This window comes from Phyllostomus discolor, chromosome 8 (genome assembly GCF_004126475.2).
Source record: "Phyllostomus discolor isolate MPI-MPIP mPhyDis1 chromosome 8, mPhyDis1.pri.v3, whole genome shotgun sequence".
Classification (NCBI taxonomy): domain Eukaryota; kingdom Metazoa; phylum Chordata; class Mammalia; order Chiroptera; family Phyllostomidae; genus Phyllostomus; species Phyllostomus discolor.
This window is the reverse complement of record NC_040910.2, coordinates 77,806,784-77,936,557: the sequence shown is the minus strand read 5'-3', so window position 1 is coordinate 77,936,557 and position 129,774 is coordinate 77,806,784. Positions and strand designations below refer to the sequence as shown.

General features: G+C 39.9%; 2 protein-coding genes, 1 long non-coding RNA gene and 1 pseudogene across 3 annotated transcripts; 3 read left to right on the top strand and 1 right to left on the bottom strand.

The window, feature by feature from the left end:
• Positions 1-19,105: 19,105 nt before the first annotated feature.
• Positions 19,106-33,164, bottom strand: TMIGD1 (transmembrane and immunoglobulin domain containing 1). Its single transcript, XM_028521546.2, has 7 exons — positions 32,228-33,164; positions 30,620-30,802; positions 28,764-29,042; positions 24,778-25,056; positions 20,769-20,872; positions 19,703-19,743; positions 19,106-19,219 (listed from the first exon to the last, which is right to left on the bottom strand). Exons 2-7 carry the CDS (start codon positions 30,699-30,701, stop codon positions 19,216-19,218), a joined length of 789 nt encoding a protein of 262 aa, XP_028377347.1. The 5' UTR covers positions 30,702-30,802; positions 32,228-33,164; the 3' UTR covers positions 19,106-19,215.
• A 29,084-nt stretch (positions 33,165-62,248) lies between these two features.
• CPD (carboxypeptidase D) lies at positions 62,249-129,320 on the top strand. The gene is made up of 21 exons (XM_028521545.2): positions 62,249-63,061; positions 69,228-69,475; positions 90,979-91,121; positions 94,261-94,430; positions 95,466-95,815; positions 96,236-96,427; positions 97,075-97,242; positions 101,975-102,084; positions 104,953-105,055; positions 105,542-105,684; positions 107,012-107,181; positions 108,594-108,917; positions 111,550-111,745; positions 113,987-114,122; positions 115,020-115,151; positions 116,152-116,247; positions 116,350-116,414; positions 120,147-120,278; positions 120,813-120,998; positions 121,298-121,397; positions 125,211-129,320. Exons 1-21 carry the CDS (start codon positions 62,328-62,330, stop codon positions 125,435-125,437), a joined length of 4,125 nt encoding a protein of 1,374 aa, XP_028377346.1. The 5' UTR covers positions 62,249-62,327; the 3' UTR covers positions 125,438-129,320.
• On the top strand, positions 77,002-84,584 carry LOC118502125. Its single transcript, XR_004904804.1, has 2 exons — positions 77,002-83,249; positions 83,454-84,584. It is a non-coding gene; the product is annotated as an uncharacterized LOC118502125 (long non-coding RNA).
• LOC118502269 lies at positions 87,464-89,266 on the top strand (annotated as a pseudogene).
• Positions 129,321-129,774: the final 454 nt, after the last annotated feature.

The following is a 129,774-nucleotide window of genomic DNA, read 5'->3' as shown; positions in this document are numbered from 1 at the left end:
TTCCAGTATGAGGTCCACAACAACAGAGAAGAAAATCTTTGTAAGTCCTGTGAAGCATCATCACCTGCCATTGCAGATATACTGCTGCTCCCATGGGCGCCCTCAGTTACAGGAAGCAGGGCTGGTCCCAACACAGAGGCTTCCTCCTGAGATGCCCTCCTTTGCTGTCCACAGTCTCTGACTAGTGTTGGCCAACTGCTTCTACTTTGATGGAAAAGACCAGATTTTTATGTTGGGTGGAAATCCAGACTGGACTCTAACACAAAAATTCTGCAATTCTATGAAACTTATTTGTGTTTAAGTTGTGCCCCAATTAACTCCAAAATTTGCTTTGGTCAAAAAGCATCCTGATATTTCACCAGACCTGATAGGAAATGTCAGGCCATGCATTGGCATCCTGCTGGGCCAAATTCACCTAGCTGTACTGTTTGGCCTGTGAGGTGTTTTAAAAATTTTCAGCCAATATTTAGTACTGGGAAGTTCTGTATACGAATCTGGATTGCTGGCTTCTCTTGAAAACACTGTTTCTGCCCTGGTCAAGTAGCCACTTGGTTAGAGTGTCAACCCGAAATTCCAGGGTTGCAGGTTCAATCTCTGGTCAGGGCACATACAAGAATCAATGAATGAATGCATAAATAAGTAGAACAACAAATCTGTCTCTTTCTCTCTTTCTCCTTTCTTCTCCCTCTAAAATTAACCAACATTAAATTAAAAGAAAACATTGTTGTTTCTTCATGATAGTCCTTTTTCCATCAAAGTGAAAAAAAAACCCACAACAAAACAGGTTAAGACTGCCTGAGGATATCAGTTTGTCCTCACAGTGGCCACTCCTGGCTGGAGGGATGCAAGGGGCCCTGGGCGGGGGAACAGGTCATTGGGGCGCTTGTCCTGTTCTTTATGTCTAGCTTGTTGAACACATTTTTTTTGTCTGTGGATACTTGAGTTTCTCAACCCCTGATGTAGGGTAACTTAGGTGGGGTTTGGGAGGACTACCTCTCTTTCTCCACCCTTACCCCACCCTTACCCCTGTCATTCCTGTCTCCCTGGGATGAACAAAGCCAGCAGGAGCTGACTCTGTAAAGCTTTCAGATACTGAATCCTGGGATTTGCTGGGCCCAAAGAAGCTTCCATCCCTTCACCATAATTTTCTTCCAGAATGTGGCATACATCCATCTGAGTGTTGGTCACTGGCAGCTTCAGGACTTCTCGCACCTTCCCTGACATTCCTATACTCCATGTGGGCTTAACCTATCCCGTGTCTCCCTTTGCTCAGAGAACTGCAAATTCAGATTTTAAGAGTTTCAGCATATTCGACATTCATTGTAAATTATGACTGGGCTTTTTTAAAAAGCATTTCCCAGGACTTCTGGCCAAGATGGAGTGTAGGTAGACACACTGTGCCTCCTCACACAACCAAAAGAAGGACAACAATTTAAAAACAAAAAAAAATAACCAGAACTGACAGAAAATCAAACTGTATGGAAATCCAACAACAAAGGAGTTAAAGAAGACACATCCATCCAGACTGATAGGAGTGGAGACAGGCAGCTGGGCAGAGAGGGCTCGCATCAAAATAGCAGTGGAGCACCGGGGTGGGCAGGGTGGTGGCTGGAGGAATAGGCAGTCCCACATTCATGTGCGGATAAACAGGGAGGAGCACCTGGGGAGGGAGACCGACCTCACAACCCAGGGTCCCAGCTCGGAGAAATAAAGCCTCAAACCACTGATTGAAAACACCTGTGGGTGTTGACGTGGCAGTGGGAGAAACTCCCTGCCTCACAGGAGAGTCTGTTGGAGAGACCGACAGGGTCCTAGAACATACACAAGCCCACCCACCCAGGAATCAGCACCAGAAGGGCCCAATTTGCTTGTAGGTAGTTGGGGAAGTGACTGAAATCTGGCAGAGAGTGAAGCAAGTGACATTGTTTCCTCTCAGACCCCACCCACCCATACAGCACCACAACACAGAGAACTGGGTTGCCCCACCCTGGTGAATACCTAAGGTTCCGCCCCTTATACATAGCAGGTGCTCTGATACAAAAAAAAAAAAAAAAAAAAATGACCCAAAGAAAGAACATATCAAAGCTCCAGAAAAAATACAACTAAGTGACGAAGAGATAGCCAACCTATCAGATGCACAGTTAAAAACACTGGTAATCAGGATGCTCTCAGGGTTGGTTGAGTTTGGTTGTAAATTAGATGAAAAAAATGAAGGCACTGCTAAGTGAAATAAAGGAAAATGTACAGGGAACCAACAGTGAAGTGAGAGAAACTGGGTCTCAAATCAATGGTGTGGACCAGAAGGAAGAAAGAAACATTCAGCCACAACAGAATGAAGAAACAAGAATTAAAAAATAAAAAAAAAAAGGAGAGGCTTAGGAACCTCCGGGACAACTTTAAAAATTCCAACATCAGAATCATAGGGGTGCCAGAAGGAGAAGAGGAAGAGCAAGAAAGTGAAAACTTATTTGAACAAATAATGAAGGAGAACTTCCCCATTCTGTCAAAGGAAATAGACTTCCAGAAAGTCTAGGAAACTCAGAGAGTCTCAAAGAAGTTGGACCCAAGGAGGAACACACCAAGGCATGTCATAATTACATTACCCAAGATTAAAAATGAGAGACTCTTAGAAGCAACAAGAGAGAAGAAGACAGTGACCTGCAAAGGTGTTCCCGTCAGACTGTCAGCTGATTTCTCAAAAAAGACCTTACAGGCAAGAAGGGGCTGGAAAGAAGTATTCCAAATCATGAAAGGCAAGAACCTACATCCAAGATGACTCGATCCAGCAAAGCTTTCATTTAAAATGGAAGGGCAGATAAAGTGCTTCTCAGATAAGGTCAAGTTAAAGGGGTTCATCTTCACCAAGCCCTTATTATATAAAATGTTACAAGGATTTATCTAAGAAAAAGAAGATAAAACATATGAATAGTAAAATGACAGCAAACTCACAATCATAACAACCACACCTAAAACAAAAACAAAAGCAAACTGAGCAAACAACTAGAACAGGAACAGAACCACAGAAATGGAGATCACATGGATGGTTATCAACAGGGCAGTGGGAGGCAGAGAGAGAGGGAAAAGGTACAGAGAATAAGTAGCATAAATGATAGGTAGAAAATAGACAGGGGGACAGTTTAAGAATAGTATGGGAAATGTAGAAGCCAAAGAACTTATATGTATGACCCATGGACATGACCTAAAGTGGGGGAATCTGAGTGGGAGGGGGTATGCAGGGTAGAGGGGAGTGAAGGGGGGGAAATGGGATAACTATAATAGCATAATCAACAAAATATATTAAAAATGAACTTACAAAAAAAGAGCATTTCCCAATGTTCTAGAATGACATTGTTATACCAGCAATTATCATTTCTATCTTTAGATAGGACTTTTTTCCATTCACTATTCTAGGTGCTAGTAACTCACAGAGCATGCCAGGCAGAGGAAACAGCACATGTATAGTCAAAGAGGCATGAATGGCCTTGAGTATGACTCAGAAACAATGAGAAAGTCTGGTCAAGTTTTATGAGTATTTCAATTATGCAAATTTGAAACCGTTCATGACCAACTATTAATAATACCTTACAATATGCATGAAATTCAAAGCATGTGAATTGAAGCCTTCAGCATGCTTAACACTTGTCAGGAATTGCATACTTTCAAAGCTGCTGTTAGCTCGGTGAATTAGAAACTGTTTATGCTGTTGCTACCTGGCAGAGCCATTTTAGCTGGTAAAATTCTATCTTTTCTTTTTTTTTAAGATTTTATTTATTTATTTTTAGAGAGGGAAGGGAGGGAGAAAGAGAGAGAGAAACATCAATGTGCAGTTGCTGGGGACCGTGGCCTGCAACCCAGGCATGTGCCCTGACTGGGAATTGAACCTGCGATACTTTGGTTCACAGCCCACGCTCAACCCACTGAGCTACGCCAGCCAGGGCCTATCTTTTCTTCAATAAACTTATGTTTATCACTAAATAATATTGCTAAATACTATTGCTAGATAGTGTTGACTTATGGATGTTTTTAATTTTGTATGAAGTTTTCATGAATGTATCCTTTGCATAAAATTCCACTGCACTAGAACTTGGTGTGACAAGAGTATAGAGTAAATGGTAGGGGGAAGACGACATATAGGAAATGAGAAATAAGGTTGAAAAGATGGTCTATAGTCTGATTATTGAGCTCTTTGAACAATATGCACTTTTTAACTTAAATTATACTTTATCATTTATGCTATTACAGTTGTCCCAATTTTTCTCTTTTGTCCCCCTCTACCCAGATGCCCCCTACTCCCTCCGATAATCCCCACACCATTTTCCAAGTCTATGGGTCATGCATATATATTCTTTGGCTACTATATTCCCTATGCTGTACTTTATATCTCCATGACTATTTATAACAACCAACTTGTACTTAATCCCTTCACCTTTTCCACCCATCTCCCTGACCATCAAAACATTCCCCCATATGGCAACCATCAAAACATTCTCTGTATCTATGATTCTGTTTCTGTTCTGCATGTTTATTTTGTTTTTTTTAATTCAATTATTTATAGATATGTATTTATTGCCATTTTATTGTTCATAGTTTTGATCTTCTTCTTCTCCCTCTTCCTCCTCTCCCTCCTCTTCCTACTTCCCTTTCTCCTTTTCTTCTTCTTCTTCTTCTTCTTCTTCCTCTTCCTCTTCCTCCTCCTCCTACTACTCTTCTTCTCCTTATTCAAGAAAATCCTTTAAGCCATGGCTGGTGTAGCTTAGTGGATTGAGCTCGGGCTGCAAACCAAAGTATCACAGGTTCGATTCCCACCCAGGGCACATGCCTGGGTTGCAGGCCATGGCCCCCAGCAACCGCACATTGATGTTTCTCTCTCTCTCTTTCTCCCTCCCTCCCCTTTCTAAAAATAAATAAATAAATCTTTAAAAAAAGAATATCCTTTAACCTTTCATATAATACTGGTTTGGTAATGATGTACTCATTTTAGCTTTTTCTTATATGGGAAGCTCTACCTGTCCTTCAGTTCTAAAGGATAGCTTTGCTGGGTAGGGTCATCTTGGTTGTAGGTCCTTTCTTTTCATCACTTTGAATATTTCTTGTCAGTCACTTCTAGCCTGCAAAGTTTCTTAGGAGAAATCAGCTGACAGTCTTATGGGGGCTCCCTGTAGGTAATTGACTGCTTTTCTCTTGCTGCTTTTAAGATTCTCTCTTTGTCTTTAACCTTTGGCATTTTAATTACGATGTGTCTTGGTGTGGTCCTCTTTGGGTCCATCTTGTTTGGGACTCTCTGTGCTTCCTGGAGTTGTATGTCTATTTCCTTCACCAAGTTAGGGAAGTTTTCAGTCATTATTTTTTCATATAGGTTTTCAATTTCTTGCTCTTTCTCTTCTCCTTCCAGCACTCCTATGATGCAAATGTTGAGATGCTTGAAAATTTCGCAGTGGCTTCTTATAGTATTCTCATGTTTTTGGATTTTTTTTCGTGTTGTTCTGATTGGTTGTTTTTTTTCCCTTCCTTATGTTCCAAATCACTGATTTGTTTTTCACCTTCATCCATCCTACTGTTGATTCTCTGTAAATTGTTCTTTATTTCAATTAGTGTATCCTTCGTTTCTGACTGAGTCTTTTTTATGCTGTTGAGGTCCTCACTAATTTCCTATTTGAGCATTCTTAGAACCAGTGTTTTGAACTTTTCATCTGTTAGATTGCTTGTCTCCATTTTGTTTAGTTCTTTTTCTGACGTTTTGTTCTGTTATTTCATTTGGGCCATGTTTCTTTGTTTCCTCATTTTGGCAGCCTCTCTGTGTCTGTTTCTATGTATAAGGTAGAGCTGCTATGACTACCTAGCTTAATAGAGTGGTATAATGTACTAGGTGTCCAGTAGGGTCCAATGGCACAGCTTCCCCTATCACCCAAGCTGGATACTTGAGGTGCGCCCACCATGTGGGCTGAGTACACCCTACTCTAGTAGCTGACCATTGATTGCTGTTGGCAGGTCAATGGGAAGGATTTACTCAGGCCAGTGAATTGCAATGACTGGCTGTGACCACTGACAACTTACCTCTGACCACCATGGAGGATCAGCTGTGGAGGGGCCCACTCCACAAACAGGACTTACTTCAGAAATGCTCTGATGCCCACTGAGTCCATTTCTTGAGTGTGTAGCTCGTGGATGTGTTGGGTGGTGGTGCTCCAACATGACCTGTAGCTGTCCCCTGGGTGGGCAGGCTCTGGGGCCTCCCAGAAGGTACATTCCAAGGTCAGCCACAATTTGTGTTCTGTCCAGCACCACCTAGCATAAGTTACAAAGTGATCTACAAATGGACTTGGAGGTGCCCAAGAAAGGCCAAGCTGTGAACCAAGGCCAGGTGCTGCCAGTCCCGGGCCTGGGACTGTTTAGCAAGAGGTATGGGGCTCAAGGCCAGATGTTGCTTGTTTGAGAGAATTTAGGAAAATTTGAAGCATAGGCCAAGACAAGCCATTCATATAGAAAAGCCAGTGGAAACAGCTCGGGTGGGCCTGAAAATTGGGTGAGACAGAGCCCCAGAGAATCATTAGGGTAGGGTGAACAGTGTGAGCCAGGCTGATGGAGGCTCAGATGCGGCCCCTACCTGCTGGCCTTGTGGTTCTGAGCAGAGAGGGCTCAGAAAAAAACAATGGCCTCTGTCAGCACCTCTTTCTGGGAGAAACCTGCCACCCCCAGCCCTCATTCTGATGTCAGATACTTCAGTTCCTCCCCATATGACTCTGGTACCTTACAAGCTGCTACCCCAGCGACAGAACTCAGAGGGAGTGAGTCTGAGTAAGTTCATGTGTATGCCCTTCAAGGGGAACTTCCTGGGACTCCAGAAGTTTCTGTCTTCCACTGCCTTGATCTCCACTGGTTTTTACAGTTATGGAGTCTTATCTTTCTGGTGCTGGAACCCTGAGCTGGGGATCCTAGTATGGGACTAGGACCCCTCGCTCCTGAGATAGCCCTCCGGATTTTTATCTGACACACGCAGGTGTAGGACCAGCCTGTTCTGCAGATCTGCCCTTCCTACCAGTTTCAATGTGATTTCTTCTTTAATTCTGTAGTTGTAGGACTTCCATTCAGTTCAATTTCTGGTGGTTCTGAATAATGGTTGTTCTGTAGTTTAGTTGTAATTTTGATGTGGTTGTGTGAGGAGCTGAGCCCTGTTTACCTACACCACCGTCTTGCCAGAAGTCCAAGGGTATGCATTCTTTATTCATGGAAATATTACTATATCCACAAAATCCTACCATAGGTAGTGAGAAGAAGGGGAGAGAATCTTCCTCAAGTGATATTGCTCATAAAAGGCTCTAGATTGGCACCATGTTTTTCCCCAATACTTTCTCTCTCTCATTTATTTATTCAACTGCTTGTGGAACACCTACTGTTTAGCAGAAACTGTACTACAGTTGAAATACAAAAATGAATAAGACTTTAGTCCCTTACCTCAAGGAGCTTCAATCCAGTGGAAAATAAAAAAGAAAATTAATCACTACTTTTCGACTAGTGCAAAAAATATTCAGTGAGCACTCACTACGTGTCACGTACCATATTAGGTATAGAAATACAGAGGAAAGCCAAACAGACGAGGCTCCTCCCCTCCTGGCGCATAAATTCCAGTCTGGGGGACATATCACAAATGAATGTATGCAGATAATTTCAATCGTGGTATAAAGAAACTAAAATGGTGTAATATGTCACTGATTGGCCAGGGAGAGCGGTGGTATAAAAAGCTCCTCTGAGGAAGTGACCTTTGGGGCTGAGACTGAAAGCCAATAAAGATCTGGCCAAATGAGGATCAGTGGGATGAAAGTGCAAGAAGCAGGGAAAGCAAGTGCCAGGGCCTCAGGATAGGAACAAACAGGGCCCAACAAGATCAGAAAGAACCCAACTCCTTTATGGCACTGGGATCTGCCACCCACAGCATTAGCGCCCTCCTTGGACTCCTCCTCCTCATGTTTCCTCCTTCAATCCCAGTGGGAAAAAGTCTGGCTTTTTCTCACCCCTCCTAAGAGTGAAGACTATTTTGCTGAAATGCTATCAGTAAATTTCTCCATGAATTTTATTGTCCAAAATGAAGTCACATGCCTTTTCCTAAACCAATCATTGGCTAGGGGAATAGGATTACCCAATATCGGTCAGTCTTATTCCCACTGCAGTAATCAGTTCCCCAAACCGCATTGCATCTCCTGAGCGCAAGTAGAAGGGTTTGCGGAGGGGGAGTGGACTGGATGTTGAGAGTCAACCATAATGTTCGCTGCACCATGGTAAGGAGTTCAGATGTTATTCCAGGTGCAACGGGAAGGAGTGAAGGGGCATGACCTGGTTTATGTTTTTAAGCATAGAGTGCAGATATTTGCAACACATTTAATTAGAAAAAATAACATTAAAAATATAAAGAACTCCTAAATATAAGTAGGAAAAAGACAACCTGATAGAGAAATGGGGGGAAAACACCTACATAGGCATTTCACAAAATGAAAGTATGACTGGCAAACAAACAATAATGATGAAAATGCAAAATAAAGTTGTGATAAGATGCCACTTTATATCTAGAGGGGCAAACATTTTAAAGGCAGGCAGTAAAAAGTACTATTGAGAATTTTTATATACTGCTTGTGGGAGTGTAAATTAAAATTAGTACTTTGGAAAATGTCAATATTTTGTAAAGTTGAAGATTTACATACTCTACAAGGTAGCAACTTTATTCCCGGGTATATATTCTAAAGCTGCTCTGTCCAACTCGGTAGTCACTAGCCACTGTGGCAATTTACATCCAAAATAAGTAAAATTAAATGCAATTAAAATTTTACTTCCTCAATTGTAGTAGTCACATTTCAAGTGCTCAGTAATTACATGTGGCCACTGTACTGAACATTTTCATAATCACAGTAAGTTCCATTAGCTCTGCCCTAGAGGAATTTTGTGTATTGCACTAGGAGTCAGAGTCAAGACTGATTATTTTAGCATCGTTGATGACTGCATGCAGCCTGGAAAATATCCACTAGTTTATCGACAGGAATTTGCATGAATTATGACATATTCATATAATGGAATAGTGCACTGCAGTGGAAATCAACATGGGTGAATTTCAGAAATAAAAGGTTGAGAGCAAAAAGAAAATTACATAGCAAAAGGCATGCAGCCATTTTTTTCAGTTCAAACGCAAGGGAAATGAAACAATGTGTTGTTTAGAGATGTATACGTATGTGGAAAATTAAATTTTAAAAAAGCAAGAGCATATTAAACGTTAAATTCAAGATATTATTTATCTTTGGGAAAGAGACACAGCTTCAAAGTATTGGCAGTATTTTATATCTTAAACAGTAAGGGGCACATAGGTGTTTATTTTATTTGTTATACCTAATTTATACATTATCTATATTATTGTATAATTGAAATATTTTTTCTTAAGAAGATCACTCTGGGGGAGTGTAAATGGTGGACTGGAGAGAGACAGGAATGTAAGCAAAAGGCTTGTTAGGAGACTGTAGTTATCCAGGCAAAAGGTGAGTGGGGACCTGGATCAAGAAGGCAGCAGTGGAGTTGAAAAGAAGCAGATGAAGATGGCATATATTTTGGAAGTGAATGACACTAACCATTATGTTCTGGTAGAGGTTTGCACAGTGTGATGTGGAGCATAGAAGAGGAATATCTAAGTCAGACTGGGAGCTTTAGGGAAAGCTTCTTGGAGCAGATGGCAGATCTTCTGAGTTTGGGACAATTAGGACTTTGTTAAGTGATGATGACTGAGGAAAGGCATTCTAGTGATGGCTTATGCAAAGATCTTAAAGCAGCACATCTCTGGGAACTAAAGAGTAAAAGGGCAGGGCCCAAACATGGAAAGCCCGCTATGCCCACTGAGGGGTCGAGATCTTATTCTGAAACAGGTGGGGAAACTGCCTCCATTTTTCTTTCCCAGGGAGAAAGGAAGATCCCTGAGAACAGCACAGTGAGGCGCTGGGAGAGTGTTGTGAGAAGCTAGCCACAGGAGGCCCTGGGTGGGCTCCTCTGAAGACACTTCTCTCTGAGCCTATGCCCACCAAAACCTAAATGTTGTGGAATTAGAGAAGGATCAAAAAGAAGATAAAAGGAAAAGAAGGGCAAACGGAAGAGAAAATGATAGAGACGCTTAAGGAGAAACTGGACTTTGGAGGAAAGAATAATGAGATACCATCGGAGACCACACCCCCGCGTCTCCTTTCAGGAATGCTTTAGACCGGCTTTCCTTACAGCTGCAATGAACAAACCCACGTTTTCTAAAATTCTTTTTTTGTTTATGAACTATGATTTTTAATATTTGAAGCAAATATTTAAATATAATAATTATGGCATTCTTGTTCTCTTTTCTGGAGCTTTTCTTGAGACAAAGCATAAGAGTCTCAGAATAAAGTTAACATGCAGGAGCTGGTGACTCAAATCCACCTTTTCTGATGTACACCCACCCTTTGTAATGTTTTCTTACCAAATTTCCAGTTTTCCTCTTTAAATTATGTTTTTAACTTATTTTTTAATTGAATTTTCTGTCTCCCTTGTTCCAAAAAGAATGATTCATCAGATAGAAATAAAACTGAACACACTTACAGGGCACATGGAAGACTAAAAAAAGATAACATGCACTCATCCTGAAAATAGATGAAAACAGTGGTGTTTCGCTATTTAGGACTGAATGGGGAGGAAGGGGGAATATTGTTCCTTGAAAGCCCTCAAACCTGATTTCTTATATTAAATAAGAAAGGCTGCATGTACTTAAGAAAAGAAGCCAAGGTTTGAAGGCCATTAGACCTTATTTTAAGTCCTAACTACTATTTAAAGGCATAAAGTCATTTAATCTAAGTCTTAGTTTCCTCTTCTAAAAAGTGGGAATCTAGTTACAATAGTTAAAATGTACTGAGTGCTTACAATGCTGCAGGTCTTACAATATACAATTTTTAGCTCATTTATTCTTTACAATAACTGTAAATCAGGAGGCAGATTGTATTACTATCCCTGTTTTACAGATGAGGAAATTCAGGAACAGAGAGGTTAAGAAACTCGCACATCATCACACAGCTAGTAAAGTGGTAGAATTAAGATATATACTCAGGTACCTGATTCCAAAGACTAAAAATTTAAGCTCTCCAAGTCTAAGGATCAGGATCAAAAGATATAATGTAAGCGAAAGCATTTTTAAACTTAAGTACTTTAGACATGCCCGTCTAAACAGTAAACCTGAGGATTTATAAATTGGTAAGTGTTGTTGCAGGTTATTTTTCAACTTGTGATGAAGCAACCATTTGTAGATATGCCACTGGTGGATGGTTTAGGTTTATGGGTGCTTTGACTCTAGGCTTTGATAAATGGAACGTAATCAGGAAGTTTTTCTTAGGCACAAACACATGCAGCTGTTTTCAATTGTCCCATTTTTTAATAATTTATTTTCATTGTATTTTTCCATTACCATTTATCCCCCTTAAGCCTTCTTCCACCTCTACCTGTCCCCCTCCCCCTGTAATCACCACACTATTGTCTATGACTGTGAGTCCTTTTTCTTTCTTTTTTTTTACTCAATCCCTCCAACCCCCAAGACACTGTCTCATTTAGTTGACATAGGTAGAAAGCCATGACGACCACTCAATGTGACAAACAAGGATCAATGACGGAACCCTTAATTAGATGACTAACAGCATTTTGGAATCATAGAATGCATTATGCCTACATTTAGAGTGATCAAAAGAGATCATATAGAAATCTTCAGCAGAATTATGAACTTGTTAATAAATCATTAAATATTTTCTTAAAAATAAATGTAATCCACATCTCAAATTGGAGCAAAGTCCTTTTGACTGGTCATTCCTAAGTGAGCCAAGTTTGTTATTACACACTTTTATGAGTACTATAACTATAAAATTCAGGAATTCAAGGCTATGATTCTTTAGTGATAACAAAGTTTATATCCTTTTTGGTGGAATGTTTTCAGTGATGTCCTTGAGCTGTCTATAAAACCTACAAATGACAGAGAGAGTGAAACAACCTGTTTGAGGCTGAGAATCTGTTACAGAAGGAACATAGTTTGCAAAACAACACATCAGGAGGCAGTAAGGCCTCCTAAGAGTCGTTTCATTATCGTTAAATTTATTCTAACATCAATCACATAATATGAGGGCTCACAGGATCTTAGAGGTTATCTTTTGGCCTGGTACTTCCGTCTGGAGTCTCTGAAAGATTGTGTGAGATCCTTGTGTTGAGAAACTCACCAGGCGCCAAGCCAGAATGAGAGGCCCGTTTTTCAAAGCAACTGTTGGTACATCTGGTAGCTTTATGTACACCTGGGAGCTCTGGGAGCTAGAGCTTTTTCACGGGCAGAGTTGGCTGCACACAGTAGAGCTGTATTACAAACTATGACTCCAACTACTTCCTTCACCATCAATCATGCTAAATAACACAGTCAGGTGGTGGCTTACTCAAGGAAGTTCCAAAGTCAGGCAAAAATTAATTGTAGTCAAAATCACCCTTGGAAATTCCTTGGGAAAGTACCCCTTCAAAGACCCAAACTCCTCCTCTTAACAAGCACAGCAGAGCAGGTTTTCATTCCACTTGAAAACCAAATGCAGTAGTTGGCTTGTGTTTAGGGGTCATATTGTACGAAATATGCAAACCCTTGAACACTAGACTCATTCTTAGCACATGAATGGCTCATACTTTAAGAGCCACAAGGGAACTAGGACTGGTCAGGGGAGCTGATTCTCCTCCTCATCGCATAGTCACTTAAGAGCACATGTTCTTTGAGTCAAGTGACAAGCCTGATGGCAGGCAAGTTTTTCAATCACAGCCTACATTCAACACTATTCTATATCAGCTTCGGACATACAGCACAGTGGCTGCAAAACCATGCACTCTGCAGGGTGGTCTCCCTGATGCCCCAAACACCCACCCACCCTGCTCCACACACAGCAACCATGACATCATTGACCATATCCCCATGCTGCAGTCCACATCTCTGGGACTATTCTGTAACTGCCAATGTGTGCTTCCTAATTCCTTAACCTTTTTCACCCAGCCCACCAACCTCCTTCCCTCTGACAGCTGTCAGTCTGTTCTCTGTCTTTATGAGTCTGTTTCTATTTTGTTTTGTTGTTGTTGTTGTTGTTGTTGTTGTTTAAATTCCACATATAAGAGAAACCATATGTAAACAAAATAAAATGAGGTCACCTTATTACACCATGTAGAAGAATCAACTCAAAATGGATTAAAGATTTAAACGCAAGATTCAAACACACAAAAGTCCTAGAAGAAAACATAGGCAGTAAAACCTCTAACATTTCTTTTAGAAGTATTTTTCTAATATATCTTCCCAGGCAAGGGAAACAAATGAAAAATAAACAAATGGGTCTACATGAAACTAAAGTGATTTTGTACAAAAAGGAAACCATCAACAAAACGAAAAGACAACCAACTAAATGGGAGAAGATATCTGCCAGTGCTATCTCTGATAAGGGGCCATATCCAAAATTTACAAAGAACTGAGACAACTTACTGCCAGAAAAACAAACAACCTGATTGAAACGTGAGCAGCAGACCTGAACGGACACTTGCCAAGTAAGAGGCACAGATGGACAGTAGATATGGAAAGTTGCTCAGCATCATTAATCAGCAGGCATTTTTAAGTTGTTCTCCTCCTCTCTCTCCCCCCCTCCCCCATCCTGCCTTTTTAAATCTAGCCTCCCCTTTCTCCCTGTCTCTTTTTATCTACTTCTTATTTGAATTCAAATGTTAAATGTAGCTAATATGGATTAAGTGAGCCTATATATGTTTGTTCCTGCCATATAAGATGTATTATATAAGTTAGTTATTAATGTAAGGAGCAATTTGCCTAGAGGTTAAAGACCCAGGAGCCATACTGCTTTGGTCTGAATTCTAGTTCAGCCCCTAACAAGCTGTGTGACTCAGAACACATGACAGAGTACCTGTGCTTCAGCTTTCCTCCCCTGGAAAATGGGTACAATATAATAGAGCCCTTGTTGTATCATTGTTACAAGGATTGAGTCACAATACAGTTCAAGTGCTTAGGACAGTACAATGTAAGTGCTTATAGGAGCAGAACTATTGTTACGTGATGTCACCATACTTCAGGTAACTCAGAACTACATTTTGACAATTCCCCAAAATTGTGTACGCTCAGTTTGATTTCTCTCCTCTGGTCTACACTCTTCCTGGCATATAGCAATCACCTGAAAGGCAAAAGTGCTGAACGATCATCCTGTGCAAAACTGAAAGCAGTTGTAGTGCTTACCTAGAGCCAGGAGTCGGGTGATGAGAGGAGTGACCCTTCACCCAGTGTGGTCTTAGCTGTGTGATCTTGGACTTTGGTATCTCCAGTTGCAAATCCTAAATAATGACAGTGCTGCCTATCTCACAGAGCACCTGTGAGGACCCAACAAGATATGTGTGAAAATGTTCTATAGACTATCAGGTAACATGAAAATGTAAGAGATTGCCGTTCATAGCTATAATTCAAACAGACGCTGACACTGTTGTTGCTATCTAGAGCATTCGAAGATACAAAGACAAATAATTCATGAGTTTCCACAGCAACGCTGTTCTGTAGGAATCCACTGACAGGAACACCAGGTCTACAGTTATTTCCTTCATATACACAGTTCTCCGAGAACTTGGGTTTTTCAGAATTCTCAGTGGGATCCTCAGGTTTTCCATTACCACGTAAGTGAAAGCTACCCACGATGTAAGTTGTTTGCTACATAACAACTTGGACATTGCAGAGACAGGCTCTTGAGAAAAGATAACCTGAATGTTAAGGAATTTGCGATTAATGTATAGATTTTGTTTTCTGTAGTCACTGGCATGACGTTAAGTATGATTTTTTAATAAAATGAGACAAATTAACTTTTTCTGGCTTGCACTACTGTGGCCCTACAAGTCGTATGTTGTCAATAGATACATCTATTTGAAGGGAAAAACATAATTTTATTGCAGGGTATTCAGCATTTTATAGAACTCCAGGTTCCTGATGGGAGGGATGGGGATTATTACGAACTTGCCCCTGAAATTGAGCATTCTTTCATCAAACTAGATACAGTTTTCTCCTGAATTCTTATTATAATGAAAATACATACATTAGTCAGGATCAGCTGTTATGCTGCAGTAATAGATTAATCCTAAAATCTAGTGGCTTCACACAGGGGTGTGTTTCTCCCTTCCATGTGAGCAGGTAGCTCCGTTTCACTCCAGTGTCTCTCTGTAGTTGCCGTGCCGGGCGAGGAGAGCACCTGAAGAACATGCACCCATTTGGCTTCGCTTTGCCCAGAAGTGACACCATTATCTCTGTCCATGGGCCCTTGACCAGAACTAGTCACGTAGACTTTTGGAGCCAGAGAAATGTGAAAAGAACAAGGATATCCAGTGAGTGATAAATACCTCTGCCACAACCCCCAGACCTCTAAAGCAGTAAAGTGCCTTCGATCACATTCCAGTAGTTTTATCCCCACCCCCTCGCCCCAGGACAGTGCAGAGCAGCGGAAGGAGCACAGACTAGGGGGTAAGAGTGCCCTGGGTTTGAATCCCAATTGTACCTCACGCTAACTGTGAGTTGGAGCAAGATATTTTGTTTCTCTAATCCTCAATTTCGTCATCTATGAAATGAGGATTCCAACACCTACCTTTTAGGGCTGTTGCAACAGTAAGAAATTGTCTACACAAACCCTTCTTTGTTGTCGTCAGAAGGGCAAGAAAATATTTAGGGCAGCAATTCTCAGCTCTGATCCTGCAACACTTCGGATTACCTCAAATTATCTCTAAGAGTGTCGTAACATTTTCAAAATACTTCAACTAAGATTATTTTAAATTCCCTTTACTGTTAATAAAATAAATTTTCTGCAGGTCACTAGAAGTGGGATTGATAATGACATCCTTCTTTGCAAATTGCAAGAGTTGAAGTTTGTCTTTACTATTTGGCCTTCGCCCTTTCTGTGACATCGCTGCCTTTACCCCAGTCCCCAGGCGGTGGATGAGCCCGGGATGTCACCCGCTGTGAGTCACTTCAGTGTTCTGAGCCTGGGTGTTCTCGTGGGCAGAGTTGGGGCAATCATGACTATTTCACAGGGTTGTTGACAGGATCAGATCACAGATAAAGTCCTCAGCACAAGATAATTGACTGTCTTCGGACTGTCTTCTAACTGACTGTCCCTGTGATCATGCCTGAGCTTGGGTGGGGAGGAGGCTAGAGGCAAAAACTGCTAGAGCTGTGTCACAAAAGCTCCACAAGACAATGAAAGCCCAAGTCAGCACTGGGTTGTAACTTACCGAACAGAGAGCAGCATGTATTGGGGTGAGAGGATTCATCTACTCCTAGATATATAGGACTTAAAACTTTTTTAATTAGAAGAATTACACATACAAATCCAGAATTTGGACTTCTTTAAAGAATAGATCTGTTAGCATAGATGTTCTCTCTATTTGCTCGAGTTCCCTATTGTTTTATGTCTAGCCTGGCCCACTCATCTGCCCAACCCCTGTGAGGGTTTGACCCCTAGCCAATCAGTTCAGGACAGTAATCATGATGATGGTGATGACAAGGGTAAAAACTGGGGAGGAAGGGAGATTGTAAACTGTTTGCAATGAGTCAAAAAGCCTAACGTTATGATTCTACCCTTAACCTCCAAAAGCTTGCACAGGTTAACTAAAGTACCAGATCTCTTTGCTTTTAGGTGGATTTACACAAGCAAGGTAATTGTGTTGTCATGAAAGAAGTTCAGATTGGCAAGTAAATATCATTGCTAAATATTAAAAAAAAAATTGGGGAAATAGATCACTATTATTTATTAAATAAAGTTTGCTTGATAGACCTGTTCTTTCAAAAAATGAAGCCCCAAAGGAAGAAAATAGTATGAATTATGTTTTTTATTGGTAGAAAATTTGGGAAGGGAGCAAATGGCTTCATCTGTCTTTTGTCCACTGATATTTGTCATCCTAAGGGTCAAACCAGGAGAATGCGTGGTCGGTGTTTCAGATATCACATAGTAGTTAGAAAAGGCATTTGGGAAAAGGTTACAGCAGCTTCATTTGAATTTCATGTCCTTGTAAGTCAGGCTTTAGCCTAACTTCTAAATTTAAATAATAGATATAGTTTTTCATACAGGCTCAGTTTTTTCAAAACTGTAAGGCACAATGAAATGCCAGGACCATTTATGGTGTTGCTGCACTCTGTCCAAACTAGTTACTATTCCTTGTCTGTGCTGGTGTTCAAGGTCACTGTGTTTCAAAAGCATGAAGGAACTTTTTACCGATGACCTGTCATTCCCCAGAACTATTACGTGTTCTAGAGCAAAGTTGATTCATTATTCTATTAGGTAGGGCAAAGGTATTATGCATGTCCTCAATCTTTCTTGCCAACTGCTCCCAGCATTTAACTCAATTATGTGAGAATCTTTTGAGAATTTTCAGACTAACATGAAAATTAATCCTAATCCTATCTACTCATTTTCCAAAGGCCCAGGAGAAGGATGAGGATTTGCTCAAAGTGACACAGCTGAGACTGGAACTCGGCTCTGATCCCGCGCCCAGTTAGATACAGAGGTTTTCTGTTTCCTCTTCCACTTTCAACTCTCCCAAGCCACCATCATCTGAGATCCGGGTTTTGTTTTTTTTTCAAAGATTTATTTATTTATTTTTAGAGAGGGAAGGGAAGGAGAGAGAGAGAGAAACATCAATGTGCGGTTGCTGGGGGCTGTGGCCTGCTTGTGCCCTGGCTGGGAATTGAACCTGCAATGCTTTGGTTCACAGCCCACGCTCAGTCCACTGAGCTATGCCAGCCAGGGCGAGATCTGGGGTTTTTTTTTTCTTTATAGTCTCTAATTGTCTAAACATTCAGGTTTTCACAATCCTCCCACCTTATCCTTAGAGCATTGTAACAGGGCTTCCGAATTCCACTTTGAGAAATTCTGAATGAGAGGCAAGATCTGAAGGCTTCCCTATGAAAACCTGTCAGGGCCTCCAAGAAGACAGAAATCTGTAAACCACAGATTTCTCTCTCTCCACGCCCCATCCCCCCACTCCCCCACGCCCATTCCACGCTGAAGTTTCAAAGAGAAGCTTAACAGGAGGATATGTCTGTTCCTCTTAGAAACAGGTCTGTTGAGATTCTATATATTCTGCTCATTTTTTCTTTTTGCTTCTATGTCAATAAGGGGCTTTTAACACCTGGCAGGCAGCAGATTCTTCGTCCCTCTTCTCTCTCTTGGACACATTTAGCTACTGTAATATCAGACAAAATAATTTTTTTCTAAGATGTGAAGTGGGAGGAGGGAAGCAGAGCAGAGACATGAAAGGTGGTTCTGGCCAGGGCTGCTTCTCCCCCCAGCCCACCCCGGTTGTGTGGGAAAGCAAAGCAGAGACTCTTAGTGGGAGAAAACTAAGAATGGAAGCAGAGGAAGAGCTGCACTTTAACACTGAGGTATATGAGAAGAGCACAGCCTGACTCATAACTGATACACAGTAGCTAGATCTACGCAGAGGACTGGGCAAGAATAAGCAAAGGGTGCTTATAAACAAACACGCCAGCTAGCCCGTGCCCCTGTGGGTCTCATCCTCCTCACTATAAAAAGTTCCCAAGTTTGTGACTGCGTCAGTCATGCAGAGAGAGAAAAATAAGGACATACGCTGAGTTTTTTACAATACAAAATTTCTTCCATTTAAAGGAGTATTTCATAATCTGAGATGACATCCTTCTTTTTTTAGCTCTAAAACATTCTTTTTCTAAAATGACAGTAGATGACAACTGATGTTTTGTATGGGCTTCCTGGGCAACTTAAAAAACTGATCACTCTATGTTGCCCCCCATTTTTTGTGTGCGGTGTTGCACTGATTTGTGAAACCCAAGTATCTGCTCACCTCCTACCTAGAGGAATATATTCTAAGTGGTAAATAGTTATCTACCTTTTCGGAACAAATTTCAATTAACATACCCTTCAAGGAGAAGACTTAACAAAAATCTTACTTTTCATACTTAACAGCTTTATCTACAAAAAATGTTACACAAGCATATCAAATTAGTCATAACAACGACTGTTAAGTGCTTAATGAACCACTTCTTCATAACCTCTGGCAATTTGACAGAAGCGAATTTAATAGTAGAAATAAATACAGAGGGGACTACATGAATCAGGGAGGTTCTGATGTGCAATTCTTGCTGTATTAGATGACACCTCAGCTTTCTCACCTGAAATGAAGCAAGAAATTAATTGTAATGATGATCATAATAGTAAGAAAAATTTAAACTCATACCCTTGGAAAGAATGCCTTTAGATTTTTTTTCCCACTGCCCACTTTGCGTATGCTGGAGCCAACAGACCCAGGGTGAGGAGTGTGGCCTCTGACTTTGTTGTGACAGGGCAGGTGGCTTCCCCTCAGGGTAGAGCCTCTCAGTCATTTACACTGTGGGGCAATAAAATGCAGGGGCAATAACAAACATTAGCCAAAAACTGTTTGAAAACGGAGAAGGCTTTAGACCAAAGATATTCTCAGTTCTAGGCATCCTTCCAACCTGCCTTCCTGCAAGTAGAGACAGATCCTCCTCCACCCTCCCTTCTCCTCTGAACCCCTTCACCTCCCAGCACCTCCCATTTCCTGTGGAGTTTGCCCAGGATGGACAGTGCTACCTGGCTGCTCATGGAAGATCATCTGCCCAGTCCAGGGTGCTTACAGAGCTGTGTCTCTTTGAGGACCTTCACCCTTTATGCAGAGCTAAAGGCAAATGAAACAAGGGCAATGAGTTTTCTGGCTTTTTGAAGGACAAATGGATCACATTTGAATGCATCAAAGTGGCTCAAGGAACAGGAAATGCAGAAGTCTGATAATCTCCTACCTGGAAAAATACACACCAGCACAGAGGTGGCTAGAATATACAGCCACCTCTGCATCAGTCCAGGTCTTAGCCCTTTGGCCACATTAATTATTTTTATTAAATCTAGAGAAGATATATTAATAATTCTTAATTAAAAATGCTTCTAGGATTCTTAAATAGCTGTGTATTTCTTTCCTTTCTTTCTCTCCCTCTTTTTTTTTTTCCATAGGAAAAAATTTGCTTTGGATTGGAACAGAGGGTGGGTAACTTTCTTCTTGAGAGACATTGTTGCCCTGAATAATACCCAGTTGCCATATGTTTCAAGGAGAATGGCCTTTGGTGCATAATGAACTCCGCCTAGGGCGTGCTCATCTTTTGTTAGAGGCTTCTGCCATATTGGCCTCCCTTTGGCACTGGATTAACTGGTGGAGTCAGATGCCTGGCATTAACCTATGCACGTACGTACTCTACATCATGCTAACCAGCAAGGTTAACTGTTGCAACCATTCAAACTCCAGCCCACCACAGCCAGGGCAGCTGTAAAGGTGAGCAGCAAGTGCCATCCTTTTCACGCAGATCCCTAAGTCTAGAGCAGATGCTCCTCCCCATCTTTATCTATTGTACCAAAGCTGCCATAGCAACAATGAAGGGAAATTTAAAAGGAAGACAAATCAGGCCCAAATCCCCTACCCCGATCACCATAGCACATTTCATTCCAGTCTTGTCCACATGCACGTCTATTCTTTGTAAATCTTTACTTATAACACAAACAAGTTTTATTCCCTTAAGCCACTTCCATTTTAGATCATGTGGCAGAGAGACCAGGTTGTCCAGGTTTGGCTCCTAACTCTAGTCACTTCTGCAGCTAGTTCTTGGCTTTTATTTAGATGACTTTTTACCTAAATAGCTTAGAATACTTAGATACCTTCATTATTCTTTCTCTTCTAGCAATCAGTCCAAAGCACAAGGTTAGAAAGACCACCACACTTGCAGCAATAATGGGTTCTATTGGTACAGTCGTAGCTCTGTCTGTTGGAAATGTAAACACAGAATGAGAACTTACATTTATATGCTTCTAATTTATGCACTTCTCATATGTCCCAGCCATGGTGCCTTGTGCTTGATGTTTATCATCCTCTTGATTAAATCCCCCCAACAATCCCAAAAGGCAGGTATTTTTATCCCCATTTTACAGGCAAGGAGCCAGGGGCTTTGAGAGATTAGTTCATGTGTCCAAAGTTACAGAACTAGTCGCTGGCAGAGACAGGTTATGAATCTGTTTCTCTGTGGAAGGGTAAATTGTGGTAGTATGAATGAATAACTGCCCCAAAGCAGGTAGTCGGACCAACTGGTGCTTTCTTCATCCATGTTTTCTTTGCCATGCAGAAAGCAGAAGTAGGCTGAAGTCAGTGGTTCTCCTGCCTTTTGAAAAGTCCAAAAGATTTTAGAGGGTGCCCCAGTGAGGAAGAGGGAGGAAAACTTTAAGAGCAAGAAGAGAAAAGGTGAAGAGCCTGCTGGACGGAGGGGAGAGAGGTCTGTGGGCCTCAGGAACAGCGGGGACCCTTGTACAGTGAGGGCACCCCAAGCAGGTGACAAGACACTGTACAAGGCGGCTGCACAGTGCCTCTGAGGAAGTAGGACTCTAAGCACCCGCCTTCCCAAGCTGGGCGGAGATTTCCATATGTCCTTGAGTGACGTGGAAGAACAGAGAGGCCACTTCTAACTTGGACCAGGAAGAGGTCGACAGCAGCCAGGACAGCCTGGCAGGGACAGCTCAGGCCCTGGTGCTCTGAGCACCACCAGGCAGGCTCAGAGCCATTTTGTTCGCCAGGCACCATGGGCACAGGTCCTCTGCCTGTGAGCTTCCCAAGGGGCCTATGAGAACATTTGAAAACTAAAAATGAAAAAGATGTATTGGCTCCAAAATATTGAAAAATGGCAAAATTATTCAAAATTAATAAATGTTTAAACATCTATAAAATGTTACTTTGTGTCCACTATAACCCAACTCTTAAATAATGGTAATATTTAAAACTTAAGAACCACATGAATAATTTATTTATGATAAAATTAAAAACATATGCAAGTTATAAAAATCCTTTCAAAATTTGTGTAGCAGAAAAGTACATGTAACGCTGTATACTTTATTTTACTGTGTTTGATATGATCTGGGATGGAACTTTCAAAAGCAAGAGTGATTAAGGTCAACAAAGTTATTTTATTTTATTTTAAAGATTTTATTTATCTTTAGAGAAGGGAAAGGAGGTAAAAAGAGAGGGAGAAAAACATCAATGTGTGGTTGTTTCTCACATGTCCCCCACCGGGGACCCAGCCCACAACCCAGGTATGTGCCCTGACTGGGAATCCAACCAGCAACCCTTTGGTTCACAGGCCAGTGCTCAATCCAGTGAACTATACCAGCCAGGGCAACAAAGTTATTTTAAATGACCCTGCCTACGTGTCTAGAATCTGATGCCAGCCTAGGAGGGGAAAGAGCTCCAATCACAGTTAAGATACAATTTTAGGAATTTACAGTGTACTATATATTGCGCAATTGAATTGGTGGAGAGATGTGGTCAATAAATATTTACTGAATGAGTACTGTGTGGTAGGTGCTGGCCTCAGCCTTGCAAAAATAGGGCAGACATGGAAGGCTTCTGCCTTTTGGGAGCTCATATTCTTGTTGGGAAGACAGAGAGTAAACAAAGAAAAGCTACAAACTGAGATGAGTATTATACAGAACACAGGGTCATGAGACAGTATAGGAGGGGTAAAAGGTGGAGTGGAAGGGAAGGGAGAGTCTTTAAATAAATCTAACTTTAAAGCCCAAGCCCCAAGTGCCTCAAGATTATGAAATAGATTTTATCCCCCCATAGTTGTATGGCACACTAACCAATTACCTTTTAACTGTTTTCTTCCCCATTGTTGTCTAGTTCCTGCTCAGGATAATTTTGGGAAGTAAATGGATTAAGCATCCTTTACTCTTACTCTTTAGTTGTTGTTAAAAATTGTTCTCACAAGGGTGTGGGGTGCATCAACCCTCTGGGGGAGCCACTAAATGGGCCTTCTTAGAAGCTCTGGCTTTGTAATTGCCAGCCCTGGGGCACACCCAAGGGCCTGTACCTTACTGGGGTCCCCCTATACTTGCAGCGCCAAGCAGAGATGTCAAAATGAAGAGGAAGCAACAGTGGGACAATTAGGAAAAGGAATCAGAATTCAGTCACGAGTTGGAATATTTTTTACCACGCTGAATAAAATGAAGCCACGTGTGACAGTGTTCACTCTACAAACAAGCCGAAATAAGCTGTCTGACCCATTGGCTTACTCCAAATTTCTGTGAAAAGTGACTTTGGCAAGTGTAACTGCATCTCTCCCCTTGTTCTGTTTTACTCTCTTATTTGTAACCAGACCTGGTATTTCCTCCCAAATTAACATGGTAAGATGATCCCAACACATGGGCTAAAATCTTGTGCTTAAGAAAAAAGATCTGTGATGTCATTTCCAGCTTGCACGGCCTCATTTAGAAACTACCCCACTGAGCTGTGCAACTGAGAGAGGCTCCTGGCAAACTTGGCATTCAGGCTGATCACCAACAGTGGAGTGCTTATGCTGCAGAGGCAGCCAACAACCAGGGAGGTAATAAAGCAGGAAGAAATAAGAAAAAACAGGTTGGTTTGGAAGAGCTCCACCCCAAACAGGATTCTGCCCACCTGAAAGCCAATTTGTTAAGCTGGCATCCTGCTTATCATACAAGCTGTGTATTTTTTATGTGATATGGAGCAATTTTGATTCCTTCTTAACCAAGAGGGATGATAACAATCTCCCAGTCTCTGCCAGGTGGACTTTACAGCCAGTTGCAAGGGCATGGCCTGAGGCCCCACTAGCCATGCTTTTGTGGCTCTGGGGGAAGCAAATAGCCACAGGCCTCAGAATGGTACCCTTTCCACTGACTCTATCCCACTTAGCTTATTTGTGGGTTTGGTTTTTAAAGCAAGTAGGCCCTGGGCATACTGATACCGTTCTGCAGGGCCAATTACTGAACATGCCAGTAATCACAGCGTTGGGCAACAGCAGCTCTTCCTCTCCACCAGCCACTCTGTTGGTGTCCCAGACCTCCCCCGAGTGGGAGGAATAAGAAGCCCTGTGGTCACACCAGCCCAACACTTCTAGCTGGGGTTCAGTTGGCTTCTTGGGAACTGGCAAGGAAGGCAATAAGTGGGCAAATGACAAAGTGAATAATGTTCTAACAAGATATGGGAGCCTCAGCTTATTTTCTTGCTCCTAGCATCCTGGCCCCAGACCAGGAAATGTGTGTGTGAGCATTTTCTGCATCTGCTACAACAGGTATCTCACCTTCCTCTCTCTGCATGAACAAGAACTATGAGGAAGGAAAATCACTCTAATATTGCAGAGGTGATAAACCTGGGTGGATGAAACACGAAGCCAAGAAAGAACTCTGCTCCCTTCCCCCGCCATTTGCCCCCACTCCCTCTTCTGATTAGCTTATATGTTACAATTTCAGAGTTAGGAGTGATTTTAGAGATCCATTTTCTTATCTATTCTCTATGTGTTTCTGACTTCTCTTCTGTTTGTTATTAGGCTATGAACTCCAAAGTCCAGTTCTTACCAACCTTGTTGCCCAGGAGAATTCATGGAAATATTCATCCCTAAAAGCCTACCAGCATCATCTTCTCCTGTGTAGTTCCAGAAAAGGACCTTGGCTCAAAAAGCAGTGTCCTGTATGGAATGGGCATGTGCCCTAAAAGGAACGACTAGAATCCTTAGTGGCAAACAACTTGAGTGGGATGATTCTCCATAGAAAATCCTACCTACTAATCATAATTATCATCATCATTTTTTGTCATGAAAAATATTTACTGAGCATCTATTCTGAGTTTCGCTCTGTGCCAGATATTATTTTAGAAGAGAGTTACCTTTGACAAGGAGGTGAAAGTCTCTGGTATTTCTTTGCAGAGATGAATGCGCAACACAGCTGTAAGTTCCATTGTCAGACTTCTGGACTTTAGAGATTGACAGTTGAAAGGACTCACTCGTCTGTTGGACTTGGTGATGGTTATTCTCTAAGTTCAGGATGCTACCATTTTTGTACCACATCATTTGAGCCTGGGGGTTGGATTTCACATTGCAAACCAAGTTCACACTACTGCCTTCCTCAACTGTTTGGACGTTTTTTCCACTTAGGAGAGGAGGAACTGCAAGATTCAAGCATTTAGATTCAATCAGCGGATAAGCAATAGTTTGCTGTCTGAGTTCAAGATCTGCCTTCAGTCTATCTCATGTAGTCATTCATTCATTTGACAAAAATTTATTGAGTGCCTTACTGTATGCCAACCACTGGGCCAGGAACCAGGGCTGCCATCGTAAATAACACACATCCACTTCCAAACCTAGTAGCACTTTTAATGTGGCAGAGAAGACAAACCATGAAACAAATATACATAATAATGAATCTGTCTATATGTATAATACTACTCAAGAGTATAAGCCTCGAGTCTTTCCTTGATGAGAATTAATATAATAAACCAACCTGCTAGTGTTGGATACAACAGTATAATATTAAGAAAACAGGCCTTGAAGTTAGCCCTTATGCCATCTACATCACTTACCATGACCTTGAGAAGTCACTTAGCTGCTAAGTAACTGCTCAGTGTCCTTGTCTAAAAAGATGGGAGAACAGCTGCCTCATGGATTGCTGTGCCGATTAGATGAGAGAATGCCTGTAGAGAACTCCCCACAGTGCTGGGTAGCACGATTATTGTGCTGGTGGTGGCAGTTTTATGTGCTCTTCACACCCTCTATTTTCACATTTTGTTTAACTGCATTTGCCCCAGCCACGTATTTACCAACGCATATTTGCATTTCCTCAGTAATCCTCTAGCAATAATGTCCTCCTCTAGACGGTGTTCTAGTCATGGCAACTCTGGCATCTGTGGAAGGTGAGTGTGGCTCTCTGAGTCCCTGTCATCCCCTTGTGTGAGCGACTCCTTACTTCCTCCGTGATAAGAAAGGTTGTAGCCCCCTAGGTAAGCAGGACACATTCATCTTCACCCCATTATTCCAACCCTCATTCCCGCCAGGCCTTTCCCACATCTAGAGGAGAAACGGCTGAGCTGACTCTTCCCTCTTCTGCATGCCCTTTGCATTTTTCTGGCCAAGGTGCAAAACAGTAATAAGATGCTTGAAAAGTGGGCTGTAGGGAAGAGGCAAAGGTGGAGAAGGAGGGGGAAAGGAGCTTGTATAATCTGCACACTGAATAATTAGACCCTGAGAAGGCTCTGCTATTAATAACACTCAGGAGACTGACATTTTGTTGTTCTTTGGAACGAGCTTGAATTCCATATCTATATCCAACAAGAATGTTATATGGTATTCGGATATGCAGGAAGCTGCTAGAATATAGAACATAATTGCCAAAGATACAAATCCCAGCAATTCTACCGGCCCTATTAGTTGTTTCTTTTAATTTAACCATTTAAAATTAATGTTAAGCTTATCAGCTATATGCGAGCATTCCCTCTTAAAAAAATTATACATTTCAGATAAAGTTCAAATCTTCCTTGACATTATCTTCATCATTTCCTGACTCTTAGAGATAGTCACCATTATCTGTTTGATGTAAATCCTTGCATCTTTTTAAAAAAAGATTTACTTATTTATTTTTAGAGAGAGGTAAAGGGAGGAGAAAGAGGGAGAGAAACATCAATGTGTGTGGTTGCCTCTTGTGCTCCCCCTACAGGGGACCTGGCCCACAACCCCAGCATGTGCCCTGACTGGGAATCAAACTGGCAACTCTTTGGTTCAAAAGCTGGTACTCAATCCACTGAGCCACACCAGCCAGGGCTCCTTGCATCTCTTTTCAAAATATAGTTTTTATACATAAAATATGTCCATAGGAAATGTATTGTTTTAGGAGGGTAAGAAGAGTTTACATAAAAGATTTCATTCTCTCAATGACTTGAATGTTTTTGAGATATATCCACATTGAATCACGGTTCTAGCTCATTGCTTTTAGAGTGCTATAGTACAATAGATGACTCTTTAATCATTTTATGTTGATGGAAATTAGATTGTTTTCATTTTTTAGATGTTAAACAATGCTTCAGTAAATATGCTAACAGATGCCTCTATGCACATACACACATGTTTCTCCACCACAAGTAGAAATGCTGGGTCTCATAGGGCAGGCACATTTTAAATTTTGACAGATATTGCCAAAGAGGTGGTCTTAGTGTGTACTTTCAGCAACAACGTATGAAAGAATCTGCCTCTGCACACACTCCCCAAAATAGCGTGTTAGCATGTACTATTATTACTTATAATAATAACACTTGCTCAGGACTGTGCATGCTATTCTTGCCCCTTTTTAGTACCTCATTTTGATTTGTTGATTGACGAGTTTCTATCGGTTTGTCACTATGAATCACTGACCAGTTGTTTTTTCCACATGTGCTTAGCAACAATATTTACAAGGTGGTTATAAAGATGATTTTGAATGTGGATTCAGGCTGGAAACTGAAAATCATTTTTAAAGCCATCAGACCACATTGGCATTTCTGCCACGTCCCCCCTCAGAAGATACAATGGGCAGGGCACGAGATGAGGAGCCGGGGTGCCTGTGTCCTGTCCCCAGGCCGGCCGTGATAGTTCGGGCCCTCAGTCCGAGCCCGTTTCCATGTCTGTCACGTTGTAGGGATTACAAGACCTCCAAGGGCACCTAATAGTTTTAGATTCTATCCAAGTACACAAGAGGAAGCTTGCTTTTAAAAAAATCACGTTTTGATAATTCATAGAAAATAAAAAACGAAACTCCTATTCCCAGCAACGAGCAAATGATTCACTCTGGAAACTCAAGCTGCAGGCTGCTGGCACTTCCCAGAGCTGATTCCTTGGCATTTTCTCCTCCCTTTTATCTCAGGAGCAATGGCAGCAACTTTTCACAGAGAAGCCTGCTGAACCCGAGTCCAGAGTCCTTTCTACCAAATCATACCACATCACCCTAACCCACATCACCCCTCATCCCACCTTCCACACCACCCTCACGTAGAACCAGCTTTCCATCCAAGCCAACTGTGATCACCGACATAGAATCACTTGTGGGATTCCTGACGCCAGGGAGTTCCACCAGTGGGTTATCAGTTCCTGCCACCCAGCCATCAAAGAGCTTCATGTTTTGAGGTTTTAAATATGAACAGCCAATACATTTATGAAAAGGTGAGCAGCCTCATTTTTAATTTAGGAAATTAAAATAAAATATTGTATCAGACTGGCAAATTTCAAACTCAGTGCTTGTGATGGTGTGGGGAAATAGGCACTCTGATACTTTGTTGTGGGAGCATAAATATCACAATTTTCCCTGGCTGGTATGGCTCAGTGGATTGAGCACCAGCCTGCAAACTAAAGGATCGCAGGTTCAATTCCAAGTCAGGGCACATGCCTGGGTGCAGCCCATGTCCCCAGTAGGGGGCACATGAGAGGCAACCACACATAGATGTTTCTCTCCCTCTCTTTCTCCCACCCTTCCCCTCTGTCTAAAAATAAATAATTTAAAAAATCTCTGAAATCTGAAATAAACTTCTTTTAGAAAAGAAATACATAAATAGCAAAATTTGGCAATATAAAGCAAATGTTAAAATGCACATACTCTTTAATTTTTTATCTTCATCCAAGGACATTTTTTCATTGCTGAGACTGAGAGAGTGGGAGGGGTAAACATCAATTGGTTGCCTCCCATGCACACCCCCAGGGATCCAACCTGCAACCTTTTTAGTGCAGGAACCAACACTCCAACCAACTGAGCCACACCCGCCAGGGCTGCACATACTCTTTAGACTGAGATTCAACTACCATTTAATGTAGTGCAGATAACAGAGTGACCAGCAATTTCCTTTCCCTTACTCACAAGTGACATTCAGCACCACTGAGACAGACACAGACTCATCCCTCTGCAGTTTGCAGGTAAAGGTGACTCCATTGTCATTTTCACTGATGGAAGACACACAGACAGAGCTGGAATTGATTTTGTTTTCGTCCTTCAGATCCACTGACCCCTGTTCTCGGTACCAGAGAAGCCCTTCGTCTCCAGTGCGGTTTTGAACATCACATTTCAGAGACTCTTCGGCGCCCAACTTAGTGTCCAGAACAAAGTTCTCAGTTCTACCGTTCACAGTTACAAAGGAACCTGGGAGTGCAGAAAGAAACCATTTAAGATAGAATGAACATCTAAATGCCTATAAGTATTACATCAGTACAATGAAATACTTCTCAATACATTGAAATAGTCATACCAGTCTATATGATTTTACAAGGAAAAAGATCCATAATGTGTTATTGACAAAAAAAAAAGAAAGTTTAAAATGATGGTTACCACACTCACTTTGCTGCACATTGGAATCCCCTGGAGATCTTTAAAAAATGACTGAGGCCTTGCCGCCACCCCCAGACATTGTAGCGACTGATAGGAGTGCCATCTGGGCACCGGGTTTTTTAAAAGCCCCAGACGGTTCTCACGTGCAGTGAAGTTTGAGAACCACTGGGTTAGAAAATAGTATGTTCAGACTTACTCCATTTACACTCACACACACACTTATGTGGAAAAGGGAAAAATTCTATCTATATGTATGAAATAGGATTGATAAAAATAGAGAAAAAAATGGAGAGATACTTACCAGACTTAATTCATTTACTTCAAGGGGTTGGATATAGCAAAGTAAGGGGATGGGAGTGGGGAAATACAAAGGAAAAAGGATTATAGTAAAATGGAAAAATATTTAAGATATAACATCAGATGAATAGGCAGAATGTAAATTACATCTCTAATAACTATGCTAAATGTATAAAAATTGCATACGGGCAAAAGCTGATTTGAAAATATTTCTGATTAGATGGTAGAACTTGGTCTTCCATTTCTGATGTTTTAGTATTGTTTTGGCAATGTAGTGAAGTAAAAAGATACTTAAACAGCTGTGGTTTGTGGGATAGAAAAGTTGTGGCAGGAATGATCACGATATATAGCACTTTATTTTCATCTCTCATTTTAAAAAATTCATTTATTGTATAGCAACAAATCCAAATTGCAATTTTAACTTTCCTGGTTCAGAAGCAAGTAACAAAAAGTAAAAAATGACTGGCAAAACCAGAAACTTGCCCCTTCCATAATATTTGTTAATATATTTTGTAAACACATTAACTTTTCCTTTAAAAGCTCAAATTACTGAAAAAAAAAACAATGAGATTGTTGCCTGGTGTTTTTTTTTTTAATCTGGGAGAATATACACCTAACATTGAATCACTGTGTTTGGATGATGGGATTTGGAGGAATTTTCACTTTTCTTTATTCATTTATATATTTCCTAACTTATTTTACAATGACTATGTATTGTTTTTAAAATGAAGGGGAAAACTACTTCCAGACTGGGGTGGGGAGCAGACGCAGGAAAGATTTTCCTGTAAGTGGTATGTTCAAGTAAACAGCAGAAGGTTATTTTGAATATTATTAGTAATAAAATCCATTAAAATGTAGGAAAATTCTGGCTGTGGCTCTGGAGAGGACAGAATACTTCGCCCTGCTTATAATATCAGAACCATCCAAATATTTTCCATTTAATTTTTTATGGTGTTATCTGACTCCTGTACTCTGAACCACACCAACCATGTAGTCGTTCCAACTTGGATTTTGCATTTTTCCAACACCCACAGATGACTTTTAATCTGAAATTTTTCTTTACTTAAAGAGGCAAAAAAAGAATATGAACTTACTTGTCACTTCACGTGGCAGAAACACAAGCACTAAGAGGAGAAATCTGCACACTCCCTTCTGGCCACTGCTCTGCCGTGCCATCCTGACGGAACTTAAGTCGGCTCTGCTGGGGGGTGAGAGTGCTGTTGCTCCTGTCCTTTGGCTGTACTGAGTTTATGAGCCTTCGTCTTGTCTATTAAGCACTTAAAATGAAGTCCCAGGTGAGTCATCCCAGTTACAATAGTACTATTTCTAGTTTTTAAACAGTCTTGTTCGGACTACTGAGTCCAAAGTACTTGCAGTATTAAACCATTTTTGAGACAACAGCAACAACATCACAAAGAAATAGGCCGTAAGTTACCGGGCAGCTAGAGGGCAGCCCTGGGGAAGGTAAAACCAGCTTTCCCCAGGGAAGCTGAGAACGTCATCTTCACAGAGGACACTCATTTCATCCTCAGACGGTCCCCACTGAACAACGTAAAGCTTGTTTTGAAAGCCTCTCTTTGGTCATTTTTGTAAAGTTGTTCTCTGCTAATAGAGAGTTTTTGAGACGATTCCAAATGGTTTGTACCTTAAAAAAGATTCAATTGCAAAATGACCTCTTGTCTTAAACTATGTTAATTTCTGCTTCCCCCCATCCCTCCGCTGCTCCCCCCCCCAATAATACTCCTGCCCCTTCACCTAGGGCAGACTAAAAATAAAAAATAATAAAGGCCTCTTTTTCTTCTGTGCTTTGCTGTTGCCATCCCTCTCCCTAAGATGTTCTCCACTTCCACCTAGGAAAAACAGGTATTTATTACTTCCTTTGAAGAGAAGCACTATGAATATAGTAGAAACACACATAGAATGCTTTCTGTGCAACAGACACCATGCCAAACACTCTATGTACGTTACTTAAATCTCAATTAAGCCCCTACCAACCCTCATGAGGTCATTTCTAAAGGTTTGGAGAGATTATATAATTTGCCCAAGATCCCAAAGACAGTCAATGTCAGGGCCAGGATTGGGAACCAGGTCTCCAAGGCCATGCTCTTACCCACCCTACTGCCTAGGTCAATAATACTCTCTTCCTTTAACAAGCTGCTGTTACTCCCTTCCAGTCTCTGACCACCCCACAGACCTTAGCAACTTGGAGTTTTGTCCCCTTAACACGAATATTAGCCTTCAGGAGCTGGAACATGCCCATGACCTTGCTGGGCAGCACTACTTCTCCCCATCCCAGGCCTGTCCCGGCAGGAACAAGCTTTGTTCCCTCCAGGCTCATTCTTTCTTGTTGACGAGCCTGCATCAATCTTTCAATAAGAAGCAATTAGTGCTAATACTGATTCTTTCATAATTTCCCAATTTGGTAAAAAATATTTCTATGACAGCATTGTAACAGCAATGATTTCAGACCCTGGTCACCAGTAGAGCTTTCTCAGACACTGCCCACTGCAGGTGTGCAACAGAAACTGAGAGCATAAGCTTCTTGGCAGACCGCACGCTACTTTCTTAAGAAGGAAGACTGATTTCCCCACTTCCCTTCCCCCTGCTGGGACAGCAGCTTTTCAAAATGAGTTTCCCTCACTTGGCATATTTATAGTTTCCCTGACTCTCTACTTTCTGTACAAAACAGTCTTACCACTTACCTGCTGAGCTTTGAAAAGCTGACTTCCTTGGCCAATTGTTCCGTTGTCTGAGAACCATGCATCCCTTCCCTGTTACCATCTTTATAATACTTGAATTTGAACACTTTATGACAGTAGGGTCAAGTAAATAATTAAATTGGGTTCAAAGTCTGCTTCTCTTTATGGGTTCTTAGGGAAGACAGTAATTAGGAAAGACATCTTCTTACGATCTAAGTGCCTGTGTACACCTAAATTACTGGGTGGGGACAGATACTATTAACAAGGATGTAAGTGCTCCAAAAAAACCCTGACGTTGTACAAGAATGTATCGCTCACCTCACTGAACATTGTCCTGCTTAAGTTAGATGGCTGAGCTCCAACCATCTGGCAGCCTGAGGACTGTGATGGGGCAAATCTGAGGAGAGGTTGGATTTTCACAGAGGCCAAAACACTGGAAGACTTCACACAACCTAAACAATGCTGCACAACTGTCACTTCCCACTGGCAACCCCGGGCCCAGTGCGTAAGCTGTGCCAAGCCAGCTGGGGCAGGGGAAAGTTCTAGCCCTCTGGGAGTCTCACCTAATGGGGCAATCTTTGCATTACACTTGCAAGAATCAGTAACAGAGGATAACTATATTTTATTGGTTAAACAAATATGCACTCATGGTATTTTTACAATGTGAAGTTTCTCTGGCAAGTACTATTGTTCCAATTATATGACAACAGGATAAAAGACTATTATGCTTATTTGCACATTTTAACACATTGGCTAAGTACATCAGAGATCTACTTCTTCCTAGCTCTGCGACTCCAAAAGTTATTCAACCTCCATGAGTCTCGAGTTCTTCATCACTACAATGGGATAAGAATAATGCCCTCCCTACAAAGTCCCTGTGAGGATTAAATTGAGTAAAGCATGTGAAGGAACACTCCGTAAGCCCTTAATAAGCAGCTACTGTTGTTATTATTAAGATAGACTGGGCAGGGCACCATAAACCAACACAGACTCCCCATGGCATTGTTCCCATAAGAATCATAACTAAGAACAATTCCAGTTGGCTGGGCTGCCAGCACCACCTAATCAGGCTTTAGTTTGCTTTTTGGTGGTCCTAAGAGTTGGCTATTCAATGTTATCATTTTGAAGGATTGATATCTTGGTTCTGGATCCCTCCAAAGGAGACCTTACGACAAAGCTTTGGCTGCATATAGTTTACTTAGAGCCGATCTCAGGAAGCACAGTAAGGAAGTGAGATAAGGAAGGGAAGAAAACCAATAAAGGGTGTGTTAATAAATAGGTCTGTGCTGTGGGCAAATGTCGCTGAGGACCCTCGGATGAGCTTTGTGAAACACACCTCAGGATCAGCTCATGAGGGTGAAGGAAATGTGGGCATTTGTCCACCAACTTCTCTACATCACTGGTGGAGGGACGCGCTTGGAGCATTGGCTCCGCAGAACCCCCAGCCTGCCCTTGGAAGGCAGAGGGCACCTCTGCATCCATCAGCAAATGCTGAGGCAAGGACACTCAGGAAATCGCCTGCTGTATGGAAATTGCTTACAGGTGCCCTCTAGGATGGTCAAGGGGTAGGGCACCGACATCAGTTTCTACAACTGGATAGTAAATGACATTACAATATAATGGTTAATTATTCTTATGGGTGATAAAAGTATTGCAGTTATTACAGGAGAACGTCCTTATTCTTCGGAGACACCTGCTGAAATATTTATGGGTTAAATGTCTTGATAATTGAAAGCAACTTTCAAATGATTCAGCAGAAACAAATAAAAACACTCACAAAGCAACCACAGCAAAGTATTAACACACTGAATCTAGAATCTAGATAAGGTCACATAGATATTCATTACTTTATTCTTTCAACTGCTGGGGGAAAGTATTTGGTGATATTTAGGGGTTGCTAGCACATCCGGGCCATGAATTAATAGAAGACTTGGGTCCTCAAGTCATGCTACTGTCACCTGTGCAAAACTGCTTTCATACCTATCCAAATCTGTTATGTTTAAAAGGTGAGCGGTGCTCCCTGAATCCCACACCATTAAGTGGGCATCCCGAGAGATCCGAAGACGAGCAAGACCTGCTAGCCTTCAAGGGTCTTCTGTTTCACGGAGGCAAGTTGCTGGTCAGGAGCCAGGTAGAGTGCACTGTGCTAAGGAGGGAATTTCGGATTTTAAAAATGGTACCATGGCGCCCCTTCTGGAGATTCAAAGAAGTGACAAGATGTGTCCAAGGTTACTTATCCTCCCTACAGCACCCCTGGAACTGATAGAAACCATTCAACCATTAGTAGTTAAGCCTAGTAGTTAACCATTAAGCCTAAGTTGGTTGGCTGGTTGGAGCATTAACAGATCCCCATTCCTCACATCTCCCGCAAGTAGCTCAGGCCCAGAGAGAACAGAGGCAGTCTCAAATCTGGAAAGTCCTGGGAGTAGAAACCGATCTGCCCCACCCCGGGCTCATGCACACCTGGACAGAGGAGGGGGTCCAAGAACTGGCAGCCATGGCGTTCTGACTGAAGTGAGTATGAGAAGCTCTGGGGAGTTTTCAGGCACCTTTCCTACATCAGGTCTGATGAGTCTCGGCAATCTCATCTTTAACAACCTGCCAGGTGTAAAGGACACAGTGGTCCAGGAATTTCATTTTAAGAACAACATGCTATGGGACTGAGCATTGATGAGGGTCATGAAGGTAGAAGCCCCTCGGCTAAGGGGACGTGCCTAGCACCATGCCTTGGGCGTGGTTAGTACTGAAGAAACATTAGTGAAATGAAGGAAAAAGGAAGGGGTCACAGCCTCCCCATCTGCTGTCACAAGCTTGATGTGACAGAGGCAGCAGCTCAGCAAATGGCTGGATGGTCGCAGGCTGGCAAGGTCATCTGGCCAGGTCACTGGAAATGCAATTAAGGGTTTTAAAGTGACAGAAGAGCTAGAAATCTGGCAGTCACAACCTAGCAATGATAAATGCATCTTTGAGCAATGCAGGGACACAGTGTGGTGACTTTTCCATCTAGAATCCAACGCGGTGTCACTAAACTGCTTCAGATTGGTCACGGAACTTCAGAATTTCCAGCTTAAACAGTGATTAATGATTCTCTAACTTCCCATCCTCCATTAGGATTCTATCCTTCATCACCAAAAATCTCACACCTTAAATCAATACCTGGAAGGCTCCAGTCTAGGGTTGCTAAAGTTAGCAAATAAAAATACAGGACATCCTGTTAAATTTGATTTTCATGTAACCAATGAATACTTTTTTACTATAAGTATGTCCTGTGCAACAACTACCCATTAATTCACAACAAAGCCAATATTTGGGGTATATTTATATTTAAAAAATCATTTTTGAAAGTGTAAGTTAAATCATTCGGATTTAACTAAGTGTCCTGACTTTCATCTGGTACTTCTATATCTAATCCTCCCTCTTTATAGTAGGTGAGGAAATCAAGTTCAGAGAGGTACAGGGACTTGTCCAAAGTGATTCAGTGTTAGAATTCATTCAAGATTCCTGGCTGCCACACCACATCCTTTTCCAAATTTCCTACTTTAGTTTCTTAACTTGGTTTCTTGAACCACTGTGGATGGCAAACGTGGGGGTGTGGGAGGTGTCTATGCACATGTGCACATGGGTATTTTTCTAGGGAGATGGTCTCTCATTTTTTAATTAGCTTCTCAAGAGTCATAATTTTAAAAAAAGATTAAAATGCTCTCTTTCACAGTACTGTGCTCTGCTTTCAAAATGCAGAACATTTATTACTTTGGGCTGAGATCACTTTTCTGCCTCCCCCACATCCCTCCATTCCCTGGGCCCAGTCAGGCTAGGAAATGGCTAGATTTTGCCTGCAAGTATACAGAAAAATGTCCACTACATCCTCTATGTGCCATGCAGCAGAAGCCATCCTACCTTCCGCAACCTCCCTATATCCAAACCAGGAATCACCCTGATCTATGCTGTATTTTCCTTCCTCTACCTCTTAGAATCGACAACCTGGAGTCGACGGGCCAGAACACATTGAAGAGTGTGGGTAGCTCATAGTGGTGATAGGACCTTTGAGGTTGACCACCAGAGGTACCTTCTCATCCATCTGCAGTGATTCTGAAGTTAGACATTAAAGGGGTTAAAAGAGATACTTCCTTGGACCGATGAGACCGCAGGTGTTAAAGGTATACTCTGTGCCCAGCAGTGTGAGTTACCATGTGATACACAGCAGGAGTGATGCAGGGTGAAAAGGTTTCCTCAAAAGAACCTGGGTAATGTCTTCCAGTATCTGTGTCAAAGGCAGAATAGTTAAGGAGGAACAGGGTACTGGAGCTTCCTTCTCATCCAAAAAGGAAAACTTGACTTTCCACCACTCACCACCACCAGGCAAATATCCAATTTTCTTTTGAGTATAATCTGGTTCCAGGGGTGTATTTACTAGAAGCTAATGAAGCTTCCACTGGAAACCCTCATTTGCACAGGCCCCTTTTAAAGGCCCTGACCCTAGTCACCTTATATTTGTAATTTTGTAATCTTTTCCTTAATGAAGACCCCCCCCCAAATTATATAAACATGAGGCCCTATAGGGCCTGGATCTAGCACTGTCTGGCTCAGGATATGGGATTTCAGAGAAGGAAGATGTGAGTGGAGTTTCAAAGGGAAGCCCTCCCATTGCCACTGGAGACTAGTGAGAGAGGATTTCCTGTAGGAGGAGGAGAGACTCCCAGATGCGCCGAAGAGCAAGGCAGCCACTTCATTTCCAAAGAGCGTAACTGTGGGGGCACCAGAAGTGAGAGAACCCGCTCTTGCCTGCTCAGAGCTTTCCCTGGTCAGCAGGATTTTGCCAAATCTTCAGGGGCAGGGCAGTTCACTGAAAGGTCTGTAGCATCCTGTTGGCTGCTTTCTGAATAAACAATTGGTCTTGCCAACCATTGTGTAGATTTTGAGGAAAAAAAACACTCCAGTTCCAGAATTTCTGTGGGCTGTGATGAGCAATGAACTTCACAAAGGAGTAAATAATCAGGGTCAAGTGAGCAGTTCTGTTTGGTAGGTATGGATAGATTTTGGAATAAAAGCTAAAGCAATATCCACAGCTCTAGGAGCTGGGAGTTATTTTCTGTCTTTAGAAGAGAATGGTGCTGGAAACCTGCAAGCCAGCGATGAGCTGGGAGTGGCTTGTACTGCCTGGTGGGAGCCGACTCTGTGCATTTCTTCTCAGCCCTGCATTCAGTGACTTTGACTTGGCAGCTTGAAATCAGCCACAGTGGGAGTCTTGACACCATCGAAATTGGCACTCATTACAAATCAGAGTTCTCTTCCCCAGGACTAATTGCTAGACCTTCACAAGCACATCACTGCCTATATTTCACCCCTAACATCCTGCCCATCCCTCTCAGACATGCTCAATGCCACAGAGCCTGGCAGCTCATCCCGGTGTATTTACGTGTGTACAAGCACATGGAGAATCACATGTATGCACTTTCCCCTGGATTGCCAGCTTGGAAGTCAGCAATTCTCCTTGCTCTGCCATGCTGATATCTTTAGTGTTTTTCTAATTACATCCTGATCCCAGGCGGTGATCTCCACCCCCACTCTCCCATTCACAATTGTTCTTTCCTTCACATCATGGGGCCCTCAGTGTCTCAGGGATTAAGTACCGGTTGTGAAAGCTTCCCAGGCAATACCATAGTCAGGACAGCAGATCACCGTAGCCGTCTGTAAGTGAGCAGTAAAGATTATGTCAACAACTGCACGATATTGTCCAAGTAGAACCCATTGGTATTTATTTGGTCAGTGTTCTTTCAAGATGCTCAGTTCTCACCAACGTACATCTGTTCCTCTAGCACTCCGGGAAATTTGAGATGAGCATCTTTGTGTCAGATGGACAGAAGCAGACAAAGGAAAATCAAGGCACTTGCATAGGCAAGACCCAAGAACAGGTGTCACTTCTCAGCCTGAAAACCTTGAGCTGCAAAATATTTCCTGGGAGACATAAGGGAGGGGACCAACATTTTTGTGTCTACTTTATACCAGGTACTCCTGCAACAAAGTCTTGAGGGTGGCAAGGATATTCCCAATTTCCAGACAGAAAAATTGAGGCCCAGAGGACTGAAGTAATTTATTTCAGGACATATAGTAAGTAGATAGTAAGATGTTTTGTTAATAATTTTAAAATATGCCCTGGCTGGCATAGCTCAGTGGATTGAGCACGGGCTGCGAACCAAAGTGTCACAGGTTCGACTCCCAGTCAGGGTACATGTCTGGGTTGTAGGCCATGACCCCAGCAACCGCACATTGATGTTTCTCTCTCTCTCTCTCTCCCCTCCCTCCCTTCCCTCTTTAAAAATAAATGAATAAAATCTTTAAAAAATAATAATGTAAAAATATTTGTATCTAAGTATTCAGCAGGGTTTGTAGGGAGAAACAATTCCTTGGCCTATTTCTCTCCACCCCTCCACTCTCCTAAGTCTGCTCCACAGGCAACTCTTCTTAGACTTTCACTGTTTCTTCTGAACTTGATCTTTAACCAATGGGCATTGGTAGAATAATGGGTACAGTGACTTCTTTTCATTTATTATGTCTGTGCCTTCAATGCCCAGAACAATGCTGGCTGAAAAAAATGCCATCATTTCTTGATTTATCAATCAACCTGCTATGAGAGATAAGGATATAATATACCAAGAATATTTCCTTTTCACCCCCACCCTAACTGCCTCCCATTAAGGTTTTATCAATATTTCAGTTTCCTCAGCTGGTCACCTTTGTAACTCTGAGAAATGCACGTACTCCTTTATTTCTTGTTACACAACTACAGATACTATCTTTGGACTCCAGCATGAGAGTCTTGGTTTCAGTGTGGGGCTGACTGACTTGAGGACCCACGCCCCGCCCATTCCACACCGAGCCTCCCACACTCACCAGTTCTGGAGCAGTGACTGTTCCTCTGCCTAAGTTTGGGAAATATATTTTAAAACAATAGGCACTGGGAATTGGACTTTGAACTAGAAGCATTTGATGGCCAGCATATATCAAGAGAGCACAGTGTGAAGATAATGGACAGAGTTTATCAAACTAAAGTTAAGTTTAGTTCAGAAGCATTAAAAAAATATGCAGTCCAGAATTTTGACAACAGGTTATAAATTACTGAGAATTTCCTGTTCTCTAAGGTGAATACGTACCCTTCCACAAGGCAGGGCTTGTATTTCATCATAGGACTACTTTGGGCCTAAGAGATTGGTGGCTACTTCAGGTTCTCCACTGCTGTCATCACCAGCAAATGCCCAGAAGTACTCCCATGTGTGCCCTGGGACAAGTCAGCTCCTTGGCATGCCGTAAACAAGGAAGTGGGAGCTCGCATAGCGCTGGCAGAAGGCTGAGTGTGCATTTCACTGGAGAAAGTCATTGATCCACAGAGCGGAGGCCGTGAAAGGAAAACAGACATGGCCTTTGTTTCCTAGGGGCCTCTGGCTAGCATGGCACCACACAATGCAAACACTGTCCACATTGGTGCTTGATACAGATATTTTTGTTTGTGTCTACTCCCTACCTACCTCCAGAAGGCAGCTTCACTTGTCTTTTATCTGTACTTCCTCATCCTTGGTGACTTTCACTCCTTGTTCTTAAAGTTACCGACTGGCTATGCAAATTTGAGTGGGACAAGGTCTTGACCTACAGATCTTGAACTTGTCAGGCCTTTGGACTTAGGCAACAGCCAGGGCAGATGGCAGGAGAGCTCCATTCAGGGCCCCACAGACTCCTGCTGGTCCTGCTGCCTGAAGAGAACTTCAAGGACTAACCCCTGCCCTGATCTACCCCCCATCCCTGCAATGCAGTCCCCAGCTCTCAGCAGATCGTCCCACACTCTGAACATAGCCCATCGTCAGCACATATTAGGTCCTCAACCATTATTGATGGGAACCCGGCAATGTTTGCTACAACTTTTTGCCCTATTTAGAGAAAATAGCTGCCCACTGGAAGAACACTGCAGGAGGTAATGGGGCAGCTCTGGTCATGGCCAGACCGGATTTGAATTGCATACATTTAGAATCTGGACTTGAAGAAAGCCATATCATTAGTCAGAATTAGATTCAGTTAGGAGTAACTGAAAAATCTAGAAATGACTTTAAAAACTGCAATTTATTCCTTTATTTATTTAAGAAGTCTAGAGATAGTCCTGGCTACTACTGTGGCTCAATGGATTGTGCACCAGCCTGCAAACCAAAGGGTCACCAGTTTGATTTCCAATGTAGGGCACATGCCTGGGTTGGGGGTCAAGTCCCCAGCAGGCGGCGCACAAGATGCAACCACACATTGATATTTCTCCCCTCTCTTTCTCCCCCTTCCCTCTCTATAAATAAATAAATAAATAAATAGGAGTCCAGAGATGACCATCCAGAATTAGTATGGCATGCTGTAGTATTCTTCTTTCATGTTGCTATTCTTCACGAGTTCCAGCTGTACCATCCATGTTCTAGCCAACAGAAAGGAAGGAAGTCACTGACTTCCTGTTCATACCAACTATTGTTTATATCTCATTGGCCAGAACATAGTCACATGACCACATCTAGCTGCAAGAAAACCGATCACTGTTTTCTTTACTCCAGGTAGCCATATGTCCAGCTAGTAACTGGAGATTTAGCTAATAAAAACAAGAAGAAAATGGAAATTTGGAGAACAATCAGCAGTCTATAGACCCTGCTGGTGCAGATCAATAAGAGCCTCAATGCCCCAATTCAGGCCACTCTGATTTGCGTTAATGGCCTAAACAAACAATGTGTGCAGTTTGAGAGCCAACTCCCAAGCCATATTGAAGAAGCATCCTTCAGGTCAAATCCTCTCCTTTGACCTCTCAGACCAGGTCAAACCAACTCCACGTATCTCAGTTACCATGGCTAAAAGAGCACGCTGATCGAAGACAACCTTTGTCCCTGTCACGGAAAAGAACAATAGGCTTAGACCTGTCCCACTAAGCAGCCATTCCACCTTAAGGGGGTAGTTGGGAAACCCATCCGCTCTATAATAGCTACATACCCAAGAGCACTCGACTTCTAAATTAGGATTTGATCTAGACATGCAACCATCTTCAACACCTAACGTGGCTGGTCAAGTCCTGCCTCCTGGATCACAGAACATGGAAAATTCAGGCCATGCCACATGGAGGAGTAGAGAGCTTTGCTGACCAAGATCTGATGAGTCATGTGGCACCCGGGTCCAGGCAAAGCCACACCCATGGAAGTGCATGGATACTGTGGTGGGTGGCCTCTGAGAGGGTCCCAGTGATCCCTGCTTCCAGGTATCCATCCATATCTGAGTGTAATCTCCTCTGCTTGTGTGTAGACTGGACCTACTGACTCATTTCTAACAGAATAGGGCAGAAGTGATGGGATGTCACCTCTAGATCAGGTTACAAAAAGACTGTGGCTTCTGTCTTGCTTGACCTTTCTCACTTTCTCACTCACTAGCTCTGGGGGAAGCCAGCTACCATGCTGTGAGATGCACTAGGGGGGGCCCACGTGGCAAGGACCAGCCCTCTTCAGCCAACAGCCCTGTGAGTGAGCTTGGAAACAGGTGCTTCTCCAGTCAAGCCCTAAGATGACTGCATCCCCAGCCAATAGCTTGACCACAACCTCATGAGGGATCCTGAGTCAGAGTCACCTAGCTAACCTATACCCAGAATCCTGCCCCACAGAAACTGTGAGATTATAATTGTTGTTTCAGGCTGCTAAATTTGGGGGCAATTTATTATGCAGCAATAAATAACTAATATATGTTGTTTATATTTTTAAAAATTCAAAACAAAAGAATTCTACTAATTTATTCTTAATTTTTAAAACTTATTACTATATCAGTCTTGAAGTGAACACAGAGCTGAGATAATCCCCTTAAAAATAGAGAGATATCTCCATAGGCATTATGAGTGTCATGAAGAAACACCACAAATCACTTCCTTTATTAAAAAAAAAATGTGGGCACGCCTTTCCCTCTTGGGCATCATGCCTCTGCATAGAAAAACAGTCTTGCTTCCTCTCACAGCAGGCAGAAAAGACATTCACTCAGTGGTCATCGCCTGATTATATGTGCAATCTTCACTCTTTCCTTCATTCCTGATTCAAGGGAGGGGAACATGTTGTCTGCTGATTATTCTCTGTGAGTGAAGCAGTGTGTGGATTGACATTTAGATGCAACCTTTTATTCCCATAGTCAACACCCTTCTTTGCTAAACACACGGCTAGGTTTCCAACAGTACCTACTGCAACATAAATTTTCTCACAACATAATTGTTGTAGATGATAAGTCTTCTTTCCCATAGCATGAGTCTGCAGTGATAAATAGAATAAAATATCATGGAGCGTTTTCCTCTAGTGTACGTGGCCTACCTCTGCCAAGGACTGACTTGTACATAGCACATCAGCCGTTTCCTTCTCGTGTGAAAGGAGACATCTTCCAGGATGTACACACAATAGCAACTGCTCTTTCACACTGTACGCTGTTGAATTTTTGCAGCACCCTAAAATGTCACTAGACAAAGGACTCTTGTTTGCTTTCTCTCCAAGCATTAAAATGTCATTTGCTTATTAATTGATATATTCCTTTTTGGCAATACAGTGATTTATAGCCTTGTTTCGCTGAATAAATGTAGATTTCAATGATGATGCTGTAGTTTTGATATTTTCTGTGTCTGCCTTCAGAAACCAGATTTATCAATGTGTAAAGTATTGTTTTAGTCTTATTCTAGAAAAAAATATCACTTACCTAATAGAGATATGATTCACATACAATTCACCCTTTTAAAGTGTGCGATGCAGTGGTTTCCAGAATATTCGTAGAATCGTGCCACCATCACTACTATCCAATTTAGGATATTTTTATCACCCTGAAAAGTGCCCCTGTGCCCGTCAGCAGTCATTTTCTATCTCCCCCACCCCTCCACCCCCTGGAGATCGCTAATTTACTTTCTGTCTCTATGGGTTTGCTTATTTTGGACATTTTGTCTAAACAGAATCACACAGTAGGTGGTCTTTTACACCTGATGTTTTTCACTTAGCATGATGTTTTTAAGATTCAGCTGTGTTGTAGTATGTATCAGTACTTCATTCCTTTTTGTGGTTAAATATTATTCCATGGTGTGGATATACCACCTTTTGCTTATATATCAGTTCCTGGACATTTAGATTATTTCTATTTTCTTAACTATTATGAATAATGCTACTATGAACAAGTTTTTCATGCACAAGTTTTTGTGTAAACATAAATTTTCATTTTCTTGGGTGGAATGGTCTTATGCTAACTCTATGTTTAACATTTTGAGGAATTACCAAACTATTTTTCAAAGTAGGTACACCATTTTACAATCCTACTAGTAATGAATGATGGTTGCAATTTTCCTGTATTTGCAACAACACTTGTTATTGTCTGTCTTTTCTATTTCAGCTGTCCTGGTAGGTATAAAGTGGAATCTTATTATGGGTTTTTGGTAACAGTTTTCTTGAAAATATAATTTGCCTATGTAAAAGTCACCTATTTTAAGTACAATGCAGTGGTTATGAGTACATGCACAGTTGTGCAACCATCAACACAGCTTTAGAACATTTTCATCAACCCCAGAAGAAATTCTGTACTCTTTAGCAATCTCATTGTGGTTTTCATTTGCATTTCCTGAATGTGTAGTAACATTAAACAACTTTTCATGAGTTTATCGGCTGTTTCTACACCTTCTTTGGAAAATGTCTATCAGTTCTGGCCAAGATGGAGGCGTAGGTAGAAACCCTTCACTTCCTCGCACAAGCAGAAGGAGGATAACGACCAATCTAAAATCAATAAACAACCAAAAGCACTAGAAAATCAAACTGCATGAAACTCTGACAACCAAGGAATTAAAGAAAAAATCAACCAGAACAACCAGATCGGTAAGGCAGCTGCTGAATGGGCCAACTCAGAGAAACCTGAGGCAGCTGAGGGGCAGGGCTGGTTGCCGCACTCAGTAGGCTGTGTGGGAGGGGCAGACTTAGGGGGAAAACTGAGACTCAGAGCTGACTGTGGGCTAAGGCTGGGGTTGCCCCTGTGGGAGAAACTCCCAGTCTGACACTAGAGTTCATTGAAAAGTATGCTAGAGAAGAGCAGGCCAGCAGAACAGTTCCCTCTCTGGCCCTTCCCACACTGGCTGCATAGCAAGGAGTGTTGCCCTGCCCAGGTTAATACCTAAGGCTCCGCCCCCTTACAACTTATCAGCTGCACCAAGACAAAGAAATATGGCCCAAATGAAAGAACAGAGCAAAACCTCAGAACTAAGTGATGAGGAGATTGCCAGCCTATCTGATGGAGAATTTAAAGTCCTAGTAGCCAAAATTCTCACAGAATTGATTGAGCTTGGTCGAAAAATGAAAGAACAAATGAAAGATACCCAGAATGAAATAAAGCAAAATATTCAGGGAACCAGCAGTGATAGGAAGGAAACCGGGACTCAAAACAACAGTTTGGAACAAAAGGAAGAAATAAGCATTTAATTGGATCAGAATGAAGATACAAGAATCCAAAAAATTGAAGAGAGGCTGAAGATTCTCTGGGACAACCTGAAATATTCCAATATCCGAATTATAGGGGTGCCAGAAGGAGAAGGAGAAGAACAAAAAAAATGGAAAACTTATTTGAAAACATAATGAAGGAGAAGTTCCCCAATCTGGCAAAAGAAATAGACTTCCAGAAAGTCCAAGAAGCTCAAAGGGTCACAAAGAAGTTGGACCCAAAGAGGAACACATCAAGGCACATCATCATTAAGTTACCCAAGATTAAAGACAAAGAGAAAATCCTAAAAGCAGCAAGAGAAAAGGAGAGAGTTACCTACAAAGGAGTTCACATAAGACTATCAGCTGATTTCCCAAAAGAAACCTTGCAGGCAAGAAGGGGCTGGAAAGAAGTATTCAAAATCATGAAAGGCAAGGACCTGCATCCAAGATTGCTCTATCCAGCAAAGCTTTCACTTAGAATGGAAGGGCAGATAAAGTGCCTCTCAGATAAGGTCAAGTTAAAGGAGTTTATGATCACCCAGCCCTTATTATATGAAATGTTAAAGGGACTTATCTAAGAAAAAGAAAAAGATCAAAACTATGAACAGTAAAATGACAACAAACTCACAACTATCAACAACTGAACCTAAAAACAAAAACAAAAACAAACTAAGCAAATAACTAGAACAGGAACAGAATCACAGAAATGAATATCAAAGGGAGGGTTATCAGCAGGGAGGAAGAGGGGAGAATGGGGGAAAAGGTACAGGGAATAAGAAGCAAGAAGGCCAGAACCCCCAGCAACCGCACATTGATGTTTCTCTCTCCCTCTCTCTATCTCCCTCCCTTCCCTCTCTAAAAATAAATAAATAAAATCTTAAAAAAAAAAGAAGCATAAATGGCAGGTACAACATAGATGGTGGGGGGGAGATTAAGAATAGTATAGGAAATGGAGAAGCCACTTACATGTACAACCCTTGGACATGAACTAAAGGAGAGAATGCTGGTGGGAGAGGGGATGAAGGGTGGATGGGAATAAAGGAGAGAAAAAAATAGAACAACTGTAATAGCATAATCAATAAAATATACTTTAAAAAATAAAAAATAATAAAAAAATAAATCCTCCTTGGAAAAGCTACCTGATGATGAAACCCTGACAATTAAGGCATTTCAGAGTAAAATCTGGGGAATGGGGAATATGTGCTATAACAGGATTAGTCATGGAGTCAAATCTATGCACATTTAGACATAAAACAAAACAATCACAGATATTACACAATAGCACCTACATGTTTTAACAAAGAAGATGAGCTGGCAGGCAAAATGAGGAAGACATCCACACAGTGGTTGGCCCAGCAGGGCGCCTGTTTTGGAGGGCTGACTGAGCGTAAGGAGGCGGAGCCCAGGTAGGGTGAAGAAGGGTGTACACCCAGGGTGGTGGTGGCTCCGAGCAGGGTGTTAGAGTCTGAGCCAGATGAGAAAGGTGTCTGCACGTGGGGTAACCGGACCGGGGTGTCAGACCCAAGCTGAGTGAGGAAGGCCTCCCCGTGGGAGCACGGACTGGCATGAAGTATGAGAGCTTAACCAGGGTAAAAAGGAATTCCTTTCGGAGGGACCTAAAAAATGTCCTTATTCGCAACTTTTCTGAAAGCATGTGGGGTTTTTTTTAAATGTCCTTTAATATGTTGGATTTTTTCCCCTGATGTTGTAGCTACTTACCTGGAGGAGACAGCATAGAAAACATATTTAAAGTTTCATTTCTTGTACATGTATACAATTGCTGGGATTATCATAGTAATCACATGACTGACTCCTTTCCACTGTATCTTGCTTTTCTAAAACATAAGTAATTCTGGATGTATCATTAAGGAATTTTGTTATGCTAATAAAATATTCTTTTTATATATATATATTATTTCTTTATTTTTAGAGAGAGGGGAAGGGAAGGAGAAAGAGAGGGAGAGAAACATCAATGTGTGGTTGCCTCTCACATGGCCCCCACTGGGGACCTGGCCCACAACCCAGGCATGTGCCCTGACTGGGAATCGAACCAGCGACCCTTTGGTTCACAGCCCGTGCACAATCCACTGAGCTACACCAACCAGGGCACTAATAAAATATTCTAATACTACTTAAAGAATATGAAATGGCTAGACTACCTGTAGACCCTGGGAATTCCTGGACCACCTGACCTTGCAAGCCCCATTCACCTTTTACCTAAGCAGGCACTTGAAGCTTGTTCGCAGCATTTGAGCACCCAAGATTTCCAGGACTCAGCTCACTGCAAAGGTTGAACTGTGGGACCAACTGTGAATTTATTTGTGGTTTCACACTTGTTTTATTTCCTTTCCACTTTGCCACTACACACGCAAACTCAGCCCTAGCCCGTCTGGCTGTATCAGTTTTGGGTTACAACACTTCCTGTCTGCTGGGAAGCGGCCGCCCGCAAGATCTTAGGCTGGCTGAGCACACAAATTAGAACGTAGGTGCAGGAGAGACACAAGTGCACTATCTGATGGTGTCAGGGTGAGATCATTGTTTTCCCGACCCTCACTGTCACCCCCCGGGGAAGAAGTCTGTCTTTAGTCTTTCAGTAGCTGTCTTCTAGGACATTTTTTGCATGATATTCTTTTACATGTGAATGAGAGCACGCTTTCAGGACATGGGAAATGTCATGTTGGGTCAGAATAAGGTTTGGTGGACTCAGGGTTTTTATTTCTGGTGGTCCCATTAGAACCCACTTTGTAGTACCTACTGGTAGCAGTTCCAAACTCTGGTCTTCCAACTAGCAAAAATATGTGAAGAATTTTTCATTTTTTTTGAAGACTTTATTTATTTATTTTCAAAGAGGGAAGGGAGGGAGAAAGAGAGAAACATCAATGTGTGGTTGCTGAGGGCCATGGCCTGCAACCCAGGCATGTGCCCTGACTGGGAATCAAACCTGCGATGCTTTGGTTCGCAGCCCGAGCTCAATCCACTGAGCTATGCCAGCCAGGGAATTTTTCATTATTAATCAGCAGTGAAATAAAAAGAAAGGATAATGTGAGAGATCATGCCCAAATGTCACATTTTGGAAAAGAACTGTTCTTTACCTTGAGGCTCTCTTTCTTACATTTTTAAATTCCAGAAATAGCTCTTCTTTTATGAAATGCAGGTGATAGTAGATGGTGGGTTCTTGGTTGTATTTCAGTGTTTTTACTTGGCAATGTAAAAAGTGGACAACCACAGGTCAGTGGTTGAAGATAGAGAATTGTCTTCAATTCTCTCTTCTTTAATGTCCTCAGTTACGTGGTAAGATACACATAACTTAAAGCTGAACGCTTTGAACTATTTTGGGGTATACAATTTGCTGGTATGAAGTACACTCACATTGTGTAACCACACCACCATCCATCTCCAGAACTCTCTTCATTTTGCAAAAACAGAAACTTTTTACTCCTCAAACAATAGCTCCCCACTGCCTTCTCCCCACAGCCTCTGGCCACCACCATTCTTCTGTCTTGTGAATGTGACTCTTCTAGGTATGTCATTTGAGGGGAATCATACAGGATTTGTCTTTTTGTGACTGAATTCTTTCATTTAGGGTAATGTCCACTAGTTTCATCCATGTTGTAACGTGTGCCAGAATTTCCTTCCTTCGTAGCGCTAATATTCTATTGGATGTACATAGCATATTTTGTTTTTCCACTTTTCTGTCAATGGGCTCTTTCATTGATTCCACTGTTCGGCTATTGCGAATAATGCTGCTATGTATGTGGGTGGGCAAGTACCATTTAAAAAAACTGAGGTATAATTTATATATAATACAAAGCACAGATTTTAAGTGAACTGTTTGATGAGTATTTTTAATTTACTGATTTTAGAGAAAGGGAGAGGAGGGAAGAGAGTGGGGAGAAAGAGAGAGAGAAATATGAATTTGTTGTCCCACTGATCTACGCTTTCATTGGTTGCTTCTCCTGTGTGCCCTGTCCAGGGATGAAACCCACAACCTTGGCACATTGGGATGACACTCTAACCGACTGAGCTACCCAGCCAGGGCTGTTTGATGAGTTTTGACAAATACATTGATCAATGGAACTGCCACACAATCAAAATACAGAACACTTCTATTACCTTAGAAAGTTCCCTGTGCCTCTTTTCAGTCAACCTCTCCTTTCTGACTCTTATCGCCATGGATTAGTTTTGCCTGTTCTAGAACTTGATAGAAATGGGATAATATACTGTATCCTCATTTGTATCTGACATTTTTCACTGGATAAATTGTTTTTGAGATTCAGCCTCGTTGTTGTAATTCATTCCTCTTTATTTTTGATGTTGTGCCATTGTATGACCCTGAATCAGTCACCATGTTCATGTTGGAGACCAGCCAGGGTTGTGTGCCTTCCCTGTAGCTGAAGGATGGAGAAAACTGATCAGGCCACCCCACCACAGCTACGCTTGGAATGGGAGTGGACAGCTTTTAAAGAAATTCAGTAGTCTTTCAGGCAGGTAAAACAATAAGTATCTATATACTCACCCTGAGTTCTAAGAAAAGTTTATATTTTCCATGACATCCAATAGCCTTAGAACCCTCGTTCTTCAATTCACTGACAAGTACAAGTCAGGGATATAGGCCAGACACGTGTAATTGCACTTGACTCATCGTACATCTTGCAGGTGTGAGCTTATTCACCCATCCATGAACGGACCCTTTAGGTTTGGGCCTGGATGGTCTCTCAGACTAACTTAAGAACTGGGGGAGGGTGCCAACATTCTGTTGGCATAGTAGTCAGAATTTCATCTAGGCCTCCTAGCAAGGCTACCCAGCTCACTCACATGTTAACATTCTCTTTCCTCATATTCTCCTTTGACTATTTAATCTTGCCTTTAGAACCCAACTAAACTGTTCTCAATCATTGGCTTTTAACTCTTCTTTGTTCAGTTGTTACCTAACTCCAGAAACTTTCTTTTTCTGCAATTCCCATGTTCCAAGCCTAAGTATTTTGGCTATTGAAAGCCATCTTGGAACTCCCTTTTCCTCCCTGGCCTTGACCCATTCCAACGTTGCTTTTCTCTGGACTTGCCATTCCCCAAGTCCTGCCTGGTTTGACATTACCCCAGACATCAGTTACTGGCCCCCACTGGTCCCAGAGTTCAGTTATAAGCAGTGACATCTAATTCTATTGTTCACACACATAATGGACATGGCTGTGTCCTTTGCTGAAGTCCTATCTTCATGACTTGGGTCATATAACCTCCCGGTTTCTATATTTTCAGATAGTGTTAAAAGTATGAAATGGTTTATCAATAAGAGGAAAGCCATCCCATCCCTCTGATATCTTGATGTTCTCAAAACCTTCTCCACATCCTGAAGCACAACTTCCAAATTTCGTTCAGCACCCTGATATGAGAGCCCACTGATTGTCTGGGGTTTTGTCAGCAAGCAGGCTGGCTCCCTTTCCAGAATACCAACCAATTCCTCTCCCCGGTGCCATTCTGCCCCTTCCACTCATGAACAACCGGGGCGGCAACCAGAAATTGTGAGAGGGAGGAGCAGTCGTGGGAGCCGGGAAAGCAGAGTCATCTTCCCAGGCGCTTTGTGAAGGACAGGGAAAGGGTCCACGGCTGGGCCATCCTCGCGGGTGCCAGCAAAGCTGGAACAACCAAAATTAGAACAAGAGAAACACTCATCTTTAGCTAATATAATCTAAATTTTGTGATCCATACATCAAGAAAGAAGCTATTTTAATTTTAGCATATATATAGTGTTTGTGTCATTTTGGAAAATAAAATTGTATTTTGAATTTTCTTTTGGGAAGGGGTCACCATAATCTCTTTAGTACTGAAGGTCTTTGAGGCCCAAATTTTTGGGGAGGGAATGGAGGGAGAAAGAGAAGGAGAGAAAGATCAATTGAGAGAGAAACATCAACTGGTTGCTTCTCATACAGATGCTGAGCAGGACCAAACCCACGACCCAGGCATGTGCCCTAACAGGGAATCGAACTGGCAACCTTTTGCTTTGCGGGATGACACCCAACCAACTGACCTACACCAGCCAGGGCTATTTCTGGTTTTAATTAGGTTTTGCTCACTTCTGTATGTCTAGAGTCTCTTACCAGGTCTGGCATAGAGACTATGCTTATTCAAGTTCTGTTGGATGATTTAACAACTGGTTGGAAGACCTGCAGAGCAGGATGAAGTGCTGGGAAGAGGGTAAAGATGGGAGTGGGGGGTGGAGTGGTGTTGGGAAGCAGCATTAGAGAACCTGACGGGAACATCTGCTCTGGTGCCCCTAGAGACTTGCTGTTCATTTGCACCCATTTTTTGTCTGGTCTTTGGTTGCATCAGTTCCCTCTGCTTTCTCTGGCTTCACTCTCTGTTCTTTTCTCTCTCTGAGTACTGAAAAAGTGTTTCCCTTCTCCACTGAGCATATGAGCTAGTAATTGCTTCTTGCAAGGCTCATTTTACAAACCCCACTACCTTACTCTGTGTCCCAGGCACACAAGGCTTCTAAGGGAGCTTTGGGTTTGGGGTGGGCTTGCAGCATTTCAGTAACTGCTTTCTCTTTATAACTGCTGTAATTCCTGTGCACCACTCTCACGCAGACCTATAACAGAGAGAAGACTGCAGCTTGTTCCCATAAATAGCATCAGTCTCTCCACCTTCTGGAGCTTCATCTTGCACTCTTGAGATGGAGTCCAGCTGGCTGGGTGTGAATGTGCTTTGTTTGTGCCAAGTCTGTCTCAGCAAGTATTTTCATCAAAATGAGATGCTGAAATTGCTGGCTGCCAGAGCATCCCTGGTAACTGAATATTTTTCTGGTTAGGAGGTATGAGTTGTGCTCTGGGCCTTTATGCAAGAATGCAGAGTTCTAGTCTCTTGCCGTTTTTGTTGGAGAATGTCTCTGGATCGAGTTGTACCCTACTGCTATGTCTGGACAAGAGAGCACTTGGTCCAATTTGAATTTGTTGCTAGAATCTAGGGCTAGCCTTGGGCAAACCTATAGAATAGATAGAAGTTATAACACAAGTAAAACTAAGCTATACTTAGCCTTCCCTCAGCAGTCACACCCAATAAAAATCCAAATCCAACTCCCATAAAAGCTTTGAGACATAAATTATGGTAAGTCTTCACCGAAGCCAACCTACAGGAAGCCGTGGAGTCCTTTGTGGAGTATGCCCTCTCTCTTCTCACGCCTCGCTCGAGAGCTTCCTCCACCCTCCCCTTTCTCTCTAAAACTCCTCTACCCTCACATAGGCATTATATTCCCCTCTCCCCTCTCAGTGAAGGCAGGGTGCTGGTATGTTTTAAATTTTCATTTGAGATCAAATTCATACAACATAAAATTAACCATTTTAAATTGTACAGTTCAATGACATTTAGTGCACTCACAGCGTTGTACAACCATCGGCCTTATCTAGTTCCACACTCTTTTCACCTCCCCCCAAAAAAGCCCTGTGCCCATCAAGCAGGCCTTCCCCCCAAAATACAAGGCCTGCACTTGTATTTTTTAAAGAGCTCCCTAGGTGATTCTAAAGGGTGACAAGAGGTGAGAGCCTTCAGTAGCAAGTAATCTAATCTTCCCTGGGGCTTCCCCTACTGACATCTCCACTCTTTGCCCCAGTGGGCTAAGCAGCCAAGCTGAAGATCCTCCTTAGAAGTGCGGGGGCGACTTCTGTTTTCACCCCAGTCACATGGAAACCCTGTTCCTCCCCTTTGAGTATTTCTCTCCCTCTCCTGTCCCACCCACCTGTACCTCACGAGATCTCAGGGGCCCTTACTCTCTAGCAGCTGTTAGTCCTCTCTAAGGTAAGAAGCCCCCCACCCCACCCCTCCACACCATCCCTGGTGTCAGCTGACAGGATCTCAAGATCCCTGGACTGTGTGCCTTTTAATTGAATTAAAAGCCTTTCAAACTCAGAGGAACTCCTCTCTAATGGTACTTTTTAGACAGTAGACAAATGGAGAGAAGGGACTGTCTTGGGAATGAAGGAGGCTTCCTCAGTTTCTCCTCTACCTTTGAATGGGGCATATACTGAGAAAAGCATGAGGTTTGAAATTAGAAGATAGTGTGGGTCCTAGGCATCTGTCACTTAGTCTCTCAGAGTCTGTCTTCTCACCTGGAAAACAAAGATGACAATGTTGACCTGAGGGCTGTATTATTTCTAAGTTGCGGTTCAATAAGTTGCAGCCTTATACACTGATTTTGATTGAAAATGAATTTATTGAAAGGATATAGGTTGGCTCACAGAATTGCTAGGGGGACTGGAAAATCAGAGGCTGTGCACAGACAGGGACAGTGCTCCAAAGCAAGGGGCAGAACTCGGGAAGCGGCTGCCACTGTCACCAAGTACCACATGCCGCAGCTTGTCCTGCCGCCACCACAGCTGCTGGGAGCTGGGTGTCCTGTTTGTTCTGTGGCCCCAGAAACTATGTGTTGCTACCACCCTCACTCCCAACAGCCAGAAAGAATTACCCAGTCTCTGTGTCTTTCTGTCACTAGCTCCCGATTCAAAGTCTGTTACGGGTTCATCTGCTTGACCAAATGTACGCTATAAGCCATGTCCTGGGAGAGCAAGCACCTGGCATTTTTCAGTCTGTATAGCAGGAGGAGGTACTGCCTTTCACCAAAACCCCTGAAGCAGAGGGTTCCCCAAATGAGGGATGAGGGGTTCAGATACTGGACAGCCAAAAACAAGGACAAAAATTAGTGCCTTGTTAAAATGAGAGGATTAGTGAGACAAGCTGTGTATTGTAAACTCTGAAGCCCCATGCAGGTATTAGTTATCAGCACTTTGTACCTACTGTTGTTTCACTGAGTGGCAGCACTTCCTCTTCATGCTCCCTCTCTTCTTCTTTCACATACCCCCTGCCCTCAGGGCAGGGCACACAGCTCACCTCATAAATGAGTGAACAAAACGTACTGGTGCTTTCACCTGCCTGGGGAAGCAGGTGGGTATTGATTGGTTGTCTTCCAGCTTCCATTCCCTATTTCCCCTTTGCATAGGCCCTGATGTCCATTTGGGAATGCATGTAATTCTTGGGAATCAAACTCCACCCCCCCCCCCCCCCCAGCCCCAGTAATGAAGTTCGTGTCCTAAGCTAAGCCAACCAGCATACACTGTCTCCCTGGCCATAGTGTTTGGTTCGGGGATACACACGTGATCTAAGTTGATCCTATCTGAGTGAAACTGAGCAAAATTGACAAGACAAAAGCATCTTCTGTTTCTTGCTCAGTATGAATGAGAAAGTATGTGGCTTTGGGAGCTTCTGGCAGCCCTCTTGGGACCACAAGGGGAGTCAGACTTAGAATAAATTCAACATTGTACAAAGCAGGGCCAAGGGACAAAAAGAAACCAGGTGCTTGGTGACCATTCAGCCACAGTATAAAGCTATGCCTGAATCCAGACTTCTCCTATGAGCCAATAAACTCCATTTATTATTCAAACTAGAATGAGTCAGGTTTTTTGATATGTACAACAGAAAGTATTTGATACCTGCTTTCCTCCCTCCCTGACTCATGGGAACAGAACTGCTGTCCATTTGGTGCTGGCTAATAGAGTCTTCGGGAATACAGATCAAAATCACCATCATGGCCTCATGATGTGGCTGCAGCATATCTCTGCCCTAAAAACAGGTCTAACTAAAATTGAAAATTGAAAAAGACCTACCTAACCAAGAGCAAATTTTGAAAGAGATTTTGATAAACAACTTTAATTTCTTTTTGGTCTGGAAAGATAAAGACCCCAAGGAAAAAAGAGCAAACTCTGTAAAAACAATTAAAAAGTCAAATAAGCAACAACAAAAACATAAAGCAAGATGTATTCCACCTAACTCACAGAAGGAAGTACTGTGGAGTTACATCCTACCTGGCTGTCTTAAGGCAGGTTGTCTACAATCACACAGTCTGAGACAGGGATTCTGGATGAAAGATTTATTGAGGGAGTACCCTTAGGAGAAACCTAGAAGGGATGAAGAGAAGCAAGACAGGGGAAGAAGCTAGGCAAGGATGAAAGAACTCTTACCTCAGCCTGATTCCACAGCAAGCTCTGAAGCATAAATTGCTCCAAAGTTTGTCCCATCCAGAAGCAAGGGACCCTGCATCTGTGAGGAAGTGGGAGGAACCTGGTGATTTCAGGGGGTGAGGGTGGGGGGAGCAGGGTGCTGGCGGTGTGTTTAACTTGGCAGGGATTTCTGGCAAAGCAGCTCCTGTTCGCTAGTGGAAATCTTCTGAGGACCAGTGTGGATGTAAGCAGCAGCTGGTGGAAGGGCGGGCTGGCCTGGTGAAGAGGATCTGGGGCAGGGAACCAATAGCACCCGCAGGAGCTCATGTGGTCAAAGTTTCTCTTGAAAGTTGCCTCAATGTGTTCATTTTGAGACTTCATTCCACTGAAAAAATTCTCTTCAGAAATGAAATCATTGTTTTTCTCTTGTTTTGCTGTTTCAGACACATCAGCAAATTTTCGAAAATTCTAATTAAATGCTGTTTTATGTTTTCACTGTTCATGTCTTCTAGAGACAACTTTTCGTCAGTCCCTGTAATTCTTCTTAAAGTTCATGTGTCTCTTGGCCCTTAGTTAATTCTTCAGTTTCTTCCCCCACAGGCATTAGCCAGGTGTCTGGTGACCTGAATAATGCATTTCATTTCTTTGCTGGTGATTAATAAACCCTTAAAATTAGTCCCACATTCTTTCTACAGTTTTCACTAACATACACTTCTGTTTTAGGTTTGGTTGCTTATTTCTTTTTCTCACTTGTTGTCATTGCACGTTAGATGTGCATACAATACACATAAAGCTCAGACTGAGTTAAGCGCAATGACCTCGGCATGTGATGGCAGGAACCCTGGACGGATTTTGCACATAGGGCTGGAGTCCCCAGCTCTGCTGTGTGACTTGCTAGAACTGGTGAATGGCAGCTTAAAATTAGAAACTTTCTAGGCTGCTGCGCTAGTCCTCAGAGTTGTTGTGAGCACTGGATAAAATAACAACACAGGAAAGCACGCACAAACCTGTGGCAGCATTATTACACACAGACTGCAATTGATGACACACTTACCTTTCAAATCCCAAATTTGATTTCAAATAGTTGCTTTTGGGTTCTGAGGTGACTTTCATTCTCACTAGTGTTTCTTAGGGCTGCAAATTGCTGGGATTTGACTTTCTCATGCAGAGGTAATCTAGAGCATTTCTCTGGGTGAGTTAACAGCAGGGGCCGGGGCGGTGGTGGGGGCGGCCCGGGCATGGAGCAAAATTGAAAGGGAGGGTTTAGCAGCGATGCAGTCTTTCCTCTCCCTTGTCTGTGTTCATCTTCTCAGGGACCTCCCAGCTCCACAGGATGGCTTTTCAAAACTCAATTATTTGGACTTCAGCCACACTTTTCATGTCCTCAGACAGCCTCCTCATAAAAAAACAAAAAACAAAAAACAAACAAACCCTTCTGACCCATGTCCCATTAGCTTTCAGGTCTAGATAACATGTTAGAGAACTGCTTGTTGGTGCCTATGAAGTGTCAGCAGCTGAAAACTATTATTACTTTTCATTTCTCTTTCACTCTTTGAAATGATTATTTCACACCTTTCTCTCTCTCCTCAAGCCTCCAACACCTGCTATAGCACCCTTACTCAGCTAGTGGCCTTACTTCCTACTTCATTGAGAAAATAAGGGCAATCAGTAGAGAACACTCACCAGCTCCCAACACCTCACCTACCCACTTACTGGCACCTGAGCCCGTACAGTCTTTCTTTCCCTTTGTGACCACAGATGCAATGTCTGTGCTCTGAAGCCAGTCCTTCCTCTGACGTAACAGATCCTGTCCCTTCTCAACTATTCATATTCAAGGGCATGGCTCCAGCAATTCCCCCCCCTCTCTGACACATCATGAAATTTTCCCTCTACTTGATTCCCATTAGTATATAAACAACCTGCAATTCCTCCCATCTTAAAAAATAACAAGTTCCTGAAAACTTTCTGGGTCTTCCATTCCCATCCAGCTTTGTCCCATTCTTCTATTCCCCTTTACAGTAGAAGTCTCCAAAAGAATTCTTTCACCAGCTCCACTTCACCTTCTAGCCTCTCCTGAATCCACTCCATTTAGGTTTCCCTGCACCATTCCATGACACCTGCTCTTACAACGGCCATCGATAACCTCTGCATTGCTAATCCATGGTCAACTCAATTTAGTCCACATCACTGCCTCAAGTACTCTTTTCTCCATTTTTTCCTGTTCAATCATTCTTCTTATTAAAAACAACAAAAATAATGATGTCTGGACTTCTGGTCAAGATGGAGGTGTATGTAAACGTGGCTTGCCTCCTTGCACAACCACAGCAAAAATTACAACAAAACTACAAACAAACATCACCCAAACTCATCAGAAAATCAAGCTGTATGGAAGTCTGACAACCATGGAATTAAAGAAATCATATTCATCCAGACATGTAGGAGGGGTGGAGACAAAGAGATGTGGAGACGCAGACACAGGGAGACGTGGAACAGATGGTCCTACACTCATGCATGGTGGATAAAAACCAGGAGGGATACGTCAGGAGTGAAGGATGCTAGCCCCACACCAGACCGCCCAGCACAGGGTTCTAGTGCCAGGAACATAAGTCCTCATATCTTCTGGCTGTGAAAACCAGTGGGTGTTAGGGCCATGGAAGAAACTGTGGGATTCTCAGGTGCCTCCTCTTAAAGGGCCCACAACAGACTTACAACATACACAGACTCACTCCCTCTGGGCTCCAGCACCAGAGCGGCAGCTGGAAGGGCACCAGTGGCATACAGGGAGAAACTGAAGTGTCTGGCACCAGGATGAGTACCAGGGGATGCTTCTCCCTGGACAAAACTCCAGAGGCCAGACAATGGCCATAGTCCCATTTCCAAGCCCTTCCCCACAGAGAGCCACAAAGTGAAGACACTATATCAGAGAATCCATCCATTCATGTGGGTTTTCCCTCCTTGCCGATTACCTAAGGCTCTGCCCCATCTAACTTACAGGTGTGCTTTTCTATAATAGGCCACATTACTAAAACAGAGAGTCAAAGCAGCTCTACCTAATACATAGAAACAAACACATGGAGACTGCCAAAATGAGAAGACAAAGAAATATGGCCCAAATGAAAGAACAGAACAAAACTCCAGAGAAAGAACTAAGCAAAATGGAAATAAGCAATCTATCAGATGCAGAGTTCAGAACACTGGTTGTTAGGATGCTCAAGGAGCTCATTGGGTACTTCAACATCATAAAAAAGATCCAGGCAGAAGTGAAGTTTACACTAAGTGAAATAAAGAAAAATTTACAGGGAATCAACAGTGGAGTACATGAAGCTGAGAATCAAATCAATGATTTGGAACATAAGGAAGAAAAAAAAACATTCAATCAGAACAGCAAAAAGGAAGAAGAATTCAAAATAATGAGGATAGGCTAAGGAGCATCTGGGATAACTTCAAACATATCCACATTCGACTCTTACAGGTACTGGAAGGAGAAGAGAAAGAGCAAGAAATTGAAAATTTATTTGAAAAAATAATGAAAGAAAATTTTCCTAATTTGGTAAAGGAAATAGACATACAAGTCCAGGAAGCATAGAGAGTCCCAAACAAGGTGGACCCAAAGAGGACCACACCAAGACACATCATAATTAAAATGCCAAAGGTTAATCATACAAGCAGTAAGAGAAAAGCAGATACTTACCTACAAAGGAGTTCCCATAAGACTGTCAGCTGATTTCTCCTAAGACACTTTGCAGCTAGAAGGGATTGGCATGAAATATTCAAAGTGGTGAAAAGCAAGGACTATAACCTAGATTATTCTAACCAGCAGAGCTATCATTTAGAATTGAAGGGCAGATAAAGTGCTTCCCAGACAAGGTAAAGCTAAAGGAGTTCATCATCACCAAGCCATTACTATATGTTAAAAGGACTTATTTAAGAAAAAGAAAATCAAAACTATGAACATTAAAATGGCAATAAATTCACAACTGTCAACAAATGAATAGAAAAAACTAAGCAAACAAGCAGAACAGAAACAGATTCATAGATATGGAGATCATTTGGAGGGTTATCAGTTAGGAGGGAGAATGGGGAGAATGGGGAAAAGGTACAGGGAATAAGAAGTACAAATTGGTAGGTACAGAATAGATAGGGATATTAAGAACAATATAGAAAATAGAATAGCCAAAGAACTTATATGCATGACCCATGGACATGAACTAAGGGGGGGATTGCTGAGGGGAGTAGGGGGTACCAGGTAGAGGGGGCCAAGGGGGAAAAATTGGGACAACTGTGGTAGCATAATCAATAAAATATATATTTTTAAAATAATGATTTCTGAAAGCTTGTTATATGCCAAATAATTATTACATTAAAAAGTATACACCTATTATCACATTTAATTCTCAGAAAAATGAAATAAATTTCCCAATTTAAAACAGCTAAGAAAATGGTTGATTTAAGATTTGAATTCAGTTCTGATGCCAAAACTTATGATCTAATGGTTTTGGTGAAGTTTCCTCTGGATTCTCATCATAATCAGTTACTTTTTTTCTGTGTTCTAACAGCATTTTTTTCCAGTTCACTACATAGAACCTATTATAGAGACTAAACACACAGACTCTGAAACCAGACCCCCTGGGTTTGAGTCCTGGATCTGTGGCTCACCAGCTGTGAGACCGCTAGCCTCTCAGTCTCTTTATCTCTGCAATGAGAATAACAATAGTACCTATGACAGAATTGTTGCGAGGATTAAACGCAGCAACCAGCGTAAAGGGTTTAGCCCAGTGCCTGTTATAAGCACTGGCCCTACAGACATATTCTGTCCTGTCTGTGTTCTGTTTCACTAGACTCTGGCCTCCTGGGACAGAAGCATCCTTCATTCATCTACTAATCTTCCTGCACCGAGCACAGTAGACCTTTCACTAGAGTGGGGGCTCCATAAACATTTGTCAAATTGAGTGTATGAGTCCATGGGTGTTTCTGCCAGACTTTTCCAACATTTTTCCAACATTTACAACTTCAGTTACCTAGGAGTCTTTGAAAGAAAGTGGTTACCGAAGTCAGGTGGGCCATCCAGCAGCCCTGCCCTGTTTTTAAAAATCCAGGTCATAACCACTCTGCTTCTGTGAACAGGAAGCCTTTCCCCATGTTCCCTCTTAGGAAGCCAAGGCTTTCCTTGGTGGGGACGAAGAAAGGTCCACCTGTCACAGGGTTCAAGACTTTTCAGGGACAGCTGGAGGTATTTAGGTGGAGGTTCCCCTCTAGTGAGCAGTGACAAGGTCAGGAGCTGTGGGTTTCACTTCTAACCACAGGCATAGTGTACCCAATAAGGATGAAGGCTCCAGACCTGAAATAGGCTGCAAACATGCCACCTGAGGCCTGAGGATTCCTGGGAGGGTGCTGGCTCAAGTTACTTCGTATTATTTCACTGCCCTTGTGCTCATTTACACCTCAAGCCTGCATCAGTAGGTGAGGCTCACAGAGTGAGGAGGCAGGAAGAGGCTTCAAAGAGTGTGAAAATGGTGGAAAAGGAAGTATTTGATTAGAGGTTAACATGTCCCCTGAGGCTTCTTTGATTTGGATTGTTGCCAAAGTGTGTAGTGTAATGATTAAGCACTCCCAGGAGAGAGTGGTCTCTGTGCAGAGTGGGGGTTGTGTTTCTGATGAGTTGCAGCTGCTGTGTATGATGCAGACTAGACCAAACGGGGTGTGGAGGAGAAGCAGCACGCACAGAGTGACTGCTGAACACATCGTCTTCACCTGAGCCTGTGCTTTCGCCTGTCCTAAAAAACCTCACGAACACCTGTAAGTTGCTTAGGCTGTAACTTGGAGTCAGCCAAAATCCTCTTTCTGTCACTAGGTCCTGTCCATTTTCCCTCATTAAAGGTCTTTCAAATCCACCTCCTTCTCTCTACCTCCACTGGTACTGCCCTCAAGGGTTCAGTGCCTTATAATGTCTTTTCAGATTATATCTTTCTTACAGTTTTCTCAGTCTTGAGTCTTAGGTCTTCCACTCCATTCTCCATACTGCTGTCAGAGAGATTTTTTCTAAACTGGCTTAAAATCCATCAGTGGATCTCCATGGTCTCCTAAGTGCTCCCCAGAGCACTGGCTTGTGAGTTTCTTTGGGTTCTGGTCCTGCTTCTCTGGCTTGTGTCCTATCAGGTCACCTCCACACCTATGAGCTCCTTCACATCAGAAATCCTGATCTGCTTGCAGTTCCCAGAATGTGAAGTATTTGCTCTCAAGCCTTACAGCCTTCTGTGCTTGTTCTTCCTTCTGTCCAGAATTCCTTCCTCCCACCCTACCCCCCAACTTCCTCTCCTTCTTCCTTCCTCTTTCTCAGGTTGAATGAGGTTTCCCTTACCTGAGTCCCCATATCTCTATTGTAACACTTAGCACAAACTGTATCCAGTCTCCACCTGAGGGGAATCAATTGCTTACCAGCGCCTAGCTCTGGCACACAGTAGTTACTCAGTAAATATTTGATAAATGAATGAATTAACTCTTTACTAGTCATACTGGGTTCAATCATAGTTCAAGGATGGGGACTTGAAATGCCTGGCTCTGAAAGAAGGAAATAGAAGTTATTGCAATTATGTCGTTCAATGGGTAGAATTTCACGCTTGATAAGAGGATTGTGAGGTTTTGTGTTTCTTCAAGCTAAAGTGACTGGAGCCTACTTTAAAGACCAGTTTAAAGGTCTCTTTAGAATATAAAACACTGTATTTGCCTGTTCTGACCAAACATTGAGTTCAAGAATTACATTCACCAAGTATTTCCGGAAATGTCAAACCTGCTATTTTAAAAAATGTCATTGTAACGTTACACTTAAACAAACGAGTCGCTCAGGAAAGTTGTGAGAGGTGGGCAAGTAAACTATGAAATGAAAGCTGCCTACGGAGGACTGAGACCAGCACCCACACAGGAACTAGTGGCAGTGAAATAATCTGGGGTGGCACTAAAGAAATATAAAAATCAACACAAAGGGAGCCTACTACATATCAGATATCCGCTAAACAAAAAGGAGACACCTTCTTTCAACACGGAAACTAAAATTCGAATGAATTGCTTTGTGAGGTAATGAGCCTCTGCCAATCCAAGTGTCCCAATTCTTTTCAATAGAGTGCGTAGAGTTGGTCTCAAGCCAAGGCAGAACGACTCCGGTGAAGGCTGAAAGGTGGAAAGGGCTAAGGCTTCCTAAGGCTTTTCCAGTTTACATTCTTTCGAATCTTTTGATTCTTTTGATTCCCAGTTTTAAGCGTTAAAGTGCAGCCGGGAAAAACTCCAACAAAGATGGTAAGGGAGCTAGTAAAAGCACTCAGAGAATGGGGTAAGCCATAAAGAACAGACTGAGCTAGTAGAGGACTAGCGGAGAAAATGCAAGCGACAGAATGGGGAGGAGGGAAAGAGGAACCTGTTAGCGAAGCAATAGAGTGACCAAACTCTTCCCAGACTGGAGGAAGGCAGGACCAAAGGGAATCGGCTACTTTAAGGAAAGCCCCGCCCCCGACGTGACGCAACAAAAGGCCCTTCCACGATTGGCTGAGATCGGAGGGTTGCTAGGAGCTGAGGGGATCCGGCGGGCCCGGGCCGGCCGCCCGGAGCTCGAAGCTGCGGGAGTGAAGCCCAGCTTCGCCGCGCTGCTGGAAGATGGCGAGCGGCTGGGGCGCGCGGCCGCCTGGGCAGCCGGGGCTCCTCCCGTCGCTGCTGTGCTTGCTGCTGCTGCTGCGGAGCCCAGGCCGGACAGCGCACATCAAAAAGGCGGAGGCGACGACTACGACGACGAGCGCGGGCGCCGAGGCGGACGAGGGCCGGTTCGACCGCTATTACCACGAAGAGGAGCTGGGCTCGGCTCTGCGGGAGGCGGCAGCCGCGGGGCCCCCCGGCCTGGCCCGCCTCTTTAGCATAGGCAGTTCGGTGGAGGGCCGGCCGCTGTGGGTGCTGCGCCTCACGGCTGGCCTGGGGCCGCCACCCCCTGACGGGGACGCGGGGCTCGACGCGGCGGGGCCGCTGCTGCCCGGTCGGCCGCAGGTGAAGCTCGTGGGCAACATGCACGGCGACGAGACTGTGTCACGCCAGGTGCTGGTCTACCTGGCCCGCGAGCTGGCGGCTGGCTACCGCCGCGGAGACCCGCGTTTCGTTCGCTTGCTGAACACCACCGACGTGTACGTGCTGCCCAGCCTCAACCCGGATGGCTTTGAGCGCGCCCGCGAGGGCGCCTGCGGCTTCGGCGACAGTGGACCTCCCGGGTCCAGCGGCCGCGACAACAGCCGCGGCCGCGACCTCAACCGCAGCTTCCCGGACCAGTTCAGCACAGGCGAGCCCCCGGCTCTGGACGACGTGCCCGAGGTGCGCGCCCTTATCGACTGGATCCGCAGAAACAAGTGAGTGCCTTCCTTCCTCCCCCCACAATCCATCGGAGCCACCAGCGCAAAGGCAGGCCCCCGCGCCCAGTGGGCGCTCCAACAGTGCTTGCAGGCCTTAGGGACCGGAGCCCAGGCCGCTTAGCCTCTTGTTCCGCTAATTGTCGGAGAAGCTCTGCCTAGAGGCTGTCAATGGATCAGCCTCAGCGGATGCGAAGAGAGCAGTTCGGCTGGAGGGAAGATTTCTTTCTGGCATTCTGGTTCCTGTTTTCACAGGACCATAGGAGCTGAGTGATGGAAGAGACCTTAAGGATAACCTAGATCAGCTCACTCATTTTATAGATCAGCTGTCAGTATTGTGATTATCTTATTACTCTGGGCGAAACCCTTTCAGGGGCCACAGCCTACTGAGATAGACACCATTAATATTGCTCTTTTCCATATGGGGAAATTGAGGGTCAGATTGGTTAAATAATTTACATAGTACGGAGTGTAGCTGGGACTTAGACGCAGGCAGATTGTTAGTGCTTTCAGCAGCCATATGGGAAACCGTACTCCCAAATTGATAAAGGACACTCAGCTCTTCCTTTTGGTTATTTGACAGAAACTGGTTTTCTTCCAGTCTTTACTACCTCTGACCCAGCTAAGGACCATATGCATATGGCTGGAGAACTTGCACAGATCTGGAACCTTCATCTGTGAACAGCTTCATTTTAAACTCTCTGAAGGGTTTCTGATGTCATTTGTGCACTTCATTGTCACACTTAATACACACCTTAAGTGCTATTAAGCACTATATAGGTTTTGAAAATCAAAAGTATTAGGACCTCAAGAAATTGAAGTATAACAAAGGAATATTATAAATACATATGGTGTGTGTTTATGTACCCAGTAAAACTTTATAGGAATTGTTTCTACAGCAAAATGTGTGTGGGCAGCAATAATATGGATCATCTCTGTGGAACAGGTAGAACTTTCACTTAGTCTTGAGAGATGGATAGGATTTTCAGCAAAACAGAGGCAAGGAATAAAGGAAGAGGGAACTTAACTCTGGATGGAATAGTGCCTGAAGTGAGTATGCACCTCTTCCCTTTTTCAAAGTTCAGTTTGCTAGGATGACCCCCCTCCTTTTTTTTTTTTTGCCTTCATATAAGGCTAGTTAATCTTCCCATCTTGATTTGAAGATTTTGGAGTGACAGATAAGATAAAAGTAATAATGAGCAAAGAAGTTTCTCTGGGAGTTGGAGTCATCTACAAGATTTCAGTGTATATAACACCTAGAAAATTTGTGGGCATTGTGACAATTCTAGATTCTTTTTCTCTTCTGCCTTTCACTTTACTCCTTTTGAGATCCCTTGTAAGTATTTAATTTCTTGTATGCTTTCAGAAAAAAAATTTTTTTAGAGATAACCATGTCATGACTTCTGAACATTTGCATAAGAAATGCAACTTTAATGTACATCTTATTGCCAGAAGCTGTGATGGCCAGGGCTTTTCTGAGATGGTATATCAAATACACTGTTTGCAGTGCTTGAAAGACATGTTTAAAATACCCTGTCACAGCCCTTGCAGTAATGTAAATTCTATGACTAGATTTTTCTCTTCATCATTAGTTCTGCTGTAACCAAAAATGAAAATGAGCTTTGTCTTGGTGCATTCACCTTGAGGCTATACTGAAAGCTTTAAACTTTAAAATTTGGAATCTAAAATTCACACTCTGGTTAACTGTTCTATAATGCCAGTATTTAATGATTGTAAGTTATGGTCTGGGTCAGTTAGCTCAATGATGTGAGCTTGTGAAGATGTTAAAAGCTCATCTGTCTCAATTGGTATTGCACAGAAAGTCATTTTGCTTTGTGGGTATGGACTACGCCAATCATACATTTTTCAAACATGTAACTCTAATTAGAAGAGAAAGTAGGCAGCTATACAGGGTCTGGCACAAGTAACGCCTGCTTGAGTGTGGTTGGTAGGGTAATAATATGGATGTAATCATTTACCCTTTTAATTTGAACATTTCATCTAAAGTGTCGTATGGTGTGCTTGAGTGTCAAATTGTTATGTTGCAGAATTACATGCTTATGATTTTGTAATAAAAAAGGGGCCTTGTTTGTGCTGGACCCTGTCTATAGGAAGAAAAAGTACATCCATCCACCCTGTCTTCAAAAATTAACTCAAGCCCTGGCTAGGTGGCTCAGTTAGTTGGAGTGTCATCCCATACACCAAAAAGTTGTGGGTTCAATTTCCAGTCAGGGCACATGCCTAGGTTGTAGGTTTTATCCCCCAGTGGGGTATGGGCATAATGGGGAGGCAGCTTATCAATGTTTCTCTCTCACATGGATGCTTTTCTCTCTTTCTCCCTTCCTTTCTCTCTAAAATCAACAAAACATATCCTCAGGTGAGGATTACAAAAATTAACTTAAATAATGATTAATAGCAAAGGACACAGATATGTGAATGCAATTAACATATGCACATACAGTTTGAGATGGATCCTTAACTGTAGAGTCAGCTTTATATGGTCAGGAAATTTGAAACCCAAAACATTAGTTTGTATGGGGACATTACCTTTTGCAGTGTATTTTGTGAAATCATTTGAATAATTTCTTAGGATCCTATTCACTTAGCTATAGAAGAAATAGATTTTTGTTATTATTTTAAATATGTAAAATTTTAAGACTTAATTCTTCCTTCTTAGAAAAGTGAAGTTTATTTTTTTGTCTCATTTTAAACATCATCCAGTGAATGTTTTTGTACTCCTGATAATTGAGACATATACTCAGGAAAATATTCAAGATTTTAACTCCATTGTTAAAGACTTTGTAATTTACTTGACTCCCACATTTTTGTCACACTATATTTCTTTAATTAAAGATATATGCTTAGATTTTAATAGATTAGCCTGTAAATTATTTTTGGTATCTTTGTGAAAAGCATTATCATATTGTGGAAGGTGGGTACAGATTACTTTTGGAGGCTTATGTGTATATCTACAGTTTCCGGAATCTTTAGAATTTAGTTTATTAGACATCAAGTTGTCTTAATTTTTAAAAGTTATTTATAGGGTTATCTGTAGAGTGTAATAGAGTTAACTTAGCAATTTATATTTAGTATCTGTAGGCTTGTGTTATAAGATTTATAATATACTTAGCAGCTACTTTAAATCTTATGCAAATAATGAAAATTGAGCCCTGGCTGGTGTAGCTCAGTGGACTAAGTGCAAGCTGTGAACCAAATGATGGCTGGTTCGATTCCCAGTCAGACAACATGCCTGAGTTGTGGGCCAGATCCCCAGTAGGGGGCACGTTAGAGGCAACCACACATTCATGCTTCTCGCCCTCTCTTTCTCCTTCCCTTCCCCTCACTCTAAAAATAAATAAATAAATTGTTTTTTTTTTAAAGAATTAAAGGTGATGCTAAAGCCAAGTATGGGAAACCCTTAAGAGAATTGATTTGAATGGAAAACATAAAACACCTTTTAAATAAAATTGGATTGATATGCAAGTTGGTTTGACAAAGAATGGTATTGGTACTTTTATTTTTTTAATAATTTTTTTAAAGATTTTATTTATTTATTTTCAGAGAAGTAAGGAAGGGAGATAGAGAGAGAGAGAGAGAAACATCGATGTGAGGTTGCTGGGGATCATGGCCTGCAACCCAGGCATGTACCCTGACTGGGAATCGAACCTGCGACACTTTGGTTCGCAGCCCGCGCTCAATCCATTGAGCTATGCCAGCCAGGGATTTTATTTATTTTTTGACAGAGGGGAAGGGAGGGAGAAAGAGAGGGGGAGAAACATCATTGTATGGTTGCCTCTAACGTGCCCACTACTGGGGACCCGGCCTGCAACCCAGGTATGGGCCCTGATTGGGAATCAAACCAGCGACCCTGTAGTTTACAGGCCAGAGCTCAATCCACTGAGCCACACCAGCTGGGAGTGCCCTTGGTACTTTTAAGACTGTGTAAGTAGATAAGGAAAATCTAATAATTGAATTTTATCACTTTGGCATTGCAAGTGTTCCATTGTTCTCAAAATACCATATTTGGTTAGGCCATTTTAATAATATTTCTAAGAATTGTTGCAAAAATTGTGGAACAAAATAAAAAACAGCATTTAGTAGAGAATCTTGGAATTTCAAGTTTTAATTGAAAATACATGGTTAAAGTAACATGTTTCAGTTATGTAGCACATTTAGTTATTTTATTTCACTACAACATGAATGCCTTGAGGGCATTTTTGTGTCTTGTTTCTTCACTGAGGTACTGTAGTATGTAGACTGTTTGGTACACAGTTGACACTCAAGAAAATTTGTTACTGAATGGATTCCTGAACTGGGCCCCTTCTTGTAACTTTCCCAAAGTCAGTGAGGGGAAAGTATTTAAATTATCTTAGGCATGCAGACCAGAAAGTAAATTGTTAATACCTTAAGCTATGGGGGAGGGATGAGTAAGGTGCAGTTAGAATGCTAGAATATGTATTAGTTTTTGTTTCCTGTATCATCGTGTCACCCAAGGGCTGGCAGTGGACCTGGGGAGTAGAATGATAGTCTGTGATTCCCTGTGCAAGATGCTGGGTCTCTCCAAAGAATGAGCATTTGTTGAGCAGGTGCAATAAAGCAGTCGTTTTGCTGGGGATGTTTCACAGGTGTTATTATTTTTTTTAATTATCATAACAACCATGGGAAGCAGGTAGCATTAATCCCATTTTACAGATAAGAGGGAAACTGGGGTTCAACTAATGTAAAGGTAGTAACTTCTCCTTATCATGTTTTTAGTGAACCAGGTCTGCGGGACTAAATGTTCTTAACTCACATTTGGCTGGCTCCGTAGCCTGTGCTATTGCCACTATACCAAACGGCATTCTCCTGTGGTGTCTGGCAGAGTGCTAATTACAATCATATTAGTTTTTAATTAGTGTCTTTTCATAGTCTATTTTAGTATTTAATCACTGTCTTTGATGGCTAAATTCTATCTACTGATGAGCAGATTCTCTGTAATTTTCACTGTTTGATCTTCTCTGGGACATTCCATAGGTTTAATCTTCTTTTAAGCCTATAGAAATAAATGTTATATATCACCCTCCTTTAGAATTTCTATAGGTCAGTTCATTTCAACCACAAAGAGGCAGAAGCAAGAAAATCCAATTTCAAGTACAAAGAGAAAAGTGTTTAATCTCTACTCATAGTGCTGGCTGGAACTGTTACATGAGGATGAGATGGACACGTAGGATTTAAGCCTGTTTTGGCCTTTGCCTTTCACCATAAAAGAAGTATTTCTGTATCTATAAATTTGACCAGATTGTAAATGGGTTCACTTAAAAGTAGAAACATAAAAAAGTAAGAGTGTTTCTTCTATAGGAGCAGTCTTGTCTCCCTGTCAGTTTATTTTCTAATGGCCCAATCAGGAACCTTGGGCCTAGAAAAAGCTGCTTTTACAGTGATGCAATGGAGGCCTAGTCTTTCATGTGCTGTATTGTTTTTCTCTGAAAGCGGCTCAGTGTATCAGGTTCTACACCCCCCCCCGCCCCCACCAGTCTTCTCAACTGTGGCTTCTCTCTTGAAAATGTGAGTGGAGTGTACTGTGAACCTGGAGCAAGACAAAACACATCCTGTTTTAGGCTCCACATCTTACAAGTTCTCTTTGGACAGTGATATAAAAAGCATGAAAGTTATTAACCTAACTAATTGATATATTCAGCAAATATATATTTATACAAGCCATAATTTCTATGAAATTAACATATTATGAACTACAAGTTTTAGGTTGAACTATATGATATTGTCATTTTTGTAGGTCAAAAAATGATCATCTATTGGCAAACTCATTATTTGACCTAATACATGAATCTGGAATTCACTGAATAAGATGTCTCCTGAAAACATTAATTTGTACTGTGTTATCTGGCTACTTTTTTAGTAATGGAAAAATTCTTTAAGGTTAGTAAGGAAAAATTATTTGAGGTTAATTCGAGTTGTTAAAAACTGTTCGAAATTTGTTAAATCAACAGTGCTTGCTTTCCATTTTCTTTTTTTTGTTGTTGCCAGTCTATTTATAACAGCTGTTAGCATTGTCTCCTAGGTGTCAAGAGTGATACTGGGTTTATTTATGAAAGATGTAAAATTTTTAAATACATGGTGTTTTCTGTGCCTTTTTAAAATAATATGTGATTTGGTTGTATTTTCAAAGGTTTGTGCTTTCTGGAAATCTGCATGGTGGCTCAGTGGTAGCAAGCTATCCTTTTGATGATTCTCCAGAACATGAGGCCACTGGAATCTATAGTAGAACCTCAGATGATGAAGTATTTAAATACCTGGCAAAAGCCTACGCTTCAAACCACCCCATTATGAAAACTGGGGCGCCTCATTGCCCCGGAGATGAAGATGAGACTTTCAAAGATGGGATCACAAATGGTGCACAATGGTATGATGTAGAAGGTATGTAAAGCACTGAATTTGCTATATTTTCCCCATTGTGCATTCAGCTTCCTTATGTGTACTCTTGAGTGGAAAAGAGGGAACTTTGAAGAATTCTAATTTTTAAATCTTTTTTATTTTGAAATTTTCTTTTTTTTTATTTTTTTTTAAGATTTTATTTATTTATTTTTAGGGAGGGAAGGAGGACAGAGAGAGAGAGAGAGAGAAACATCAATGTGCGGTTGCTGGGGGTTATGGCCTGCAACCCAGGAATGTACCCTAGCTGGGAATCGAACCTGGGACACTTTGGTTCCCAGCCCGTGCTCAATCCACTGAGCTACACCAGCTAGGTATTTTGAAATTTTCAAACCCATGGTAAAATTGAAAGAAAACTACATGAACACCTATATACCCTCATTTAAATTCACCAGTTATTACCCCAGATATTTCAGTGTGCTCTCCCTCCCCCCTCCCCGCTTCTCTTTTGTCAAGCCATCCAAAAGTAGATTGCAGATTTCATGGCACTGCACCTTTAAGTACCTCAGCATGTATTTCCTAAGTACAGGGACATTCTCTTGTGTAACCATATACCATTGCTACAACTGAGAAATCAACAGTAATTCAGTATGTCATCCCACATGGTGTCTGTAACTCAAATTTCATCTGTTATCCCCAAAATATTCTTGTTCGTTAGCTCTTTTCCTGCAGATCAGATCCAGTCAGGGTTCAAAAACTGCATTTGGCTCTTGTGGAGTTTTTTGTTTTTGTTTTTTGCTTGTTTTTTTAGTTTCCCCAATCTAGAACAATCATCATCAACACCGTCTCTTATTAATGATGGTGAACGCTTAAAGGGTTCAGGCTAGTCATCCTCCAGAGCATCCTGTACGCTAGGTGTCATGTTCTTCGTGCTAAGATTCAGGTCAGACTTTCCAGTGAGGCCAATATACAGATCACATCACATCAGGAGGCACATCAAGTCAGGCTGCCGGTGGCCACGCTGGACAGCTTGCTCAATGGTGATGACCACCAGTCTTCCTCATTTTATGTTCAGGCACATTTTCCTTTTGTGTTCTAACCTGTGGTGAAGTCATGGAATGCTGTATTTTTTAAAGTTGTGGTAGCAGCTATGTGTGTGTTTTTTTAGAAGCATATATAGATATGTCAATTATAAAATTTGCTATTTTTACCATTTTTAAATGTACAATTGAGTAGCATTAATTTATCCATACTGTTGTGCAACTGTGTCACTACTGTTTATAAAACCTCTTCATCACCTCAGATAGAAACTATAACCATTAAGTATTAAGTCCCTATTCCTTTTTCCTTCCCAGCTGCTGGTGATTTTTTTTTTTGGTTCAGTTTACAGTTGACGTATTGTATTAGGTTCAGGTGTACGATATATTATACACCTTTATATACTGGTAACTTCTAATCTTTCTATTTCTATGACTTTGCCTATTCTAGATATTTTGTATAACTGGAATCATATAATATTTGCCCTGAATCTGGCTTATTTTACTTAGTAGAATGTTTTCAAGATTCATTTTGTAGCATGTAGCAGAACTTCATTCCTTTAAAAAAATTTTTTTTAATTCTCACCCAAGGACATGCTTATTGGTTTTAGAGAGGGGGGAATAAACCATGGATATGCGAGAGAAACATATCAGTTGCCTCTGATGTACATGCCCTGACTCGGGACCGAACCTGCAACCCAGGCATGTGCCCTCACAGGGGATCAAACCCATGACCTTTACATTTACAGGACAATGTTCCAACCAACTGAGCCATACTGGCCAGGAGACAACTTCATTCCTTTTTACGATTGAGAAATATTCTGTTGTGTGTGTGTGTGTGTGTGTGTGTGTGTACTGTGTTTCCTTTATCCATCTGTTGATAAGTGTAGGGTTGTTTCTACCTTTGGCTACTGTGAATAATGCTGCTATGAATGTTGGTGAACAAGTATCTGTCTGAATCCTTATTTTTAAACCTTTTGGGTATATGCATATACTCAGGAGTTAAATTGTTGGGTCATATGGTAATTCTATGTTTAGCTTTTAAGGAACAGCCAAATTGTTCACCACATTGGCTATACTGTTTTATATTCCCACTAACAATACACAAGGCTTCCAATTTCTCGTGGAATGCAATATTTAAAAGAATTGTTAAAGTAAACTTGAATTGTTTACCTTTTCTTTTAAATGTTATAAAAGCAGTTGTTGATTTTAAACTTTTGGTATCCTTTGAATAATAACTTTTTTGTTTTTATATACAGGCTTAGACTGTTTAATTAAGAGTAACCAGAAGGAAGATGTCAACCTATGGAAATGTCACCAGTATAAGCCTTTTATCTTCTTAGAATCTGCCCATGATGAAATATAGGTCTTCCTTTTGTTTTATTGTCAATCATATTATAAAATATCTTATGATATTTCTGTTAACATGCCTTCACTTAAGCTTTTGAATTACTCTTTGACTTTATGTGTCAACATGTGTGTACCCAGATTGGGCCCTAAGTGTGAGGACTCCGTATTTCATAGAGTTTTCTGATTCCCTTACAGCACAGGTGGCAAACAGAAGGTCCATGGGCTGAATCCAGCCCTCCACCTTGTTTTAGCTGGCCCACCACCTTGTTTCGACCCTGTGGCAGCGCCGAGCTCCTTACCCCTAGTTAAGGAGTAGTTACATTTATACAGTCCTAAAACTACATTAGGTCCTTGAAGGCAACTGTGAGGCTGGTGTGGCCCACGGTGAAAATGAGTTTGACACCCCTACCTTATAGTTTCTACCAATGTTTCTTATACAGTGTGGGGCAAAAGTAAGTTTACAGTTTGTGTGGAAAGTGATACAATAATTAGTAAATAATAACACAAGAATAATCTCTTTCATGTATTCACAACTGTAAACATACTTTTGCCCCACCCTGTATATAACAAATATCCACCCACAAAGCAGTTTGAAATGTTTAGAAAAAAACCTGCCCATAACATTTAGAGGTAATCTGAAAACCATTTAAATTTTTTGTAGATGAAGGACATACTTTAATATTTAATTCCATTTCAGTTTTCAGCAAATATATTTAATAAAACCTGGCTTCAGGCAGTAGTAGTTTTGTAATATAGTTAAGTTGCTCCATTATTTGAGATATTATTTAAAATAATGGGTGAAAAATAATTTAGTTTTACTCTTTGGAGAAAGTTACAAAAGGTTAAGAAGTAATTTCTATTAACAATTTATTTATGGGAGATAAATCTATGTTATACTATTTAAAAAATAAGTGTTTTGCCTTCACAGTAAGATTATTTCGTTAAACCAGCTAACAGATTTTTTTGATTCCTCAAACATCTGACAAAGCTTAACTTTGTTGCTGCTGTCGTAATTGTTTTTATGGGCACCAACATCTCGTGTTTTAGCTAAATGGTCAGATGTATTTTATGTTATATTATTTCTACAATAGCTAGCTTTTATCTCTTTCTGTCTCAGCAATATTGAACAGTTTCAGTATTTTCAAAAGGCAAATTCATTGTTTACCTAATGTGGGACTGCATGAGTAAGATGTAAGATGTTATGAAACCTTGTGACTAGGCATGTATTCAGACACTGATGTCTTGGAGTAATTTTACTGATGCTTTATGTGATGTATTTAGAAATTCTAGCTCAAAGAAGTATGACTTTCAGAGCTGAAAGTGAATATATTAACCTAGTCCAACCCTTTTGAATTATAGCAAACCAAGGCCTGAGAGAAGAAATATTTTGTAAATAACTTGTATAATATTCACTTAGCAAATATTTGCTGAGTACCTGCCACATCCCATACTCTGTATTAGGTGATGGGGTTACAGTGGGAGCAAAACAGAGACAGTTGTGGCTCTTGAGGATCAGAGTGGCAGAAGTGTAGATGTGAAGTCATCTGGCCGCACCACGTTCACTTTCGTGGCCAGGGCTGGCGCAGCGTATCTAGATGCTCATGTGGGTCAGCCTTGCTTCTCCCTACATGTCTCTCAAACCTGCAGGCTCCACCTAAGGCGTGAGTAGTTGTGCTCTGCTGATGTGTGTTATTGTGGGAGACTAAGCTGAACTTACTCATGGAGTAGGCCCTCTACTTTTTTTTTTGTTTTACCATAGTGTGCTGATTTACATGCCTTTTGTCTGACACTCTTCATTGTTTTTTTTTCCCTTCACGGAAGACATTTTAAAAATCATCTGATGGTTGAGTATGTTTATTCCAAAGCATATTTAATGAAATTGAATTTTAGTTTAAGTCAACTTTTAAGAACAATCCTCTTTCAACTTATAAAATTTTTAAAAGGGCAAGTCATCCCACTTTATTTTCCTGCAGATAGGACTCTGGAAGGCAGTGTAGTGTAGTGGCTAAGACCACTTCGGAATCCTGCTGCCTTGGGTTTGAATCCCAGCTCTGCCACTGGCTAGCTGTGTGTGTGTGTGTGTGTGTGTGTGTGTGTGTGTGTGTGTGAAGATAGGCATGTCTGCCACGTAGGATCAGGAGATCCAAGTGAGAGTGAACGTAAAGCACTTACATACACTCTGGTAGAATTTAAACTTCATGAAAGCAGGGATTTAGTTTTATTCATTTTTCTATTTTAGCACATAGAACCATTCCTAGTATATAGAAGATGAATAATAGTCTTTTTTGAATTTTTAAATCAGCTTTGTCATCTGATAAATGAATAATAGTTATTTAAAATCTTAGATAGATGATCTTTAGACTAGATAATCTTTGAAAAATGATTAAAAATATTCCTCCCAATTTTGCTCCTACTCTGAGAGAATGAGCTTATCTTACTGGTAGATCCTAGATCAGTAGTTTTCAAACTTTTTTTGTTGTAACCTACAATGCAAAATACCTTTCAGTTATTTATTTACCTTTCATATATGTGTGTACATAAAACTGAAACATTTTCATGAAACAATACTTAACCTTTGCAATGCATTCTGGTATTGTTGTATCTAATCTCTACTATTTCATTAAACAGGAAAACTTGTCTCAACCCACTAATCTATTTCACAACTCATTAATGGGCCATGACCTGCAGTTTAATGAGAACACTGTTTTTGGTCACTCCATGATAAAATTGATTTATTTTCAAATTCTAAGTAGGAACAAAATACTTTACAAGTTGCATATGATAATACTTTTTTAAAGGCTTTTTCTTTTGTCCTGTCTTATTCATATATTAGTCATTTCCAGTAAAGACTGAGCCCCAGATAGTTATCTCACATGACCTACTTTTAGATTGCCTTATCATATGAATGAGTATTGACATAGGAAATCGGTCTGAAATACAGTTGTCAGGCATACGTGTTGCACTCTCTGCACTCTGTGATTAGTTAGCTACCATAAGGCTTGCTTACATCTTTAAAAAACATTACTAACTTGGGGCTGAGTCTTTACAAACTGATAATTATGAAATTTTTTCTTTTCTGGAAGAAAAAGAAAATATTCTGTGGATTTATCAAAGTTTCTTCCCTCTCCTTTTATACTATGGGCAGAGAGCTATGAAATGTGACCAGATGGCTTAGTTTTTGTGAATATAAACTCCTGTGATCATGTGGGCAACGGTTATCTGCATGAAGCAGAGGGCATGCTGAGTAGCAGTGCTCTAAATACTGAGGTATATTTGGCTTGAAGTAGATTGCTGATGGGAAAGGAAGAGCATGGGGAAGATAATTACCAAACTCTTTTGAACAGCATAACAGGTTAAATTTGGTCAAAAAAGATTGAAAAGCTTAAGGGACTTTTTTTTTTTGGTGTCATTAAACAGGTTGTTATGGATTAATCCAGATGACACCAGGAAATTGGAATCTCTTTAAAACAAAACAAAATAAGAAACAAAGAAATGGCATAGAACTGAAAAAATACAGTATCTGATGTTAAGAAATAGACAAACTGTATACAGCACAAGGAATAAAGTCAACAATATACAAACTCTACATAGTGATGGATAGTTACTAGACGTGTGGAAATCATAAGGTATATAAATGACAACTCACTGTGTTGTACAACTGAAACTAATACGTTGTATGCCATTATACTTTAATAAAAAATTTTAAAAAGAAATAGACAAACTCATAAACAGTGAGAGATTTTAAACATGTCCCCTCTTGGCAGTTGTAAGATTATGAAGACAGTGTATTTAAATAACAAACAAACCAACCTGACTGCCTCATTTCTAATTTTTCTATGGAGTCTGTATACTAATCTGAAGCACAAATGATAAGTAACTTCTGAAAGATGTGTTTGGTTGTATTGGTGCTTGTGTTACTTTGTTTTTAAAGTAATATATTGAAAACAAAGTAGCAAACGCAAAAAGTTAAAATAGAGCCTTCTATGTAATGCTTGCTTGTTTCACGTTTCAACAGGATCAAATCTAAACTTCTCTAGCATGACACTAAGAGTCCCACAGTCTGACTCTAGCAGACATTTCCAGTCTTCTCTCCTGCTCCGTCCCTGCCACTGAACTTTGTCCTTCCCCCAGAATGTGAAACCTCACACGTCTGGCTGCTCTCTGTCTGGAAAGGTTTCCTCCCATTCACCTGTAGCCTCCTCTGAAATCTCGTCTGTAGTAACTGTCACTCTCCTGCCTTCCTAGGTCTTTTTGTTTATACCTTCAGTATAATACTTATCCAATTACATTGTTAATAGTTTTTTAAAAAGATGTTATTCATTTTTAGAGAGAAGGGTAGGGAGGGAAGACAGGACAGAGAGAGAAATATCAGTGTGAGAGAAACATTGATCGGTTGCCTCTTGCATATGCCCTAGTCAGGGACTGAACCTGCGACCCAGGCATGTGCCCCGACCAGGAATCAATTGATTGACCTTTCAGCCTTTCTCTTTGTGGGATGATGCCCAACCCACTGAGCCATGCTAGTCAGGGCACATTCTTGATAGTCTCTTCTTGTGTCTCCTGCTGGAGTGTGAATTCTTTGATAATAAAAACTGTGTTTTCATTTTGGTGCTACCCATATACAAAGTGTATTGGCAGGGAAAGAATCCTAGAGGGAGAGAGACTAAGGAAATTTTAGTCATTTGGAGTCAGGCCTTTTTTGGGGGGAGATGAGGGCTTTATCTAGAGCAGCGATTTTTTAAACTTTTTTATCTCATGGCACACATAAACTAATTACTAAAATTCTGCGGCACACCAAAAAATATATTTTTTGCTGATCTGACAAAAAACAGGTGTAATTTTGATTCCTTCACAGCAGATGGCTATTGTTGTGTTGGCTATTGTCATTTTTTTATTTTGACAATCTAAGGGAAAAGAGGTGATCCTGACTAAATTGTCAGGTATTGTATGTTTTAAAAATTCTTGCTGCCCTGGCTGGTGCGGCTCAATTGGTTGAAGTGTTGTCCTGTAAACTGAAAGATTGTGGCTTTGATTCCCAGTCAGGGCACATGCCTGGGTCACAGGTTCAGTCCCTGGCTGGGGCATATGCAAGAGAGGCTCAGTCCCTGGTTGGATCCCATTTGAGAGGCAGCCAATCGATGTTTCTCTTCCTCTCTCTTTCCTTCTTTTCCCCTCTCTCTAAAATCAATAAGCATGTCCTTGGGTGAGAATTTTTTAAAAATTTCTTATAGCACACCAATTGTGCCTCCTATGGCACACCTGTTAAAAATTACTCATCTAGAGGGATGCTTTGGGAATGAAAAGGGAGTATGAGGTAGTACGTAAGAAATTGTGCAAGAAGAAAAATTCAGGGTTGACCATCAGTTAGATGGTAGAAGAGTGTCAAGGAGAAGGACCCAAAGGTATAACTGAGATTTTGAACCTGGATAAGTAAGAATGATAATGGAATGGGAAAATACTAATTGAAGAAGTATGTGTGTGTGTGTGTGTGTGTGTGTGTGTGTTTTCTTTAGATGGAAGAGGAGTGAAAATTGGAGGTAGGACTTGATATACTAGTTGCAAGTAACCAATGCGCAGTTGGGAAATAGGCTCTGGAGCTTGAGAAGGAGGTCAAGGTGATGAAGAGATTTCAGAGCTAGGAGAGATGTGGAAAGATTATGGCAGTGTACCTGATTTTGAAAATGGAATTAATATTGTTTCCTGGTGTAAGAATTGCTTGCAGCCAGAAATTCATGTGTCCGTGTGTATATGTAAACACACAGTTATGCACTGTGTAATGTTGTTTAGGTCAATGACAGACCACATATGCAATAGTTCCATGAGATTATAATGGAGCTGAAATAGCAATGTTGTAGCTGTTACAACATTGTAGTGCATTACTCATGTTTGTGGTGATGCTTGAGTAAACGAATTACTGCGCTAACAGTTGGTTAAAAGTATAGCACATACAATTATGAACAATACAGGATACTTGCTCAAGATAATAAATGCCTGTTACTGGTTTATTTATTTACTGTACTTTTTATGGTTATTTTAGAATGTACTCTCTACTTACAAAAAAGTTTGTGGTAAAATAGTATGTCTTGTTACACTGGCAACAGCCTTGTACATCTTGTGTTTACTAAGTCTCTTGATTGCATCATTTTCTCTTGTTCTTGATTTAATCTCATGTTGTTTTATACAGTAACATGCTGTACAGGTTTGTAGCTTAAAAGCAATGCCATATCGCCTAGGTGTGTAGTAGGCTAGACTGTCTAGATTTATGTAACAGCATTCTGTGATGTTCACACAACAACAAAGTTGCCTAGCAAGGCACTTCTCAGAATGTATGCCTGTCATTAAGCAGCACATGACCACATATCTTTATCTATCTGAGACCGTATATATGTGTGTGTATCTATATGTGTGTGTATATACACACACACACGGGTGCTTGTTCACCTCCACAGTGAATGTACTTCTGGCATTTCATACTGGGATGTTTTCTTTGAAGAATGTTAATAGTTCAGATATTCTCAACCTGTTGTTCATGTTTTAGGAATACTATTGATAACGAAATGTGCATTAATAGGTACACATTTTATAATTTGGTCTTATCTGATCTTTTACATTAAGGAGCTGATTGCATCTCATTCTTCCTTTTTCTCTTTTAATCTGAGTGTTGCCTAATTTAAAAGGAAAATAAAAAGGTAGAACAATACTCAAACAGAATATTTGCTTCTACTTGAGTCATGAGTTTGCTTTGATAAACTAAAATATAGCCTAATATAAAATCTGACCTTTGGGAGCGGTGCAGTTGTTTATTTTGTAATAAGATCTTAAGACTTATGTGAAAGATTAAGAATCAAACACTAAACACTATTTTAGGATTTGGCCCCTAAATCTTCAGATCCGATGTCTAAAATTAGATGTGCTTTACCCCCATTCTTGTTTTCTGTTTAACTCAGGTGGTAGAGAATTGGAAAGCACTTTTGTAAAAAATAAAAAGGGAACATTCAGTCCCAAGAGCTGTGTGTGAGAGTGTTGACTTCAGTGAAACTGAAAACAGATGCAGGACTGTGTAGTTCAGTTTAACTTTGTAGAATCATATCACTAGCAAATATATACTCAGTGGGAGTGGTGAAGGAAGTAGATATTTCATAAGATAAGTTTCTCAGAATACAGAGACCAAGTTCAGTTAGGATTTGGTCAAAATGAAGTTGAATTTAAAGACCAAGAATATGGGTAATTTTTTTCAAGAGCAAACTTTTTTCCATTCATTTGACCCAGATGTTACACTTAAAAATTTTTGTGAACATCATGCTAAGTAACTTTTAAAAGTAACTCAAGGAGTGCAGAACCATCACTTAATAACTTAATTATCTATAAATTGTTCACAAAATCTAAAATTGTGAGAACTTCCTTGGATGTAGTTTTATTAAATAAATAACAGTAAACTTTAAATAGAGTGGAAATTGCCCATCTATATTCCTATACTTCTAAAATGCTTTTCCTAATAAAAAAACACATTGCAGTTTTTTTCTCTAAAAGATGTATAGGATTCTCGTCTAATACAATTTGATACTTTATAGTTGGCCCATTTAGGCAAGTTAAAGAAAAACTTGCTATGTTTATCTTAACACTGAAACATTGATTATATTTTTTCAGCTGGCTCTCCTCTTGAAGCATTAGTGCCACGCCTTTGAATGCAGGGCGGAACGTATTTAAGCACAGCCCCCTCCCTTAAAGGCAGATCTCTCTGCAGTGAAAGCAGTTGTGGAAGCAGGGACTGGTTCCAGGATGGAGAGGAATTGGGTATCTTAAAGCATTTGAAGACTAGTTGTGAGACAAATGGATTGAAGCAGTTTAATGGGTATGAGTAGCTCCTGGGATCAGAAGATTGTATTATCCATAACAATTAGTGTTGATAACAGTTTGTTAGAATACTGGACAGGTTCCTAATTGTTAACAACTTGTAGTCCTGTCTTTGACACTGATAAAGAATGAAAGCATTGAGGTTTCATAGTACATTTAATTTTTCTGAGCATAGAAAACTCTGGATTGGTAAGAAGGTTTAAAAGCAAAATTTATTCCTTTTTTCTTTTTCTTTTTTTTTTTTTGTCAACTCCCCTTGTGAGTATAGGAAATATTTTAAATAAGTGACTTTCAAACTGAGGTATATCTAGGAAGGAGGAAGAGACCAGTTAATTTGGATAACGTGAATTAAATAAATTTGCAGGTCTTCCATACCTTCTCTTCCCTACAGTGGGTCTGCCTGAGAAAGTTACTTGCTGGAGAGGTTCAACCTCGTATTTTCTCCTCCCACTTCCAGAGCACTGAAACAGAAGGGACACTTGGCAACTACTTTAGTAGTATCATACATTTTTCACTAAAAGATGTTTTTTCAGTAATTGTTACCTGTTATGTTTATTATTTATCAAAATTTATAATAATACTATGCCTTTATGATAAATTGTATATCAGTAGTTATTGTAATAATTCAGTCTAGAAGACAAGCATTTAATACTCAGGCATTAAGGTCATTGGAGAGTAAAAACAAAACTAAATACACATACATACATACATATGATAGATTGCAGTATTAGAGGATGATCAATGAGCAAGTTCCAAGCATACAGGTATATCACATTCCAATAACAGTCTGGAGGAAATGGAATGAAAATAAAAGTTCAAAGAGAAAAAGGGGGGGATGTAAAATTTCTGCTGTTAGAGTATGTTCATGCAAGTTTTAAATAGATGATTCTATAGAGAATCAGTAGTATTTTTATTTATTTGGATACATCTAAAATAGTAATATTTTGTTTATATAAAGTTTACATTATGCAGGAAATATTAAAATTTACATGTTACTTTTGCATCTATTCAAACTTAAAGTGAAAGCTTTCGGGTAAAATTTTCTTTGGACAAAGATGTTCTAAAATCTGACATTTGATCCTTTAGTCAGTGTTGAGCCACTTGACATATCAACCTAAAAATAAACAAACGAAGGTACTGACTGAGTCTGGGACTCGCTGCGGCTCTTGGTAACGATGGGCCTCTCCACAGCTTGCTGGTGGTCCTCTGTTTCAGTGAATTCGAGCTTTGAATAAGTAGGTTTTCTGTTAAGGAAGATCTCAAGACAACAAATCTGAACCAGGTACTTAGTTAAGGTTACTTATTATCCAGTCCTTGACATTTAGTACTGGAAAAATAAATGTTAAGTTTAACACAGATGGCAAACAATCCCTAATTGTGACATCGCACAAAAAAATTCTTAAATTACTCATAACTCAGTTAATATCCTTAATTGTCTCGTGTCTTAGATTATTTTTAAAGTAATTTTTAAACTAAAACTTGAAATTGGTGAATAAAGACTTTTCAACATTCTAAAGTTAGGGTAGCTTTATTGTTTTTGTCTTGCAAAGTCAAAGTTTACTACTCTTCTGATACTGATTGACTTCTGTGAGTTTAGAAACAGATAGATTAGGGACTATATCAAAACTCACTGACTGCCTTTTGGGAAGAGTTCATTATCATTGGCTCAGAGGAAATGTGCTTACTGTTACGAGATTTCATCGAGAAAGTTATTTTGTAGACATCTTTCTGTTATTGATTTCTGCTTAATTTCATCATGTCAAAGAATATATTTTGTATGATTTCAGTTCTTTTAAATTTGTTAAGTTTGTTTTATGACCTAGGATATGGCCTGTCTTGGTGAATGTTCTATGGGTACTTGAGAAAACTGTGTATTCTGCTGTTGTTTGGTAGGTTATACTATAAATGTCATTAAGATTTAGTTAGTTGATGGTGTTTTGAATTCTTTATCCTTTTTTGTTTCTCAGTCTACTTGCTTTGTTGATTACTGAGAGAGGAATGTGAAGTCTGCAACCCTAAATGTGGATTTATCCATTTTTTCTTTTAGAACGATCAGTTTTTGTTTAAGGTACTTTGAGATTCTATTGGTAGGTGCCCCATTTAGGATTATGGCATCTTGGTGAATTGACCCTTTTATCATTACGTAATTTTCCTCTTTATCTCTGCCACTTTTTTTTTGCTATGAAGTCTACTTTATCTGATAATAATATACCCAATCCATCTTTTAATTTGTGTTTATATATCTTTTTTGTTCTTTTACTTTTTACTTACCTATACCTTTATATTTAAAGTGAGTTTCTTGTAGACAGCAAGGGTCTTATTTTTTCATTCTGTCTGACAATTTCTTTTAGTTGGCATAAATGTTTGCACCATTTACGTTGAATATAATTATTGATATGTTTGGATTTAGGTCTGCCATTTTATTAATATTTTTCTGTTTGACTGTTTTTTTATTTCATTGCTTCTATTTCCTGCCTTCTATTGGATTGCCTGAATGTTTAATAGTTCATTTTTTTCTATAGTGTTTTTACTATATCTCTTTGTAGAGTGTATTTTGGTAGTTGCTCTAAAAATTACAATCTACTTACATAACTTTTCACAGTTCTACCTAGAATTAATGTTTTACCACTTCCGGGTAAACGTGCAGATCTTACCTCCCCCCTTTGTGGTGTAGTTGTCATGTGTGTTATCTGTGTGTACACAGAAAACCCCACCAACCTGGGTTACGGTTTTTGCTTTCACTGTCATACATATTTTAAAGAATTTAAGAGGAGAAAAATAGTTTATTATATTTACCCAGATAGTTACCATTCCTTCTTTTTAAGTTCCTTGTTTGTTTGTTTGTTTGTTTGTGGTATCATTTCTCTTCTGCCTGAAGATCATTCTGTAGAATTTCCTTTAAAGCAAGTCTAGATTTTTTTTAGTTTTCCTTCGCTGAGAATGTCTTCTTGTCTTCATTCCCTGAAGGATATTTTCACTGGATATACAACTGGGCTCTGGGTTGATGATTCTGATTCTTTTTTTCTTTCTTTCTTCCTTTATTTATTTTTAACATTTTATGCCTTCTGGCCTGCATGGCCTCTGATGAGAAATTTACAGTCATTTGAGTTGTTGTTCCCCTGTATAACTGTATCATTTCTCTCTACTTTTAATGTTTTTTTCCTTTATCTTTAGTTTTCAGCAGTTTGATTGCGAAGTATCTAGGCATGGATTTCTTTGAGTTTACCCTGTTTGGGATTTGCTAAGCTACTTGAAATGGAAGTTTATGTCTTTTGCCAAATTTACGGAGTTTTCAGACATTATTACAATATTGTTTTGAGCATGGCACACCTTTTTTTTCCTGCCAAGACTAAAGACAGGAATGTTAGACCTTTTGGTATTATCTCTAAAACTCTGTTTTTTATTTAAATTTCTTTTTTTTCTGTTACTCAGATGGGGTAATTTCTATTTATCTATCTTCAAGTTAACCCATTCTTTTCCCTTGTCATTTCTATTCCTCTGTTGAACTCATCCAATAAATTTTAAAATTTTGGTTATTGTATTTTCACTTCTGAAACTTCCATTTTATTCTTTTTTATGTCTTTGTTTCTTTTTTTTTTAAGGATTTTATTTATTTATTTTTTAGAGAGGGAAGGGAGGGAGAAAGAGAGAGAGAGAGAAACATCAATGTGCGGTTGCTGGGGGTCATGGCCTGCAACCCAGGCATGTACCCTGACTGGGAATCGAACCTGTAACACTTGGGTTCGCAGCCTGAGCTCAGTCCACTGAGCTATGCCAGTCAGGGCTCTGTTTCTTTTATTTCATTTCAAGAAATGTTTAATCTTCTTTAGAGCATGGCTATTATAATTGTTTTAAGGTTGTTCTGATAATTCCAACATCTTCATCATCCTGGTGTTGGTATCTATTGATTATTTTTTCCTTTCAAGTTCACATTTTGATGGTTTTTGAATGTCAAATAATTTTGGATTATATCCTGGACATTTTGAATCTTATGAGATCTGAGCCTTGTTTAAATATTTTTTTAAAAAACAGTATTTTTTTATTTGACCTAGTAGTGAATGGCACAGTTAGGTTTTGCGAGTTTTGACTCACCTTCTGTGGGCTGTGATTTCAGTATCAGTTCAGTTTTAGGAGGTTTTGCACTGCCCGTTCTGATCTGTCCTGTGTGTGTACCACCCTGGCCCTGTTGGGACATGGATAGCGAGTGGTCTGTCCTGTAGTGCATTGCTTTTGGTATGTTGTTTAGAGTCACATCCACACATGTGCATTTCAAGGTTGAGCTCAAGAGTTCATAAAAACTTTGTAGGATCCCTTTCTCAAGCCCTCTCCTCTCTATAATCTTGCTTAAGAGTCTGTGGTTTCCAAGATCTGCCAAAATAGTTGATAAACACATGAAAGGATGTACAGTATTATTAGTTATCAGGGAAATGCAAATTAAAATCACAATTAGATACTGCTACACACCCACTAGTATACTTAAAAACAATAAAGCTGATCAGTTGTTTGTGAGGTGAGTTGCAGAGCACCTGGAACATTCATACATTGCTGTGGGAATGTGAAACCGCCTCTTTGGAAAACAGTGTGTGATCTTTGGGACTACTGACCTCTGAATGTATAATAGTAGTTTCCTTTCTTGGAATTAGGTCTTATTTTTAAAAGACTCTGTCTTTCCTTATCCCCAACTCTGGGAATATATTCCTGTGAGTCATTGATTGGAGCCGGCTAGTTACAGTCCTTTTCAAGTCACTCTAAAAAGCTGATAACATAACACACTGTTACTGTAAACTTGGTGTTCCTATTGCTCTTAGCCAGTATTTCTTAAATTGCTACTGAAGTAAAACAATTAAGGCACAGACAAAAAAATGCTAGGACTCAAGTCTGGTGATATTCGGGTTGTAAGTAGTCTACTTCACTGCCTCTGGCATAATTAAAATGTTAGTCCGCCGTTTTTGCAATTTAGCACAGCTGTTAAATTTTACATATGCAAAAAAACCTTTAATTCACACTTTCATTGCTCTGAAATTGATATTTTTATGTGTTCTATGTTCTGCTTCATCACTAAGACTAAACTCTGAAAGTATGTTTCTTAATTATCAGTCTCTATAATCTTAGTATAATATCTTACACACAATGAGCATTGTACTGTGACTAATATCATAATAAAAATTGGAAAACTTAATACGTATCATGAAGAGTGAACAGCATGTGTGTGTACCTATGTGTACATATAAGTAAGAGTTAGCAAAAATGACTGTAGGTCAACTATGACTGCAGTAGCTAATATCACTCGGTGACTAAATGGGACTGGGAAGCGATACGAAACTCAGCATCTCACCAGTTTCCTGCCAGACCCAAAATGAGTGCAAGATGGTAGAAGATAAGAGAAAGCCAAAAGATGGATGCTTTGCTTTCTAAGAAATAAAAGGTTAAGACCAAGTTACTGGTCTTGTGGTTATAAGTCTGTGTATATTCTGGGAAGAGAAAGTCTATTTGGTATCTCCACATAGGTGCTTAATGGACAGCTCAACTTTAATACATTCAGAATAGAAGTCTTAATGTCCCACTACCCCACTACTTACTTTTCCCACTGCTTACTTTCATTCCTCAACAACTATTTATTGAAGCAGTACTGTGTGCCAGGTACTGTATCCACCAGTGGACATATCAAATATCTCCACCCTTGCTTAAAATCTAGAAGGGGAAACACAGGCAGTAAATAATAAGCATCGTAGGTAAATTATTAAGTACTGTAGAAAAAATACAAAAGTAGAGAAGAGTGAGAGGGATTACAAGTACTGATGGGATGGGCTAGGGATATTCAAGGAAAGAAGTAAGTAGCAACTTTAAATGAGGTGAGGGTAAGGCTTATTATTATCAAGTTGAAATTGGAACAAAGAGCTGGAGATAAGAGAGTCAAGTAGGGGCATCTGGGGGAAAAGCATTCCAGACAAAGGGAACAGCTAGAGTCAAGACCCAAAGTTAATAGGTACCTGGTCCATCCAGTAAACAGCAAGGAGGTCACTGTGTCTGGTGCTGAGTTGGTAATGAGGAGAGTATGAAAGGAGGTTAAAGAGGGAAGAGGAGTGGTGGAGGACAAAGTATGTAGGGCTTTAGTGTAGGGGACTGGTTTGTTTCAGTCTGGCAAATGTGGCTTAGCTCTGTATGGAAAACCTACAGAAGCAAAGTGGTGGGCAGGAGCCAGACCCTCAAACCAAGTTTTCCTTTGGGACTCAGGCCTAGAAATGCATACAGACTGTTATGTTTTGCTCTTGCTAAAACTCCATCACCCTAGTCTAAAACAACAAATGTGTATTGTGTGTCTTCAAGGTAATTTCCAAAGCCTGTGTGAATTCTCTCAAGGACAGAGCTAATCAGCTTGCTGCCATTCCCCTCTGCATGTTATTTTCATTTCCTTGATTGTACCTAAAATGTAGACAATAATATTCAATGTAATGGATAATAAATCTTTCTTTGATGTAAGACCCAAAAAAAACAATAAAAGCTTGTCTAGGCAAGAATTGAAGCACTCTCCTCTTGAGACCGTGGTTAAAGCACTCAGAGCCACTCTCCCCTTAAGAGAGTAGCCGTGCAGTCCCCCTTTTCTCTACAGGACTGCTGTCTCCTGTGCATTTATTCTCATCTTCAGTCACAACAGGCGGACTCTGCTGGCTGGAGTCCGCCACACTTTAGGCCACTGCAAAGACTATGGCTTTTAGTCTGAGTGAAATAGGGAGTTATTGTACAGAGGAGTAGCATATGACTTATATTTCAGTAGAATTATTCTGGCATCTCTATTGAGAAAAGAATATAGAAAAGCAAGGACAAGAACAGGAAGATCTATTAAGAGTGATTGCAAAAATCCAGCTGGAGAAAGGATGGTGGCTTGTTCCAGGGCAGCAGCAGTGGAAGTCAAGAGAAATACAAATCCTAGGATTTTGGATATATTGGCCTGAACAACTAGAAGGATGAAAGTACCATTAACTACAGTGAGAGTGGGACTGTGGGTGGAGCAGATTTGAGAAAGATGAGACTACATTAAGTTCGCAGGTAGAGATATTGAAGAAGCAGGTGGATGTACAAGACTGGAGTATGGGAAAGAAGCCTAGAGTGGAGATAGAAATTTGAGAGTTGTCAGCCTTACTATTTAAAACCATAGGGATACAGGAGGCACCAAAGGAAGAAATAAAGTAAGAGAAGAACAAAGATGAGCCTTAGGCATACCATATCTCTTTCCTTTGTTCTCCTTCATCCTCTCAGTAAATGGCACTACTATCGCCCTCGTACCTCAGATCAAAAATCTAGAAGTCATCCTTGATTCCTTATAAACAAGTCCTTTGAACAGCCAAATCTGTTCACTTCATCTCCACTATCACCAACCTCATCCAAACCACCATTCTCTTCTAATTCATCTCCCTGTTTCCTTTTTTGCACCCCCTTCCAGTTATTTTCCACCCAGCAGTCAGAATGATCTTTTATAAAAGCAGTTCAAATCATGTCACACCTCTGCTCAGAGCCTTCATAGTTCTGTGCGGCAAGTGAAACAACAGAGTGAAAAGGCAACCAATGGAAAATATTTGCAAACCATATATCTGATAAGGAGTAAATATTCAGAATATAAAGAACTCCTACAACTCAACTACAACAAAAAAAAACCTAAGTAATCTGATTAGTACATGAGCAAAAGAGTTGAATAGACATTTATTTCTTCAAAGAAGATATGCAAATGACCAACAAACATATGAAAAGATGCTCAGTATGATTAATCATCAGGGAAATGCAAATCTAAGCCACAATGAGGTATCTTTACACCTTTTGGGATGGCCACTATAAAAAAATAGAAAATAGCAAACATTGGTGAGGATGTGGAGAATTTGGAACTCTTCGCATGGCTGGTGGGAATATAAAATAGTGCAGCCACTATGGAAAACAGTATAAAGCTGGCGCACACAGTTAAAAATAGAATTACCATATGATTCAGCAATCCCATTAGGGCATATATATTGAGAGAGAATTGAGAATGGCGTATTGAAAAGATATTTGCACACCGATGTTCATTGTACCATTATTCACAATTGCCAAGACTTAAATGTCTGTTGACATATGAATGGAAAAAGAAATGCACTATTTATATAAAATGGAATGTTATTCAGCTCCTGGAGAAGGAAATCACATGCAATACAGGACTGTTATCTAAAACATACACACACACAAAAAAAAACCCTCTTGAGACCCAACAATAAGAAAACCATCACCAGATTTTAAAATGGGCCAAAGACATTAACAGACACTTCATCAAAGAAGATATACAGTTGGCAAATAAACACTGAGCATGTGACTCTCTGAGGGTCACCAGTGCCAAGATCTCCCCCACGACAATGTCTTTTTAAGATTGAGTGTTTCTTGCCTGAGAACTGCCTGTGTGGTGAGTCTCCAGTGTGGGAGGAAGAGTCTGACTCTGCTCTCCTTAGATGTTCCTGCAACAAAGGTTTGCTGGTGGGATTCACTCAGCAAGCAATTTAAGTGAGTGACTGTGGACGCCCTAGTCAGCTCTGTGGCCCTCTGCCAATGAGGAGGCTATGTTGCCACAATTAGAACAAAGTCCTGTGCTTTGAACTGGGAAGGCCAGTCAACCATTTTGCTTGCCACAGTAGGTAAAGACAAGAAAGTCATTTCAATGACGGGAAGGTGGATTCTGCCAGGAGATACTTTGCTGAGGAAACAGCCCTGTCAGTTCTGGAGTAGCATCAAGGGTCCCTGAACTCCCTCTTTCCTGACCGCCTTGTGGAAAAGTACTTTGACTCGGTGGATATCTTCAGTGGTTTGGATTGGTCCCTGGACCACAAAATCATCTATTAAATCAATAACCTGTCCTACTCTGTAGGTGCCTTTGACTATGACCTGCAGACAGGTGGTTATGGCTGGAGAAAGAAGAACAAAACCCAGGTGGAATGTGTATCAAGGAGAAGCTCTGGGTGGTCTATTACAGTGGAGGAAGAGTGATTTGTTTAGATCCTGAGAAAGGGAAAAGACTCCAAACTGTGAAGATGCCTGTGGATAAAACAACCTCATGCTGCTTCAGAGGGAAAGATTACTCACATGGATGTGACCTGTGCCCGGGACGGAATAGACTCTTGTACAGACAGCAACCTGAAGCTGATGCAATTTTCAAGATAACCTCCCACCCCTTCAGTCTAAGGGGGTATCAAAGGAATTCCTCCCTATCCTTATATAGGGTAAGTAACAGGCCTTCTTCTCTACCAGAAGAAACTCTGAAGACAAATTCTGGAGCTGAAATTTCAGTCTAGTTACAAAAAATGAGGCAGTGATATAACAGCTAGATTTTCATTTACTACATTTTTAAAATACAGAGATTTTAAACAAGAGATGGCATGTGGGTTTATAACATATTCCAAGGCCTTCTGCAAAGGTACTGTAGAAATGTCAAGAACTGTTCAACTGTCAACCAGCCTCTTGATTCTTTGCAAATTTCTGGTGGACAGGGAGAGAGGGGAGAGACTGTATCTGTTCTTTATTCTGCATTCCATACTTACCATAACTAAAGCTTCAAACAAACTAATACATAGTAATCTGGTAATGACTTGTTAAAAAAAAAACATGCTCTACATTGTATGTAATTAGGGGAGTGCAAATTAAAACAATGAGTTACCACTATATACCTATCAGAATGGCCAAAATCTGGAACGCCGACAATGGCAAATGCTGACGAAGATGTTGAGCAACAGGACCCTCATTCATTGTTGGTGGGAATGTAAAAAGGGACAGCCACTTTCGAAAACAGTTTGGTTATTCTTTACAAAACTAATACACTTTATAATTCAGCAGATGAGCTTCTTGGCATTTATTTACCTAAAGGAGTTAAAAACTTATGTCCACACAAAAACCTGCATACAGATGTTTATAGCAACTTTATTCATAATCACCAAAATGTGGAAGCAACCAATATGTCCTTCAGTGAGTGACTAAATAAATACATTGTGGTACATCCAAACAATGGTCTATTACTCAGCACTTAAAGAAATGAGCTATTGAGCCATAAAAAGACATAGAAACCTTACATACCTATTACAAAATGAAAGAAACCAATGGGAAAAGGTTAAATACTATATGCTTTCAGCTATATGACATTCTGGAAAAGTCAAAACAATATGAAGATAGTACAAAGATTAGTGGTTGGCAAGGACTATGGGGCGGTGGTGTGGGGGGAGTAGGAGAGATGACTAGTGAGAGAACAGAGAATTTTTAGCACAGTGAAACTCCTCTGAATGATACTGTAATGGTGGAAACACACATTTGTCCAAAACCCATAGAATATACAACAAGAAGAATGAACCCTAATATAAACATTGGATTTTGGGTGGTAATGGTGTATCTATGTAGGTTCTTCTGTTGTAACAAAAATGCATATTGGTGTGGGGCGGTGGGAAGGGAGACTGTGCACGTGTGGAGCAGGGGTAAGTGGGGAAGCTCTGTACCTTCTGCCTCAGTTCTTCTGTGAACCTGAAATTGACCTAAAAGTCTATTTTTAAAAATCAAGTGACAGGAGTGATAAGCTAATAGGCTTTGTAAGTGTGTGTGTGGGCTCACACAGGTGTAAATACAGTGAAGGTAGCTAAGTGTGGATGCTTATTTCCCTTTTTGCCTCTCTATGCCATTCAACACATTTTTGAAAGGTTCTGTTGTGCCTTTCCCCCCTGACTTGTGTAACGGTACCACCCAATATAGAACCTTCTTTTTTTCCTCTCTTGCCACCTTCTTGATGTAGGGGAGGATAGTTAGAATAGTAGGCACTTAAAGCTTGGCATGAATATCCTTGACAACTTGAAGATAACATTTACCTTTCACGTTTTTTCTATCAAAAAACTTAACCTCTCTGTGACTCACTTCAGTAAAGTGGGTTAAACAGTAATGCCCATCTTTTGTAATTGTTGTGAGATATTAAACATTAATATCTTGTAAAGATTAAACATTAATGCACATAAAGCTTATAGGACATGTTTGGCATGTAGAGCTGTTATCTTTATTGCTGTTGTTATTAATGATGTGTTCGTGCTATTTGTAATTGTTTATCCTGTCAATCAGATATATTTCCTTTGTGTGTATTCATTTTCCTGTATATGCCTTTAACCATCCCCCTTAGTCTCCAGTGTAATTCAACAACCTTCTCCAGTTTCAAACAGTTTAATGAAAAGAAAATTTATACATCCAGAGATGGCAGATTTAGTTTCTTTTGGTCTTTCTGAGAGTAGAATCCTGAGAGTAAACTTATTTTTCTCCTTCATGTTACAGGTGGTATGCAAGATTATAATTATGTATGGGCCAACTGTTTTGAGATCACATTAGAACTGTCTTGTTGCAAATACCCACCTGCTTCGCAGCTTCAACAAGAATGGGAGAACAATCGTGAGTCTTTGATCACATTGATTGAAAAGGTAAAAGTAGCAGTCTGGAAGGTTTGGGATATGGAAATAATGGATTAAATTTGGGGGAAATTCAGTTGTATATAAATAAGTCTATACTAGATACCATTTATCTGTTTTTATTATTTAAATTTGTAGATTATCTTTAAAAACTATTGTGTTAGAATCTATTAGAACATTTTTCAGTTGTGCCTTCTTGTTCTTTCCCTGAGCTCTTTTCCTCCTAAGGGCTTCCTTTCACTATTTTAGAACACTTTCATAAACTGAAATAATTAGCCAAACCTGTACTGCCAGGTTCTTACAATATCATGTGGTTATATTTGCTAGAGAGCCTTTATCACTATATACACCATGAATATAACTTTTTAAAATCATATTTTATTTTTTATGCTATTACAGTTGTCCCAGTTTTTTACCCTTTGTCTCCCTCTATGCAGCCCTGTCTACTCTGTCAGGCAAGCCTCACACAATTGTCCATGTCCATGGGTCATGCCTTATATATGTTCCTTGGCTACTCTATTTCCTATGCTGTACTTCACATCCCCATGGCTATTCTGTAACTACCCATTTGTACTTCTTAATCCCTTTACTTTTCTCACCCATCCCCTCTACCCCTAATCCGCCTCCCATCTGGCAACCATCAAAACATTCTCTGTATCTATGATTCTGTTTGTGTTCTGCTTGTTTGTGTATTTTGTTTTTTAGATTCGGCTGTTGATAAGTACTTATTGCAATTCTATTATTCATAGTTTTGATGTTCTTTTTAAAGAAGACCATTTGACACTTCATATGATACTGGTTTGGTGGTGATGAACTCCTTTAGCTTTTTCTTGTCTGGGAAGTTCTTTACCTGTCCTTTGACTCTAAATGATATCTTTGCTGGGTAGAGTCATCTTGGTTGTAGGTCCTCGCTTTTTATCCCTTTGAATATTTCTTGCCAACCCCTTCTAGTCTGCAAAGTTTCTTGGGAGAAATCAGCTGATAGTTTTATGACAGATCCCTTATAGGTAACTAACTGCTTTTCTCTTGCTGCTTTTAAGATTCTCTCTTTGTATTTAACCTTTGGCATTTTAATTATGATGTGTCTTGGTGTGGACCTTTTTGGGCTCATTTTGTATGGGACTCTCTGTGCTTCCTGGACTGTATGTCTGTTTCCTTCACCAAGTTAGGGAAGTTTTCTGTCATTATGGTTCCAATTTCTTGCTCTTTCCGTTCTCCATCTGTTACCCCTATAGTGTGAATATTGGTATGCTTGAAGTTGTCCCAGAGGCTCCTTACACTGTCCTCATCTTTTTGGATTCTTTTTTTCTTCTTGTCCTAATTGGTTGTTTTTTTCTTTATGTTCCAAGAATCCAGATCACTGATTTGATTCTTGGATTTATCTACTCTACTGTTGATTCCCTGTTAATTGTTCTTCCTTTCATTTAGTGTATCCTTCGTTTCTGACTGGATCTTTTTTATGCTTATGAGGTCCTCACTAAGTTTCTTGAGCATCTTTATAACCAGTGTTTAGAACTCTACATGTACTAGATTGCTTGTCTCCATTTTGGTTCGTTCTTTTTCTGGAGTTTTGCTTTGTTTTTTCACTTGGGCCATGTTTCTTTGTCTCATTTTGTCTTTGTCTCGTTTTGGCAGCCTCCCTGTGTTGTTCCTATGTATTAGATAGAGCTGCTAGGTATCCCAGGCTTGATAGAGTGGCCTAATATAATGAGTGTCCTGTAGGGTCCACTAGCACAGCCTCCCCTATCACCCAAGTTGGGTACTCAAGGTGCACCAATTGTGTGGGCTATGTACACCGTCCTGTTGTAGCTGAGTCTTGATTGCTTTTGGCATGTCCAAGGTCAGCCACCACCTGTGTTCTGTTCACAGTCACACAGCATAAGCTACAAAGTGATCTACAGATAGCTGCTACTTGTGCTGGGCTTGGAGGTTCCCAGGAAAGGCCAAGCTGTGAACCAAGGCTGACCGCTTCTAGTGCCAGGCCTGGGGCCACTTAGTAAGAGATACAGGGCTTGCTGAAGCCAGATGCTGCTGGTTTGAGGGAATTTAGAAAAATGAGAGGCATGGGCCAAGGCAAGCCATTCGTATGGAAAAGCCATTGGAAACAACTTTTGTGGGACTGGAATTTGGGTGGGGCAGGGCTTGAGGGAATCACCAGAGTGGGGTGAACAGTATGAGCGAGGCTGATGGAGTCTCAGATATGACCTGCTGACTCAGTGTGGTGAGGGCTCAGAAAAGGAATAGTAGCCTCTGCTAGCACTTCTGTCTGGGAGAAAGCTGCCCCCAACTCTGGCCCTGATGCCAGACAGTTCACTTCTTCCCCATATGTCTCTGATGCTTTTTAATCTTCAATCTAGGAGCTGGAGCTCAGAGGGAATGAATCCGAGTAAGTCTGTGCACAGTTAAAAAACTGCTTGGGATTCTAGCAGTTTCTGTCTTCTGCAGGCTTAATCCCCGCTGCTTTTTACAGTCAGAAGTTATGGAGACTGATCCTCCTGGCACTGGAATCCTGAGTTGGGGTACCTGGTGTGGGCTGAGACCCCTCACTCCTGAATTTTCCCTCCTGATTTTTATCCACCACACAAGTGTGTGTGGGACCAGCCCGTTCCACATCTGTGCCCCTCCTACCAGTCTTGATGTTGTTTCTTCTTTAATTCTATAGTTGTAGGACTTCCATTCAGCTCAATTTCTGATGGTTCTGAATGATGGTTGTTATGTAGTTTAGTTGTAATTTTGATGGGGTTGTACGAGGAGGTGGGTTCTGTGTTTGCCTGTGTCTCCATCTTGACCAGAAGCCCATGAGTAATCAAAATATAAGTTTAATTTAAATATCAGACAGGCTCATACACTATTGGATATATCAGAAATTATTACTTATGCCTTGTTGAGAAAATTAGAAGTCTGACTTGGAGGAGAAAAATTTTCAAAAGCACATTACCAGTGTAAATTTCAGACACATAGGACTTGAGTTTAAGGATTTAGTATTTTTGGCCATAGTTTATTTATTTAACTTGGAGAGATTGAAAAATATTTCAGGAAGATAGAGGAGTCACCTTATTTTTTAATGAATTCTATATCAATGTGGAAATGTTATGTTCTCTTACCTTCCAAATTGTCTCTGAGCAGTCTGATTTGATTCTTGTTTTTTTAGGTACACATTGGAGTTACAGGATTTGTGAAAGATTCAGTATCGGGAGCTGGCTTAGAGAATGCAACCATCTCAGTGGCTGGTATTAATCACAATATCACAACAGGCAGATTTGGCGATTTCCACAGATTACTTGTTCCTGGAACTTATAACATTACAGCAGTTTTAACTGGGTAAGAATTTAAATTAGACTCTTAAAATACCAAACCTTTGCTTATATCTAAGATAGAAATATAGTTTAGGAAATGTTATTTATTGTATCTGGTTTTTATTTTTTATTTTCTGATTTTCCCCTTTTTTATGATGAGAAAATACTATTGTAGAGTCTTGTCACATAGTCTAATAGTAAAACTGAGTAAGAAGCATAATTGTAAAATTGGGAGGAAGGAGAGTTTTAAAGCTTAAAAAGATGACCAGAGCTGTGTAAAGCATTGCTTCAAGGCTACTTGAATACCAGAGTACATTGTCTCTGTAAAAGATATGTCTTTATCATTAGCTTTCTAACATCTGAAATGAGCGGTTTCTCATCTCCCTGGAAACCTTCCTGTAGGATCACTTTGCTAAGGATTTAATTGATAACCCTTAATTTAATTTTTAACTTTCCTATTTGGAATAGTTGGAATGTAAGTTTGATAAGACACTGCAAAGAATTGGTAATTTATTCCTTCTTGGGGCATTGTAGCAATGGTTGCAGTGGGTAAATGACCTCTATCTTTCATTATATTCTGTCCTTTGAATGTAATTTTTTTTTAAGATTTTATCTATCCATTTTTTAGAGAGAGGAAGGAAGGGGGCGTGGGGGGAGAAACATCATTGTGTGGTTGCCTCTCATGCATCCCGCACCGGGGACCTGGCCCTCAACCCAGGCATATTCCCTAGACCGGGAATCAAACTGGTGACCCTTTGATTCACAGGCTGGCGCTCAACCACTGAGCCACACCAGTCAGGGCTGACTGTAATTTTTTATAAGCATTTTCATCTGTGGAACCTGGGAAGATCGTAAGAGAAAAAGTTCTTTAAAGACTTAATTGGAGATTCTCCATGAGATAATATGCTAACAATCTTGAATTTACACATTTATGTTTATTTACTAGAGTTTTGTTTCACCACTGAGTCCTAGAGTATGAAAAATACTGTGAGTATTATGTAAAGTATTGTGTGTTTAACTTAACTCCAAGCCATCTAGTTTTCCAATTTTTTTTTTTCAGGTATATGCCACTGACTATTAATAATATAATAGTGAAAGAAGGACCAGCTACAAAGGCAAATTTTTCCCTTCGGCCAACCGTGACCTCAGTAATCCCTGACACAACTGAGGCTGTAGTAACTGCTAGCACAGTTGCTGTACTTAATCCTTCTCCTGGAACTCAGTCCTCCCACCAGCCTATTCAGCCAAAGGACTTTCACCACCACCATTTCCCTGACATGGAAATCTTTTTGAGAAGATTTGCCAATGAGTATCCTAACATCACCCGGCTTTATTCATTGGGAAAATCAGTAGAGTCAAGAGAGCTTTATGTAATGGAGATATCTGATAATCCAGGTGTCCATGAACCAGGTAATTGGTGTGATCTTACACATAATTTCAGTAGTACCTCTAAGATCTATACTGCTGTGTTTCGTCTGAAAGGTCACCTATTCTATAGGAACAAAGAAAATGTAACCAGTCTTGCCAGAAAAGAAGAAGAGTCACTTAATAATTCATATTAGGCACAGTATTTAACATCCTCCATGGATTTTTTTCTGCTAGTAATATTTTTCTTTTCATAGTATATGGCATATATACATGCTCTGAGCCTGCTCAGACATATATATTAGTAAGGAAGCTGCTTTATAAATGTTTTTGTTTTGCTCCTATTATTGAAATATATCTTAAATTTCTGGTTCATTGTTTTTGTATAGGTTGGGGGGAAAACAGAGAGAGTTCATGGTAAATGGAAAGGAAAAAAAGTCTTGCGTGTAATTACTTTGTTTTCAGGTGAACCAGAATTTAAGTACATTGGAAACATGCATGGAAATGAAGTGGTTGGGAGAGAACTGCTACTGAACCTGATCGAATACCTTTGTAAGAACTTTGGAACAGACCCTGAAGTTACAGATTTGGTTCGTAGCACTAGAATTCACCTTATGCCATCCATGAATCCTGATGGGTATGAAAAGGCCCAGGAAGGTAAAGAACAGCTGTTTATTAATGCTTAATCGTTTTGAATATTACACAGTATGATTGTTTGTGGGTAGAAGAAAATTGGAACTGGTTGTTTCCCTTAAATTTCTTCCTGTTTTATTCTTATAATTTATAATTGCTTTTAGCTTTTGTATTCTTATAAGACCAGTTTGTTCAATAATAATATCAAGTTTATGTTTAATAGAGTTCTTTACTTTGGTAATTGCTCTTATTTACTAAAAATGGATAAAATTATTAAAATCTTAATCCTATATGCTAGTACATGGGTCCCCCTCAGATCAGTCACGCCCATTCAACAATGACATGACCTCGTGATCATGTCATTGTACGTGAACTGTTGACAATTGAGCAATACTTTAATATAATTTGTGTAGTTGGATTATTTCCCCTAAAAGTACGAGCAGAGGGCAGAAACGAAAAGAAAATGGTTTTACCTCTCTGTTCAAAGGATTTGGAAGAGAGAGATTTTTTAAATGTATAATTTTTAAAAGGTGTGAATTTTATGTGTGTGATTGATCATAATGAAGGCTGGTGTGTTCCCACGTACCTCTGAGGTAAGATAGTTAAAGCAGTATGTGTTGGATCAAAATGGAAGTGAAACATGGCTTACATTTGAATCCTTTGTCATGTAGGAGATTCAGTAAGTGTAATTGGCAGAAACAACAGCAACAACTTCGACTTGAACCGAAATTTCCCAGACCAGTTTGTTCAGATCGCAGATCCCACCCAACCAGAAACTATTGCTGTCATGAGCTGGATGAAGACCTATCCGTTTGTGCTGTCAGCTAACCTTCACGGAGGTAATAGCAACTCGATATTCGACTAATTCTCATTGAGAGCATTTGAAAATCCTGGTGGGATTTTGTCTGTTTATAGCCTTAAGTCATCTTAAAATGGGTATCCTGTTATGCTTTTATGCCAGACAGCAATAAATTTCCCTTTCATTACTTTTTAAGCCAATTTTCTCTCTTTGTCCTTTCCTCTCCCCTCCCTTCCCTCCCCCATGCTCCTCCCCGCCACAGATTCTTCTTCCTCCCTCTCCCTCAGCTTTCCCTCTCTCTCTCTCACTTAGTTCTTCAAGTGTTTTATATTTATCCTTCACAAGTGTTTTATATTTATCCCTCTCACTGGGAATTCGGGAACATGCTTGTTGTCATTTATAAAAAGTGAACACTAACAGATCTAAATGTTTAGTCCTGTTTCTCCCTAAAGCTTAATAAACTCTTTTGTATAGGTTTAAATTTTGACATTTTCTTATCTATTACTTGCTTTATGTATTTAATTACAGCACAGTGACCTCTTTCTCATGTAGTATCTGAGTTTATACACTTCCATGTAATTCAGCAGGAATTGATCAGTTGAATAGGATGAGAGGCCAAGAAAAAATTATCACAATGTCCAACTAGGGTTGTGTGAATAAGAATGACAGTGTCAATTCCCAAATGAACCGAAAAACTGTCTACATATAGACTTGTGTATGAATGTTCATAGTAGCATTATTTATAATAATCAAAAAGGATAAACAACCCAATCTGATGATTGGATAAATAAAATGTGGTGTACTCATTATGATTGAATATTATTTGAACTCAAAAAGGAATGAACTATACAACATAGATGAACTATGAAAACATGCTAAGTTAGATAGAAGCCAGTCAAAAGAAACCTTATATTGTATGATTATATTTTTTTATGAAATATTCAGAACAGGCAAATCCATAGACAGAAAATTGTGGGTGGTGGTGGGAGAGAATGGGGAATGACTGCTAATAAGTACAGATTTGGGGGAGGATGATGAAATGTTCTATAACTAGATAGTAGTGAAGGAGATTGTGTAACCCTGTGAATATATTAAATAACATCAACTTATATACTTTAAATAAATGATTTGTATGGTATGTGAATTATATCTCAATAAAGTTTTTTTTTTTTAAGTGAGGGTATTACCACCAGGGGCAAGGGGAAAGAAATGTAATGTTAACATTTGTTGGAATATTCAAAGAAGTATCACAACTGAGATTTGATGGCATACAGATTAACCTAATGCCATTCTAAAATGTCATTCTATTTTAGAATGACAGTATATACTTAGGATATTTAGATTTAAGATGTAAATTGAGATTCTCTAAAAAATTGCTTTGAAAGCTTGCCACTAGAAGAAAAAAAATACTTCCATAGTTGGTAATCATGGATGATTCTCAAAGACCCAAATAGGAATTATGGAGTTATAGTCAGGTTGGCAAAACAATTTTTTTAAGGATTTTTATTTTTTTAAAGATTTTATTCATTTATTTTTAGAGAGGGAAGGGAGGGAGATAGAAACATCAATGGGTTGTTGATAAAAAAAATTTATGTACTTTATACCATTTTTGATAGAAAATGTTTTTTATATTGAGCTATTAAAAATATTCTCAGAATACATCACATATGTTGGCTAAACCTGAAAACTTACCTACTAGTTACATTACAGTGGGAAAAAAATACAAATTTATACATGTGATATCAAGACTTCGGCACAGTGGGAAATTCATCTTCAAGTAGACAAGTTTCTTTCCATGGCATATTTTGTCTTCTCATCTTAAATCTTTAAGTGGGTTTTGGACTATTGGCAAAGAAATTTAAAAGAGGCTTTCAATTTAGAAGGATATTGAAAGAATATAGAGAAAACTAAGGTTCCTTTTTGTAAATTTTGATACTAATTTTTTGAGATGAAATTTATATAACATAAAGTTAACCATGTTGGAACAATTCAGTAATGTTTTTAGTGTATTCGCAGTGTTGTGCAACCACCATCTCTATCCAGTCCCACAGTGTTTCCATCTCCTTACCCATTACGCAGTTGCTCCCTTGTCCCCCTTTCCCTTGAGCCCTGGCAGTCAGAGGTCTGTTCCATCTCTGTGGACTTGCCAATTTTGGATATTTCACGGAAGTGGAATCATATAATATATGACCTTTTTTATTTAGTCTGTCTTCTTTCATTTAGCATAATATTTTCAAGGTTCATTTATATTTGTAGCATGTATTATTATTTCATTCCTTTTTATGGCTGAATGTTCTATCGCATACTACAATTTATTTCTCTGTTTATGGATATGTAGGTTGTTTCTACGTTTTTACTACTATGAATAATACCGCTGCAAACATTGGCATACATTATCTTCTTGAATCCCTGTTTTCAGTCCTTCTGGGTAATTTTATGTTTGGCTTTTCAAAGAATTGCCAAACTATTTTCATTGTAACTAAATTGTTTTACATTCCAATTAGCATGCATAAGAATTCCAGTTTCTCTACATCCTCAATGGTGCTTGTTATTTTTTTTTATTATGGCCATTCTAGTGGGTGAAAAGTGGTATCTCATTATGGTTTTGACTTGCATTTCCCTATTGACTAAATATGTTGAACATCTCGTGTGCCTGTCAGCCATTTGTATATCTTCTTTGGAGACATAATCTGTTCAAGTTTTTTGCCTATTTTTAATTGTTTTTGTTTTTTGTCTTTTTGTTGACTTGTAATTGTTTTTTTGTATAGTCTGGATTCTCTAACCTTATCAGCTTGCTGATTTGAAAATATTTTCTGTCATTCTATGGGTGGTATTTTGACTTTCTTAATAATGACATTTGATGCACAGAAGTTCTTAATTATGAAGTCAAATTTATTTTTCTTTCACTGATTATGCTTCTATGTTGACATTAATTATTTTTAAAAATAAATGTTTCATAGAAAGTATTTTAAGTCTTTTATGACCTTTTTTTGGCCTTCAAAAATTAGCCATTTGAAAGACAATATTGAGTAGGTGTTGACGGTGACATTTTTTTGTTTGCCTTTTTAGTTTAGTTAATTTATTTTTATTGTTATTCGATTATAGTTGTCCCAATTTTCCTCTGTTGCTCTCCTGTGCCCCGCCCACTCCTTGGTTGGAATTTTTAGAAATGGGTCATAGGTCCAGGGTGAAGTCAGATATTTTTGAGAAATTTGTCTCAGAAGAAGTGTTGAAGTACACTGTTCTTGTTAGAACTATTTGCGGGAATAGAATGAACGTAGTTCTTCATACTTCTTAAAGAGCTTTTTTTTTGGATGTATAAATGTTTGCTGATATTTGTTATGGTATTACTTCATCTGAGTTTAAGTTAAATGTGTTTCTTCACTTCCATTCTCATGAAGTGGCATGGTAAAAAGAAAAAAAAACAGCAAAGGTGAATGAATGGCTGAGTAGAGGCAGAATGGATGGAATGGGCAATGGGCAAATGAAAACAACGTGATTAACTAGAAAATATGGGATCCAGCCTCTGGTGGAGGAGTAGGCATGTGCAGCTCTGGGCTCTTGCCTCAGAAGCTCCCTAACTGCTTTTTGCCCTGTGGGGAGCATGAAGGGAGTTGATATCCTTTACACATGTCGTGAAGTATCACTTTATTTACCTGAGGTCATGAAAAATCATACAATATAACTCCAAATGACTAATTTTTAATATGAGCATGAGATATTTTTAGCATTTATTTTTTCTGAGTGTAGGTCAAGGCTGGCTCTGTTATCCATACATAAGCCATTTAACCTCTCTGTTTTAGACTCCACATCTGCAAAATGAGATGGGTCCTTTCTTTATTTTTTTTGGCGAGTTCATCTTTTTATTGAAGGCGTTACAAAAGAGGTTTAGTCAAAAAGATGAAAATCCATGTCATCATCAGACTCTGCAGATTTTTCTTTCTTTGCTTCTACTTTCTTCTCAGCCAGCGCAGCAGTGGTGGGGGGCAGGACCTCTTGCTGCTGCAATATTAGCCGTGGAGGCAGGTCCACCAGCCCCTGCATTGCAGGTGAGGCTCCCACTATTGACATTGGCTGGAGCCTTTGCAAACAAGCCTGGTCAGAAAGGTTCAACATTTACACCAGCTGCTCTAATGAGGGCATTGATCTTATCCTCCATGACTATCACCTCGTTGTTGTTCAGGATGAGGGCCAAGGACCCAGTAGATGCAGGTGAGCTCTTAGGGCAAGGCCATGGCCTAGGCAAGTGCTACGCAAGTGCTGCCAGGCATCCTGGTGGTGAGGGCCTCACGTCAGTACTGCCATAGCTTCCTCAGAAGGACCCAGCACCCACTGGCAGCCGAGGAAGGAAGCCAAGGGTCCCTTATTTTAAGATTTCATGGACCTATAAATGTCTGATTTTTACTGAAAAAGTATCAAATTTTGCTCAATTTTTCTGATCCTATGTATTACAATAATAAAATTGTTTAAATTAAGCCTGTTTTCTTCTAGTTTCAGCTCTGATGTGTAAATTATACCTACAAGTTCAGGTAAATTCCCAAGACCTTTCCAGCTGAGACAACCTTTAAGTGTCATGCATAATATTTAATATTTTACCTATTTTGATTTTTTTATTGAGGAAACAAGCGACTTTTTCATTTCTATAGAGGAAATTAACCTCGAAAATTGTATTGGTTTCCTGCCTCTTACAGTACTGTGAAAAGCTTACTTACTATGTTAATGATGCATCTTGAAATGGATAACATGACACACTTTCCTCTTTTCCCTGGTAGGTTCTTTAGTGGTTAACTACCCTTTTGACGACGATGAACAAGGGCTTGCCACGTATAGTAAATCGCCAGATGATGCTGTGTTTCAACAAATAGCACTTTCTTATTCCAAGGTAGGCTTGTGCTTAAGCATAACATGCTATACAACTAATTCTGTACATCTTAAAAAATGCAGTGAAACAAAGTCCTGCAGGACTCAGGTCAGGTGCTTCCTTTCAGAAGGTTAAGCCTTCCATGATTCCTTTTGGGCAGCCTTATTAGTTTGCCTTCTCTGTTTCCCACCTCATGTTTGAACATAGTAAATGTTTTTTCCCTGTTAGCCTTTAAGCTCAGGTACTGTCTTTCCATCTGTATACTTGAGCACAGTACCTGGAACATATGCATGCTAGTTTATTTCATTTGACAAGTACTTCAGTTATAAAAGTAGTAAAGTAGTCAAACATGGGGCTTGACAAACTACAGCTCTGGGGCCAAATCCAGCCTAGCACCTGTTCTTTCAAATAAAGTTTTATTGACACACAGTCACATCCATTCTTTTACATATTATCTATGCCTACTTTCTGTTTCAATGTTTGAATATGAGTCAGTTTAATTTACTATATTAACAGATTAAAAAAGAAAAACGCTGCATCATGTGGGCTCAGATATTTAAAAAATAAAAACAGCAAGAAAAATAAACAGGTAGAAATGAAGCAGAGTTGATAGAACTCAGGAAAGAAATGGAAGAAAAAGACAAAATTACCTCCAAAATGAATAAATTATAAGAATTAAAGGCCTTATATTTCCCAATTTCAAACTTACTACAAAGCGACAGTAATGAAAATACTATCAACTAGCATAAGGGTGTACATGTAGATCAACGAAATAGAACTAAGAGTCCAGAAATAAACTCTTACATTTATGGTCAGTTGACTTTTTTTTTTTTACAATGGGCACCAAGACAATTTAATGGGGAAAGAACAATCTTTTCAGCCGATGGCTATAGGAAAACTGGGTGTTCACATGCAAAAGAATGAATTTTGACCTCTTCTTTGCTCCCCAAGGACTACCAAAATCTATTTCTTTTAATTTTCTTGAGCACAGAGTCTGACACTAATACATTCTCCCCTTGATTTCTGTCGTGTTGCGTAGCAGAGAGCTCTGTAGCAGAGAGCTTTTTCCCTCTCACTGGCTCAGTATCATGTCTTTTACTTTTTCCCCCTTTCCAAAGTATGTCCTTTGCCATTTTTACTGTCTTGGCAATTTCATCCAGTTTCTCCACCTGTCACCACTACGTAAACGTTTCTTTAAAAAATTCTATCATATAATAAAAGTTATTGTGAAAAGTTTAGAAAATATAGGCAACCAAAAAAAGAAAAGAAACCTAGAGATCATCAATCATTTAGTATCTTGGTGTATAACTTCTAGACTCTTTCTTTGTGTATGGCCTGAGACTAGACACCTACATCCTCACCTTCAGTCTTCTGTTGTCAAAATGTTTGCTTTAACCATTTTAGTTAGATTTTTTAAAAATTGTTAAAGCACAGCAGTGAGAAATAAGGGAGACAAGAAAGTGCACATGGTAAAGTAAACCTGCCCCCACCTTCTCCATGCTCCTGGTCTCACACGTGGACTTCTCTGGCAGTGCTCCGGTGGGCCTTCCTGGCCGTGGTCCATTTCTAACATGATTACCAGAATACACTTCCTAGAGCCGTGAATGTATCACATATCACCCTTTCTTCAGAGACGTTCACTGGCTTCTTATTGCTCTAAGAGTAAAGTTGAAATGTTAGTACTATCTAAAACTGTGGTGTCCGGAGTAGGATTTATACTAGATAAAAATATTAGAAATATGTATTTTAAAATTTGTTCTTTAAAGTTTTTATTTTTATGCAGGTTTATAATATACATATTATATTAGTACAGTAATATATCTAAATAATTAAATGGATAGCTGTATAGATATTGATGGAAATGGAGAAAGAAGCCTGGAGAAGGCAGTGGGATCATAAGCCTGTAATTGGTATAGTAGGTTTATGAAAGGGGGCTGTTTATGTTTTTCAAAGTTAAATGGTTAATTCTCAGGGGTGGAAATGGGCCATTGTTATTTTTTTTTCTCCTCATGCTTTTTTGTACTTTTGTGCTTACAAAAGCAAGAAATGAAGTTTTGACCATCTGTTAAAGCTGTCCCTGCCACTCTAGTCAGAAATAATCTCTCTCTTCTCTGGATTCCAGTAGTATTTATTGTGCCTCCGTGGCAGTGTTTTTACCCTTCATTGAGCAAGGTGTTGCCCGTGCACTGCGTGCTACACACTGTGCTAGACGTTGAACACACAAAAACACAGCTGTTTGCGGGAGGTTTATGAAAGGGGGCTGTTTATGTTTTTCAAAGTTAAATGGTTAATTCTCAGGGGTGGAAATGGGCCATTGTTATTTTTTTTTCTCCTCATGCTTTTTTGTACTTTTGTGCTTACAAAAGCAAGAAATGAAGTGGTATGGGAGTGGTATGTTTCTTAGGGAAGAGAAAAGGTGCAACCAGTTGGAACAGGGCAGGAGAATTGTGCAGGGTGCAGTCAAAGTGTAAGGGGCCGGCTGCCTTGGTTCCCCTAGAAGTCAGAAAAAGCTGCTTAATGCACATTGTGTGTGAATAATCTTTTCTGGACTTTAAGGTTCTTAAAAACATAAAATGATAATACTAATATTAACTTTTTAAAGAGGAATTGGATTAGTTTAAGTTTATTGTAAGAAGTAGAGTCCATTTTTTTACAGAGCACATTTAATTTTGATTAAAGCAGATAATAGTCATATGTTAACAAATTAAAATGGCTTAGGGAGCTGTGTGTGGAAAAGCCTCGCTGCTTCCCATGGCTCCGTGCATCTCATTTCCACCTCCACATACACCCTCTGATTAACTCCTTTTGTTCTTTTTCCTTAACCTTCCTGAATTTTTTGATGTAGATACAAGCAAATACAGATAAAGATTTTTTTTCTCTCCTCCTCAGGAAAATTCCCAGATGTTTCAAGGTAGACCGTGCAAGAATATATACCCTAACGAATACTTTCCTCATGGAATAACAAACGGGGCTAGTTGGTATAATGTCCCAGGTAAACATTCTTTTATATTAAGGTCATATAATTTGATGGATTTTCTGTTCCCCTGGATGGTGCTGCTTGTTACTAATTTTTTAATTTTGAGAAAGAATTATCCTCTCAAAGATATTGTTTAAATAGTTTAAAACATTCAGATAACCTTTTCAACTATTTTTACATTTGGTGCCCATTGAATAAAAATAATGTACTAAATCCTGATACAGGTGTTATATTTTACCTCTGGCTATATGACAAAGAACCGTAATGTGCTAATAATAAGACAAGGGTAAGCTACTCTTGAATTCTTCTTGAACATGAAAGTAAAGGTGTTTTACCTATACCATAAGCATCAAACAGCTCTCAAATGAACACATTATTATTTTTCAACCAATGCTGAGAAAAGATGAATTTGGATTTTCACTGGCAATGTTGCTTACCTTTTGGGCCCTGAGCGAGTTAGAATTTCTTTAGAGTGACTGATTTTAATGGTGTATCTTTTAGGTGGCATGCAGGACTGGAACTATTTACAAACAAATTGCTTTGAAGTGACTATTGAACTAGGTTGTGTGAAATACCCACTGGAAAAGGATCTGCCAAAGTTTTGGGAACAGAATCGAAGATCTCTAATCCAGTTTATGAAACAGGTGACTACTGAGGAGCGAAGTATGAAATTTCTCCCAAAAGCAAGCAGATACGTGCGGTTTTCATGTGGTGATTTTAAAATATACCCTTTTGAATTCTAGTTTGGGCTGTTCATGTTTTAGTACATTTATGGTACATTTAGTACATTTAGAAAATTCATGGATGGAAGTGAGTTTAATTTGTATGCATGGGAAAGAGTTGTACATGATTAAATAATGCAGTGATGTTTACTTTTAATGGTTAGTGGCCGCTTCTTACCCTGTCTTTATGAAAGGCTAACATTAGTTGGACACACACGTAAGCATCTGTCAAGTGATAAAAAGATGGGCTATGGGGTAAATACTTTTATTCTTTTTATTTTTGCCAGTGGTTTAGTGTGAAATGATTTATTTCCTTTTGTTTGGATATGCATGGTGGTCAATAGGTAAGACTATAAGAAATATGCTGATAATGGTTAATCATTCAGATAATCTAACCAATACTTTGTGCCAGTACTTTTCTGCTTTACTTTTTTTTTTTTTTGCTGATGGAGTGGCATAAAAGCTGAGTGTGCATACTAATTTTTAAAAATTGTTTATTCTAAAAATTTTTAAATATACAGAAACATTATAAGACAAATACAATAAACACTATTATTCCTTTACTTAGATTTAACAACTTTTAACATTTTACTATATTTGCTTTATTATAAATAATACACACACCTTTTTGTTAAACTATTTCAGTGTAAGTTATAGCTGTTATGATATTTTACACCTAAATATTTCAGAATACTTCTTCTAAAAATAAGGATATAGTCTCCTATTTGCCATCTTCAAATGCCATTATCTCACCTAAGATCATTAACAGTAATTCCTTAATATTACTTAGTACCTAGTCCACATTTAAATTTCCACCTCTTGTACCCCAAATGATTTTTATTGCTATATTTTAAAACCAGGATTAAGTCAAATTTTATGCATTGCATTTGATTATTACAACTTTTGCTCTCTTTATTCTAGAATAGTCCTTCTATTTTTTAATGACATTTTATTCTAAATAAGCCAAGCCAGTTTTCTTGCAGAATGTTCTATATTCTGAGGTTGTCAGTGTGCTCAATCTAAACAGTGTGTTTTGTAATACTTATGATAAAGACAGACCTAGCCTATGAAAAATTAGCCTTTCAGAAGCTAAAATATTTTGTTTAATAGGCATTTACATCTAGCTTTACTCTAAACTCCTAAAGTCCTATTTGTTCCACATGTTTACATTACTAACAATCTGTTATTTTTGGATATGAGCTCCCAAAATAATTAGATGATAATCTTGGTATCCTTGTACTGTATCCAGGTTCATCAGGGTGTCAAAGGATTTGTCCTAGATGCCACAGATGGCAGGGGTATATTAAATGCCACCATTAGTGTTGCTGAAATAAATCACCCAGTGACTACTTACAAAACTGGAGACTACTGGCGTCTCTTGGTTCCAGGAACTTACAAAATCACAGCATCTGCTCGAGGGTGAGTGACTGAATACCTCCAAATTGAGCTCTTGGGAATAAGACAAACGTGGTTCCATCCTGGAAGGTTATTACCAGACAGCCCTAAAGAGGCCAAGCAACCTTGAGTTTAATGCTGTGAAGTTTAGAGCTGGTTACACATGACTGTCCTCTCGTTGCAAAGTGAGTATATGAACTATTAAATGTAAGGGATTTGTGAAATTATGAACCTTGCACAGTGGCCTCTTCTTCTACCCTTCCCGTCTCAGATCACCTGCCCCTGTCCACATGGAAAGCCATAGTAAGTGATCCCCTTCACTACTGGTAACTGCTCTGGGAAGTACCTGTTAGTTGGGGGGAAAGACTCCTGTTCTGCTGCACACTTCAGTCATGTTGCCCAATAAATACTCTTTCTTAGACACACATTTTTTATTCTAAATTATTTATTTTTTATTTTATTTTATTTTTATTGGTGTTCAAGTACAGTTTTCTGCCTTTCATCGCCATCCCAGCCAGACACCCATTTTTTATTATTGTACATTTAATGCCTTATTGCTTCAGTGCAATTTTCTTTCTTATTGCAAATTCTTTAGGAAAGACCATTTTTATCTTTTTTTACAGGTTTTTCTTTCCACAAAGGTTGCTTACTTAAAAAGAGAAAATTAACTTTAGGACTTTTATTTCCTTAGGAAAAAAAATTAATTTTCTTTATTTCCCCCTCTTTTACAAACAGCTTAGAATTGGACCACGTGACTGTTTAATCTGAAACTTACCATTTTTACCCTCTTGTAGTTTTCTTTTTTATATTTTGATAAGTGCAGATGTTACCACAGGATATTCTCCCTGCCCCTACTAGTTACCTTATTTCTGAAGAGTTAGTTTAAACACCCATTGAAGTAAGGGTGAGTATGTGAAAACATTTATAGTTTTCATTACCTTTTTAAAAAATGATTTTCAAATATCTAGTGGTCCAAAAATTGATGGGGTAATGAGGTCTTTCCTGTCTTTCTTCCTTTTTGGCCTAGTCTTGGAAAAAAACTAGAGCAGCAAGGTATCTGAAAAATAGGGCAAGAATGATGTGTTTGGTAGATAATGTCCTAAGTTAGTACCTCTCAGTTTTCCCAACCGTACATCCTGATGACAGACAAGTGAACTCCGATTCAGGAGACATGAGGGTATCCACTGCAAGTACACACTTGCTTTTGAAGTCATATATTTAATCTTAAAAACTCATGTATGTTTTACAGTCTGCCCATGTCTGTTCTTTGTTGAATGTTTAAAACAAATTATCACAAAGTTAAAAATTAGACTCTTTTAGGAAGATGCACTGCGTTTATCTCCAGGATTCACAAATCGTGTGCACGCCTCTGTTTCTCCGAGGCTTGTGCACTCCAGCTGCAGAGGCATGGCTCTGATCTGTCTCCTTTATCACAGGTATAATCCAGTTACCAAGAACGTGACTGTAAAGAGTGACGGTGCCATTCAGGTCAACTTCACACTTACTCGATCTTCAACAGATTCAAACAATGAATCAAAGAAAGGAAAAGGAGATAGCACCAACACTGATGATGCCAGTGATCCAACTAGTAAAGAGTTTGAAGCTTTAATTAAAGACCTTTCAGCTGAAAATGGTTTGGAAGGCCTCATGTTACGCTCCTCCTCAAACCTGGCTCTTTATCGATACCATTCATACAAAGACTTATCAGAGTTTCTGAGAGGACTTGTGATGAACTACCCACATATTACAAATCTTACCAAGTAAGGGTCACCTTCTTACTGCCTCGCTTTTCTGTCTTTCGTTTGTTTGTTTGTTTTTAAGAAGTTACATTCAGCATAAGCTATGTTGAACAGTTCTGGTAATTTATTTGGGAGCTGAATGTATAGGGTTGAAGTTTACTTATTTCGAAACATATTTGCTTAGAGAGCTTTCTAACAATGAATCTTGGAAATTTGGAGGAGAATAACTTGTTAGATTAGCAATGTATGTCTTGTGCCCACAGGAAATGTAAAATTTTTCTTGCTAGTGATTGCTTCGACTGATTTAAAAACCTTTTCACTTCTTAGCTGCAGATTCATGTTCTGACTAAATATTACTTAGTTTATTTTATTTTGCCGGAAGCAAGGGACAAATTTGGAACTATGAGGTTACCTGTCAGGGATTGTTCTTTTTTTCAAATAAGAAAATTAAGCCTGGTTACGGTCATTTTCTGTACTCTAGTCCAGCAATTTTCACCTGGTGTGCTGCAAGAGGCACACTGGTGTGCCACAAGATTTTTTAAAGCATGCAGTACCTGACAGGCAGTCAGGAGCACTGATCTCTTTTCCCTTAGATTGTCAAATTAAAAAAATGATAACAGCCAACACAACAGCAGCCATCCAGTGCGAATGAATCAAAATTATACCTATTTTTTGTCACATTGGCAAGAAATATATTTTTTGGTGTGCCACAGAATTTTAGTAGTTCGTTTGTGTGTGCAGTGAGATGAAAAAGGTTGAGTCACTGCCTTAACATAATCACAGCTACAAACATTCCGTTCCCATATAAGGTGATATTTACTGGTTGAAAATCACTGCTCACGTCTGTCCACAGTTGAACTGATGCTGTTCCCTGAAGCCTTAGAGACATACGTGATTGACATTCTCAGGAAAATATGCAGAATGGCTAGTGTGAAACTGATGGCTGAGACTGTCTTTATCTTCACTTTCTGGGGCTTCTCTACCTCACTTTCACCATTTCATTGTAAATCCTCTTTAGGTCTTGTTGCAGTTACAACAAAACTATTTCCTGGATTTGTTGATTTCTGTTGTTTGCCGGGTGAGGGCTTTCACATGTTGCCCTGAGCTTACAGTTCTCTGCTGCATACCTAATGAATGTTATCTAGCTTTTTACTTCTTTACTTTGTTTTTCATCAGTGGTCCTTTTAATTTTACCAGCAAATTTAGTTTTTCAGATTCTGGTTGATAATGTTCATAGATGAAAAAAGTGATAGTTACTTTGGCAGTACTAATTGTCTTTCTTCCTAAACTGATTCTTGACTATTTCTGCCCAGTGTAGGTATTAATATTGTCTATCTTAGTGCCACATAGAGCCTATTTTAAAATAAAAAATAGGAAAGTATTTTGCTATCCATTTACTATGTTCATTTAAATTGTTTTAACCTTTCAATTCAAGATGACTTTTTAGTTAAATATTTCCCCCCAAATACACAACACCTGCCAGCGGTGGGCACAAGATGGTGTGCGTGGTCCACAGACGGGGGCTGAGTGTCTTTGAATAACATGGTCAGGAAGCAATAATTTTTCTGTTCTGTTAATTCTTCTCAACTCAATGTGAATATATTTTTTGTATCTAACTGTGGTAAATATTCTTTTATATCAAAGAAAGCAGAGCTCTTGGGCAAGGAGAGCATTTTAAGTCATTTTTACTGTGAAACTACTGGTATTACATTTATAGTAAAGTCTAAAGTATCTAAATTAATTTTGATTTAAAAGTAAGATTCACTACATTTTTCTATATTTATATTTTTCTAAAATAAAAATTTCAGTGAGGGGGACCCCCAAATGAAACAGAATTGTCTTCTGTAGTGCGGGCCCTTTGTAGTACAGGCTTTCCCTGCTCAGTTAGTGTTTTAGGAACCCATCTGTACCAATGTACCAGCTGGTATCATTGTGAGAGGCTGTGTTGGGCTTCACTGACTTTTTTTTTTGAAGAGTCAGTGCATTTGCCTATGTCATGATGGGTGATTTATGAGTGCACCTGCCCACATCACACTGAATGTTCAGCAGTTTTTGGCCAGGGAAACAGCATGATCCTGTGCCCCACCTTCCCTATTCACCCAGTCTTGCCCCCAACAATGTTTTTTATTTCCTGGATGAAAAGAGCCCTCAGAGGGAAATGTTTTGTCCTTGTGGAAGAGGTAAAACAAAAAACCGCAGAAGCACTGAAAGGTATCAAAAACTGTTGTGAGTAGTGGAAAAAACATCTCAATAGGTGTATTGCATCAAATGGAGAGTACTTTGAAGGTGACTGAATTTAAACATGTGTGAATAAATACACAATTTTTTATAAGTAAATATGGGAGTTTTTTAGGTCCCCCTTGTATGTTAACTAAATATCAGTGAAGGTTGTAGAAGACAGGATCACTATTGTGAAAATGGTATGAGAATGACTGAATTCGGAGGAATGCAAAACTAAGTAATAATCTTTCGCCACTTCTCTTTTTTTGGTCAAGGAAAACTAATTTTCTTAAGGTCTTTTGTCATGAGGATAATATTCTTTAAAGGTTTTGTAAGACTTTTCATATTTCATTTTCTTAAAAAAATGTATGTCAGCATTAACATTATATAATGCTTGATTACTTGCTGACTTTGTGTTTCTGGTTTTTGATAGTTTGGGACAGAGTGTTGAGTATCGTCAAATTTGGTCCCTTGAAATATCCAATAAGCCCAACGTGTCTGAGCCTGAAGAACCAAAGATTCGTTTTGTTGCTGGTATCCATGGAAATGCTCCTGTTGGAACTGAACTGCTTTTGGCTCTGGCAGAATTTCTTTGCTTAAACTACAAAAAGAATCCAGCTGTTACCCAAGTAAGAGAATAGCCTGTTTTGACATGCTTTAACAGGAAAAAGCTCAGTGCTACAGTGATATCAAGGCATCATTTTGAAAATTTGATTTCTTCTTAGATTTAACACAGAGGCGCTGTTAGTGCATTATAAGCTTGACTGTTAAAAATGACTCATTGCATATACTCATTATTAATAGTGTCTTTCTGTTATTTCTTTTTTGGATACAATTAAGAGACATAGAGGAAAAATATTAAAGATTTCTATTCAGTCATCTGCTTCCTTATTTAATAGTTAAGTTAGCCCTCCAGTCTTCCCTTACAGTTTTGTACATTCTAACTTGAGGGACTTTCATTCCCGTTACTTGTAACTAGGATACTATAATAAAATAATAGGTGAAAGACAAATAGTTTTTTTCATGTAATAAATGCAAAATTGTTGGATATCTTGGCTGACTAGAGATTTTAGAAAAAGCAGTATGGCATTGTCTGCTTTACCCATCCATGACTACAAAAAGCATTTTGATTCATAGGCTTAGTCACCTAGGATTAAGCAGCCTAGTTCTGCGTTGTCTTAGAGAACAGAAGGAGAGAGTGTGTATGCTTCTGGAGCACTCACTAATTGGCACTGTCTATATAGAACTTAGAGAAGGAGAAAGGAGCTAATATTTATTTAATGCCTACTGTCTGCCAGGTTCTATAACAAGTACTTTACATCCATCATAAGTTAATTATCAACCCTGCAATTATGTTATCTCCATTTTATGCATGTGGAAACTGAGACAGAGATATTTGATAACTTGCATGAAGTCACACAGCTAGTAAGTGGTGAAACTAGGATTAAACCCAAGCGTCTCTCACTCTAAAGCCTATGTGCTGTTTGGTTACACCATACCGCCTCCGCTAAAAGAAATTTGGAAAGAGTATATGTTTTGATTAGGGTCAGAAGGAAACTGTGGGATTCGATCAGATTAATTTATATCAGACTTGATCAAAAATATTTTACAATCTTAGGCAAAGTAAATTCCATAAATTGTTTCATGTGAGTTGCATATCTCAGTGACATTTTTCGTTCTTTTTTTTAAATGGGGGACTGTCTAGGACAGTGGTTCTCAACCCTGGCTACACACTAGAAACATCTGGGAAGTTTTTAAAAATACCAATGACTGGGCCTCACTCCCAGAGGCATCAGTGTTCCTTGAAAAGCTACATAGGTTGTTCCAATGTTTGGGCAGAGTTGCTACCTACTGACCTTATGGTTATGAGACTATTTGCCCTAGATAAAACACCTAGGAATTTCAAAACTCTTACTTCATGAGAATTTGCCTCACTGGTCTCATTGGTCTGGAACTAGCTCACTTTAGATTGCTTGTTTTGAACTAAGGGACAGAATTGTGTGGCAAATTCAAGAAAACATTCACATGGGAGACCTATCGTGAAGCTCGTGCATGTATACTTTAGGGGAAAAATCTCCCCAGAAGAGAGATTTAAGAACCAATTAATTAAAGGGTCTCAAATATTTTCAATCTATAAACTATTTTGATGGAATAAACAAACCAGGGATCACTTATTCTGATTTATTATTAGAAATATGTAGGATGAAGGATACCAGAAATTAGTTCATGCCACATATGTAGCTATTTTATCTGTATTTTATCTCCAGATAAAGTATCTGGAGAAGAAAGTATGTGGGTATGACAAATATCCTACTTCATTTTTTTTTTACATACTGATATCAACTCCTCTGTCTCATTGTTTCCAGACATACACTGATATTTTTCAGATTATACATTCTCATTTTTTTATCTGGAAAATACAGCCTTATCATTACTATTGAGTTAAGCCAGTGGTCAGCAAACTTTTCCTATAAAGGGCCACACAGTATATATTTCAGGCTTTGTGGGGCAGATGTTCTGTTACAAACTTGGCCTTCGCAGCACAAAAAGTGACTTGTCATGACCCTGACTGTGTGCCAGTGAAATTTCATTTACATTCGCAGACAACAGGCTGGGTTTAGCCTGCAGGCAGTGGTTTCCGACCCCCGCTGTAAGCCATCAGGAGGTCTCTGTGAACATTAGTTCTGCGGTAGTTTTTCATTTCTTTTTTCATGTACTTGAAGCAAGGGATTATTTTTATTAGTTTTGCCTTTTAAATCTGTGTTTAAAAGGTTAAAACAAACAGCAAAGATTTTCCATTTGAGGCATGGTAGGTACCTTTTGACTCCGCCTACAGCTAATAAACGCATTGACTTCTGTTTCTGTTTCAGTTGGTTGACAGGACCAGAATTGTGATCGTCCCTTCTCTCAATCCAGATGGGCGAGAGAGAGCACAGGAGAAAGATTGCACTTCAAAGACAGGTCAAACAAACGCTCACGACAAAGACCTGGATACAGACTTCACAAGTAAGACTAATTCTTAGGCCATTGGAGTACTTTGCAGATCATTTTATTTCTCTTTGCTAGGAGATTGGTTGATCCTATTTTGTATGTGAGTAATGGGGTACTTTTTTCTAGGTGGCAGATGTAAGGCATAAATAAATACAGACGTCTAGAAAACTTCAAATTTTCTCCTTTATAATTTATAAAAGTAATTAACGTCTTTTTCTTAGAAATTCAATCAGTAATATCGGGGGTTCCATCACTGGTCATGGAGAGACGTTTATTATCTCTCATCTTCCCGCATGTGCACGTGCACACGCACACACGGTGTTTGTATATTCATTTGAAGTGCCTGTTTCCCGCTTTCTTAGATGGGGTCATCCACTACACATCCTGTTCTGCAAATTTTTCATTGAATATGTCACTGACATTTGTCCATTTCAGTACTTGTAGACCTCTAACAGTCATGTTAATGGCACTGTTAATGTATGGCAATGCCCCTGTTCATTCAACCATTTCTGTACTGGTAGACACTTAGTTTTTTACTCTTGCAAACAATGCCACAGGAAACAGAAAATACCTGCTCTCTGAAAACCTTGTTTACCTTCAAAGATAGGTTATATGTTCCCTAAATTATTTTGTAAAGGAGGATGTGTTCCTCCCTTTTAGTTTCCACTAAGAGTTTTCTTACTTGCTTAGCGTCATCAGCCTTTGCACAATTATCTTGACATATGTACACTGAAAATACCCTATGCTTTAAAATGTACGTTTCTTGCTTGAGATAGTGGCATATGGAGTAATAAAGTACTGATTACAGATTTGGTAAGTTAGCCTTCTGATTGTTCAACTAGAGAATATTTTCTTAGCTGCTTATACTAAAATTTTAAAACTTATTTGACATTTTACTTTTTTATTTTTTAGATAATGCCTCCCAGCCTGAGACTAAAGCCATCATTGAGAATTTGATTCGAAAACAGGACTTCAGTCTTTCTGTGGCTTTAGATGGCGGTTCAGTGCTGGTCACATACCCATATGACAAGCCAGTACAAACAGGTATCTAGAATGCCACTTTACATGTATACTATTTGAACTTTGATACGAAATTCTAATTAAGTAATGTCCCTTGTACATTTTTTTTAAATGGTAAGCATTTGAGCATACTCCTTGAACAAATAACCAGCCTGATATGATTGTACATACGTCAACAGTTCAAACAGTTCCTCGGGAGAGAGAGATCAGATCTAACAATGGCCTAGCTTTGTTGAGTGGAGCCATTTTGTCACATCTGTTCAACTTAGTCCACAAGCATTTATTGAGTGACTATTATGTCTGTATACATTGGGAATGTAAAAGTGAATAAGCCACAATACCGAATAGCCTCTCCCTGCTTTAAACCTTAATTGACTGGTTGTACCTTATGGTGAGTTAAACAACTGCTTGCTGCCCTGGCTGGTGTGGGTTAGTGGATTGAGTGCCAGCCTGCAAACTGAAAGATCACTGGTTCGATTCTTGGCCAGGGCATGTGCCTGGGTTGGGGGCCCAGGTCCCCAGTTGGGGGCTTCTGAGAGGCAGACGATATTGATATTTCTCTCACACATTGATATTTCTCTCCCTCTTTTTCTCCCTCCCTTCCCTTCTCTTTAAAACTAAATAAATAAAATCTTTAAAAAATAATAAAAAACAATTGCTTGTTGACTTTCTTTAGGTCCATTGTATATGGAGATAGTTTGTGTCACTTTCAGTGCAGCTTACAAGGAATTATTATTAGTAGGCCACAGTTGCCCAAGAAGGTAGTTAAACATACCAAAGCAAGGTTTTTTTGGTGTGATATATGCTTTCTAAACTAACCATTAATACCTTTGAATGTAAGGAAGATGTGTTTCTTTTTAGTCATCATTCTGGGCTAAACAGAACCACGTGTTTAATTCTAATAACTCCTCGATAAGCTTCAGTGGGGTGCAAGAGGAGAGAAAAATGACTTGTAACCCAGAAGTTGAATTTGGAAAAACATCTTTTGTGTTTCTTCACTGACTTCTGAATTTTTCCTTTCTAGTGGAAAACAAAGAGACTCTGAAGCATTTGGCATCGCTGTATGCAAATAATCACCCATCGATGCACTTGGGTCAGCCCAGTTGCCCAAATAAATCAGGTAGGTATTTTCCTTATCCCCTGTTATCGTTGCTGCTTTGGGCAAGGGAAGGGATCTTGCCTTTTGGTTTGGTTGATCCTATGCTTCTTAATGCTTTTATAGATGAGAATATTCCAGGAGGAGTAATGCGTGGAGCAGAATGGCACAGTCACCTGGGCAGCATGAAGGTATGCTTCATAGAATACAGTGAGAATGCGATCATAAATATTGGCCATTGACTTTTCTGAAATAAACAGGTAGATGGCATCTGTCTCGTGGCTTTCTTGACACGATAGCCCTCAACTCAATCTATGGCAGCATTTGTTTTGTTTTGCCATTTTAATCATTTTTAAATGTACAATTTGGTGACATTAATTACATTTACAATGTTGTACAAACATCACCAGCCCAAACCTTCTATTTCCAAAACGTTTTCATCACCCAGGACGGAACTCCACATCCACTAAGCAGTCACTCCTCATTTTCCCCAGCCTGTTAACCTCTAATCTACTTTCTTTCTCTGTGTGTGTGCCTAGTCCAGGTGTTTCATATAAGTGGAACCAGGTAGTGTTTGTCCTTTTGTGTCTGACTTCTTTCACTTAGCATAATTTTTCAGGTTTCATCCATTTTATTGCATGTGTTAGTACTCCATTCCATTTTATAGCTGAATACTGTCCTATTGTATGTATGTACCACATTTTGTTTATCAGTTCATCTGTTGGTGAATACTTGAGTTGTTTCTACCTTTTGGCTATTGAAAATAATGCTGCAGTGGACATTTGTGTACAGATATCTGTTCAAACCCATGTTTTCAATTCCTTTGGATATATGAGGTCTGTCTGGAAAAAGTCCGGCCATTTTTAATTATAACCAGCGGTTTATGCAGTTTGCACAACATCAGTGTAACCTGGCAGCCAAGGAGAGTGGACTGGAATGTGCATGCCTGAACAAGGATGACTTCACTGTACTAGTCAGTGGGGACTGTAGACACCACTGAGTGAGCGTATGTACTATGTGGCTGTCACATTCAAAATGACTAAGCAATTACAGCAACAAGCCTGCATTGTATTTTGCATTAAGCTTGAACATTGATCCTTGGAAACTATTCAGATGACTCAGAAGGCCGCAGCTATGGGCAACTGGTGATTGGCAGCTTCATCATCAAAACACGCCCCACCTATGCACAACATTTCATGCAGTTTTTTGGCAAAACATCAAATCACCCTAATGACTCAGCCACCCTATGGCCCAGAGTTGGCACCCTGTGACTTCTGGCTTTTTCAAAAACTAAAATCACCTTTGAAAGGGAGTAGATTTTAGATCACTAATGAGATTCAGGAAAATATGGCAGAGAAGCTGATGGCAATAGGGATAACTGCGTGAGGTGCCTACTTCGAAGGGGACTCAGATGTCATTGTCCTGTGTACAGTGTTTCTTGAATCTTGTATCTTCTTCAGTAAATGTCTCTATTTATTATATTACATGGCTGGATGCCTTCTGGACAGGCCTCATATACCAGGAAATAGAATTGCTGGTCATATTCTATGTTTAACTTTTTGAGGAACCACCAAACTGTTTTCCATATCAGCCAAACTGTTTCACATTCCCACCAGCAATGGACAGAGGTTCCAGTTTCTTCATATCCTTGACAATACTCTTTATTTTCCTTTTTTTAAATGATAGCCATTCTGGTGAGTGTGAAGTAGTACCTCAATGTAGTTTTGATTCGCTTTTCTCTGATGACTAATGGCATTGAGCAGATGCTCATGTGCTTATTGGCCATGAGTATATTTCTTTGGAAAATCTACCTGTTCAAGTCTACTGCCCATTTTAGAATTGGGTTGTTTGTCTTTTTGTTGTTGAGTTATAAGAATTCTCTGTATATTTGGGATATATTTTGATTTACCAATAGTTTGTCCCATTCTGTAGGTGGTTGTTTCACTTTCTTGATAATGGCCTTTGATACACAAAATGTTTTAATTTTGTTTGTCATAATTATCTTTTTCTTTTGTTGCACATGCTTTTGTCATCATACCTAAGAATTCAGTGCCAAATCTAAGGTCATAAAGATTTACCCCCCTCACGCTTTCTTCTAATGAGTTTTATGGATTTAGCTCTTACATTTGAGTTGATTTTTTATATGATATGAAGTAGGAAGTCAACTTCATTTACTTATATGTGGAAATCTAGTTGTCTGAGCACCATTTTTTGAAAAAGACCGTTCTTTCCCCATTGAATGACCTTTGCAACCTTGTTGAAAATTAATTGACCGGAGATGATGCATGCACTTACTGCTGGGCTCACAATTCTATTCCATTTGTCTGTATGTCTATCCTTGTGCCAGTACCACTGTTTTCATTACTGTAGCTTTGTAGTAAGTTTTGAAATTGGGAAGTGTGAGTACTTTTACTTTATTATTTCCCAAGATTGTTTTGGCTATTCAAGGCTCTTTTTTAATTCCATTTGAATTTGAAGATTGTCTTTTCTTTTTCTGCAGAGAAAGGCTGTTGGAATTTTGTTGGGGGATGTGTCGAATTTGCAGATCACTGTGGGTGGCATGTCAGCAGTATTGTCTTCTTATCCATGAACACAGGATGTCTTTCCATTTATTTGGCTCACCTTTAATTTCTTGCCAATGGTATTTCAATTGGTTGTCCATCCACTTCAGATTAGTCAGGAGTAGTTAGCAGATGGGAGGTTAGCTCATCATTCCATTCATGTGTGCAGCCAGAAAATTGACTTCATAACTATGTTACAGAACTGATCAATTTGATCTAAAAGAGAGCAACTTTCAACATGCCATGAGAAGTTAAAGGCAGAACAGGTTACACCTAGTTAGAGAGGTAGCCTTCTCTTCATAGAGGACATGGCATTTGGGCAGAGATGGTGAATCAGCAGGGCATTTCAGAAAGAGGAAGCAGTGTGGGCTGAGGTCTAGTTTGGTTAGAATATGGTGTGTGCCAGGGAGCAGTGGAAGACAAGGGTGGAAAGAGAGTTGGGGGCTTTGAATGCTTTGCTTTAGTAAGGAATGGGAAGCCGCTAAAGGTTTTGAGCAGGTATGTAGTGATGTAGTCTGAACTGTTCTATGGGAAAATTAATCTCTCGGCAGTGGGCTGAGATAGTTCGGAGGAAGGAGAAATCATGGTACAGGGAGCCTGGTTTAGAGTTAAAGACAGATAAGTAGCCTAGACAGGTAATAATGGAAGGCCTAGATTGGGGTAGTGGCAGTGGGGGTGGAGTCAGGAGTTAAGTTTCAGAGATACAGTAAAGGTAGAATTGACAGGATTTGGCAAATTATGGATGATAGCAAGACACCGAAGTCAAAGACAAGAGATTTCATGTCTGTGTGAGAAAGCGAGTTAATACCATCAACTGAATTAGGAAAACAAACAGGTTTGCGGGGAAAGGTGGTAAGTTAAGTTTTGGAACTTGCTCACACAAGCAATTCTTGTGCCTGGACAGGAACAGTGTCTGTTGTCACCATCAGGCTTGAGGCTGCAGGTTGAGGGTATCAGAGGGCAAGTGTTTGTGCTTTTACCTCCAGAGCTCTGAGAATAGCAGTGAAGTTCTAGGGTTTAAAGGGAAGCTGGCCTATTGCATGTACTTACTCATCATTCATTTATTCAACAGACCCTGATAAACCCCCTCTACCTGGCAGACACTGTGGGAAACACTGGAGACACAGAAATGCATTGGACGTAGTCCCTGGTCTCCTGGGCCCTCTAGGAGCGGCCTTATGTATGACTGATTATAGTACCGAGTGATTCATTTAGATGTGATATAAAATAATTTACAGATTCTTTGTTTACATCACCTAGGTTTTCTTTTTATTCCACTCATTCTATTCATTGCATTATAAAGTCTCACTCTTACTTTTCTTAATAATTTTCTTATATTTGCTTTTGAATTTCATATTCCAGGATTACAGTGTTACCTATGGCCACTGTCCAGAAATCACAGTATATACCAGCTGCTGCTACTTCCCTAGTGCAGCACAACTCCCTTCTTTGTGGGCAGAGAATAAAAAATCTCTTCTTAGCATGTTGGTGGAGGTGAGTCTTTTCTTTTAACTAGAAGCAAATTCCCAGGAATATGTGCAATGAAACCTTTATCAAAACATTCTCTTAATCTTTTACCAAAAATGTACACTATTTTAAATGTATATAGAAAGGCGAATTTTGTTCATTTTATATTGCCTAAATAGGTGCTATGAGATCGCATATCTGGAGTCTGCTGTGATTTAGGTCATTGAGCCCTGGGAGGTGCTGCAGGCTCTTTCATTTGAATGTCACACAGAGTTACTCGAGACAGTGGACTAGGGTGGAAAGTAAATCATTAAAGTCATCAGATGATTTGGGTTCTGACACTTTTGGCTTTGAACTGTATTAAAGTTCTCTTCTCCCTCATGTCTGTCTCTGTGGCTCTGAAGTGGTGAGTGAGTAGCAGACAAGGTCAGTCGGTGGGGAAGGACAGATCAGTCTTAGGCAGATTTTGTCGTTTTGTTGTTGTTTTTGTCATGCCTCAAACTATTGGCAAACCACCTGGCATTATGAAAATGTAAAGTTATGTTTTAAATATCTTCTCAGGTTCACAAGGGAGTCCATGGGTTTGTTAAAGATAAGACTGGAAAACCAGTCTCTAACGCAGTCATCGTTCTCAATGAAGGGATAAAGGTGCACACAAAGGAGGGAGGCTACTTCCACGTGCTGCTCGCCCCGGGCGTCCACAACATCAACGCCATCGCAGACGGGTATCAGCAACAGCACTCACAGGCAAGAGACTCACACTGAGTGGTGTCATGGAAATGCTTATTCATAAGAGTACTTCTATTTTAGTTTGAAACTCTGGTTAGAAAGCTGTGAGGAATAAAATTAAAAGTGTGACCAGCTCTTGATTATGATATCTTGTTATCTTTATATCTTTTAGCAACAAAGGGATTTTTTTTTAGCATTTTGTATACTTTAGATGACAGTGGATCATTTCTGTGGCTTGCTAAAAAAAGTCTTAGGAATACAACAGGGATTCAATATACTTTAAGTAAACTTTTTCTTCTTGTACTTTATCTCTCTAGGTCTTTGTGCATCACGATGCAGCTAGTTCTGTGGTAATAGTCTTTGACACAGATAACCGGATATTTGGATTGCCAAGGGAGCTTGTGGTAACTGTATCAGGTAAAGGAATTTAAATTTTTGGTAGTTGAAGTTAACACCAGTCTGACATTTTAATTTGAGAATGGGTCACCTCTATAACCACCTGAAGCTAATCACTTTTCTTCCAATATCTCCTCACCTGAACATGATTTTGGCGGAACGCTGTCCCCCACGTGTTTTCATGGCTTCCCCTCACGTTTTCAGGTCTGTACTCAGATGTCCTCTCCACAGAGAGGCCTTCCCTGATCACAGTTGGTGAAAACATTGGGTTGGCCAAAAAGTCCGTGTAGTTTTTCCCATAAAATAGAAAATACATTTTTCATTTTCACAATAACTTTATTGATTTGGATATTTTGAGTATGTCGGCTCTGTCCCATGTAATATAACTTTGATTTTTCTCAGTTAATGTCTTGATTTGATCACTATCAGTTTCAGCTGGTCTACCTGACTGTGGAGCATCATCCAGAGAGAAATCTCCAGCGTGAAAATTCGCAAACCACTTTTGACACGTTCGATCAGTCACAGCATCTTCTCCATACACTGCACAAATCTTTCTTTTTGCATTTCAGTTGCATTTTTACCTTTCTTGAAATAATTAAGCATAATATGCTGAAAATGTGTGTTTTCTTCCATCTTCAATATTAAAACGGCAACACGAAAAATCACCAATTTTGATTTTTTAATGCATGCTGATATGACAGCTGCCATAATACAACCTAACAAAATTGTTTCTAATGAAGTTAAAGATAGCTACACGCTACCAGAGCTGTCCTACAGAAAATACCATATAAATTTCTTGGCCAACCCAATAGTACCCCTGTCACTGTCCCTAACCCACTTTCTTGTATTATAGCAGTTATCCCTATCCGACATTATATTACATACTTAGTCGTTTATTGGTCTATATTTAGTTTCTCCCACTGAAGCATAGGTTTGAGAGAGCAGAGAGTTTACCTGCATCCCCGTGCCTAGGACCATGGTTGGCATGCAGTGGGTCTTAATGAAGAGTTGTTGACTCAATGAATGACTTGCTTTATATTAAGGTCATAAGTCCCTTGGACTGTGACTTAGTTCTGTTTTCCATTATTCTAGAAGGAGGGATTATTTCTTTTCTCCAGGATTAATGTGTGCTGTTGCTTGAATTGCTGAAAGGTTAGAAAGAAAAATGTACGTAGTAAAAGAAATAGTGTGTTGTATCTTCCTGCACAAAGAGTCTTGGTTCATTTCTATGCAACTTGGACTTAGTGCAGTATAACCAAGTTTTATTACAGGGTGTGTGGGGGAGATCCCTAGTTGAAGAAGAGTGGTGTAGGAAACACGGTCAGATCATAGAGCCCTTGTGGAGCGTTTAAAGTAAAGAGTTCTTAGCTTGAGCCAGATAAATATGGCTCCCAGTGGTTAGAAACACAGGAGCTAGGATTCAGCCACAGTTTAAATCTGACTCCGCCACCCATTTGCTGGCATGAACTTAATTTATTATTTTATTGTTATTTCCTGTTATTAAGACTCTTATTCTGATAACCTTATGTACAAATCTTTTAAATAAATGAGGGGTTTTAAATGAGATGAAAATTTACCAGAAAGGGAAAAAAGCCTTTGATAACTTGCAGAACAGTGGACACCGTTTGATTTCACTGCAGTAAAAGAAAAATGCAAATACATACAAATGCATGGAGAAAAATCTGGAAAAATAGGGTTGTGTTTTTTTCTTTTTTTTTTAATATATTTTATTGATTATGCTATTACAGTTGTCCCATTTCCCCCTTCACTCCCCTCCACCCTGTGCCCCCTCTCCCACCCACCTTCCCCCCCTTTAGTCCATGTCCATATGTCATACTTATGACTTCTTTAGCTTCTACATTTCCCGTACTATTCTTGCCCTCCCCCTATCTATTTTCAACCTACATTCTATGCTACTTATTCTCTATACCTTTTCCCCCTCTCTCCTCCTCCCACCCCTACTGCTAGCCCCCCCTTGTGCCCTCTATTTCTGTGGTTCTGTTCCTATTCTAGTTGTTTACTTAGTTTCTTTTGGTTTTGCTTTAGGTGTGGTTGTTAATAATTGTGAGTTTGCTGTCCTTTTACTATACATGTCTTTTCTTTATCTTCTTTTCTTAGATAAGTCCCTTTAGCATTTCATAAAGTAAGGGCTTGGTGATGATGAACTCCTTTAATTTGACCTTATCTGAAAAGCACTTTATCTTCTCTTCCATTCTAAATGAGAGCTTTGCTGGATAGAGCAATCTGGGATGTAGGTCCTTGTCTTTCATGACTTGGAATATTTCTTTCCAGCCCCTTCTTGCCTGTAAGGTCTCTTTTGAGAAATCAGCTGACAGTCTGATGGGAACTCCTTTGTAGGTTACTGTCCCCTTATCTCTTGCTGCTTCTAGGATTCTCTCCTTCGTTTTTACCTTGGCTAATGTAATTATGATGTGCCTTGGTGTGTTTCTTCTTGGGTCCAACTTCTTTGGGGCTCTCTGCGCTCCTTGGATTTCTTGGAAGACTGTTCCCTTTGCCAGTTTGGGGAAGTTCTCCTTTATTATTTGTTCAAGTAACTTTTCCACTTGCTGGTCTTCCCCTTCTGCTACCCCTATAATTCGGATGTTGGAACGTTTAAAGGTGTCCTCAATGGTCTTAAGCTTTTCTTCGATTTTTTGAATTCTTATTTCATCATGCTCTCCTGCTTGGTTGATTCTATCTTCCTTCTGGTCCACTGTGTTGTTTTGAGACTCAGATTCTTTCCTTTCACAATTGGCTCTTCTCCATGTGCCTTCCTGCATCCCTTTTATGGTAATGTGCATTTTTTCATGTAATTTGGATCCAAAATCCACCAGTTCCGTGAGCTTCCTGATCACCAGTGTTTTGAACTGTGCATCTGATAGATTGGCTATCTCTTGGTCACTCAAAAGGATGAGTCCTGGGGGTCTGATCTGTTCTGCTGGAAACATGTCTTACGTCTTTCCCTGTCTCTCCTATTATTTTACTTATTTATTTATTTTTTCTCCGGTCTGGTCGCTGTTGTTATGGTGGGGGGCGGAGCCTTAGGTGTTCACCGGTGCTGGGTGCCCCAGTCGCTAGCTTGTGACGTTATATGTGGGGGCAGGGGCGGGAGCGGGGACTGGAGGGATCAATGGCGACCCTTCCGTTCTCCTGGAGTCAGACACTTCCCTGGGCTTCTGGGCCGTGAGCTCTGCCCTGGTCCCCAGTCGCTGCCCCACTGATTCCCCCAGCCGCTGCTTGCGTACTCAGGGATCACCGCTACACCGCTGTGCTCTTGCGTCCCAGATTGCTGTCGCCCCGATTTTGCGCCAAATTTCCCCTGACCTACGCGCGCCTGCGACCCGCGCCAGCCCCGCGCCCGCTCGCTCGGCTCGTAGTCCCCTACCAGCCTGGATGTACGGGTCTACTTCAACTTCTAGGCTGTCCGACTTCCATTTAGATAAATCCTCTGACAGTTCTGATATTATGACAGCAAATCATTGTTGTAAATTATTGTGGTTCTGTTCTTGGTTGTGCGAGGAGGTACGGTGCGCCCACCTATTCCTCCATCTTGCCGGAAGTCTCAAATAGGGTTGTTAAAATGATCTTGAGGTAACAAAAATGTGAAGATGTGGGATTTTTGGTTTGGATTTTTCGTAATTTTTCTTTTTGTGTTTTTTTAAATTTGCGTGCTATGAATATACTGCTTTTGTAATAATAAAAGTTTGTTTTGAAGTACATGAAATACAAAAATAAAACAAATGAATGGCATATTATTAAAAGTGTCATTTTAAGTAGCTGTTTATTTACATCCTTGAAGTAAAACACCATTCACGTGGTGGTTTTGTTTGGCAGGTGCCACCATGTCGGCATTGGTCCTGACAGCTTGCATCATTTGGTGCATCTGCTCAATCAAGTCTAACAGACACAAGGATGGCTTTCATCGGCTCAGGCAGCATCACGATGAGTATGAAGATGAAATTCGCATGATGGCAACCGGCTCCAAGAAGTCTCTCTTAAGCCATGAGTTCCAGGATGAAACGGACACTGAGGAGGAGACATTATATTCTAGCAAACATTGAAACACACACCTTGCATATCTCCCAGCATAAGAACCAAGCAAAACTATAGTTCCTCTTGGGAGACACTGCATTAAGAAGAGAGACTATCTTGCTTCTTCAAAGAGCTTTGGGAAGTTAACTTGCTAAATTTGTATTCTCTGTGAATTTGGCTGGCAGTTTTGAACTTCCCCTCCTTAAATTTTTTTCTTTTTTTAATCTGCTTTCTATTTATGCAGCAGAGATGGGACAGCTACTTTGTTTTTCTTTTTAATTTAAGATGAGCTGTTTGGAGCTTATGTTTTAACTGCATAAAGCCAACTAGTGGATGTTATATTTTGCACATCAGGTGTTTCCTAGTGGCTTTAGCTTTTTTTTCTTCCTTTATTTTAAATGGCCAAAAGAATCCAGAAACATTAAGGCAGGGACAGCAGTCAGAATCTGACATAAAGCTTTAAAACTCAAGGTTTTCTTAACCTACTGAGGAGTACTTTTCTCTAGTTATTAAATAGCTGGAGTTTCTCTTATTATTCAGGGTTAGTGGAGGCTGAATTAATTTTTAAACATACAACATTAAGAAATTAATAAATGGGCTTCCGCATTCGCTTTCTACCTGTTCTAAGGCTAGATCAGAACTGGTGGCCTGTGCACTCAGCAGGATTTCACTACCTCTCGTGTAAGATTTAGCAAAGTTTTAAGATCCCCATTTTAAGGGAGAACTTACTGACTTTGTTGTAAAAGATCTAAATGTCCGTTTGAATGGAGTTAAGAGGGAGATCTAGCAAAAGCTAAAACTCATGTTGCCTATCTTTTAACTTCGTAAAACCCATAGGTGCTGCTGCTTTTATCTGTGAAACACTAGTTATTCTAGGAATGCTTAATTCTTTAATATTCCCTAAATTTGAACCTTTTTCTATTGTTGTACATTGTGGTTTTCAGATTATCCAGCAATCTACAAGATCTGAATTCTACTGAAAATATCTAGAAGTGTGAAAGAAACCTACTTGGCACATTCTTAACTTACATTTGAATACAAACTATCTACATACACTTATGCTCCAGCCCAAACCTAGGCCCTGTTGTAGTATACTGTTACTTAAATAGCTTGGCCAGTTTAATTCACATACACCTCTGCAAGTGATTGGGTTCTTTGTCCTAATGTTTCATTTGACAGTCTCTTTTTTTATCAACCAATTTTGTTAAAAGTTCAATTGAAAGCATTTAAATATGGCTCTTTCCATTAAAAAAAGTTATGAACTGCTGTGTGATGTAACACTGTGGAGAGAAAAGTATCATTTTCACTGCCAGTTGAGTTATTCCAAGGACCTGAAAGATCTGAATTTTATGGTGTCTCTAAGATGCTATTCAGTGGAAGTGATGCTTTTTGTAAGTATTGGTCTTACCAATGCTAATGGTTTAATATCTTTGAATGTTTTAATGGCCAAGTTGCTGCTGAACTTGTACTAAATCAGGGGATCAAAAAACTTGCTCTCATCTTTTCAAATAGTGTTCTATACCCACTAATGTATCAGCCACCTCAAAGTCTTCATGCGGAGTGGTTTACCACCCACATAAGTTATTCATGTGAGTTTTGTAAGGAATGCACCCAAATGGTTTTATAGAATGAAATCTGGTTCAGCAGGAATAATGAAGTCATTACATTTATTAATGAGCATCTGTGATAAATTTGGGATGTTCAAGGTAAAGCAATTCTGGTATTAATCCTGTTATTAACAACTCTAAATTTTGAGCCCTTGCTACCCCATTTTTATACTACCACATAGCATAGAACAGGTTTTGTGGGGTGCTAATATTTAATAAAATGTATATGATTGAATTTCTTTACATTTTCCTTAAGAGGATGCTGTGGTGGTATTGCTCTTTTCAGCTTTATTTTTAAGAATGAAAACTCAGAAAACCAACAAAGGGCCTATGATTGGCCAGCTCTTCTTCAGACATTGCAAGAAGAAATTAAAGTTGATGTGACAGCCTTTACTTAATTAGGTCTTCGCTGGAGGATGCCTTTTAAATTCATTTCTCTCCTGAATTAAACATGTTTTTAACTGTACATCACAGTGGCTTGAGTCCATGCCTTTTAAGCATGTGTAAAATTTTTTTTAGAAATGAATGTACATTTCTTTTTCTAATTTTTCCTGGAAAAAAACACAAATTCCACTATAAATCTTTAATCTTGAATGAATTTCTAAATAATGAATTGTTCTGGAGAACAAGGCCTCTGCGCCTGTGTTAACTATTAACATGAATGTACAGGATCATGACTACTACGACTGTGTTCTCTGCCTTGCTTTGTCTTTCGTTTGTGGATCTAACCTAATATTAGACCACGTTAACTGCTTAAGGCACTGAAGCCATATGGGATGGGGAATGCATTTTTTCAGTGTTTCTCATAGAGACTTTCCCTTTCTTTGGAGTTATGAAGGCAAGTAAGTATCACAGTATTATGAAATTTGACCAAACCTGAGTTGTGCCTTTCTTTACTCACAAGGCATGTTTTTGTGTCCTGATGATCAGTTTGTAAACCTTCTTCCCTCCCAGCTCCTTAATAAAAGCGAAGTGATTGAGTAGGTCCTGTTCAAAGTGTCTGCCTGTGTACACGTACTTGTACTGATTATGCAGTTCGATAGGATGAACTTAAGCTACTTTCAAGAGGAAAAACCCTTTGGTTTTGATGTATTTGCTGAATGTTTAGATGGTGATTGGGATCCCATCCAGTTAAGGAATGCTTGCAGTTTTCAATGGAGGAAATTTGCCTTGGGGTTTTGTCATCCTTCAGAAAGGAAGCGAGCGGGCCCAGTGTGATTGATTAGTTTACCTTTGGTCACTCACCTGAATGGGATTTGCTGAATTAATGAATTTCGAACTTAAAACGAATTATGAGTTGACAGATAAAGAAAAGCTAGTGCTAATGCCTGAGCTTACTGTGTTTCTGAGCTAACACCAGGTTACTCAGTAGCCGTGGCCTATTCCTCCATTTTCATTTATTCTCAGCAGTAAATAGTTTTATCTTCTTGTTGCCAAAAATGCACTTGTGCCAGGTTTTGTCCCTGCTGTATGAAAAGCTTCTTAAGCTGTAAATGCTGTACCTAGTGCCCTGTGTTATGGTTCCCTGGTGGAATTGTTTTAAACAGAAGCAACTTTGTTGTTATTACAAAAAGAATTCCACTGTTTGATGTTCAGTGATTTTCTATATAGCAGCTTTTTGATAACTCTCTGGGTTTTTGATTTGTTTCAATTAAAGCAGATTTTTTGGGGTGGGGGAGATTAGGGCCCTTGACTAACATCAACTGAGCTGGGATTTATAATTCATGAAGAAGTATCTCCTAGCACCCATTTCCTCTGTGTGTTCGCAATGGTTAATACTCCCCTTGACTTTCAGAATATTGTTCTAGTTGATTTTGATTTGACAATATATTATGAAATTTGAAAGTAGGCTTCCATTTTGAGACCATTGGACATAAATTATGTAATACGTGTGATTATGACTTTTATAAATAGCATACCATGAGTGTGCTAGGTACATTCTATGCTGGCCATGCTGCAGATTTTACGGAGGTATGACATAATGGTATTTTTTATTATGCTCAGATTAAAAATTAGTTTTTCACCTCTCCATTTTTTTTTCAGAGTGACCTTCCCCAGCTCCAGAAAAATCTATAGCTATTTATACGAGGTGCCTAACACTCATTCATCTCAAGTGCTTCAGTCTTTGGTTTATTTCATGCACTGTGCCTTCAAAATGAAATTTTTAAAAGGGACTTTAAACAAAGTTGAATCATAGTTTTAAAAAGTCAATCTGTAATTTATGTGAAATCTAACTGTAATGAGGTCCTTTCTGTTTTTTATATGTAAACAGATCTACTAATCCTGTATAAAAGTTATTTTATGATGTTTGTCTTTCTTTGTGTTTTGTCTCATAATCTCATCTCAAAAGCAATAGATCAGGAAAAGTTATTGTTCCAGTTTGAAACTTTACATTTAGCTTTTCTACCTGTACCAGGAGAAAAACAGCACCAGGCTAGGAATTCAGAGTGTTACCTGTAGAGTGTGTCTGTCTCAAACTGACTCAAAGAAAACTGTTTCTGAAATAATTACATCATATAGCCACATTTCTTTCTGTTTGTAGCTCAGCTGGACTGATATATGTCTGATCATTCCACAATGAACATCACAAAACTGGTCACTGAAAGGTTTATGTACCCATTTTAAACTTGCTTATTGAACATTTGATCGTTTTTACAGATGAGCTAAGTTAGAATTTGTCTTGGCATTTTTTGGCATAGTGGACATGAATTCATTTTGCAATAATTTGTTGAAACCGCTGCCCTAATAAGAATTGGGAA

Excerpts from the sequence above, each read along its gene's own strand:
- TMIGD1 (XM_028521546.2), bottom strand. The coding sequence starts at position 30,701 with ATGGCACGGCAGAGCAGTGGCCAGAAGGGAGTGTGCAGATTTCTCCTC. Across the intron at positions 29,043-30,619 it reads TCTGCCACGTGAAGTGACAA|GTTCCTTTGTAACTGTGAAC; the intron begins GTAAGTTCATAT and ends CTGCACTCCCAG. Across the intron at positions 25,057-28,763 it reads AGTGGTGCTGAATGTCACTT|TTCCTCCTCTCCTAAGTGGA; the intron begins GTGAGTAAGGGA and ends TGAATCTTGCAG.
- CPD (XM_028521545.2), top strand. The coding sequence starts at position 62,328 with ATGGCGAGCGGCTGGGGCGCGCGGCCGCCTGGGCAGCCGGGGCTCCTC. Across the intron at positions 107,182-108,593 it reads ATCACAGCATCTGCTCGAGG|GTATAATCCAGTTACCAAGA; the intron begins GTGAGTGACTGA and ends CCTTTATCACAG. Across the intron at positions 120,279-120,812 it reads TTCTTAGCATGTTGGTGGAG|GTTCACAAGGGAGTCCATGG; the intron begins GTGAGTCTTTTC and ends ATATCTTCTCAG.